This window comes from Monodelphis domestica, chromosome 4 (genome assembly GCF_027887165.1).
Source record: "Monodelphis domestica isolate mMonDom1 chromosome 4, mMonDom1.pri, whole genome shotgun sequence".
NCBI lineage: Eukaryota > Metazoa > Chordata > Mammalia > Didelphimorphia > Didelphidae > Monodelphis > Monodelphis domestica.
Window position 1 is genome coordinate 280,652,187 of NC_077230.1, and position 144,179 is coordinate 280,796,365.

Below are 144,179 nucleotides of genomic sequence, written 5' to 3' on the forward strand. Positions count from 1 at the left end.
ATCATCCTCTAGATTTAAGATGGACAGGAAGAGGCACCTCGAGGCCATACCTCGATCCTATCAGACATCTGCTTGTTCCCTAAAACTAAGGAATCTTTATGTCCCCAGGCAGATGATCACCCCACATCACCAAATGCCTGGGTGACTAACACTCTGTTGTAAAAAGGATAAAATCCCCAGAACTGATGTCGTCTGGGGGAACAGCCTTTCCATTTATGCTGTCCTCCCAAGGAACTGCTCCCCATCTTGCTGTTCCACCTCGCTATCCTCCTGACCATTCTCAACATTACTTTCTAAATTAATAAATTTCTCTTTTTGTTTTTAAGCTAAGTTTTGGAGTCTTGCATTCTTGCAAAAGGTATCCTTCCTGAACCCCAGGGGTACACATTTGCACCCCCCATAACAGATTGTAGGAGTTTGTACTAGCATTTACTGTCATTCACTCTATCTCCTGCTTTTTGACTGAGCTGGAAGGTTTTGCTCTGATAGCTTTTCCCTTGGCAGTCCTACTCTCATGGAGAGATTAGTGATTCCTTGGTTTGAGAATCTGCATTGGACTGGACTGTTTTTCCTGAGGTCCAGAGACCATTCACCTGTGATCCATTTGCCAGAAATCCACTTGGCCAAGGTAATCCCAAAGGTTGTCACCTGGGACTTCAGGTTATCTAGTGAAGTCAACCCCAGGCTTTAGGTAAGGGCTCAAATTCACCCGTGAGCCTGTTCCTATTCCTATTTTTGTTAATCCCTATTAGGTATGTTAGTTTATAGTCAGATAGCTTTTGGGTTTTTAGATAAGAGCAGGGAGATATAAGAAGGGCTTGAGAAGATCAGAAGAGCTGACCCCGAGGTGGGGAGCATAGATTGGTGGGAGAAAATATAGCTGGATAGATTTAGGACTGTATTTATCATTTCCCTACCCTTAATAAACTTGTTTTTACTAATTTTAAGGGTTGTGTTTTACTGACCCTGGAGAGGTTCCTAGATGGGTTTTATAATCTCCTGTCCATCTAGAAAGGATTTTTATTTCAGTGTCTGAGACCAGATTTGAACCTTGGACCTCCCATCACTAGCCCTTGCTCTTAATATACTGAGCCACCCAGTTGTCCCCTCCATTAGATTTTCTAAACTGTATTTATTTCACAATTAGAATGTGTATACTTGTGTTTTTGAAAAGAGCATCCTAATTCTTAATTGTGCTTGCTAAACTTAAATTTTTGGATTATGAATATGAAATCAGAACTCAGTATTTTAAATTATCTATAAGATTTTATAGGATTATAGATGCTGTGTGTATTGTTAATTGTACAAATTTTAATAATCTCAGGTTCAGTAATGATCATAGATTTGGTAACTATTAAGTACATAATTATACATGTAAATTTATTCTTTTAAAAGATTTTATTGCTAAATTTAATAATACAATTGTTCTAACTAATAGCAAAGGATTTTTTGAATATTATTTCACTTAACTAATTTGATATGATCCTCACAAAGAAAAGACTATGTTATTCCTTAACTTACTCCACAAAGGAGTAACACTATTGTGATGATCTAAACTATTTATTGAATATTTTTAAGCAATTCATAATAAATTAGTGACTTGTGAAGGGTTATGCAAAATGCAAATTTTATCAACATGATGTATTCCACTGATACTCCTTTCTGTCTCTTAGCCAGTACCAAACTGTTTTGATAACCACTGCTTTATAGTATAGTTTGAGATCTGGGACTGCAAGTCCTCATTCCTTTGCATTTTTTTCATGATTTCCCTGGATATACTTGATCTTTTGTTCTTCCAAATGAACTTAGTTATGTTTTTTTCTAATTCAGTAAAGAAGTTTTTTGGTAGTTCAATGGGTATGGCACTAAATAAGTAAATTAATTTGGGTTGGATTGTCATTTTTATTATGTTAGCTCGTCCCACCCATGAGCAATCAATGTTTTTCCAATTGTTTAGATCTAGTTTTAACTGTGTGGAAAGTGTTTTGTAGTTGTTTTCATATAGTTCCTGTGTTTGTCTTGGCAGATAGATTCCTAAGTATTTTATATTGTCTAGGTGATTTTAAATGGTATTTCTCTTTCTAATTCTTGCTGCTGAAATGGATTAGAGATATATAGAAATGCTGATGACTTATGCAGGTTTATTTTGTATCCTGCAACTTTGCTAAAGTTGTTGATTATTTAGAGTAACTTTTTTGGTTGATTCTCTAGGATTCCTTAAGTAAACCATCATATCATCTGCAAAGAGTGATAGCTTGGTCTCCTCATTGCCAATTTTAATACCTTCAATTTCTTTTTCTTCTCTAATTGCTACTGCTAGTGTTTCTAGTACAATGTTAAATAATAGAGGTGATAATGTGCATCCTTGTTTTACTCCTGATCTTATTGGGAAGGCTTCTAGTTTATCCCCATTGCAGATGATGTTTGCTGATGGTTTTAGATATATACCGTTTATTATTTTTAGGAAAGGCCCTTCTATTCCTATACTTTCTAGTGTTTTCAATAGGAATGGGTGTTGTATTTTATCAAAGGCTTTTTCTGCATCTATTGAGATAATCATGTGATTTTTGTCAGTTTGCTTGTTAATATGGTAAATTATGTGGATGGTTTTTCCTAATATTGAACCATCCTTGCATTCCTGGTATGAATCCTGCCTGGTCATAGTGGATGCCCCTTGGGATGACTTGCTGGAGTCTTTTTGCTAGTATCCTATTTAAGATTTTTGCGTCTATATTCATTAGGGAGATTGGTCTATAGTTTTCTTTCTGTTTTTGACCTGCCTGGCTTTGGGATCAGTACCATGTTTGTGTCGTAGAATGAATTTGGTAGAACTCCTTCTTGGCTTATTCTGTCCAATAGTTTGTTTAATAATGGGATTAGTTGTTCTTTGAATGTTTGATAGAATTCATTTGTGAATCCATCTGGACCTGGGGATTTTTTCTTAGGGAGTACTTTGATGGCTTGTTCAATTTCTTTTTCTGATATGGGGTTGTTAAGGTAATTTATTTCTTCCTCTTTTAGTCTAGGCAATTTATATTTTTGTAAGTATTCATCCATATCACCTAGATTGCCATATTTGTTGCCATATAATTGGGCATAGTAGTTTTTAATGATTGCCTTAATTTCCTCTTCATTAGAGGTGAGGTCTCCTTTTTCATTTTGGATATAGTCAATTTGGTTTATTTCTTTCCTTTTTTAAATTAGACTGAAGAGTACTTTGTCTATTTTATTTGTTTTTTCAAAGTACCAGCTTCTAGTCTTATTTATTAAATCAATAGTTCTTTGACTTTCAATTTTATTAATTTCTCCTTTGAGTTTTAGGATCTCTAATTTAGTCTTCATCTGAGGATTTTTAATTACTGAGGATACTTTTGATTACCTCTATCAAAAGTATCCGAAAGTATCCGAACAGTTTTGAACCTAAATTGGAACAGTTTTTCCATCTAAATATTTTATTTTGGGTAGCTCATCTGTTTTTTACACTACTTAATTAGATGTGATCATTTGATAATACCAGAAATTTATTACCATCTTAATAGAAGGAAGAAGCAATTAAGGGCTAAGATTTTTCACAATCAAGGAAAGATGTTCACAAGCACCTTTACATATTTAAAATACTGACATTAAAAAGGAGAAAGCTTTAAATCTATAAATTTAAGATGGAACATCTATCAGTTAGTTTGAAATGCCATTAAATGCTATATGCAATATAGCTAAATGCTATATGGAATGCTATTGAAATTGAAGTATATACTTTTTGAATGAGAATGAATTCCTTGTTTGAATGTAAATATCAATGTGATTTATGCTAACTGAATGTATCATGGATTTTGCTTAATCATAAGAAGTTATCTCAGTTTACCTATTTGTACCACAGACTAAGTTAATGCCTGATATAAATTGGATAAAGCTAGGTGCTAAGATATCGTGTTTAAATCATGCAATTTTTTAAAAATCTGGATTCTTTTGGGTTATTGATTAGTAATTGAAATAATACATATGGAAGTATAAATTCTTTTGAATACTGAGTGGTATCAATGGATGGAATGTTGGGTCTGAAGGTGAAAGAAAACAAAAGTGGAGTTTGGGCAAGGAGAGGAGTAAAGGAAGCTAAAGTTTTAATTTGCTTGAATGACTTGAGGAAACAGAGGGTTTGAAGGTAAACAATTTGAATTTTTATGCTAATAAATTTAAGCTATTATCAATATTTAAGGCAACTAAGAGCATTCTCCTAATCTCCCAGTATAACAAACAAGCAGGAGATGAAGTCACTACTAATCATATAAAGAAAGGTTTGAGATGGTAATGGAAGTTGAACTGCCTGCAGAATTACTAACCTTTTTCTGACTCAGTGAAAAAGAGGGAAGGCGTATGAATTGGGAATCAACCAAAAAGTACTTCATTTGATATTTCTAGAATGTAAAACACTCTCCTATCCGTTTTGTAACCGCTTAATTGGAGTTCATAAACTATCTTATTTCCACACTACAACTTTAACAAAGGTGGAGCTAGTCCAAGGCCCCCCAAGGACTTCCAGACAGATGCGTTGTAGTGAGATGGCAAAAATCTGACCAGGTAGGCCCATTATTGAATAGTGAGATTCAGTAAGTACTAGTGTTAAATGATATTGGAAAAAAGAGAAAAGAAGAAAAATTGATAATCCCTGTGTATAAAAACTAAAACTAAAACTTGCCGACTTTCCTTTATCTTTAACTTTTTTGGTCTAGTTGAGTAGAATCACCATCCCTGCAAAAAACAAAAAACTTATTTAGGTTATGGAATTTCAAGACAATGAAACTGGATTACTGAGAATGTAAATTTTTCAGCTCTAAGGGATGACCAGTGAGATTTGCCAATTGAGGTAAAAGTTTTTGGACCTGCAACTGATATCCTTTTTGAGTTCTGAATTCAGGGATAATTGGATCATTGCAGTAATCCACTATAAGAGAAAAGCCATGATACTAAGAATGAATGGGATCCTGAACTGTCACAAGTGCACGTCCTTATAAAAGTTGAAAAGACAAACTCGGCTGAGATGGGATCCTTCTAATTTCATAGGAATATTTCTCACCTGATTATTCCTGAATCTGGCTGTGAAGTGCAATGGTTACTGCGTGATTGGCCGCTCTGACTCTTATCTGAAATCAAACAGATTTAAATCTCTCTATGCTTTGAAGGCTTATGGCTAGAAGGACCAATGATGATGTTGAATTCATTCCCTGCTTTTTCCTTTTATGATGAATTCTATAATCAAAGCAAGTGATCAAGGGGAGTTATGAGCATTAAGCAAATTATAAAATGTGATTGTTTTCAGTCTAATGTAGTCATTCCAAATTCTAAACCATCAAGTGAATCAATAATTGAATTCCTTGAAAAAAACAAAAAACACCATTCATAAGCAAAGGATAAACTATGGGAGTGGAAACACCGAGAAAAAGCAACTGCCTGAATACAGAGGTTGAGGGGACATGACAGAGGAGAGACTCTAAATGAACAGTCTAATGCAAATACTATCAACAAAGCAATGGGTTCAAATCAAGAAAACATCTAATGCCCAGTGGACTTACGCGTCGGCTATGGGGGGTGGGGGGGAAGGAAAAGAAAATGATCTATGTCTTTAACGAATAATGCTTGGAAATGATCAAATAAAATATATTTAAAAAAATAAATAAATAATTGAATTCCTTGAAATTTGAATGTGCTTAACAACTTCATTAATATACACTGTTCTCTGATTGCAATTGTGAATTATTTACTTAAGGGTATCTGTACCCCATCCCAAGTTTTTGTTTTAGTTGAATACAATTAATCTCTCATAAGTAAATTCATTTATGTAATCAATGAATTGAAAAATACACATCCTGCTATGCCAATAACAGGGTCCTCAGATTTTATGACTCAGAGAGACAACTTTTATGTCTCTTTTTAAGAATTATTGTCTAGAGGGCAGCTGGGTTGCTCAGTGGATTGAGATTCAGGATGAGAGATGGGAGGTCCTGAGTTCAAATATGGTCTCAGACACTTCTTAGCTGTGTGACCCTGGGCAAGTCACTTAACCCCCATTGCCTTGCCCTTACCACTCTTCTGCCTTGGAACCAATACACAGTATGGATTGTAAGGTGGAAGGTAAAGGTTTTTAAAAAAAGTTATTGTCTGAAAGTATCAGCCACAAGACTAGAATTTATCAACTGTTAGCTAACATACTTTAAATATGTATCATTTGTCAAAGGGCCTATAGAAACAGCTGTGAAAACCCATGGGATATCCTTGCCACTGGCTGAGTGTAGTGGGACGTCCAGCTTTAATTTATCGTCACTAGAGTTTGGATGTTGTTAGGCTTAGAATTATAACCCAGAAATTTCTGTATTTCTTACAGAACCTGGGGTAGAAAAATCTACCTGCAAGAAAAATCTACCTTATGTGTACATAAAAGCTACACTTTTATTTTAGTGAGAACATCTAAAGAATCTCTCCACGCAACTTGGAACTAAAGAAGCAAATTTACCGAAAAGGGGATCTATCCCTGACTGTCAAAAGATGGTTTCTGGGTTTGTTAGTATTGGGGATAAATTACTAAAATGCAAAGAAGCCTGATGTTAAGTCAATATAAAGTCAGTATTGTCGATTGCCATTGGATTCTCTTTGCTTTCTGTACTACAGTATCTGTATAGGAATTTCTTCTGTATATATCTTTCTTTAGTCTCTGTTCCCATTGCTCCTACACTGCCTGCTGCTTCGGGGACTGAAATATCCTGCCTGCATTCCACCAGTCAGTCGGGAGAAGCAGCCATAGAGACATGCTCTTCAGGTTTCTGGGTGTATGAGAGACACCCACGACCAATGGTTCTCCAGCTCTCCATCTTGGACTTCATGTTACTCCCAGGAACCAAGCGTTCACTGAAGCCATGTCCCTGTGCCCACAGGAACTGCCACTCCCTCTCTCCTGGGGAGGCAAGGAGAGCTCGATGGCCCATTTTTCAGACTTAAAGAAGTTATAGAAGGTAGACCACGGATGTTTTATCCCTTAGAAATTGGACATAGGGAAGATGGAGTCCAAGTCACTAGAAGGATCCCAAACCAGAAAGGGCACAAGAGGAACTCCTAGAAATTCCAAGGGACACCTCAAGGACTCCTCTGAGCTTCTGACCTCAGGAATACAGTGAGTCAGGAGCAAACAATCCCTGATAAACACTGATAAAGGGACAAAGATGACTTGCATGTTCCATCCTTTTGAGATTTGCATATCTCCCTGATAGACAACATTCTCAACCTCAGTCACCCTCCCTTCTCCCCAGTCTTCTGTTCTGGAATGTCACATGTCACCAGCTTTGCCTGTAAAAGTATATAAACTAGACTCTCCTATCCCTGGAAGAGGCAACCCCCATCTTGCCTCCCAGCCATTCAACTTTTCCTCCTAATAAATTTATTTTCTAAAGGTTTATTGGGGCCTGGTAATTCGTTAGGTAGCAATTCCTTGAGAATCAGGAAACCACTCTCCCATGGCATCAGGTTTCTCCAGGTACTCTTTAGGATTTGGGATATTTAGTGTCCACAATTGGATCAAGCCCCCACAAATTATGTTCCCTCAGTTTTAGGGGTCCAAGAAACCCAACTCTTTTATAAAGCAATATGTATGACAAAGGAATAACCAGAAGAAACATACAAATATTTCACCCATCACTTAAGCCTGTAAATTCCCCTTATGTATCCTTGGTCAAGGGAAGGATGGTTAGCTACATGTTACAGTGGATAGAGCATTAGACCTGAAGCCAAGAAGACCCAAGTTCAAACCTAGCCTCAGATGCTTACTAGCTGAATGACAGTGGGTAAGTCACTTAATCCTATTTGCCTCAGTTTCCTCATCTGTAAAATGAACTGGAGAAGAAAATGGAAAACCACTCTAGGATCTTTGCCAAGAAAATTCCAAAAGGAGTGACTGAACAACCACAGTCTTATTCCTGAACGTAATTCTGTATGTTGCTAGATTCCCCCCCCCCTCCCCTTAACATGAGGTAGTAGCTATAGCCATGGGAGTGAATGAGATTGCCAAGAGAAAATGATTATAGAGAAGTCTGGTCAACAGGAAAGCTTATTATGATAAATAGCCTATAAAGCAAAACAGGAGTTGAGGTTCTCCACTAAAAACAAGGATTTGAGGAAGACATTGAAGGTCTGAAAAGAGAAGTTTTGAAACAGACACATTAGACATTGTGATAGAAATTCAATCTGGGAAGAATAAATGGATTGTTGAGAATTCAATTAACTTTAGATTATATGGCATAACTATGCATTACTTCCCGCAACAGTAAAAGCCTAGAAGCATTAAAGACTAACAATAGGAGTTATCCAAGATTGAGGATTACATTAGAACAAGAAGAAAGAGTTATGGGTCATAAAGAATACACTACTGAGTGACAGAGTGGATAGGGTGCCAGGCTCAAGAGTCAGGAAGGGGGGAAGCTAGTGTGGGTTTTAAAATTTATAATCAATAACTAAATATTATATGTTATAATGTTTTATTAATAATAACAAAAACAAAAGAATTGCCTGACTTCAGCCTGGTTGCAGGTCACAGGTTCCGAGAGAAAGGAGGGAGGAGTTACAACCACTTAAATACAATCACGTAAAATACGGGATGCAGGAAAAGGGAATTTTGGGAAATACTAAGGGACTTCTGGGGGATGAAGTTCAAAGGCTCAAAATCTCCATTTATATACTGGGTAGCTCAGTGGATTGAGATTCAGGCCTAGAGATGGGAGGTCCTAGGTTCAAATCTGGCCTCAGACACTTCCCAACTGTGTGACCCTGGGCAAGTCACTTAACCTCCATTGCGTAGCCCTTACCACTCTTCTGCCTTGGAATCAATACACAGTATTGGTTCTAAGACAGAAGTATGGGTTTAAAAAGAAAAGAATCAGGAAGACCAGAGTTCAGATTCAATCTCAGATACTAGCTATTAGACTCTGAGTAAATCACTTAAACTCTATTTGCTTCAGTTTCTACACCCATATAATGAGAATAATAATAACATCTACCTCCCAGCTTTGTTATAAGGATCAGAGGAGATAGTTTTTGAAAAGTGCCTGGTACATAACGGGTTCTTGATAATTGCTTGTTTCCTTCCTCCTCTGCACCACTAATCCACTGATCAAGCTGATGAATGGACAAATAAAACCTTATTAGGTCTGCTGAAAGATAGAGGAATTAGAGATCACAATAAAGCAAAATAATGGCTTTAGAAGGAATAAGGTAAAGGGAGAGATGGAAGGACACTATTTCTTAGTAAACAGTAGGGAACTATTAAAGATTTTGGAAGAGAAGAGTGAATTTAGCCATATTTGTACATAAGAAAGATTATTCTAGATTATGCAATCCATTAAGAACTGATTAAAGAAAATAGAGTGTAGGGGTAAAAAAAAAATATGTTAGGAGGATATTATAATTGTCCAGGTGGGTGGGAATGCATGTCTGTAACCTTTCTTCCACAGAAAATAATTTCCTTATCAAGGAAACCTATATTATATATACATATACAATACATTAAAAAAAAAAAACAAGAAATAGTAGCTATAACCTTGAGAGTGAATGAGATTACCAAATTAAGTGATTATATAAAGAGAAGACTGAGGACAGACTTCTAAGGAATAATCACATTAAGGCATCAAGAAGATTGGGAGCCTTTAAAGGAAATAAACAAAGAATGATTAGAGAAAAGGGGGGGGGGGTCAAACAGGGTATCTCTGAAGCTGAGGGAAGGGCATATCCAGTAAGAGGGAATGTTCCAGGTTACACAGAAAAAGTTGAATCTTGGTGGGAAAGAGGAGATGCTTCCTCAATTTCTTTGTCTCATTTTGCCCCAAATCAGAGGTTTTCTTTTTCTGGGAACCTCAGTCTATAGCTTTTATCTAGATCTCAGATGAAGGTAAAAGAACCCCCTGTTCCCTGCAAGCATTTAAGCTGATAATACTTATCTGGTATAGGACACCTTTTATTTCATTCCATGGTCAAAATATAGAAATCACAAAAAATTATCAGTAGTCCATAAACAATTAGTTCCATTCTTCTGCCTTTCTAATGTGTCTACTTCTCCTTCCCCACTCCACAATGAACTATACAGTTCTCTAATCTTACAACAAGAAGAGTTTAGACTCTCCCTATAAGATAAGCAAACTTGGGGTTATTAGAGCAATATCTCTCCCTCCCATCGAACCTTCACCTGGGACATATGAATAAGAGAGGGCAAAGTTCAGGTGTTCCATGTTCCAGCTCAAATCCCTTCTGGTTCTTCTAGGTCCTAGTCCATATGCTTGGCCAAATGAGATGATATCTGTCAAATCCTCAGCACAATGCCTGGCACATAGCAAGTGCTTAGTAAGTATTTATGTCATTCCTTCCGTACAAGAATTCTAGACATTCTTAAACAAGCCAGAGTTCAAATTCTCCACAATTTCTATCCCTTGGACTAAGAGGTTGTGTTATTACTGTTTCACCATTGGATCCACTCCATCCTTTATGTAGGAGACTGGATGACATGGCCCATTCTCTCCAAGGACCACATAATGGAGAGGCTTTTCATCCTGTAGCCAACTCCCAGGCCCCTTGCTGAGTCAGAGCATGAGAAATCTAAATACAACATGTACCCATATCTATATAAATCTTTATCTATGTAGATTTAGATATATAGAAAGATATATACTATTTAGCTTAGGGGGAAAAATGAATGCCAGGAGATTCCTTCCCTGCTCAGACTGCCCTTCTCTCTAAAGAAACCTTCAGATGGAAAATAATTCAAGGTTGGAAAAATATCTTAGAGGAATTCTGATACTCCAGGGACCCTCTATAATTAATGTTTTTAACCTTCTTGCTTGTGGTTTTTCTCAGTTGGTTTAATTTTTCCTGAATTGCTTCTTGAGAACTATTTTTGCCTATCACAGATTTTTTGGTAGTAAAACTCCTATTTGCCTGAACCTTCAGTCCCTGAGTAATTCATTGTACCAGATGCCAGAATTAAGGCAGATTTGGCAGTTGATTTCCAAGCTTACATTGGTGATCTCTGAATGACCCCCACAGAACAGAAGAGACACATCAGGGCTGAAGAGCAAATAGTGTTCTAATTTCAAAAGGGGGGAAAAGGATTTACCAACTATGGGCTGATATGCTTAATATATTTCTGATAAATTTAAAGACATGTTGTTTTTTTGTTTTTTTGTTTATTACATGTAAGAACAATTTTACCATTTATTTATTTTTAAATTATGAGTTCCAAATCTCTCCTTCCTTCTATTCCCTCCCCCCCCCCCGAAACAGCAAGCAATTTGACACGGTTATACACGTGCAGTGATGCAAACCATATTTCCATATTAGTCATGTTTTGAAAGAAAAAACAAATTTTAAAAATACATGGAAAAATAAAGAAAGTTTTAAAAAAAAAAAGGATACTTTAGCCTGCATTTGGATTCCTTCAATTCTTTCTCTGGAGGTAGATAGTATTTTTCATCATAAGTCTAAAAGCATGTCATTAAAGATAGCTTCATGAGCATTTTTAAAAGTAAGTGAAGATCATTTAAAAGCTATTGTTTTTATCAAGATGAGAAATCAAGCTAGACTAATTTAATTTCCTTATCACACAAAAATATATACCTACTAGAAGAAAATTAAAATGCAAAATCAATTAACATACATTTCTTAAGCTTTTATTATATTCCAGGCAATGTTCCAAACAGCCATGATAGTTGTTTTTTTGCCCTTGAGCAGCTCACTGTTCTGATAAAGGGTGCGATATGCAAAGTATCCATGAAAGCAATGGAAGGAAAACTCTGGAGGAAAGCACTGGAATCTGAGATGAATCTGGTAGATAGCCAGAAAAGTCAGGAGGGTGTGATGAGGAAGAGCCTGCCACACACAGTGGACAGTCAATAAGAGGAGGAGGAGTTGGGGGATGGAATGTTGTATGTAAGAAATAACAAAAAGTTTGGTGTAACAATATACATTGTTGTTCACTCATCTGACTTTTCATGAGCCCATTTGGGGTTTTCTTGTCAAAGATACTAAAATGGTTTTTCATTTCCTTCTCCAATTCATTTTACAGAGGAGGAAACCAAGGCAAATGGGGTTAAATGACTTGCCCAGGATCATTCAACAAGTGTCTGAGGCCAGATTTGAACTTGGGAAGATGAGTCTTCCAGACTCTGAACCTAGCACTGCATCCACTGTGCCACCTAGAAGTCCCTTGAGAGTACATGGAGGAGAACAAAATATAAAAATATAAAGACAAGAAGGCATAAATTTGTAACATGCTTTAAATGTCAAAGAGTATTTTATATCTGATCCTGGGGGCATAGGAATTCACTAGAGTTTATTGAGCAGGATCTTTTATTAGCTTGCAATAGTTAAAAGGGGGTTTGTTAAATTGTAAGAGTTAAAATTGATTTTGGTCAAATTAAGAGTTATAAAAGTTGTTGTGATCACCATTTATAAAAATTAACTCTTAAGTCATGACTAGGTGGGATTTATACCAGGAATGCAAGACTGGTTTAACATCAGGAGAACCATTCAAATGATTGACCATATCAATAACCAAACTGACAGAAATCACATGATTATCTCAATAAATGCAGAAAAAGCCTTTGACAAAATACAAAACTCACTCCTATTGAAAATACTAGAAAGTGGGGGCAGCTGGGTAGCTCAGTGGATTGAGAACTGGGCCTAGAGATGGGAGGTCCTAGGTTCAAATATGGCCTCAGACACTTCCCAGCTGTGTGACCTTGGGCAAGTCACTTGACCCCCTACTGTTATGGGGTACAGATGTGTACCCCTGGGGTTTGGGAAGGATACCTTTTGCAAGCATGCAAGACTCCAAAACTTAGCTCAAAAACAAAAAGAGAAATTTATTAATTTAGAAAGTAATGTTGAGAATGGCCAGAAGGATAGCAAGGTAGAACAGCAAGATGGGGAGCAGTTCCTTGGGAGGACAGCATGAATGGAAAGGCTGTTCCCCCAGATGACATCAATTCTGGGGATTTTATACTTTTTACAACAGAGAGTGTTAGTCACCCAGGCATTTGGTGAGGTGGGGTGATCATCTGCCTGGGGACATAAAGATTCCTTAGTTTTAGGGAACAAGCAGATGTCTGATAGGATCAAGGTATGGCCTCGAGGTGCCTCTTCCTGTCCATCTTAAATCTAGAAGATGATCAAAGGAAGATAGTCATCTCAGGACCCTAGAGGGGTCATTGGGTGTTTTTAGGCTCAGAGTCATGAGAATGTAAGGGAGCAAGGGAGTTTCCCTGATAATAGTTTGCCTGGGTTTCTGGGGGTACAGTGCCCATGTCATTACCACTCTTCTGCTTTGGAGCCAATACACAGTATTGACTCCAAGATGGAAGGTAAGGGTTTAAAAAGAAAAAGAAAGAAAAGAAAACACTAGAAAGTATAGGAATAGAAGGACCTTTCCTAAAAATAATAAACAATATATATTCAAAACCATCAGCAAGTATCATCTGCAATGGGGATGAGTCAGAAGCCTTCCCGAGAAGATCAGGAGGAAAGCAAGGGTGCCCATTATCACTAATATTATTTATATTGTTCTAGAAAGGCTAGCAGTAGTAATTAGAGAAGAAAAAGAAATTGAAGTGATTTAAATAGGCAATGAGTAAATTAAACTATCACTCTTCGCAAATGATATGATGGTATACTTAGAGAATTCTAGAGAATCAACTAAAAAGCTAGAGGAAATAATAACTTTAACAAAGTTGCAAAATACAAAATAAATCCACATAAGTCATCAGCATTTCTATGTATTTCCAACAAAAGTTAGCAACAAGAATTAGAAAGAGAAATTACATTTAAAATCACTCTAGACAATATAAAATATTTGGGAATTTATCTGCCAAGACAAACTGGGGAATTTATGAACACAACTACAAAACACTTTTTACACAAATAAAACTAGTTCTAAATAATTGGAAAAACATTAATTGCTCATGAGTAGGAAGAGCTAATATAATAAAAATGACAATCCTACCCAGATTAATTTATTTATTCAGTGCCATACCTATTTTTTAGAATTAGAACATACTATTTTCTAGAATTAGAAAAAATTATAAGGTCATCTGGAAGAACAAAAGATTAAGAATATCAAGGGAACTAATTTTAAAAATATGAAGGATGGGGGTCTAGTAGTACCAGATTTTAAACTGTACTACAAAGCAGTGATCATCAAAACTACATTGTACTGGTTCAGAGACAGAAGGGTAGATCACTGGAATAGACTAGGAATAATTGACCTCAGCCAGCTAGTGTTTGATAAGCCCAAAGACCCCAGCTTTTAGAACAAGAACACACTATTTGACAAAAACTGCTGAGAAAATCGGAAAACAGTATGGGAAAAATTAGTTTTAGATCAACATCTCATACTCTATACCAAGATAAATTCAAAATGGGTAAATGACTCAAATTTAAAGAGTGAAATCAGGGGCAGCTGGGTGGCTCAGTGGATTGAGAGTCAGGCCTAGAGATGGGAGATCCTGGGTTCAAATCTGGCCTCAGACACTTTCCAGCTGTGTGATCCTAGGCAAGTCACTTGACCCCCATTGCCTAGCCCTTACCACTCTTCTGCCTTGGAGTCAATACACAAGACGGAAGGTAAGGGTTAAGGAAAAAAAAAGAGTGAAATCATCAGTAAATTAGATGAACATAGAATAGTATATCTGTGAAATCTATGGGAAGGTAAGGAATTTAATAGTAAATAAGAGAATGAGAACATTATAAGATATAAATGAATAATTTTGATTATATTAAATTAAAAAGGGGTTGTATAAACAAAACCAATGGAAACAAAATTAGAAAGGAAAAAATTTTTATAACAAAATTCTCTGACAAAGGTCTAATTTCCCAGATATATAAGGAACTAAGTCAAATTTACAAGAAATCAAGGCATTCCCCAATGACAACTGGTCAAGGAATATGAATAGGCAGTTTTCATACAAAGAAATCAAAATTATCAATAATCACATGAAAAAATGTTCTATATCCCTCATAATTAAAGAAACACAAATCGGGGCAACTCTGAGGTATAACTTCACACCTAGCAGATTGGTCAATATGATAATAAAGGAAAATAATAAATGTTGAAAAGGGTGTGGCAAAATTGGGATGCTAATACATTGCTGGTGGAGTTGTGAAGTGATCCAACAATTCTAGAAGACAATTTGGAATTACGCCCAAAGGGCTTTAAAAGAAAGCCTACCCTTTGATCTAGCTATAATGCTACTGTGTTTGTACATCAAAGGGATAAAAAAAAAGTTTGTTCAAAAATATTTATAGTTATGTTTTTTGTGGTGGCAAAAATTTGGAAAATGAGGGGGTATCCATCAATTGGGGAATGGCTGAATAAATTGTGGTATATGATGGTGATGGAATACCATTGTGCTATAAGGATTAATGAACTGCTTCATCTCTATATGAACTGGAAACACCTCCCTGAACTGATGCAGAGTGAAATGAGCAGAACCAGGAGAACATTGTACACAGAAAGTGAAACATTGTGGGACAATCAAATGTAATAGACTTTGCTACTAATAGCAATGCCATGATCTAAGTCAATCCTGAGAGACTTGTGAAAAAGAGGACTATTCACATCTAGAGAAAGAACTATGGTAGTAGAAACACAAGGAAAAAAATGATTTATCACTTGGTTATATGGGCATATGGTTTGGAGTTGTGGTTTTTAAAAGATTATTCTATTACAAATATGAATAAAATGGAAATAGGTTATGAGTAGCAAGACATGTATAAACAAGTGGAATTACTTGTCAGTTCTGACAGGATAGGAGGGAGGGGAGAGGGAAGGGAGAGAACATGAATCATGTAATTAAGGAAAAATATTCTAAAAAATAAATAAATAAAATAATGTGGAAAAAAGATGAAACTGCTAAAAACAAAACAAAACAAAGTTCTCTTAGGTTCTGCCTACTCCTTTTGTCTTTCGTTATCCCCCAAGTAGAGTTCTTACTGCCATCATTTGCTTTATATTTACTTTGCATGTTTTGTATTTAATTAGCTGTGCCCGTGTTGTTTTCCTTGATAAAATGTAACTCCTTGGGGTTTTGGAACTATTTTTGATTTTTTATCATATGAATCTTAAGTACCTATATACTGCTTACAGCATGATAGTCATTTGATAAATATATGCAAGTTAAAAAAAAAACAAAAACAGTCAGGATGTGAGGGAGGAAACAGATCCAGTGAGGCCATGCTTTGCCCAAGATCATGGAAGTCATAAATGGGTAACTACAATTCAATCTCAGATCCTGCAACTCCAAATTCAATGTTCTTTCTACGTACCACACTGTCTCACTGAGTGAGATATGAAGAAAAAATTGTGTGGTCTATCCATGGGATGCCAGCATTTCCCTAAGGAAATTTTAGTAATTTGAAGTAATTTGCCAGGAGGTCACATAAGCAATAAAATAGCAGAGTTGAGATTCAAACTACATCCTCTGACTCAACATGTTGGCAAAATTCTATACAAGCAGAGATTTGAAAACTATGAAACTTTGTTCAGCTGTCAGGTATAAAGTCATCCCTCCCTATATTGCGGCTCACTTATCATGGCTTCAATGTGTCGTAGGTTTTAAAAATAGATGTCTAATTCTGTATCACGGAGTTGTTGCTATATAGTGGGATTTTGCGGATGAATTTTGTACTGTACACAATGGACATGCAGTAGAGCACTACTCCCTGCGCAAGTTTGCCAGCGTGAGATTGTACACAGCAGCCTGTTGTCTGCTGCAGCTCTGTGTTCTGTATCCTAGAGCTGATTGGCTCAGGGACCGTAGCATCCGGCTGTTTGCTCTCTCGCACTGTGCACAACGTTCAGAAAGTGTTTAAGAACCTATGATGTGAGGGGAAAGGTTTATAGGAGAGTGGGAAGGATTTCTAAAACCTGAAAATACATATACATAATAAAATAAATTGAACGCTGCTGCTTCATGGATTTTCACCTATTGTGGGCTTCTCTGGAGGGATCGCTGTATTACCATTTAGTTTAGACTCCAGTAGTTTTGGGTCCCTGCTAACAGTCAATAAGCCCTCCTAACTGATTTGTTATTCCTTTAACAACTTCCATTAATAATTGTTTTATTCTATAACCATTTAATTGCTAACGATGCCCAAATCATTGTGCACTAAGCCATGTGGTGACTGCTTTTGAATTTCTTAGCTTAACTATTAGAACGGTTTGCTGGTGTTGTAAAAGAAAATATCCGAAGGCTTCAGAATCCTAATCAGTGCAGTCACCAATTGGGACTTCAGAGGTCTGAAAATAAAACCCACGCCTATCTGTCCCCTCTTGTCAGAGTGGCAGTAGTCTAGGTGTGAGATCGGGCAAACATGAGCAATGTGTTGAATTATTTTTGTTTAAATGCATTTCTTTGGGGGGGTAAGTAGGTGGCTCAGTGGCCTAGAGATGAGATATGTTCAAATTTGGTCTCAGTCACTTCCTAGCTGTGTCAACCTTAACCTTCATTGCCTAGCCCTGACCACCCTTCTGCCTTAGAATACACAGTATTGATTCTAAGAAAGATTTGGATTTAAAAAAATTAAATGTACTTCTTTATTACAAGGAATAATTCTATTAGTTATGGGTAGCAGTAGAGAAGGGGTAGGTATCAAGAAAAAGTGACAGTGATACTGTTTATGTTTTTGTTGTTTTAACAGAATATCAAGAGGGGCTCAGTAAGGAAAGTCAGGCCTGGAGGTGGGAGGTCCAGGGTTCAAATGTGGTTTCAGACCCTTTCCTAGTTGTGTGTGTGATCTTGGGCAAGTCACTTAACACTCATTACCTAACTCTTATCACTCTTCTGCCTTGGAATCAATAGTTAGTACTGATTCTAAGACAGAAGGTAAGAGTTTTTAAAAAATCAATAAAACCTGAAAATAAAAAGGTTGTTGAGCACAAAGCTTGGCTTAATAGCTCTGAGTTTCACCTTTGCCCTACGTCATCTATTTTTCCTGTCCCACATTCCCCAGAGCACATGATTTGATCCTCTCCTGAGCAAGGGGTTGGTTGGATTTAATTGTAATTGGAATAGGAATGCTGCCTTATCTTATCATCTTCCTTATCAGGAATAGGAATGCTGAAGTCTTTCCCTGATACTGTTTACTGCTCCCTTTAAGGCTAGAGAAAGGCTAGAGACTTTGTCAGGGCAGAGAAAAAATCTTTCTGTCCTTATTTTGAGCAGAAGCAGCTACTCCAGAGACTTATCAGTTCGGAGTTAGGAAATACTATATCATATTCTCAGGTCTAGCCAGTTAATGACCCATTCTCCTACTCCCCATCTCGGGGAAGAACCCAGAGAGCCCATTAGCCACATTTTAGCCAAGAGTTCCTGGATCTTCCCTCACTAATGCTTTTATCAGGAAACACTGACAAACTGCAAAACCGTTGGTTTTTCTTTCAATGGCCCCAAGTGCCAATGAACCCTGGAAGGGCCAAGAGATAAACAGCAAGAGACTGAAGAAAAAAAAAATCCTTGATACCCTGATAAGATCCAAAGATGTGGAAGAATGATAAGTACCTGGGGAAATGGCACATGAACATCAAGAATGATCTCAAGAACAAATGTTTTGAAACATAAAAAACAAACTGGCTTGTTTCTTCTTTTGGTTTATCTTAGAATCAATATTATTTTCTACTTCAAAACATAGGAATATCTATATACCTATATTTCTTTCTCTCTACAAACACAGACATATATGTTGCAAAAACATGTTTGTGAATATTTTCTACTTATATATTCGTAACATATTTTAAGGCTGTATCTATAGACTTTTTTTGAGATAAATCATTTCATTTAATAACTTTCCCTTGGGAAAATATTTTTCATTGTTTTTATAAGTAGGAAAATTAGCACAAATATACTAGTCCAATTTGTTTTTTTTTTAATATTTGCTTAATGCAAGTTCAGATTTTTACATTTAATAAAACCTGATGAAGTTCTAAATAAAACTCCACATTACACATGAACTCCTAAATGTGATGAGTCCCACTCTGGTAGAGGGATGAAGAGGGTGTAGTGTGGGATGGCTTGCCTTGGGAAGATAGAGGCAGTACATGGTGACAAAACCCTGCTCTGAAAGTCCTCCGTTTTCATCTTAATAAAATGGAGGGGTGGGGAGTCGGTTCTAAATGATCTCTTAGATACTGTGAACCCCCCAGTAAAGCACGGGTTGTGAGAGGTGACTCAGGAAAGTTTGAAAGAATTGGTTCATAAACCTTGGGGAGAAAAGCTCGGGTGCGGCTACATAGTCCAGCACACTAGGAAATGCCAGGCGGGCGGGTGAGAACCAGGGGAGGGAACTGCCCTAAACCCTTGACACAGTTCCTGCTGGAGGGGCGGGGTGAACCCTGACAAGAACCCTGTTTGCGTTAGACTGCTCCCTACAGCACCTCTCTCTCCATCTATCCTCCGGTCACCCGCTGAGACTGAGGCTGAGTCAGACCGCGACTGACCGCTCAGGTAGGGATCCCCCAACGAGCTGCCTGAGGAGAAAACGGAGGGAGGGGAAGGAGGAAAGGCGTCAGAAGGATGCGGGCCGCCACCGCTGGGGTCGGGGCTCCCCAAAGGGTCTAACCCAAGCCGCTCAAGTCAGACATCCCCTTTTTGGAGGCTCAGGCTTCAAGCACTCGGACTAAGAGGGTTCTAAGAGGGTTCGTCAGAAAGCACCTGCCGCTGCCGCCTCCGGTAAGTGTCCGGGGCCATCTCCCGCCATGTCCCTGAAGTATGGCTCGCACGTCCTCATTCAGCCACACGTCGTCCTGCCCCACAACCTACCTCCACCTGCCCACCACACCCACAGCCCGCTCCCACCCAACTACAACCGCACTTGCCGAGGCTGACTGCGCTCTGCTAGCCAGAAATCAGAGATTTCTAGAGCTAGAAGAGACCTTAGAGAACATAGCCGTCCATCTTACAAAAAAAGAAACTGAGAGAGGGATTTATGAGAAAGAATGCTATCCAAATCTAGAGAAAACGGGTGGAGAAGAAATGCAGAAGAAAACATACGATTTATCACTTGTTTATATGGGTATGGGATTTGGTGTTTTGACTTGAAAAGATTACTCTGTTAAAAATGAATACTATGGAAATAAGTTTTCAGTGATAATAGATAATAGAAGTGGAATTGCTTGTCAGCTCCGAGGGGAGGGAGAGAACAGGAATCATGGAATCATGGAAAAAATATTTTTTTAAAAAAGAAAGAAACCGAGACTCACAAAGTCAGGAAATATTTAATACACACCTGCTCTGTGGCAGGCACAGTGCCAAAAAGAGGCAAAAGATCACTCCTACTCTGGAGGAGCTCACAGACTTATTCGGAGAACACACCAAGCGACTAAGGACAAACAAGCGAAATTCAGGAAAAAGAGGGAAGGCATCAGCATTAAGGTCGTAGGGAAAGGCTTCAGGTGGAAGATGGAACTTTAGCTGAAGCTTGAAGGATCTCAGGTAAGCCAGATGTAGAAATCAAACAGAGGGAATTTCTGGCTTGGAGGTACAGACAATAAAAACTCCCAGAGCCTAGAGCTGGAGCGTCTTCTGAGAAGAGGAGCAAGGAGGACAGCCAGATGGAAGAGTATATGGAGGAGAGTAAGATGTATGAAAACTGGAAAGGTAGCCAGGGGTTAGGTTTTAAAGGGCTTTCGAGGAGAGTTATTTTTTTAACTTTTAAAAAATTTTTATTTAATTAATTAAGAAAATTGTTCCATGGTTAAAGGAGAGTTTTTAAGTATGTAAGGGGGGGGGGGGGGGGGTGGAGAGAGAGAAGAGTTTGGTTTTGGACATGGACTCACAGAGACCAGCCTTGTTCATTGTCACACAGGTCAGAGCCAGAATTTGAACTGGGCTCTGACTTCAAATACAGTACTCTTAACACTAAGACTACAAATGGGGGTAGTGGGAGAGACTCTTCCCCTTCCCTCCCCCCCCCCCAGCCTGTTCACACACCCACACTGCATTCTTGCTGTAGCTTTCTAGTCTCAAGGTTTGAGCCATATGCTTCCTTGTAAACAATGAGAGATGAGTGGAAAGGTCTCAAAAGGTGGACACTAAAATGTGAAAAGCATGAAATGACAGCTGGGCAGGGCTGTATAGAAAAACTGGAATTTGGTCCTTTCTGTGATTTAAATAGCTTGAAGAATCTCACAGCTGTTCTTGGATTTCATTTGTAATTTTAAAAAAATAGGTATTTTTTTTTACTGAATGAAAAGCAATAGAGACCAACATTCCCTTTCAGTCACCATATCCACTTCTTATGATATGGCTCAGCTCAAGAACTTGCCATTTGGCAGGAGCTCAGAGAAAAGATTTTTGCTCTTTTGAATGCAAAGCTTTTCTGCTCAGTTCTGGGATTCTGACTTACAGCCTTCTCATGCATCCCTAAGGGATCCAAGCATTCGGGAGAACAATTTGAAACTATACTCAAAAGGGCTATAAAACTATGCATATCCCCTTTGACAGAGCAATATCACTACTAGGTCTGTATCCTAAAAAGATTAAAAAGGAGGTGGGGGAACCTATATGTACAAAAATATAAAGGTTCTTTTTTGTAGTGGCAAAAAATTGGAAATTGAGGTCATATCCATCAATTGGGGAATGGATGAACAAATTGTGGTTTATGATTGTTATGAGATATTACTGTGCTATAAGAAACAATGAGCAGGATGACTTAAGAAAAACCTGGGAATACTTAATGAACTAATGCAAAGTAAGGTGAACAGAAGCAGGAGAACATCATTCACAGCAACATCAATATTGTATGATAATCAATGGCAAGTGATTTGGCTATTCTCAACAATAAAAAGATCCAAGACCATTCTGAAGGATTTGATGATAAAAAATGCCATTTACCTCCAAAGAAAGAACTGAGGGAATCTAAGGCTGAAGCATACTATATTTTACTTTATTTTTTTATGGAGTTTTTTTTTTTGGTCTGTGTTTTCTTTCACAACATGACTAATATGGAAAAATGCTTCGCATGACTATACATATATAGCCTATGTGAAATTGCTTGCTTTCTCAATGGGGGGGGTGGAGAAGATAAATTTGGAACTCAAAAAAATTTTAAATGAATGTCAAAATTTGTTTTTACACGTCATTGGAAAATTTGTTTAAATTTAAGTTGTTTTAAAAAAAAAAAACTAGAACATGTGTGAGAGCAGACATTCTGAGTAGAGGTGAAATGGATCCTGGAGTACCAGATGAGGACTCATATCCTTTTAATGAACAAGAGATATTTAGGCTTAGATAAGAAAAGTTTAAGTGTATTCTTTCTGAGTTGTAGAGAATGGCTGAGACAACCCATAGAGCTGTTTCTGTGCCACAAGGTGATGGACATAAAAACTGTACCACCATTTCCTCCAAAGCCAAGAGGTAGATAAAGGTAAATATTTGAGACTCTGAAGGATGAGGATCTCCAGATCTTTGAGGAGGTGAAATGCTGAATGGTTCCTTCCCTTCAACTCTTTCATATCCTGACCAGGAGGCCTTGTCTGTGATGACCAGTGTGGTTAGTTGTAATGAGCCTTAAACTTCACATTATCTCTTTTTTTCTAATTTCTTCTTCTGTGTATATTCTGTCTTATCTCTCCAACTAGATTACAAACCCCTTCAAGACAGAGACCAATATAGACTTAAGATTTTGTCTCTCCATTGCCCAGTAGTATCAAGCCCTTAGTAAGTACTCAATAAAGAATGAGGGATAATGATATATTATTGGCTTACAGATATGGAAATTAAGTCAAGAAGAAGTAGTTCTTTTGGAAGGAACCAAAAATTTCTCAGATTGCTTTCAGCTCTCCTACTGTTTAAAGAAGTGGCTCAGTGGATTAAGAGCCAGATCCAGAGATGGGAGGTCCTAGGTTCAAATATGGCCTCAGATCTTTTCTAGCTGTATGACCCTGGATAAGTCACTTAACCCCCATTGTTTAGCTCTTATCAGCTCTTCTAAGATAGAATGTAAGGTGGAAGAAAGAAAGAGAGACACACACACACACACAGAGAGAGAGAGAGAGAGAGAGAGAGAGAGAGAGAGAGAGAGAGAGAGAGAGAGAGAAATTCCAAGTTGACAGGCACTATGAAATGAGTGTTTTAAAGTGATTAAAATCTTTCCAGTAATCACAAGTCAAAGTTATTTCTTTCTACAACCTGCCCAATCCTGTATTTCCCCTTCTCCCAACCAGTCTTTTACCCAATGAGTAGAGAACAGAACATTCTAAACTGACACATTCCTCTTAAAGTCATATCTGCCTTCCTGGATACAGTTGAATGTAGCAGGAAAAAACAGTCACTTGTAGAACCAATCTTTTTTTTTTATTCAAAATTATTTTATTTTCCTAGTTACATGTAATAATCATTTTCAATATACATTTTCTGAAATTATAACACCTGAATTATTTCCTTCCCTCCTCCCTCTCAGAGATGGTAAGCAGTTTGAACTGGATTGTACATGTATTATCATGCAAAACATACTTCCAATTATTAGATTAAAATTAATGTCTCCAAGTTCTTATTTTCTATAAAGTTTATTACTAATCACTTGAAATAGAGAAAGCAGACAAGCATAGATTTAAAATCTCTTTCTTACTCTAAGTCTACCCACATGTAGCTCATCCTGCAGGATTCTCCGACAGACCTCCTCACCTGCCCAACTCGAGGAAGTAGAGCCAGGTGAGGCAGGTGTCTACCCACATCCTTTTATTTACGTTCATGGACACAGCACTGGCATGCAAAAAATGGGATGAATCTGGTGGGCAATTCAGGAGGGGGAGGGGATGAAACTCCCTCTACACACATTAATCATATGAAACCAAAATCCCCAAAATAAAACCATCAATAAACTAATGTGAAAGATAGTATGCTTTGCTCTGCATCTGACCCCAAAAGTTCTTTCTTTCTCTGGAGGTGGGTAGCATCTTTTGTCAGAAATCTCTCAGAATTGTCCTGGATCATTGTATTGCTGAGAGAAGTTAAGTCTTTCACAGTTGAAAGTCATACAATATTGCTGTTATTGTGTACAATGTTCTCCTGGTGCTGCTTACTTTCCAGCTTTTTCTGAAACCATTCTGCTTGTCATTTCTTATAGTACAATAGTATTCCATCGCCAACATATACTTTAACTTGTTCAGTCATTCCCCAATTGATAGACATACCCTTAATTTCCTTTTCTTGGCCACCACAAAAGGAGCTACTCTAAATATTATTTGCACAAGTAGCTTTGCTCTTTTTTATGATCTCTTTTGGATAAAGACCATCTATGCACAATTTTTTATAGCATAAAAACTAATCATTTAAAAAACAAATTCCTAACATATTTAATAAAATTTGTGTTTTATGATGTCTTTTTTCCACCCTCTGAGAAGTAGAATAGTAGATGAAAAAAGTGCTGGCTGGACTAGGAAGTGAAGAAGATCTGCCTCAACATTTCCTAGCTGTGTAACTATGGTCACATCACTTTATATCACTGAATTTCAGACAGCTTTCTAACACTCCAAGTTCTCAGTTGGTTGTGATCTATGTTACATGGAGGCAGTTTCCACACTGAAGAAATCATAGGTCTATCCATCCTAGAAAATTCAGCTAAATTATAACTCTTCCATGAAGCCTTCTCAGATTTCATTACCCCTAAAAGAGCTTTTCTCCCTCAGACCTTAAACAGAGCACTGTACCTCTCTTGTCATCTTCATACTCATTCTGCATTATCATTATTGAATAATTATAATATATTGATGCTTTTATTATATTCCTTCTTCTAGACTCTGTGAGGGGCCAGGCTGTGTGTTAAGCATTCCTGTATATCTTGCCCAGCACCTAACACAGTGATTTGTGCATTTTAGGCACTTCACCAAAATTTGGAGGCTGAATGAAATAATTGTTCATTGGTAGTGGTTAAAGGAATCAAGTACTCATTATTGGAACAGATAAAGAATCAAAATTGAATTTTATTAGCTACACACCTAACATCTAACAAATGGTTTTGTAGTTTTCAAAACTCTGCTTTTGCTGAATCCCAAAAACAACTCTGTGAGGCATAGAAGGCTATTTTTATTTTCATGTTTAACATGAGGAAAATGAAAATCAAAAGTCATAAAATGATAATAAGCTAGAATCCAAGTCATCTGCTTCCTATATTAAAAGCTTGTCATGTAGAAGGTGGAATAGATTCCAGTGTTGCTGTGGAGATTAGAACGAAGACCAATGAGTGAGATTTAGAAGTCAGATGTAAAATAAAGAACTATTTTTTCTTTACAATTAGTGTGTTTGAGGTTATAGGATCTCCATTATAAGAAGTGTTCAAGCCAAGAATTAATGGATCACCAATCAGTAGTGCACTAGAGTGGATCTTGGTTTTTAGTGAAAGACAGAAATGGATTTCTAAAGTCCCTTCCAGCTCCCATGTGTCAGCTAGGTGGCAAAGTGGATGGAGTATTGGATGTGGAGTCAGGAAGTTCTGAGTTAAAATCCAGTCACAGAGAGCAAGTAGGTAGCTCGGTGGATAGAAGGCCAGGCCTGGAATTGAGAGGATCTGGGTTCAAATCTAGCCTCAGACACTTCCTAGCTGTGTGATCCGGGGCAAATCACTTAAGCCCATTTACCTATCCTTTCCCCTTCTATCTTAGAGTTACAGAAAGTAAAAGCTTAAAAAAAATTCTAGTTCCATAATACTTACTAGTATCTGTGTGACCTTGGACAAGTCATTTAACCTCTTTCTTCCTCAGTTTCTTCATCTGTAAAATGGTGATAACAGTAGCATCTAGCTCCATTGTTGTTGGGAGGATCAAATTAGATAATATTTGTAAAGCACTTAGCACAGTACCTAGCATAAAGTAAGTTATAATTATATAAATAAACTCTCAGGTTTTATCATTCTGTGATTTTAAGAAAAATATAGAGGCTAAATAATAATACTATAGATATAGGCTAAATAAATAATTAGGTGGATTCATAACTAATTAAATGACAAAGTCCAGAGAAAAGGAGATACCAAATCAATGTCAGGCTGGAAGGTCTCTAATGTTATCTTATAGGACTTTATCCTTTTCCCTTTTCTCTTCAGCATTTTTATAATTGACTTTAAAATGAAGATAATATGATGGATAAGATGTTTCTTTAAGCTCTGAATGACTGAAGCTGGGAAGGAAAATAAAAGCAGGATCTTTTGTATGACACACTAAGAGCTATAAAAGGTCTCAAGAGGCTAGAACAATGAACCAATTTAAGATTGCATATGTCCACCTCCAGAAAAAGAATTGATATAATAGAAGCATAGCAAGACATAGTTTTATATAAACATATATCTTTTTTACCTGTGAATTTTCATGTCACAGATAAATTAATTTCTTTTAAAGATATAATTGGATTTGGATAAACCAACCTAATAGAATGAGGGAGATATGGCTAGATATTTGTTGTTGTTATTCAGTTGTATCTGACATTTTGTGATCCCATTTGGGATTTTCTTGGCAAAGATATTGGAGTGATTTGCCATTTCCTACTCCAGCTCATTTTATAGAAGAGGAAACTGAGGCAAAAAGGATTAAGTGACTCCCAGGTTCACAGAGCTAGTAAGTATCTGAGGTCACATTTGAACTTGGAAAGAGAAGTCTTCCTGACTCCAGCCTGGTGCTCTCTATACTGCATCACCTAGTTGCCCTTATGGCTTACATAGCAATCTTCATTCCTCTCCAGGCTGGGCCAGGGCTCTCCTCCCTGGCTTGCTCTATAATGCCACAGAAACCTGCAGAGAGTACAAGCTCAGCCTGGATCATACCAGAAGCACCCTCCACCCTTAAGATCCCTCTCCCTAATGAGCTGGGTTTTCCTTGAATATGTATTTTAGGGAAGTTATCTTGGCCTCTTATGAATTCCTGACTCACTGGGTGACTCTTCCCTACAATGTACCTGCAAGACACCTTTGTCCTCTTCTCTAACTTCTTATGTGTTGTCTTCTTGTATTGTACTAATCACAGTGTCTGGCACCTAGCAAATCTTTTTGTGGTAATATGGTGAAGGGGAGAAGATATTATAATATATAATAATTTGGATAGCCAAAGTCTGAGATACTCTATAATTAAGAGGGTTCTCAATCCAAACCCACATTCCAGGATTCTGCTTTCATTCAGAGAATCTTAGAGTTGGGAGGGAACTTAGGCCATTCAGCCCAACACATGGGTTCTTTGTTTTGGTGAAAATGGTTGCATTAGCTCCCTAATGTTAACAAATAACTGGCAGGACTCCTGTCTTGTTTTTCAAATCTGATTCACAAAAACCTAGGTAATTGCCAGCATGGTAGATCTGTCTCATAGCTGTGGAGAAATACAACAGAGCCTTTCCTGACTTGGATTGACTCATGGGTGCTTTATCGATCAAGTTTTTTATCACTAGCTGCCTCTTCCCCATTCCTTTCTGAGAGGGAAGGGTAGAAGAGTATATGTAAGGAGTTCAAGAAAACCCACTAGAAAAGTCCATTACATTTGATTGTACCACAGTGTATCAGTCTCTGTGTACAATGTTCTGATTCTGCTCCTTTCATTCTGCATCAATTCCTGGAGGTCGTTCCAGTTCACATGGAATCCCTCCAGTTCTTTATACCTTTCAGCACAATAGTATTCCATCACCATCAGATACCAGCTGTTCCCCAAATTTGTTCAGCTGTTCCCCAAACGATGGACACCTCCCCTATTTTCCAGTTTTTTGCCACCACAAAGAGTGCAGCTATAAATATTTATGTGCATGTATTTTTCCTTATTATCTCTTTAGGGTACAAACCCAGCAGTGCTATGGCTAGATCAAAGGGTAGGCAGTCTTTTTTTTTTTTAAACCCTTACCTTCATCTTGGAGTCAATACTGTGTATTGGATCCAAGGCAGAAGATCAATAAGGGCTAGACAATGGGGGTTAAGTAACTTGCCCAGGGTCACACAGCTGGGAAGTATCTGAGACCAGATTTGAACCTAGGACCTCCTGCCTCTAGGCCTGACTCTCAATCCACTGAGCCACCCAGCTTCCCCCTAGGCAATCTTTTAAAACTCTTTGCACATAGTTCCAAATTGCCCTCCAGAATGGTTGGACCAAGTCACAACTCCACCAGCAGTGTATTAGTGTCCCAATTTTGCCACATACCCTCCAACATTTATTACTTTCCTTTGCTGCCATATTGGCCAGTCTGATAGGTGTAAGGTGGTATCTCAGAATTGTTTTTATTTGCATTTCTCTAATCAGGAAGGTTTAGAATACTTTTTTCATGTGCTTATTTATAGTTTTGATTTCCTCATGTGAAAACTGCCTATTGACCATTTATTGATTGGGAAATGGCCTTATTTTTTTTATAAATTTGACTTAGTTCCTTATATATTTGGGAAATTAAACCTTTGTCAGAAAGTTTTGCTATAAAAATGTTTTCCCAATTTGTTACTTTCCTTTGAATTTTGTTTGCATTGGTTTTGTCTGTACAATGCCTTTTTAATTTGATGTAATCAAAGTCATTCATTTTACATTTTGTAATATTATCTCTCTCTTGCTTGGTCTTGAATTTCTTCCTTTCCCACGGATCTTACAGGTATATTATTCTATGTTCACTTAATTTATTTATGATTTCACTCTTTTTATTTAAGTCATTTACCTTATTTGAATTTATCTTAGTATAGGGTGTAAGATGTTGATCTAAAACTAATTTTTCCCAGCAGTTTTTGTCAAATAGCGAGTTCTTATCCCTGGAATTATGAGGCTGATAGAAGCTTAATAACTTAATTAAATGAAAGTAATAGTAGTAGGAAAGAGAGGGAAAGTTAGAAAAGAGATAGAGAGATACTTAGCTTTCTAATCTATTGGCCACCATGATGAGCCTACGGCTAAACTCCAACAAGGGTTCCTTCAGTTCTCCATGCTCCAACCAGAAGACCCCAAAGACCTCCTGGTCTAAGCTCTTTTCTCCACCCCCTAACTCTCTCATGTCACATCTCAGGAACCAATCCTAATTTCTTAATTTACCTGGGCTGCCCAGGGAAGCAGTATCTGTGGAATCAATTTCCCATTTAGTTGGTTCCTTGGTTCTTTAACTTCCTTTCTTTGAGGGTTCATCTATATATGAATTTACTCAGTGGTCTTTGAACTCCAGATCACTGAGAGATGATGTTTAAAAAAGTGACACAATGGAGAGAGACATTTGCTTCCAACATCCCAAAAGCTGGGATCTTTGGTTTTTATTAAACATTAGCTTGCTGAGGTATTTATCCCAAGTCTACTCCATTGATCCTCTCTTTTGTCTCTTAGCTAGTACAATATTGTTTTGATGACCACTGCTTTCTAATACAGTTTAAGATTTGGTAAGACACAATTGAATGTAATAGACTTCTCTACTAGCAGCAAAGCAATGACCCAGGACAATCCAGAGAACTTAAAGAGAAAGAATGCATCCACATCCAGAGAAAGAACTGTGGGAGCAGAAACAAAGAAGAAAAACATATGATTGATCATGTGGTTCAATGGGCATATGATAAGGGTTTCGATATTAAAAGATAACTCTACTGTAAATATGAATAACATGGAAATAGTTTTTGAATAATGACACATGTATAACCCAGTGGAACTGCTTGTCAACTCTGGGAGGGAGGAGAGACAGGGGGTTGGGAGGGGGGGGAATCATGAATCATATAACTATGGAAAAATATTCTAAATTTTAAAAAAACCCACTAGAAAGGGGAAGCACCCCAATACCCTCTCTCCCAATACCCTCTCTCCCCACTTTCTTTTTCCACACACACTCATAGAAAGGGCATTGACTAACATACTTAAGACTTAGTCAAGGTTCCTATGTCACTAGAGTACAATAAGGCAAAAAAAAAAAGAATTAGAGAGTAATGGGAAAAGTGATGGATTTGGAGTCAGGAGGCCTGGGCTTGATTTTCAGCTATACCACAGTACCTCTGTGACCCAAGGCAAGTCACTTTACCTCAATATGACCTCAGTGTCCCTGTGTGTATAATGAGAGGATTTGGCTCCTCCTTAACTGCTCTTCTCATTTTCCACATATTTAAGTTTTGTTGTTTATTTATGCTTGTTGACTTGAGTATTTTACTATGAGGCAAAAATACATAGGCTTATGGTTTTTGTGTCTATGATTGTAAAAAATTAATTTCAAAGCCATTACTTAATCTTCAACTAACATTTATGACTCTATATCTTTCTGACATTATTGACATAAGTGGGTCAAAACTGGCTACCCCACACCTATTAGGAAGTTGGACAAATAGACAATTATAAAGCAGTACTTTTGAACACTAGCCTTTCATCTCTTCTGCCTCCATGAAGCCTTTATAAGCAGATAGAAAATGAGTGGCCTTGAATTTCATTTTCTTTTGTCTTTCTTGCCAGTCCTCTTGTAGAAGAATGGAGAGGACAAAGGGGAGAAAAAGCCTTTTAGAGGCAGTTGGGTGGTTCAGTGGATTGAGAACCAGGCCTAGAGATGAAAGGTCTGGGTTCAAATGTGGTCTTAGACACTTCCCAGATATGTGACCCTGGGCAAGTCACTTGATCCCCATTGTCTAGCCCTTACCACTCTTCTGCCTTAGAACCAACACACAGTATTGATTCTAAGACAGAAGGTAAGAGTTTATAAAAAATTTTAAAACAAACAAACTAGAATTTTCCAGGAATGCACAATCCAAAAATACTTGAAAACTGACTTCTCATAGAGTTCAACTACCACCCCTTTCCTAAAGCATGATATCGTTGGAGAGGAAGAGAATTGCTTTTTTAAAAAACCCTTATATTCCATTTAAAAATCAATATTGTGGGGGTAATCATGGCTGCAATCTAGACGCCACACGCTTCCTCTCCCCGGCAACAAACGAAATAGACTACATCAAAGGAGCATAAAAATCACCTTTGGCGGAACAGGACTCCCTAGTACCCCACAGAGGCGAAGGTACGTGGGGCTTGAATATTTCCACACTATAATAAGAAAGAGGAAAAGCTTGCACAGAAACGTGAACTGAGCCACCCTTCCCCCACCCCACCTCCCCCACCAAACCAGAGTGAGCTACCTGAGCGCTCACCGGGACAGCGAGTGAGTGGGGAACGTCTCTGTCTAGGTGGGCACTCCAGGGTCCTTGGAATCTAGGTACTGCCAGGAAAAAACATCTCAGGGCGGTTTCACGGGAGAATCCGGCGCTGAGCAATGGGGTCCGCGGAGCTGTACTTGGGGTGGTTGCGCTGAACATCTGGGCGGAGCTAAACACCAGGGGCGGGCCACGCGCTGATTATCTGGGCAGAGCTGAACACCTGGGCACTTTGGCTGTGATCAGGGGCCTAGCGCTCTAAGAAACCTCGGAGGCTGGGAAGAACTAGTCTGAGGCAACCTAAATTCACAGAAAACCTGCCCATATCACCCAGACCCCAGACCAAAAAGGAAAGGGGAATAAAACCACCAAAGGGATGGCTCACATGGCCCAAAATCAAGCCTCCAGGAAGAAAGGGGAAAAGGTGACTATTGAAAACTTTTATGGTGGAAGTACCCAAGGAAAAGAAGAGAATAAGGAGGAAATCCAAAAAAAATCAGAACATGCCTCCCAAAATGGAAACTATCAACAAGCTCTGGAAGATCTCAAACTGGAACTTATCCAAAAGATGGAAACCTGGAAAGAAAAATGGGAGAAAGAGATCAGCAGTCTGACAGAGAAGACTACTCAATTGGAAAAAGAGTGCAAAGCATCCAATAGAAGGGCAGACAAAGCTGAAAAGCAAAACCAGTCCCTAAAGACCAGAATTAAGCAACTCGAAGAAAGTGAGATCATAAAACAGCAAGAATCAATAAAGCAAACCCAAAAAATTAATGAATTAGAAGAAAACATAAAATATCTCACTGAGAAGGTCACAGATCTAGAAAACAGAGGGAGAAGAGAAATCCTCCGAATTATCGGTCTTCCAGAAAAACCAGAGATAAACAATAAACTCGATATTATTCTACAGGAGATTATAAAAGAAAATTGCCCCCACGTTCTGGAGGAAGGGGGCAAAATAGAAATAGAAAGGATTCATAGAACACCCTCTATACTAAATCCCCAAAAGACAACCCCTAGGAATGTAATTGCCAAATTCAAGAGCTTCCAAGAAAAGGAGAAAATCCTACAAGAAGCCAAGAAGAGGAGCTTCAGATATAAGGGGGCTCCCATAAGGATCACACACAACTTAGTGACTAACACACTGAGACCGCAAAGCATGGAACACGATATTTAGAAAGGCAAGAGAGCTGGGTCTCTAACCAAGAATCAACTACCCAGCAGAACTGACTATATACTTCCAGGGGAAAGTATGGGCATTCAACAAAATAGAAGATTTCCAAGCATTTGCTAAGAAAAGATCAGAACTTAGTGGAAAATTTGATATCCAAGCACAGAAAGCAAAAGAAACATGAAAAGGTAAATATGAAAGAAAGGGAAAAGGAGATAAATCTTATCTTTTTCTTTAAGTCAAACTCTCTTCTATAAGGACTACATTTACATCAAATTATACATATTAATATGTGGGGAAAATGTTTTGTGTAACTCTCAAAAATTGTAGCATCATAAGAGTAGTTAGAAGAAACATGCATAGGGAAAGATTGGGGCATCAAAAAGATTTGGGGAAAGTGGGGGCAAAGAAAGGAAAAGGGGGGGAACCGTCAATAATACTAAGATTTACTTCAAGAAATAGGGGGTGACTTAATAGAATAATCTTTCCCATATAAAGATACACATGGGAAGGGGAGGGGAAGAACTCTCATATAAGAAGGAGAGGAAGAGAACGTGAAGTGGAATTACTTAAACCTTACTCTCAGTGAAATCAAATCTGAGAGGAAAGAACATCTAGATCCAGTGGGATCCTGAATTCTATCTTATCCATTACAGCAAGAAAGAAAGGAAAATTAAGGAGGGGGAGGGGGAAGGGAGTATAAAAAGGGAGGGAAGGAGAGGGGGGAGGGGAAGGGAGCATAAAAATGGAGGGGCTAGAAAGGGAAACATCTCAAGGGAGGGGAATAGGGGGACTGACCTAAAGTAAATCAGTGGTTCAAAAGGAGATAGCTAAAGAAGAAAGGTCAGAACTAGGGGAAGATATCAAAATGCCAGCGAATCCACAAATGACAATCATAACTTTGAATGTGAATGGGATGAACTCACCCATAAATCGTAGACAAATAGCAGATTGGATTAGAACCCAAAACCCTACCATTTGTTGTCTTCAAGAAACACATATGAGACGGGTTGACACTCACAAGGTTAGAATTACAGGTTGGAGTAAGACCTTTTGGGCCTCAACTGATAGAAGGAAGGCAGGAGTTGCAATCATGATATCTGACAAAGCCAAAGCAAAAATAGACCTGATCAAAAGGGATAGGGAAGGTAAATATATTCTGTTAAAAGGGAATATAGAAAATGAGGAAATATCACGAATCAACATGTATGCACCAAATGGTATAGCATCCAAATTTTTAATAGAGAAACTAGGAGAATTGAAGGAGGAAATAGACAGTAAAACCATATTAGTGGGAGACTTGAACCAACCACTATCAAATTTAGATAAATCAAACCAAAAAATAAATAAGAAAGAGGTAAAAGAGGTGAATGAAATCTTAGAAAAATTAGAGTTAATAGACATATGGAGAAAAATAAATAGGGATAAAAAGAATACACCTTCTTCTCAGCACCACATGGCACATTCACAAAAATAGATCATACACTAGGTCACAGAAACATGGCATACAAATGCAGAAAAGCAGAAATAATAAATGCAGCCTTTTCAGATCAAAAGGCAATAAAAATATTTATCGGCAAGGGTACATGGAGAGCCAAATCAAAAATTAATTGGAAATTAAATAATATGATACTCCAAAATTGGATAGTTAGAGAAGAAATCATAGAAACAATTAATAATTTTGTTGAAGAAAATGACAATGGTGAGACATCCTTTCAAACATTATGGGATGCAGCCAAGGCAGTACTTAAAGGAAAATTCATATCCCTGAGTGCATATATTAAAAAATTAGGGAGGACAGAAATCAAGGAATTGGAAATGCAAATCAAAAAACTTGAGAAAGAACAAATTAAAACCCCCCAGGAGAAAACCAAACTAGATATCCTAAAAATTAAGGGAGAAATTAATAAAATCGAAAGTGACAGAACTATTGAGCTAATAAACAAGACTAGAAGCTGGTACTTTGAAAAAACAGACAAAATAGACAAAGTACTGGTTAATCTAATTAAAAAAAGGAAAGAAGAAAGGCAAATTAACAGCATAAAGGATGAAAAGGGGGACCTCGCCTCCAACCAATAGGAAATTAAGGCAATCATTAAAAACTACTTTGCCCAACTATATGGCAATAAATATACCAACCTAGGTGATATGGATGAATATTTACAAAAAATATAAATTGCCTAGACTAACAGAAGAAGAAATAGTTTTCTTAAATAATTCCATATCAGAAAAAGAAACCCAACAGGCCATCAAAGAACTTCCTAAGAAAAAATCCCCAGGGCCTGACGGATTCACCAGTGAATTCTATCAAACATTCAAAGAACAGCTAACTCCAATACTATACAAACTATTTGATAATAAGCAAAGAGGGAGTTCTACCAAACTCCTTTTATGACACAAACATGGTACTAATTCCAAAGCCAGGCAGGCCAAAAACAGAGAAAGAAAATTATAGACCAATCTCCCTAATGAATATAGATGCAAAAATCTTAAATAGGATACTAGCAAAAAGACTCCAGCAAGTGATCAGAAGGGTCATCCACCATGATCAAGTAGGATTTATACCAGGGATGCAGGGCAGGTTCAATATTAGGAAAACTATCCACATAATTGACCACATCAACAAGCAAACCAACAAGAACCACATGATTATCTCAATAGATGCAGAAAAAGCCTTTGATAAAATACAACAACCATTTCTACTAATAATACTAGAAAGCATAGGAATAGAAGGGTCATTCCTAAAAATAATAAACAGTATATATATATCTAAAACCATCAACTAATATCATCTGCAATGGGGATAAACTAAATCCATTCCCATTAAGATCAGGAGTGAAACAAGGATGCCCATTATCACCTCTATTATTTGACATTGTATTAGAAACACTAGCAGTAGCAATTAGAGAAGAAAAAGAAATTGAAGGCATTAAAATAGGCAAGGAGGAGACCAAATTATCGCTCTTTGCAGATGACATGATGGTCTACTTAAAGAATCCTAGAGATTCAACCAAAAAGCTAATCAAAATAATCAACAACTTTAGCAAAGTTGCAGGATACAAAATAAACCCACATAAGTCATCAGCATTTCTATATAATTCCAACACAGCTCAGCAGCAAGAACTAGAAAGAGAAATCCCATTCAAAATTACCTTAGACAAAATAAAATACTTAGGAATCTATCTCCCGAGACAAAAACAGGATCTATATGAACACAACTACAAAACACTTTCCACACAACTAAAACCAAACTTGAACAATTGGAAGAACATTAACTGCTCATGGGTAGGACGAGCCAATATAATAAAAATGACCATCCTACCCAAACTCATCTATATTTAGTGCCATACCCATGGAATTTCCAAATTTTTTTTTACTGATTTAGAAAAAAACATAACAAAGTTCATTTGGAAGAACAAAAGATCAAGGATATCCAGGGAAATACTGAAAAAAAATACAAAGGAAGGGGGTCTTGCAGTCCCAGATCTCAGACTATATTATAAAGCAGCGGTCATCAAAACAATTTGGTACTGGCTAAGAGACAGAAAGGAGGATCAGTGGAATAGAATTGGCATAAATGATCTCAGCAAGACAGTATATGACACACCCCAAAATCCCAGGTTTTGGGACAAAAATCCACTATTTCATAAAAACTGCTGGGAAAATTGGAGGACAGTGTGGGAAAGATTAGGTTTAGATCAACACCTCACACCCTACACCAAGATAAATTCAAAATGGGTGAATTACTTGAACATAAAGAAGGAAACTATAAGAAAATTAGGCGAACACAGAATAGTACACATGTCAGACCTTTGGGAAGGGAAAGACTTCAAAACCAAGCAAGAATTAGAAAGAGTTACAAAATGCAAAATAAATAATCTGGAATACATCAAATTAAAAAGGTTTTGTGCAAACAAAACCAATGTAACCAAAATCAGAAGGGTAGCAACAAATTGGGAAACAATCTTCATAAAAACCTCTGATTAAGGTTGAATTACTCAAATTTACAAAGAACTAAATCAATTGTACAAAAAATCAAGCCATTCTCCAATTGACAAATGGGCAAGGGACATGAACAGGCAGTTCTCAGCCAAAGAAATCAAAACTATTAATAAGCACATGAAAAAGTGCTCTATATCTCTTATAATCAGAGAGATGCAAATCAAAACAACTCTGAGGTATCACCTCACACCTAGCAGATTGGCTAACATGACAGCTATGGAAAGTAATGAATGCTGGAGGGGATGTGGCAAAGTAGGGGCACTAATTCATTGCTGGTGGAGTTGTGAATTGATCCAGCCATTCTGGAGGGCAATTTGGAACTATGCCCAAAGGGCGCTAAAAGACTGTCTGCCCTTTGATCCAGCCATAGCACTGCTGGGTTTGTACCCCAAAGAAATAAAAAGGAAAAAGACATGTACAAAAATATTCATAGCTGCGCTATTGTGGTGGTCAAAAATTGGAAAATGAGGGGATGCCCTTCAATTGGGGAATGGCTGAACAAATTGTGGTATATGTTGGTGATGGAATACTATTGTGCTCAAAGGAATAATGAAGTGGAGGAATTCCATGGAGACTGGAACAACCTCCAGGAAGTGATGCAGAGCGAAAGGAGCAGAACCAGGAAAACATTGTACACAGAGACTGAAACACTGTGGTACAATCGAAGGTGATGGACTTCTCCATTAGTGTCAATGCAATGTCCCTGAACAATCTGCAGGGATCTAAAAAATACTATCCACAAGCAGAGGATAAACTGTGGGAGTAAAAACACCGATGAAAAGCAACTGCTTGACTACAGGGGTTGAGGGGATATGACTGAGGAGAGACTCTAAATGAACACTCTAATGCAAATACCAACAACATGGAAATGGGTTCGAATCAAGGACACATGTGATACCCAGTGGAATTGTGCGTGGGCTATGGGAGAGGTGGTGGGAGGGAGGGGAGGGAAGAAAAGAAAATGATCTTTGTTTCCAATGAATAATGTTTGGAAATGACCAAATAAAAATTAAAAAAGAAAAAAAAGAAAGAAAATAACAGAAGACAGCTATATCTTTATGGCCACAGGAATGCTTTGCATCTGATAGATGCTCCACCAACCCCAGGATTGATGTTTATATTTATACACATTTTTGTGGCACACAGATACATTACCTAACACACATGTCCAAATGGAGATAATTGGAAAAGTGATACATTAACTTTTAACAAATCACTTGATTAACATTTTATATTCTTGGCTTATGATTACATATTCTTGACAGCATAAAGGTTTCACACAAGATAAATGATTTCATCACATGTGGCTTAATTTTCTCATTAGCCTGTGAGAAGTTTTGAGCTTGCAAACAATCAAGGAAAATTACTTATTGCTTTTAATAAAATAGAATAATTAATCAGAAGTTCTTAAAAGACAATTCAACAATCATATCATTGAGGTTGAGGGGTACTGGGAACACAATTCAGATTTGATGTTAGACTGTTCATTTTTCAGGGTTTACTGGGGAGTTTCTGAGTTACTGATTTGTGAAGTCGAGTCACTGAGACATATTGAAGCTTGATGTACTTGTACTTTTTGTATGGGCCTTTATGATTAATTTGTGTGTTCTCTTTATGAGAATAAGTTTCTGTGAGTGAGAAAGTTCTGGGCTTGGCCTGTAGCTATGGTCTTACTGAGGATTGTGTGTCTAAGTAAAAGTTAACCCCTGGTAGTCTTTTGGGATTGGGTTTGAGGGTCTGATCTTTTGGTGATGTTTTGGGGAATAAGGGTACAGTTATTTTGCTCTTGCATCATTCCTTCTGAGACTAGGGGGGAATAATAATCATGTCAATTCCGTAGGTAAGAGATATTGATGAGAGTGGTTATGCAAAGGGGACTGAGTGGGCAATCACATCTTGCCAAGAGCCACTCTGTGGCCTCCTAAGCTACCACGCATGACTGTCAAGGAATTGTGGCCTGATGGCTCCCAGGAGAGAAACTGATATTAAACATTAACATTTGGGTATCTTAGCCAGCAGACTTCATCTCCAGAAATCATGCACTGACAGGAATGTGAAATTCTGTTAAACAACATCCTTTTGCAAAGTCCTCGTTTACAGAGCAGCTATAACCACCTGAATAACAATATTTCAAAAATTAATTTCTTTACACTAGATCCTGAAGGAAATTTGGAAAACTTTGAATTATATCTGAACTTAAGATCCAAACTTCAATTCAGGCATTAATAACTCTACTTAGTTCTCAAAGTATGTTAACAATTTGATTATTTTAATTATTAACCTAATAGGTTGTTTGGGGAAATGGAAACTTTAATTTTACAACTTACATTATGTGCTGATTATGGGAATTTGTCACAAAAGAGAAAGCAGACAGGGAAAACATTTCCTCACTTCCCAAGGGACACATAGTAAAGGCTTTACATACAGGCCAAAGCTATCACTGGCTCATGTCATCGTTGTATCATTCAAGGATTAGCAATCTAGATGGTCAGAAAATTTGGCCCATTCCCAAGGGAGCCCAGAATATGCCATTGTAACTGTCCCAGGACATTCTCTGTCCTTTGTGTACTTTGTCACCATTAGATCCCAGACATCTTCTTTTTCCTTAAAAGACAAGTCTTACCCATTATAGCTCAGAGAAATTCTGCTCATCAGCAGTCCAGAAACAAATTTCCATATCCTCAAACAAGCCTTTCACATCCCTACAAGGCTGATCACTCAGTTATTCTTACATATTTTGGCAATATCTTACATATCACACTTCAGTCACAAAACCTGAAATAAAAAACATGAGTGCTGAATTGAATAGCTCCATGGTACTATAAAACAGGGCTGTATCATCTCCTGTACCTAGGCCTAGGCCTAAGAAAGGGCCATACAGAAATCACTTCAGGATAACTGTCCAGAGAAATTACAGAATCATATGTGATTTTCCAACAAGACATACATTTATTTTAGAAATTATCCCTAGGTGAGGGATACAATTATAAGAATACAACATCTATCTGTTCTCCTTCACCTCCCTATGTGTCTCCTCCCTCTCTCTTTTCCCCTCAAAACCCTCTGCTTAAAAAGCAGAACACAGCTTCCATTCACCCATCACAAATCTGCATACTCAAGTTTTATGGATATTAGATCAAAGTATCTCTTTCTTCTGTACACAACATACCTCTTGACTTTCTTTTACCATTGTAAAAATAAACATACCATTTGGTATACCTGCAAGTGCTAATCAATAACTCCCAAGAATTGAGACACTGTGCCTTTAGCATATTGCTCATCAATTATAAGATTTAGATCATTTTAGTAGCAAGTCACATAATAGTCATAAAATTCTGAGCAAGCATTTTTCACATATGCCATTTTTAACATCCTACCCATGCCTTGGCTACTATATGCAACATATACAGATCAAAATGTAATCAAAATATCAGCCAACATATTCCCAAAGTTCGTGTGAGGTAACTTATCAATTGCATATCACTCAACTCATTTTATCATTCTGAACATGGAATGTTTGCATTAAGATTCCACAGCTTCAAAAAGCTACTTGGTCAGATAGGGCTGGCAACGTTTACTTGCTTGAGCATCTTAAAACCGCCAAAGTATACAATTTCAGTCCCTAAGTATCAGTCTGGAACAGTTATAAGCACTTCTTTCTCCTTCCTGTGTGCAAGGAAGGGGTTAATAGCTTATGAGCAATTTATCCTAAGGCTGCTTGACTTGATTTAGGTTTTATTACTTAACAACCTTGTCCATCCTTCTTTAACAAGTGAGCTTACTACAATTTAAAATTTTGAATGTATCAAACCATTCATAATAATTTACTCTCAGTGGATTCTAGTTTGGTGAACTCTATAACTCCAAAATAACTTTGATTAAGTCATTTAGCAATCTTTCAGTGTATAACCAAACTGAGGTTCAAGTATTTACCTGTACTCCTCTCAAAGCTCTGTCTAAAGTATAATAGAACCTCCAGTTCAGTTTTCTTTTACCTCAAAACATTGCTCCATACCTGATTAAATTCCATCAACATTATTCCAATTTATAATTTGTTGTATCTCTTTCACACTAGAATTCATAGTATCAACCAGTATCTCTGTCCATTACTCTTATTTCTTCTGGCTTCTCCTCTTTACCATTATTGTAAGTAGAGGAAAGGTACTATACTGAATTGTATTTAATCCTTATAACAAGCCCTTCTTGACTTCAGGGCTGGTCAAAATTTTCTTGTTAAGGACATATAGTTTGCATATCATATACCCTTAACTTATTTAGGTGGAAAACTTAATTATCTTCATAGTGCAAATGCGTACATATTTTGTATTCACTCATCATTACTTTCTGGCAATTTGTGTCTGAATACATGTTCATCTCTAGATCACAAATTTCTTCCTATACATTGTGCACATTTAAAAAACAATTCATATAACCTTAGTCAAAGACAACACTTTAGAAATCCCCTCTTTTGCAAAATACCAAATTCTTAGTACTTGCATTATTAAGTTCCATGCACAGATTAACCACTTTAAAAAGTGGTTTTGGGGGGTTTTTTTGGAAGGATTTTGAGGCTCCTGTGCACAATTAGCCATTTTTCTCGATCTTTTCCTTTCCCTCTTTAGTCAGAAATCTGAATCAGCTGCGCAGGTTCTCTGTGTATGGAGTTAAGGATTTTCCCTGGGGCAAGTTCCCTATTCTCCGCAGTCCTTTGCAGCTCTTCTTGGTGCCACCCTCCCAGTGGCACTCAGGGTCTGAGCTCTCCTGCCTGCCTGGTTTTCCACTCTAGCTGCTTTCAGGCGTGGGTTCCCTGCAATTCTAGTCAGCTCCCAAGGACCCAGAAGTGTCCCCTTGCTCCCTCCAGAAGCACTCCTTGCTCACTCCCTGACTCCAGCAGGTGCACTCGCTCTAGGCACCTAATGTCCGAGCTCTCTCTCCTGCTGAGGTTTTCTGCCTAGCTGCCTTCAGGGGTGAGTCCCCTTCTGTCCTAGTCAGCTCCCAAGGACCCAGAGGTGCCCCTTGTTTGTCTTGGCATGCGCTGGCTCTAGCTCTGGCTCTGTAGGTGGGGATGGGGGAGAGTGGATGGGCTCACGTTTGGGTGGAAGCTCTTTCACCCTCTTATACACTGGAAAAGCCCCAATCCCACGCACCTTCAATGCTGTGCCCCACTTTACAGCTCCTCCGCTCCTCTGAAAATGGTTCTTAAGGTCTTTTGGAGTAGTCCTTGTCTGTGTGTGCTGGAGAGAGTAAGTAAGCCACATTTAGACTGCCACCATGCTTACCCAGAAGTCCCAAATATTGTCTTTAGAAATTCCATTCATTGGTGGACATAACTGGAAGATATAACTGAGAAATTTTTGCACTGAGGAGATGGAGGTCAGATTATTACTATTGCCTCTACATTTATTGTTGGACGAGAATGGGTGGTGTAGGTTCTAAGGGCTTGCTTGGATCTCAAGTTGCTAAGATGGTAGAAAATTATGGAGATTGTTGACTAAGGAAGGGGTCACTGGTTTGGGCAGCTGCTGGCCCCTGTCTCCTGGAAAAGGATGTTACTTTACCACGGTTCACTCAGTCCACTAGGGGAAAGCAAACCTCAGTGTAAACTGTGTGCTGATGATATGTTAAATATCCTCGGGCAACTTTAGGGCAAGTTTGACTCCTTTCTGCCCAGACTCTAAGTTAATAAGTGTGGAAACCAAGCATTGTTTGAGCCTTGTCCTGTGTGATTGAGAAACTGAACCACCTGTCGTTGCTCTCCAGAGACCCCAATCAAGGAAATTTGTCTAAAGACTGATGTGAGAAGTTTTCTCATAATTGTAAACTTAAGTATGTCTTATCTGAAAGGTAGCCCCGTACTAATCAACCAGTTATTGTTTCTGTGTTCTTTTGATTGTGCTTAACTACTTGGCAAGATTTGTGGGACACTTCAGCCCACATCATTCCCCACTCCAAATAACCCTGGGGCCAGAACTGGGATAGGGAAGAGGTCAGTCTTCTGGAACTACTTCCTGCTGAACAGAAGCACAGAATCAGGGATGAGCGTGGGGTCCTGTATTGTTTGGAAGGGCAGAGATCATCACCAGGCTTCTGGAAGTGGAAGGCAGCAGCCAGTGTCCAGTGGTTGGAGCTCTACTTGTTGCTCAGTAGCCACCATTGGGAACTGGAACTGGGAAAGCCTTTTTTTTTTCTTCAGTTTCCTCATCTATAAAATGAGCTGAAGAAGGAAATGGCAAATCTCTCAGTATCTTTGTCAAGAAAACTATAAATGGGGATATCATTTAAAAAGATTGAAAAATGGCAAAGGACCTCATTTCATCTCAGCATTGAACCAGAATAAAAAGGCCCACCTTTAACTACTGTCCTAACTTGTCCCTGGATTCTATGTTTCTAAACCAGACCTTTTATCTAGAAATCAAAAGATGAGGGAGTTGTTAAAGAAACCCGATATTTAGTACACAGTGGGTAGAATACTCAGTCAATTTCCAATAGCTTTTCTGATGCATTAAGTTATTTGGTAATGAGCTTCCATTAGCAGGATCATTTCCAGTTGGAGTTTATCAGTCTTAGGTACTTGGTGATAAACTCCCAGGGGAATCTTCCCTTCATTTTCCTCATCTTGTTGAGAAATGGGCACAAAAGCAATACAAGAATCAGAATGTTTGTGTTCTCTCCTTAAGTGGGCCTCCACCTCCCTGTGCTCCCTCTGTTCCCATCAGTAACAGAAAATTGAAAAGCTAGCCATAGCTCCTGGATGTAGCTTTGTAAAGGGCTCTGAGGTGCTAGGAAAAGTGTTTTTTGTTAAAGCATGTTTACCCTGCGGTTTGCTTATTTTGCAATCAACTGTATTACTGAAATGATACCAGGAACCTTGTAATTAAATTCATGCAAGGGGAAGAGACTCCTATTTGGATTTATTTGTATACATAATATGCAAAGTGGGTTTGATCAAGATAAAGGGAAATACTTAGTACATAATTATTCTTTAAGGAACCGTAACTTTCCTGCAAATCTCCAAATGCATTACAGAATTTAGGAGGAGTTCCCAGTCTTTAAGATCTCTCTAAATTCATTCTCTCACTCCCCTTTCCTTGTTATTCTGATGTTATCTCTTTTTCTTATCCTGATCTTGTTCAAATAGCATTTATCATGTGTATCAGGTCCTAAGAGAGGACACCAAGGGTAAAAATACAAAAATTATATATAGATATATTGATATATTGGTAGATATGTTGGTCAAATTCTCCAGGATATTTTGAGGTCTGTATTTTGGTAACATAAGGATTTATCACCCATCAGTCTACAAAAAATAGCAAGCTTCTGATTTGTAATTCTGGTTACTAGGTTGTATCTTACTAGGTGTTCAGTATATATTTGCCTGTTATAGACCAGGCCAGGCAACCTTTAGAGATACAGTGCCAGGCCCCATCTGTGTCAACCCCCCTTACTCTACTCAGGGGAGGGAGAAAGCACTCCCACTGGACTGCTGGGCAAGGGAGGTGGTTGTATAGTCAGGCTTGGGGTGAGGGGTAAAAAGCACTCTATTCTGCTTCCCTCTAATTATGTGAGGTTGATCCCCTCAAACCTAGCTCCTCTCCAAAGTGGAAATTGAGGGGAACCTTGAAATTTTCAAAATAAACCCTATTTAGCCAGTATTCAAGGAACCAGAAGCCATTTCAAATGCAAAGCTTTATTGAGAAAGAGAGAAAGAAAAAGCTGGGGGGGGGGAAGCAAAATCCCCCCAGTCTAAAGAGAAACTCCTTATTTATAGTGTTAACTTGGAAATATTAACTTGCATCCAGGTCCACACTTAGAAATCATGTAACTTGCGGCCGTATTTCTAGGTGGCTCTTCAGGCTGCTGACTGCCCCCACCTTTTTTGGGACAACAGACAAGCTGTTACCCATGTCCAATAGCACCTGGGTGGCTATGGACGATGCGGCTCTGTGTACCCCACAGAAGCCCAACTAACGCCCTTAATTAAAGAGCGAGTCACTCCCAAACACGAGATGCAAGTCCTGCCTCCAAGAGCCACTTACCTGGCCCTTGATAACCGGACTCCTCACCCAACCCCAAACAGGTTGGGTGAGGTACCTCAGGTCTTGGGGTCCTCATTAGCAGGAGAACTCAGGCAGCCGGGACTTCGGATCTCAGTGGGACCTCCATGTCAACTAGAAAAAACGCAGAACTATTAAATAGTCAAAATCACTATTTAATCAAGGGCTAAAGGGGTTCAGTGCTAAAGGCCTCAGTGCTAATAGGCCACGACAACAGAGCTGCTCCCCAAGACTGCACAGAGTCTGGATGCCCTGGTCACTGACCCCTGGGAGTGCCACCGACTCAGGATGGACTCAAAGGAACAAAAGAATTTGGGTACAGTGAGCCGGCCAGTAGCCACTGCATAAAAGGAAATATCTATAGGATTATGATTTTGAGGAGGAGAAAGAAGCCAGAGGGAGGGTAATAACTGAGGCAGACACATACAGATCAGATTGCAGGGAGGAAGGATGCTTCTTCCTGTTATCTTTCTTTTTAGGGCATACTGTGAAGAAAGATAAAAATTAACCAAGAATGCGTGGAGAGTAGAATTCTGAGATAGGATTAGGAATCAGGTGTGAGGTGGGAAGGGAAGAAAAGAATAAAAAAGACTTTAGAGACACAATGGAGCTTCATAGCAGGAGCATCCATGTGGCCAGCAGGCAGGTTAGAGAGAGAGAAGAAAGGAAGAAGAGAGAGAATGGTGCCCTTCCTGACTTTTTATTGAGATAATGAGGTAAGAGGTATGTAATGCATATGCAACAGCACTTAATGGATTTACATTGGCTTGAATAGTTAATGACATACAAGATAGGGTCGTGGGTAAAAGCCCTCCACTTTCCAATCTCCCAGAACAAAGACCGCATGGCCTGCTCATAAATCATGCATTGGAATTCTGTCTGACCAGACCAGAGCTGAGCCCTCTGTGGCCCTGGAATCCTACATTAGGGAACCTCTATACCATTTGGGAAATCCAGGGGCAGGGAAAGATGATTGGCATTGCTATAGCTACCAAGAAAATAGGAGTGTTCAAACTACACTGACAGGATACAATCAAGTTTGGGAAAGGAATCATAGCTAGAGGGTAGGGTGTAAGAGAAGGGGCTACTTACAATGGATGCTAAAGGATGGTTCCTGCTCAGGTGTGGATCTTCTTGGGAAAGGTTCTAATACAATAGGGGAGATTACCTAAAACAAAGAGGCGTCCTTAGCATACATATGCTTATATCACCCAACTAGGTTTGTCAATCCCCTGAGGGTCTCCCACTCAGTCTGAAACTGCTAACCTGGGATTCCCTTCAGGGTAGATTCCCATGGGAACAGGAACAAGTATAAGTTTTGGGGTCTCCAATCTACAAGCTAGTCCTGAAAACTGGGGTTCATTAGATCTCACTTGGTAACAAGTTTGGGATTCCTAGATTCCATGTTGACACACACCCCTTTTGGTCATGACTGAACGTCACTGACCAAACAAATGGACAAATGGATAATGCTATATCAGATTGGACTCCATCCTCTAATGGCGGGAAAGCTTAGGGATACAGGTTTGGGGAATTGGCATTTGGGGGCATTCCCCAGTGTCTCGAGGCATTGACTTTTGAGCCAGAAAGGTAGGCAGTCTGCTTTTGGCAAAAAAAAAAAAAACTAACAATCAAAACACTACCCCATTTCCCAAAGTCTTAAGTCTTTCACATCTGGTGGGCCCTGATGATGCCATCAGCCTCCTCTCAAAGACTTCTGTCCTGGCAGATTCCTCCTTTGGTATCAGATGGCTTCATTGTTGCTGCAAGAGAAAACTAAGAGAAATCCATAAACACATTCTTTAACAGGACTTGATCAACTCCCTATACGCTTACTCACTACAAAGATTATCCAGGCTGCTAACCTTAAATCTGCAATCCCATCTTATATTTTAGTAATGTTTTTTCCACACAAATTATAAAATTAGGTAATTTACATGCTTAATTAGAAAGATTGCCTTACTTTACCAAAATATAAAAACCCTACAAACTATAGAAGTATAAAAGCAGAAACAAAATCCACATCATAGGTTACTCAGTACTTTGTAAATCTGGAAGTGGCTCTACCTCCTGTTTGTGGCCAAAAATTAAAATATTTTGTTTAGCACCAAGTAATATTCTAGCTAGATATTCTATAACCCCAAAATCCAAAACTACATTAGAATGACTCCATGGCAATTTCAGCTTCAAAACTATTTTTAAAGTCAAATTTAAAGTTTCAATATTGGAACGAACTCCCAAAATTATCAAGATTAAAAATGCTTCTAAATTTCTTTAATTTTAAAACCTCATACACGCCTCACACACACCCCTTTGGGGAGATTGAGATGCTAGGGATTTTGCAACTGTCTTCATTCACCTTTAACTATTTAGCATAACGCTGCTTAAATAGCTTAGGCTTTTTACTTCTATTAACTAGTATGAAAAAATAATGTTGCAACTGAGTCAGCTAATGTAAAGACTAGATAAAAATTTTTGTTAAACTAATTCTTCTGATTTGACTGGGTTGTAGCCTTAAATTAGTTTTGAGTATACATTTCATTTTCCTGAGTATTTATTCACTGGCAATAAGGACTCATTTACCATTTAACTTAGATCTAGTCTTATAGGTGATTCCATTAGTATTCCTAGGCACAAAGGTTTCCTTATCTTTGTTTCCTTACTTGAAGCTCCAAAATGTATAAACTTTACTGGTACTAGGGAGCGACTCAGTGTTCAATCAGAACCTTGTTTATTAAAAATGCTGCTTAGAATCTACTATTTATGTGCAAAGCTCCCCACCCCCCAACCTTTTGGCACTGATATTTTGCCAGGTTTTCCTTATGACCTAAACTCTTCCTTTTAAGATAAGGAACCTCTTTGAAATTGCTTACTCATTCATAATGGCTAAAAATGTCCATCTTCTTCTACAATTTCCATATTCTATGCCTTGCCTTCCTCATATGATTGCAGAAAATTTGCCATTAACAGGAAAAAAGTGGGAAGTAACTTAAAATGTGGGAGAAAAGCTCCCATTGTTTTGGAATTTTACTGCCATGTGTAAATTGGCAATGATCAGCAGTCAACTGTAGAACTTGACAGAAACTTAGCCCTTCTTCCATTCACCCTTATGACTGTATCAGTAACTCTGAAGTAGTACACTTCACAAATGAGTTCAAACACCTAGAATTTCAATTATTGGAACCATAATTTATTAATAAAAGAGAGAAATAAAGAATCTTCCAGCTGGGACAGAATTCCCTAAAGGAAAACTGCGCCGGTTTGACATTAAGGAACAGATTTATATACATTACAAAATTCTTATCTAACAAACAAACCTTAACACAGGAATGTGGGGTCCAAGATGGGGAGGACAATTCTTAGATTTATGAGGGGGCTGTTATCCAAGGAGTGTTTATCTTCATTTAGCCAAATGTTAGTTCGCTGGCGCTTTGATATTCCTGAAATTCCTCTTTTGTCTCCTGCCACCCAAGCTAAGCAGAAACCAGTTTGTTATCTGCCTAAACAGCTTGATCTCCTGGAGGGAAGGGAAGCCAGGTCTTTCCCCTAAAAATGTGGACAGGGGTTTATCTGCTTCTTTTAAAATTTTTTCCATCTTTGGTCTTTTGGGGTTACTTCATTCCCTCCTTTTTCTGTTGGGGGGGTCAAACCCTTGACTCATCAGATAGAGGAGAATAATGTGATCTTAAGGCCAAAAGCTTAATAGCCTGAAGATGCTGATGGATATAGGTCATAAGATGGTTGATCAGGCAGGGTCCTATCACAAGAGCCACTATTACTAATATGAGTGGTCCTGCCATGGCCGTGATCAAAGTAGTTAGCCAAGGAGACCATGAGAAAAGATTAGAATACCAGTTGCTGGATTGAGCATTAGCCCAGGTCTTCTCTTGGATACTTCCCCAGAGCAAGGCCAGATATTCCTGTATAATCCCAGAATGATTATCATAAAAACAACAGGATTCTCCCAACGCCATGCAGAGCCCCCCACTCCTAAAGAAAAGTAGATCAAGTCCCCGTCTGTTTTGGAGAACTTATTTCTGCCAAAGAGGACAGTGACTTTTCCAGGAAATTAATAGAAGTTTCTAATCCACTAAGGTTTGAATCAATCTGGTTAGAGAGAGACTGGAAGTTCCGGTTTCCCTGAATCAGAGCAGCAGTACTTAAGGCTGCAGTTCCCCCTATTACTAGCCCTACTAGGATAGGGATGAGAATTGGCACTCTACGGTGTCTAATAAGGTCCGTGAGGTATTCACTGGTCTGCATACCTTCAAAGTGCTCCCTACCTCCCTCCCCTGTATAATAATAAACCTGGGGAATAATATGAACCAGGGTGCAAATTACAGGGTTCCCTGCAGCATCCTTTGTTCTTAAGGTATAAGGAGATAAACACAGAGTGATACCTGAAGTACAGGAAAACCATGTTCCGGGGGGGCTTTCCAGTACCAACTCTCAGAAGAGTCAAAATCAGGTGCTGTGACACTGCTGACGCAGTGGGGAGAAAGAAACGAATGACTTAGATCTACCCCAGACTTCATGAAACAAGTGCAATTTCCTTGCAAGTCCCCTAAGGTAACAATTGGTTCATGTCCCCACTTGCATTGGACTTTGGCCTCAGCATCAGTGATCATAGTGATATACAAAGCATTTGGGGAGACTGAGGGAGACAGGACCCCCTGGGCCCCAATACCAACATAATATGGAGGTTGAGGGTTCAGAGCCAACAGTCTGATGTCTGGGGGGGGCACTGGCATTTAAGAAGGAAAAGGTAGTTGTAAGTATGGTGAGGAGGGATTGCTCCCTGTGAGGACACTTTATGGCAGTCTTAACTGGTTGCCCAGGTACAGAGACAGTGGGGGTGGGTTCCCGGCCAAATCCTATAATGACCTCTCGGCTCTGGCGGACTGATGAGGGTTGCATTTTGTCAGCTATTCGCTGTAATGTAAATTCTGTTCCTGGGTCCTGACCTCCCACATCCAGCCTAAGTCCCCACGTCTGGCCTAGTAACCATCCTTTATCCTCTGGGTTTTTAATAGTCAGGGAAAGGGGATTCCTGGAATAGAGGGGGAAGTCCCAGACCCTGCTTCATTCCCTTTGAAGTATGATATTGGGGTCCTCCTGCTACCACGGGGCAACAGTTTCACATCCCCAGGCTGCACAGTAGAATTCTCCCCCTGCTTTGCATGATGGTGACCCTGTAGATGGACAAGCATAGACAGGGGCTTCTGATAGATACAGAGTCCCTGATGGGGTTGTGCATGAAAGGGTATGTGAGGGATCTGTCCACATACTCCCAAGTAAATCACACAAATGGGCTGAAGTGCACAATGTAATTCCCCATTTATGCCCAAGGTCTTAGTCAATTGCCAAGTCACCCTAGCTACAAGAGCAGGCCCATTATCTGACCTTATTCCCAGTGGGAGCCCAAACCCAGGAATGATCTCTGATATTAATTTCTTAACTGCCACTGAGGCAGTTTCATGTTTTGTTGGATATGTTTCTACCCATCCTGAACTACCAGACCAGAACTAAAAGATACCTGTACCCATATTTCCCTGGCTTGATTTCTGTAAAATCTATCTCCCACTGTTCTCCTGGGTCCAGCCCTCTTAATCTGGTGCCCCCGGGTTCCTTCGGTCCCCCCTTTTGAGTAACCCATGCACATGTTTCACATCTTGAAGTGATGTCTTTGCAGATTTGGTGCATATTGTGAAAGAAAAAGTCTCTGTCCAGCATATCACTCAGTTTTGTGCCTCCCATATGTGTGGTGGCATGTATTCTTTTTGCTAGCTGTCTTTCCACTGCTTCTGGTAAGAGGGTCCTGCCATCTGGCTGGCCCAGCCATCCATAGCGGAACCACACAGCCTCCAGGAGGGCCAGAATCTCTTGCCTGTTCTGCATATCTTTGCACCAGCAATGAGAAATTTCTGCTCCTAGTGCAGTGCCCCCTGACGTCCTATCCCCTCCCCTCTCCAAATATCTAAGGGAAAAGGGGCGATGGTCTCAGTGTTCTATAGCTTCTTCAGAGCTGAGCATGGGTGTAGAGCTGTCCTGCATATGGTCAGAAGAGAGGTATTGGCAATGCCCAGGGCTTTCAGGCTGGAATGGTTGCTGAGGTTACAAATGCATATGAATACATATCCCACAGGGGAGTAACCAAAACTTGAACAGGGAGGGAAAGGCTGAAGACACCGGGTCTTTAGGGGTGTGTCCTCAGTGAATGCCTGGGTCCCAGGTCTGTGGAGACCTGCTTGGAGATCTGAAGGGTTTCCAGCCACTGCTTCCCCCAATTGGCAGACAGGTCACAAGGGGAAGAGTCAGCCCCTAAGATAGAAGTGTAGAAACCAGGACTGGGGCAAACACTAGAACACCAGATAGAAACTGAAAAGTAGTACAAAAGTAATTGGCATTACACATTTGCATTTGGGTAGCTTAGCTAACAGACTTCATCTTCAGAAATCATCTTCTGACAGGAATAGATCCCTTTAGGAAATTGGATTCCTGAGTTGTTTGCAGAGCTGGTATGTAATGTCTCTGTTAAAGAATATCCTTTTTCAAAGTGCACATTAACTATAAATATCTATAAACACTTGAGTAACGATATTTTACAGATGAATTTCTTTATCCTAGATTCTGGGAGAAATTCAAGAAAGCTTTGAGCTATATTTCCAAGCTCAAGATCCAAACTTCAACTGTGGTAAATTAAGGCTACAAATATAAGCCACCCATGAATAAACTTCACCTACTTCTCAAAGTATGTTCCCTAACAATCTGAGAATTTTCAATTATTAGGGTTGTTTGAGGAAATGTAAACTTTAATTTTACAATTTGCATTATGTGCTATTTATGAGAATTAGTGACCAAGGAAAATATTTCCTCATGTCCCAAAGGACATAGTGAGTGGCTTCACATGCAGGTCAAAGCTCTCACTGGCTCATGCCATCATTGTAATTAACAGCATAGATGGTCAGAAAAGATCCATTCCCAGGTGAGACCAGAACATGCTTCTGTAAGCATCCCAGGACTTCTCTGTCCTTGGTGTGCTTTGTCACCATTAAATCCCAGAAGTCTTCTTTTTCCTTAAAATACATGTCTCACCCATTTTAGCTGAGAGAAATTCTGCTTATCAGCAGTCCAGAAACAAATCTCCATACCCTCAAACAAGCCTTTTATATCCCTACAAGTCTGATAACTCAATTATTCTTATGTATTTTGGCAATAATTTACACATCACACTTTAGTCACAAAACCTGAAATAAAGAACATGAGTGCTGAATTGAGTAGCTCCATAGTAATATAAATCAGAGCTGTATCATCTCTTGGACCTAGGCCCTCTGAAAGACTAAGACAAGGCCATACAGGAATCACTTCAGGGCACCTGTCCAGAGAAATTAAAGAATCATGTGTGATTTTCCCACAACACATACATTAATTTTAGAGGTTATCCCTAGGTCAGGGATCCAATTATAAGAGCAGAACATCTATCTGTTTTCTTTCACCATTTCTCTCTCTCTCTCTCTCTCTCTCTCTCTCTCTCTCTCTCTCTCTCTCTCTCTCTCTCTCTCTCTCTCTCTCTCTCTCTCTCTCTCTCTCTCTCTCTCTCTCTCTCTCTCTCTCTCTCTCTCTCTCTCTCTCTCTCTCCCCCTCCCTCCCTCCCCCCAAAACCCCTCTGCTTAAAAAGCAAAACACAACTTCCGTTCTTCCTTTACAACCTCACATACTAAAGTTTTATGGACTTTAGATCAAAGTCCCTTTCTTCCAATTTCAAATCCAACACACCATCCTGCCTTCTCTGACTAGCTTAAGTCAAACAAACATACTGTTGGTATCATTTCAATTGCTAATTGGTAACCCAAGGGACTTCTGATTTAAAGGATTGCATCATTGAAACACTATCTTTAGCATAGTGCTCATCCATTATAAATTTCAGTTCATAATACAAATTGATAAACTGAGGTAATCACTGAGTATTGAACAAAATCTTTGGCACAGGTTTACAATGAGCTTTTGTTCACATCCAAACAATACTTAAACACATATTTTAGCAGCAACTCCCATAACAATCGTAAAATTCTGAGCAAGCATTTTTCACATATCTGCCATTTTTTAACATTCTACCCACTCCTTGACTACTGTTTGCCACAAATATCTTTATACAGATCAAAAATGTAATCCAAATATCAACCAACATATCCCCAAAATTTGTGTGAGGTAACTTATCAATTACATGTCACTCAACTCTTTTTATCATTCTGGACATGGAATGTTTGCATTAAGATTCCACAGCTTCAAACAAGCTTTTTGGTCAGACAGGGTGGACAATGTTTGCTTGCTTGAGCACCTTAAAACCTCCAAATTATACAATTAAAATATACTCATCTTTAAGTTCTATCACACAGTGATTGTCAACTTTTTGAGATCCCTATTTCAGTCCCTGAGTATCAGTGTGGAACAATTATAAGCACTTCTTTCTCCTTCCAGGTTGCAAGGAAGGGGTTAATAACTTCTGAGCAATTTATCCTAAGGCTGCCTGGCTTGTTTTAGATTTTATTACTTAGTAATCTTGTCCCATCCTTCTTAAACCAATGAGATTATTTTAATTTAAAAGTTTGAATGTATCAAACCCCTTTCATAATAATTTACTGTCAGTGGATTTCAGTTTGAACTCAACACTTCCAAATAGCTCTGATTAAGTCCTTTAGCAATGTTTCAGTGTAACCAAACTGAAGTGCCAAGCATTTGCCTGTACTTCTCTCAAACCTGTCTAAAGTAGAATAGAATCCCCAATTTAGTTTTCTTTTAGCTCAAAGCATTGCCACATTCCTAATTAAAGTCCATCAACATTATTCCAATTTATAATTTGTTATTTAATCCTCATGACAAGCCCTTCTTGATTTCAGGGATGGTCAAATTTGTCTTGTTAAGGACATACAGTTTGCATATCTTAGACCCTTAACCTATTTTGGTGGAAAACTTAATTATCTTTATAGTACAAATGCGTACATATTTTGTATTCACTCATCATTACTTTCTAGCAATTTGTGTCTGAATACATGTTCATCTCTAGATCACAAATTTCTTCCTATACATTGCGCACATTTAAAAAACAATTCATATAACCGTAGTCAAAGACAACACTTTAGAAATCCCCTCTTTTGCAAAATACCAAATTCTTAGTACTTGTATTATTAAATTCCATGCACAGATTAACCATTTTAAAAACTTCTTGTGAGTCATATGATTACTTGTTGCTAGTTCTGACAGCACATACATTAAAATAACATCTGATTTGAAAAATCCCAAGTTTAAATTCTAGAATAAGTTCTTCCCAACAACATAACTTTTTCTGGATGACTTTTACATCTATAAATTAGCCAGTACAATTTCTGTCCTTATAGAATAAAACATTCCCCTCTGTGTCAGGCTGGCTATTAATCGCATTTAGACAATTCTCAAATTCACTGAAGCCATTATGGATTGCAAGGTCTCACAAAACAAACCTCTAACCATGATTTTATGTGCTCAGTAAAATCTGGCTAACATTTCACATTTAACTGACAAACAGTTACCACAATACATGAAATTACATTTGTAACATATCAAAATCATTAGCAATCCTCCCAAGTTGCATACATCAACCTTTAGAATGAATCTTAAATGAAAAGTGCCTCTAACTGTGGAGTAAAAATCTCCCTTTTCTGCTCTGAATTTTTCTCTTTTTTGCTCCTTTGGGGACCCATCCAAAAGATGAAAGAGGAACAAATCATTGAACAGATATTTGCTTTTGCCCTCTGCTGAGGATTTTTGACTGTGGGAAGTTCAATCTTGCAATTCCCCAATTTTTCTTTTTCTGAGTGTCCAATTTAAGACTACATAGAGATGAGACTGTGACAAAGACAATGATAAACATAAACATGAAATGTTGTAATAAGCATGCTTTGAAAGGAAAAAAATCAGTATTTTAGGATCCATTCCTAAAAAAAAAAATATTTTCAGGGAGAAAATTCATTAAAACAGTTTCAGTGTACTGCCCCTTTAACTGAGGAAGCTGTGCTGATCTAAGCTACTGTGATTAGCCATTTGATTGGCTGAGCTGACTTTCTTGTTCCCCTGCACCCTACATGCTGATCTATATAAACTATCTCTTTTTGGCTGTGATTTCTTACAAAATATTCTTGTAGTACATGGACAAAATTGCTATCTGCTCCCAATTGAGGTTAGAGGCGAGCTGTTCATGAGGCTGACTGGGTTTCTCAAGGAAGGAACTTTAAAAACCCCACCCATTCAGATTCTCTCTCCTACTTGGAAGCTTGCTATTGGAGCAGGCACAGCCTCTCCTTCATAGTCTGCTGGGTTCGAATGTAGGTGGAGGGAGTGGGGAAACTGCCACCACAAAAGAAATTCCCCTTTGTGAAACTGCATCTTAGACTCTTTTTGCCTCTTCCTTTGTTTAATCTAGTCACACAAAAACAACAAAGACTCCACAGAAACCTATAGGACACACTCTCTCACACATTCATATACCTTTGAACCCAAAGGTTCCCCCAGAAGTCACTGAAAGATGTCTCTTTAGCCACCTGGCTGTGGGACTAAAGCTGCATCCAGCAACCCAACAGCCTCTACTGAATCCAGATTTACAGAACAGAATAGAACTCCAGAGTCAAACACCAGGACAAAACAGGACTCTAGGGCCCAAGCAGAACCTCAAGCAGAACCTTCATGCAAACAGACTCCTAGAGTAAAACAGACCCTGGGGCAAAACAAAACAGGACTCTAGAGAAACAGAACTAACTTAAAGAACAGAGTAGATTGTTCCAAAACCAGCTTAAATTTTGTCTGCGATGTCAAACAGCAGAATGGGCAGGCTCCAGAGAAGGCACCATTTGCTTCCTTGAATTTCTGATCTAATCCCTCTCAGGAATTAGAAACTGCATACTCTCCAAGTCTGCACTCAGAAACACCCCCAAGGGGGATAAGGATTTGAGACTCCTTCACAGGCTCTGGCTTAGCAAAAGCTGCTCATGTATGATTTGGGTTAGAACCTCAGCCCTTTAGCCATATGCTATGAGCCTAGAGATCTCTCCCCTACTCAAGCACACACACAAGTACACATTCACAGCATCCCTCTCCAAAGTCCTTACCTCCTGGACCTGGGCCTCGAGATCTCACTGGGGCCTCCATCTGAAGTGGGGCAGTTCATAAAAATGAGTCCAGCACCCAAAAATTCAATTATTGGAACCATTATTTATTAATTTATTAATTAATAAAGAATCTACCAGCTGGGACAGACTTCCCTAGTGGAAGCTGTATCAGACTGACATTACAGGATAGCTTATATAGGTTACAAGATGCAAAGTTATTTCTTTCACATACAGGTTCTTATTTGACAGTCAAACAAACCTTATCACAAACACAGGTATGTGCAGTCAGTAATAAGTGGACAATACTCTGGTCACTCAGGGGTTGTTTACTTTTACATGTACTTAATTCACTTATCCCTAGTTAGCTATAAGTTACCTTGCATTCCGTCCTGACTTCTTTGATATTCCTGAAGTTCCTTTGTTTCCTGACCTTCCTAATTTTCATCCTTAGGCTAATTAGAGTCTAGACTGCCACCTGCATAAGTTGCTTGACCTCCTGGGAGGGGGGGGTGCGAGATGGAGGAGCTGGGTCTGTTTCCTAAAAAAATGCAGGAAGGGATTGATCTGCTTTATCTACTTCAACTTTATTATCTTCCCTTATTCAGACTACTTCAGCTGCTTCCCTAAAAACCAGATCCACCCCTCAATTTAATTTAGTCTTAGTTTCTTTTTAGTATATGTTGAGAATTTTTCATATACAGAGTGTCCCAAAAGTCTTAGTGTTATTCTAAAATATTAGGTTTAGTGATGTGTAGAATTTAGCCACCACAAAGTGAACCCATGATCTTCCATCTCCCTTTCCTAGATGTATGTGTCAGCCCTCTCACAGAGAGACCACAGTATGTAACAACTCCAGTGAGAAAGAGCAGTCCCAAGTGCTTTGATCTATGAGATAGCATTAGCCCTTCTCCTAATCTTTCCTATTACTGTGCTAGCCAGCATAAAGCAGTCTATCCCCCTTATATCTAATCTCTTTTTCTTAAAATATGGCAAGCAAGGCAACACAATGGCCCATCCCTTTTTGCAGATTAAGATCTATTAAATTGTCTTGCTCTTATTAAGGAAATGTGTATTTAAAAGTTGTCTGTTTTGAATTCCTGAGGTGGGTCCCTCATGGTTAGTCCATCATCATGGCATTTCTGCTTTAGTGGTTTTTTAAAGACTCCTCTTGACTCAGTTTTCCCCTTGTGCAATTTCCTTTCTGAACAGGAAAATTTCCCACCTCTTTGATTCTGAGCCTTGCTTTTGATACCCCATGAAAAATATAGAACTTTGTTGTGTGATTGCCAGTTAATTATGACTCTTACCTAGAATCAAACAGAGATAAAGGAGTTTTTCCCTTATTATGACTAGTATCAACTCAATCTGTGCCCTTGAGGAAACAGTCTTGATACTGGCCTAACCATGTCCCTCCATTTTCCTTTCATTGCAAAATTTCTGTTATCAGGATTCAGGTGAACAATGGAAGTCTAATACTAGAACTATTAATTAATACAAAAATAGCTGAATTACAATAGATCTCAAATATGAAAGAATTTACTTTTGCTAATCTGTGTATACATATATCTCATTCCTTCAAGATAATGTGGAATGTATGTGAATATATATAATCTTTTAAAAGAAAGGATAAGACAAAGATGTAAAAGTTTTAAATTTAATTTAGTGAACTTTGAAAAAGCAACAAGATTAGAATGTTAGACACCTAAATAATTTGGATATATTTAATTGACTTCCAAATGTGTCTACGGGGAAATATATGCTTGATTATATTTTGGTTACAAGTTCTCCTATTTTGAAGTCCCTATGATATACTGAGACAGAAGGGCTCATTTTACAAAGCAGACCCTCATGAATTTTAAGATTCTTCCTTTAACCTGGGGATGATATTGATCATATCAAATACAGAGTCTGGGTAAAAATAGAACAAATGGTGTGTAAAAACTGAAATTTTCTGAATTTTCAAATCAATTATGAGTTCCCAATAGTTCTTATAGTTCTTTTATTAATAGGACTAGATTCATACAATTTTAGTTCTTACCACATGAACAACTAATTACTAAAAAGTCAATCTGATTAGTTTTTCTTATGGTTTATTGAGTTATACAAAGTCTTATCATTAATATAATTTAGCAGAATTACTTACTAATCTCCACAAATGTCTTAGAACTAGAGAAGCAGATCTGTTAGGATAAACCTCCTTCAGAGCTGCCCTGAAAATGAGGTCTACTCTATAATGTCCAAGGTGAGATAGGACCAGATGACTACATGGCATCTCAGGGACTCAAGATAAAATGTGCTGATTGAATTAATATTTTAAGTGGTGTGGTAGAGACATGAAGAGAGAGGTTTTGCAGGACAAGCCAAGATGCAAGAACCAAGGCTGGGGACCTGTCTGTCAATCAAGGAGAAGGTTCCAAATGGAATGTTCCCAGGAGTTGGCAGTTGAGGCTGGTTGAGGACCCTTGTAGGGCTGCCTTGTTTTTTGGGCTCTCTGACCAAAGGAAAACCTCTGCTCTCTCCTTGAGATTTTACTGACCAAGAGTTGAAGGTGACCAGGGGAAGGAAACTGAATTGATCTTATTTAGTTTCTGTCACAGGCTGAAGGACCCTTGAGGGGGGCTTCTGAAATTGGTGGCTTTGTGAAGAGAAAGATTTTTAATTAGTGTCCTCCATCTCTGACTGTCCCTCTGTCACAGTTGTGACTTCCCAAGCCCTCATAATCTTCATTTTAAATTAGGGACACCCTCATCCCTCTTACCTCAGTTTCCCATCCTGTTTCACAATAAAAACCTTGACTTGAAAAGGAAAAGAAAAGAGTATCTTTATAGTTCACTCAGGGGGGAGGGAAGAAGCCAAAGGTTTCAAGAAGAACTGGGAGGTGAGGGAGACAGGGAGGAGAGGGTGAAGGAGGGAGGGAGAGAGGGTAGAAGGAAATTAAGGGAAATATTGATCAGTAAGCAAACTCCAAAGCATTCCCCTGTGTCAGTATCTCTCAGTGTCTCTCAAAGTATTTCGATTTCCATTGCAAATAGGCAAGTGTGTCCCCATATTGGTAGCAGCTCTCTCTAGTAAGCCAGAGTGCATCAGTCACTGCAGCAACAAGAAATAGGATCACACAGATTTACATTTCTATTTCAGTGGGTTACCAAGTTGCAAGGCAACATGATGTTATTTAATACTGATATTCATAATTTGACCTTTTGTTTCATGGTGGGGTTTTTTTCTGAGTTTTCTTGGTGACTTGGGGGATATGTAAATCTGTCCTCTCAAATTAGTACATGGTGACTCCTGTAAGTTGTTTATTTTTCAAACTGATTCAGTTTACCTACAGAGTCTATTTAATATGGTTCTTCTCCTTAAGGGATATATGAGATTGTGACTCTGTTTATCTAAGTTTGTTCAATCTTTATGATATTGAAGAAAACATTATTTTCTAACACACTCACTGGTGGTGCCAAGAAGCTGTAGTTTGCATGGGTGCCACACCCTGGTAAAATCATCTCAGTTGTGCTAAATCATATTGAGGGAAACCAACAGGCCTCAAACAAATTGGTAAGTTAGGTATTAACCTCTTTTTTTTTAGCTCTATTTGTACATATATGTGTATTTATGCATACATATATCGATATACATATTTATGTCTTGATAATTCATCCTATACAGTTTGTCACTATTCCCTTTAATTCTTCTAACTGCCCAGGTGATAATAACAGTTTTTCAATAGTTACCAATGACCTCTTTTCATATAGGGATACATATCATTTTAACTTATTGGGTCTCTTAAAAAAAGTTGTTTTTGTTTTTGTTTTTTGTTTTGTTTTTCTTTTTTCCCTCTTTCTTAATTACCTTTTGATGATTCTCTTGAATTCTATGTTTGGGCATCATATTTTCTGTTCAGGTCTGGGCTTTTCTTTACAAATGCTTGGAATTCTTCTATTTTGTTAAATGACCATACTTTCTCCTGTAAGAATATAGTCAGTTTTTCTGGGTAGTTGATTCTTGGTTGTAGACCTAGTTCCCTTGCTTTCTGGAATATCATATTCCATGCCTTTCAGGTCTTCAGTGTAGATGCAGCCAGATCCTGTGTTATCCTCACTGTAGTTCCATGGTATCTGAATGACTTCTTAGCAGCTTGTAATATGTTTTCCTTTGTCTAACAGTTCTTGAATTTGGCTATAATATTCCTGGGTGTTGTCAGTTGGAGATTAAGTACAGGAGGTGATCTGTGGATTCTTTCAATTTCCACTTTTCCCTCTTGTTCTAGACTATTGGGGCAGTTTCCTTGGATAATTTCCTGTAGTATGATGTCCAGGTTTTTTCTTTTGTCATGGTTTTCTGGTAGACCAATGATTCTTAAGTTGTCTCTCCTGGAACAGTTTTCTAAATCTTCTGTTTTGTGAATAAGGTGCTTCATATTTTCCTCAATTTTTTCATTCTTTTGATTTTGTTTTATAGTTTCCTGCTGCCTTGTAAAGTTGCTTGTTTCTAGTTGTTGTGTTCTGAATTTTAAAGACTGGATTTCATCCCTGGCTTTTTGGTCATCCTTCTACTTCTGGTCTGATTTTCTTTGGCAGTCATCTTTCATCTCCTTTGCCTCATTTTCAAGCTGGTTAATTTTGGCTTTCAAGACACTATTTTCTTGCTTTAGTTCATGTGTGTCTGTTTCCAGATGACTTATCTTACGTTTTTTCTTTTCCCAGTTGTCTTCAGCCTCTCTTAATTATGTCTTGAATTGTATTTTGAGTTCTTCCAGAGAGTGTATCCAATTCACTGGGGTTTCTGTTATTTTGCTTGGAGTTCCTTCATCCTTCTCTGTTCCATTTGCTCTTTGTTCATTGCCTGTATAGAAGCTGTCAATTGTAATTTCTTTTCTGTTGTTTGCTCATATTTACCCCTTCTTTACTCCCTGCAGTTGCCTGTGCTATTGCTCCTCTTGTTTTTTTTTTGTTGTTGTTGTTGGGGGTTTTTTTGTGGTTTTGGGCTTTTTTTGTCAGCCTTCACCCTTGGAGCTTTGTCAGCAAATCTCTCAGCACAGTCTGTGGGGGAGGGGTGTTGGAGCTTGAGTTTCCTTGCCCTCTGAAGACTTGATGAGATTAAGCCCAGCTGAGTTGAACTTGAAGAGCTGGATGTACCCTGAGGTCAAAACCCTGGGAAGGGGGGGGCAATATGGAATGTCTCTGCTGCTGCAACTAGGCTGCCTGCTCTGTGCTTCTTCTCTAACTGCTTTCTCACCACCTGTGTTCAACGCTTTGAGCCTGGCACAGCTTTGCCCGCAATGTACTCCCTCCAGACCATCACCTTTGTCCTCCCAGAGTTCCAGCTGCCACTGGAGGCTTAGCACTCTAGGTGGAAGAAGGGTCCCGGGACCTTCTTTCTTCCTTCCCCTTAAACCCAAGTGTTCTCCCATTCCAGCTTTTGGGGGTGTACCTTTTAAGTTGAGTCCAGCAGGAGGGTTCCTTGGCTCTGTCTTGCTCTTAGCTTTGGTTTTCAATCCCCTAGGATAATTTAGTTTATAATCAGTAAGGAAGGGTTTTCAGAGATCAGAACTTTCGCTGCCTCTATGCCACCATCTTGACTCTGCCTCCCCATTAGTGAGTTAGGGTGTCTATCTACTCCAAGTACATGAACATTTCCTTTGGTAAAATGGGAGGATCAGAACAGTTTATTTCAATGGCCATGAAGAGAGCTAAAGGAAATGCTGTGACGTGCTTCAAGCTTGGTCAGACATAGAAGCCACCAAGATCATCTATTGCACCCTGGACCATCATCAGTTGTTCTGACTGTTTTCTTGTCATGGAACTTCAGTGATTAGAAGAAAGGGTGAAAATCTGCCTTAAATCCAAATTCACGATTGAGTCAAGACATCACCCTGTGATGTCATTGTTCCTCCTTGAAACAAAAGATGATCGGTAAAACTCAGAGAGCCCCCCAATGTTTGTGCAGATGCTGTAAAGGGTGAAATTATGGTTGAGACTGAAAAAAATCTAAATTTAAGTGGTCGCCAAGGGAAATCCCAAATAATAAAATACCCAAGTCAGCTACCAAATTTTATGGTGATTTAATTGATAGTGGAGAAGATTAAGAAGAAGGAGGAAGAAGGAGTAGGTTTTTTCTCTCTGTCTCCTCCCACCTGATTAGTATCAGGGGGGGAGATCAAGAGATAAGGAAGTAAGGGTTTGGAGCATGAAGGAGGAAGGAAACAACCTGACCTCCAAAGGGGCTCAGCGAAGATGCCCAAACCTGAAATCAGCTCCAGGAAAGGTGGGAACACTTAGCACACTGCCAGTCAGAGTCGTCTCTCCAGGGAAAGAGGAAGAGGCAGGAAGTGACAGGCCTTACATGGACATTTTTACATCACTTTTCTGCGTCTCATCTGTACCAATGAGGACTTAGCTTGACTTAGGACAACCCAGAGGTCTGTCCTTTTTTTGCACATGTCTGTTGAAGGCCATCTCCTCAGATAATTAAATCTTGAGTTTGATGCAGACCTTCAAAATCTTGTTAAACTGAGTAGGGTGGAGAATGTAGAGTTTCCAAGACCTGATTCTGTTATTCCAAGTATCTCCATTGTTATTGATCAGGAAATAGCTAAATCAGATCTTCTAAAGAATGGTCTGATTAGGGTGGAATAGTTTTAAAATTCACAATTCCCCACATGCTATCTCAAGTCACATTTCTTGTCAAGAGTCTAATTCCTCATGAAAGAAAACCTTGATAACAAGAGAGTAAAAGTGTGTGCCTTGCTTTTGAAACACAGATCAACTGCCAAAGCCCATAGGCTACAGATATGCTTTAGGGACAGAACTTTCATTGGATAAAGTGATTTCCTTGTGGGTTTTCTCTCATGTCCTCATGGGGATTGTGTGTACAAAGAACTGATACCTGAGCCAGCTCTCACATTTATTACCAAGAGATTGCAATGCTGCAGTTGAGGAGAGAGGGCCTATAATATAGGTTTAATTGTGCAGCTGCACCATGTGTATGGCTAGCACCAAATGGGAGATTATTGTGTAGAACTTGGCCACTACTGAACCCGTGCTCTCTCACCCCCCTTCCTAAGTGTACCTGCCATACAGAGCATGCCAGCCTGAATGTAGGAAAGGGTCACATGGACTTTAATCTCTGAGATAACACTAGCCTGTGCAAAATATTGATAATCTCCTTAGTAGCACCTCAACTTCTTAGCTTGTATCTTCTGTTCATGTGCCTCTAAAATTAACAATTTTCTTTACCACCTTCTCATCTATTGTACATTGTGTTAACTTCCTGCATTTTTTTCACAACAGAAGATTCATATTCATGGTCTTCTCTTCCCCCTGGATCCATATTAGTTCTGTTCTGCTGCCCTGAAATGTCTTCCTCTCTTTGATAGGACTTGCTTTCTTCCTCCTCACCTCCTTGATTCACTTCAGTTCAATTTAATAAACACATCTTAAGTGCCCTCTCTTTGATCCACCCTAAAAGTTGCTTCCTGACTTTCTCTGCCATCTTGTGGGCTCTTGAACAATCTGGTATTGAATTAGTGCCAAGAAAACTGTATTCCTCATACAACTCTTTGGTCTAGAGATTTTTGATCTGGTCCTGAAGCTTTGGTCATGCTGAGGCTGAGTTTGCTTTTGAAGCAAAGACTAGAAGAAGTTTGACAGAAAGGAAAAATTTCCACATTTGGAGTAGAGGAGATCTAGGTTCAAATACTCTTTGTAGAATTACTAGCTACGTAACCATGGGCAGGTCACAACCTCCCTGAGACTCATTTCCCTCATATTTAAAATGGGGACCTATAATACCTACTTCAACAGGGTTGTTGTGAGGATTCCACAAAACAATGTCCTCACAAAAGAGTCATATACATGTCAGTTACTAGTATAATTTCTATTCTGAGATATAATTGTAAGAATAGACTGGAAGCCCCTTGGCTAGACTGTAAGCATGTCAAGAGCAAAGGTATTTAATTTGTGTATTTTTATCCCTCAGTGCCTTTAAAAGTGCTTCATGTATTGTAAGTAATTAATAAATGCTTGTTTTTTGAGATTGGACTAATTGATCTTCAGTTCCAAAAATGAAATGATTATTGATAAGACTCCAGAATTCTTATTGAAAATTAGGATTAGGAGACCATTTACTCCAGGGTTAAGCTATTCCAGAAGGAATTTGAGCATTTTCACAATCCTAAAATCTCAGACTTTAAAGAGATCACAGAGGTTATATCATTCAACTTCCTTGCTGATTTAGGAATCCCTTCTACAATATCACCAAGTGGTCATTATCCCCCTCCCTCAAGAGATAGTCTATTAAAATTTTCAGATAGTGCTAATTGTTATAAAAGTTTTCCTTATATTAAATTGATCTTTGCCTACCCATAAATTTTACTCACTTATCTCTAATTTTCCTCTCCCAAGCTATGAAGAATACATCTTCTCTCATATGATAGTTCTTCAAATGTTTTTAATTAATATGTGCCTAGGTCTTTGCTTATCTAGGCTAAATATCCCTAGTCTCTTCAGCACATGGGCACATAGTTTGATTTCCAAGTTAAGCATCTACCATGTAGCAAATACTATTCCAGGTAGTAGAAATACAAATTCTTTTTTGTTTCCCCCTAGGGAATTATTTTAGTAGATTTTGTCTCAAGGCTCCAAGTCATGCCAAACAATGAACCAGTTAGATCAAAAACAATCAGCCAAACAGTTTGTGTAATGACATATAGGCATAACAATTAGTTGATTGAATGAATTTTTACTTTTCAATCTATTGTTTTTTTAATTTTATTAAATAAATTTAGACTTTATTCCTTGGTTACAAGAATCATATGCTTTCCATCTCTCCCCTCCTCTCCCCTTCCCATATCCAAGGCATAATTCCACTGGGTTTAACATGTGTCCTTTATAAGAATCTATTTCCATGTTGTTGATGTTTGCACTAAGATGTTCATTTAGAGTCTATATCCCCGATTATATCCCCCTCTGACCCATGTAATCAAGGAGCTGTTTTTCTTTGGTGTTTCTACTCCCACAGTTTTTCCTCTGAATGTGGATAGCATTCTTTCTCCTAGATCCCTCCAAGTTATTCAGGATCACTGCATTGCCACTAATGGAGAAGTTCATTATATTTGATTGTATCACAGTGTATCAGTCTCTGTGTACAATGTTCTCTTGGTTCTGCTCCTTTCACTCTGTATCAGTTCCTGGAGGTTGTTCCAGACTCCATGGAATTCCTCCACTTTATTATTCCTTTTAGCACAATAGTATTCCATCACCAACATATACCACAATTTATTCAGCCATTCCCCAATTGAAGGGCAGCCCTGCATTTTCCAATTTTTTGCCACCAAAAAGAGCAGCTATGAATATTTTTGAACGTGTCTTTTTCCTTATTATCTCTTTGGGGTACAAACCCAGCAGTGCCATTGCTGGATCAAAGGCCAGACAGTTTTTTACCACCCTTTGGGCATAGTTCTAAATTGCCCTCCAGAATGACTGGATCAATTCATAACTCCACCAGCAATGCATTAATGTACCAACTTTGCCACATGCCCTCCAGCATTCATTACTTTCCGGTGCTGTCATATTGGCCAATCTTCTAGGTGTGAGGTAATACCACAGAGTTGTTTTGATTTATTTCTCTCTGATTACGAGATTTAGAACACTTTTTCATGTGCTTATTGTTTTGATTTCTTTAACTGAAAATTGCTTATTCATGTCCCTTGCCCATTTATCAATTGGAGAATGGCTTGGTTTTTTGTACAATTAATTTAGCTCTTTATAAATTTGAGTATTTAGACCTTTGTCAGAGGCTTTTGTTATGAAGGTTTTTTTTTCCCAATTTGTTGCTTCCCTTCTAATTTTGGTTGCATTGGTTTCGTTTGTACAAAACCTTTTTGATTTGATGTAGTCAAAATGATTTATTTTGCATTTTGTGATATTTTTCTAAATCTTGCTTGGTTTTAAAATCTTTCCTTTCCCAAAGATCTGACAAGTATACTATTCTGTATTCACCGAATTTACTTGTAGTTTTCTTCTTTATATTCAAGTCATTCACCCATTCTGAGTTTATCTTGGTGTAGGGTATGGGTTGTTGATCCAAATCTAATCTCTCCCATACTGTCTTCCAATTTACCCAGCAGTTTTTATCAAATAGTGGATTTTGGTCCCCAAAACTGGGTTCTTTGGGATTATCATAGACTGTCCTGCTGAGGTTGTTTACCCCAAATCTATTCCACTGATCCTCATTTCTGTCTCTTAGCCAGTACCATATTGTTTTGATGACCACTGCTTTATAGTATAGTTTGAGATCTGGGACTGCAAGGCCATCTTCCTTCACATTCTTTTTCATTATTTCCCTGGATATCCTTGATCTTTTATTTGAATTTTGTTATGGTTTTTTTCTAGTTCAGTAAAAAGTTCAATGGGTATGGCATTAAATAAGTAAATTAATTCGGGTAGGATTGTCATTTTTATTATGTTAGCTCATCCTACCCATGAGCAATTGATGTTTTTCCAATTGTTTCAATCTAATTTTAATTGTGTGGAGAATGTTCTGTAGTTGTGTTCATATAGTTCCTGTGTTTGTCTCGGCAGACAGATTCCTAAGTATTTTATATTGTCTAGAGTTATTTTTAATGGAATTTCTATTCTAATTCTTGCTACTGGGGTTAGTTGGACATATATAGAAATGCTCATAATTTATATGGGTTTATTTTGTATTCTGCAACTTTGCTAAAGTTGTTGATTATTTCCACTAGTTTTTTAGTTGATTCTCTAGAATTCTTTAAGTAGACCATAATATCATCTGCAAAGAGTGATAGCTTGGTCTCCTCATTGCCAATTTTAATCCCTTCAATTTATTTTTCTTCTCTAATTGCTACTGTCAGTGTTTCTAGTACAATGTTAAATAATAGAGGTAATAATGGGCATTCTTGTTTCATTCCTGATCTTATTGGGAATGCATCTAGTTCATCCCCATTGCAGATGATGTTTGCTGATGGTTTTAGATATATACTGTTTATTATATTTAGGAAAGGCCCTTCTATTCCTATACTTTCTAGTGTTTTCAATAGGAATGGGTGTTGTATTTTGTCAAAGGCCTTTTCTGCATCTATTGAGATAATCATATCATTTTTGTCAGTTTTCTTGTTAATATGGTCAATTATATGGATGGTTTTCCTAATATTGAATCATCCTTGCATTCCTGGTATAAATCCTACCTGGTTATAATGAATAACCCTTGTGATCACTTGGAGTCTTTTTGCTAGTATCCTATTTAGGTTTTTTGCAGCTATGTTCATTAAGGAGATTGGTCTATAGTTTTCTTTCATTGTTTCTGACCTGCCTGGCTTTGGAATCAGTACTATATTTGTGTCGTAAAAGGAATTTGGTAGAACTCCTTCTTGACTTATTCTGTCAAATACTTTGTATAATATTGGGATTAGTTGTTCTTTGAATGTTTGATAGAATTCATTTATGAATCCATCTGGACCTGGGAATTTTTTCTTCGGGAGTACTTTGATGGCTTGTTCAATTTCTTTTTCTGATATGGGGTTGTTTAGGTAATCTATTTCTTCTTCTGTTAGTCTAGGCAATTTATATTTTTGTAAATATCCATCCATATAACCTAGATTGCCATATTTATTGCCATATAATTGGGCATAATAATTTTTAATGATTGCCTTAATTTCCTCTTTATTAGAAGTTAGGTCTCCATTTTCATCTTGGATACTGATAATTTTGTTTTCTTCTTTCCTTTTTTAAATTAGATTGACCAGTACTTTGTCTATTTTGTTTTTTCAAAGTACCAGCTTCTAGTCTTATTTATTAAATCAATAGTTCTTTGACTTTCAATTTTATTAATTTCTCCTTTGAGTTTTAGGATCTCTAATTTAGTCTTCATCTGAGGATGCTTAATTTGTTCACTTTCTAGTTTTTTAATTTGCATGCCCAATTCATTGACCTCTGCCCTCCCTAATTTGTTAATACATGAACTCAAGGATATAAATTGACCCCTGAGTATTGCTTTGGCTGCATCCCATAGATTTTGAAGGGATGTCTCATCATTGTCATTTTCTTAAATGAAATTATTAATTGTTTCTATGATTTGTTGTTTAACTAACTGATTTTGGAGAATCATATTGTTTAATTTCCAATTCATTTTTGATTAACCTCTCCATGTACCCTTACTAATTATTATTTTCATTGCTTTCTGGTCTGAGAAGTTTGCATTTATTATTTCTGCTCTTTTGCACTTGTTTGCAATGTTTCTATGCCCTAGTACATAGTCAGTCTTTGTGAATGTACCTTGTGCTGCTGAAAAGAAGACATATTCCTTTTTGTCCCTATTTATTTTTCTCCACGTATCTACTAACTTTAATTTTGCTAATATTTCATTCACTTCTCTTGCTGCTTTCTTATTTATTTTTTGGGTTGATTTATCTAGTTCTGATAGAGGAAGGTTCAGGTCTCCCACTAGTATAGTTTTCCTATCTATTTCATCCTTGAGCTCCACTAGCTCCTTCTTTAGAAATTTGGATGCTATGCCATTTGGTGCATACATATTGAGTACTGATATTTCCTCATTGTCTATATTGCCTTTTATCAGGATGTAATTACCTTCCCTATCTCTTTTGACTAAATCTATTTTTTGCTTTGGCTTTGTCAGATATCATGATTGAGACTCCTGCTTCCTTTTTATCAGTTGATGCCCAATAGATTTGGCTCCATTCTTTTACTTTTATCCTATGTATGCCTACCTTCCTCCTGTGTGTTTCTTGTAGACCGCATATGATAGAGTTTTGGATTCTAATCCACTCTGCTTTTTGCTTATGTTTTATGGGTGAGTTCATTCCATTCACATTCAGAGTAATGATTACCAGCTGTGTATTTCTCAGCATTTTTATTTCTACTCGTAGTCCTGCCCTTCCTTCTTTCACTATTTCCTTCCACACTTGTGTTTTGTTTTTAATCAATTCCCCCTAATTCCCACCCTTATTTTACTTCCTTTTCTACCCCCATCCCTTCTTATTCCCCTCTCATTTTCTTTACAATTTTTAACTACCCCCACCCTCTTCCTCCTTTGTATTGCTTCCCTCCCCATCAATCTATTCGTTACTCTTCTACTTCCCCTTAGGGGAAATTCTCTGCCCCAATGTATTTGATTGTTCTTCCCTCTTTGAGTCAATTTCAATGCAGGTAAGAATTGAGTATTTCCTATCTCCAACCTCTTTAACCTTCCAGTGTATTTATGTTCTTCCCACCACCACCACCACCATGCGCTACTTTGTGACATATAAATTTACCCCATTTTTTTTCTTTTTCCATTTCTCTTAGTATTCACCTCCTTTTTTCATTTTAGTTGTATATATAGGTATATATATATATATATATATATATATACACATACATACATACATTTATGCATATATATAAATATATCTACATACATATTTATGTCTTGGCATTTCATCCTATACAGTTTTTCACTGTTCCCTCTAAGTATAATTCTTCTAGTTACCCAGGTGATCATAACACTTTTAAAGAGCTACCAGTATACTCTTTTCTTATAGGGATAAAATCATTTTAACTTATTTGGTCCCTTAAGAAAAGTGGGGTTTTTTTTGTTTTGCTTTATTTTTTCTTTTTTTTACCCTTTCTTAATTACCTTTTGATGATTCTCTTGGGTTCTGTGTTTGAGCATCAAATTTCCTGTTCAGGTCTGGTCTTTTCTTTATAAATGCTTGGAATTCTTCTATTTTATTAAATGACCATACTTTCCCCTGTAAGAATATAGTCAGTTTTGCTAGGTAGTTGATTCTTGGTTGTAGACCTAGTTCCCTTGCTTTCCAGAATATCATATTCCATGCCTTTCGGTCCTTCAGTGTGGATGCAGCCAGATTCTATGTTATCCTCACTGTAGTTCCATGGTATCTGAATGACTTCTTCTTAGCAGCTTGTAATACTTTTTCCTTGGTCTGGTAGTTCTTGAATTTGGCTATGACATTCCTAGGTGTTTTCAGTTGGGGATTAAGTATAGGACATGGTCTATGGATTCTTTCAATCTCTACTTTTCCCTCTTGTTCTAGAATGTTGGGATTTTCTTGGATGATTTCCTGTAGGATGATGTCCAGGCTTTTTCTTTTGTCATGGTCTTCCGGCAGACCAGTGATTCTTAGGTTGTCTCTCCTGGAATGATTTTCTAAATCTTCTGTTTTGTGAATGAAGTGTTTCATATTTTCCTCAATTTTTTCATTCTTTTTATTTTGTTTTATAGTTTCCTGTGTGCTTTTTAAATTTTCTCCATCTTGCTTGGTCTAGCACCCAGGAATGTGCACACCCACACTACACGGGCATGTACTAGTTAATGACAAATCAGAAATAATTAACTGCATCCCAGGCGGTCCTAAGCCAACCTTGAGCCACCATTGGCATGTGTGAGGTGAAGGAAGTGAGGTAGAGAACAGCCTCTGGAGTTCGCTCACTTCCTGTGGACAGTGCTAAGCAATGGGGGTTAAATGACCTATCCAGGGCCACACCACCAAGAAATGTCTGAGGCCAGATTTCAACCAAAGATCTCCCATCTCTAGGCCTGGCTCTCAATTCATTAAGCCCCTGAGCTGCTTCCCCATAGTGAGGAATCTCAGATTTGGCTAAGGAGTTGTAGGAAGCTGAATTTTTCCCCCTGGCATGCGGGTGAGGTAAATGAAAGAATCAATATAGTCAAAAGATATCCTTTTAAAGTAGCCATGCTTGTAAGTTCCTGTTTGGAAAATCCTCCTCCTTCTTTTCTTTCTTTCTTTCTCCCTCCCTGTGATCCCCTGCCCCCAGTCCACGTTGAGGCTAATCGTAGCCTAAGGAAAAATTCACTCCTGTTTTTTACCAACTGTTTTTTTTGATCCTGAAGAAATTGGATGTGTTACCAGCAGCCTGGGTCCTGTGGCTGGGCCTGGGTCGATGAGCCATCTGGGTCAGATGCCATGCTGTGGCTGGGCCAGGAGAGCTAGAGAGAGACCAGGAGCAGGAGCCCCTGGGGTCAGGATTGGAGAAACAAGCAGGCAGCAGCCAGGAAGGCAGGGCAGCAATCTAGCAATTATTGTTTTTGTTTTTTCCCTCTTATCCTCAAATTATTGTAATCTTTAAGTTGATTGTGTTTTCATGATCCTTTGGGGGAAATTTTTTTCCCAAACAATCACATGGTGAAACGTAAAAATGGAGATTTGAAGCCCGGACTTCAATCCCCAGAAGTCCTTGCTCTAGTTCCCAAGATGCCCTCTAATCTCATTGAGTTCCCCACCTGGGCAAGATCAAGATTTCTATTTAAACTGGCTGTAAAGCCTACTAAAGCTCTCTCTTCTTGCTTCTGCTTCCAAGGACACACGTCTCCCAAGATGTAGTGAGTGAAATTGAATGGGCCTTTCAGCCCTCCTAGGCACGTGTTTTCTTATTTTGTATTTTCTTTATTGATCTTTAATAGACCTCAGAAAAAATATAATACTTTTAGCAGAGAAACTAAAATTTTTAATCTTAACACCTGCTGCCTTGTAAAGCCATTCACTTCTAATTGTTGTATTCTGGTTTTTAATGACTGAATTTCATCCCTGGCTTTTTGGTCATCCTTTTCATTTTGATCTTTCATCTCCTTTGCCTCATTTTCAAGCTGATTAATTTTGGCTTTCAAGACACTATTTTCTGTTTTCAGATGACTTATCTTGCTTTTTAAGCTCTTTTCTCAGTCTTCAGCCTCTGAATTGTGTTTTGAATTGTATTTTAAGTTCTTCCAAAGCCTGTGTCCTATTTGTTGGAGTTTCTGTGTTTTTGCTTGATATTCCTAAATATCATAAATTAGTTTCAAAATTATCCTACCTTTCTGATTCCCTCTTAGTTTCCTTCTCTTCTGTCCATTTTTAAAATACTTTAATAGTTTCTGCTTCTATTTCTGCTTCTTCCTCTCTTCTTTCTCCTCTTCCTCTTCACCCTCCTCCAATAACAACAAGCAATTAATGTACATTTGAATTAATTATTCTTTGAATGTTTGATAGAATTCATTGGTAAAATCATCATGTCCCAGTTTTTTTTCCCTTTGGGATTCCATTTATTTCTTGTTCAGTTTCTTTTTCTGAAATTGGGTCACCTTAATTATCTATTTCTAGTTCTGTTATTCTGAGCATTTTATATTTTTGTAAATATTCATCCATTTTATTTCAATGATCAATTATGAGGAATGTATTCAACAAAAGAGTTTCTAATAATTTCCTTTTAAACTTTTGTGGGAGATGCATGCTGGGAACTAAGATAGCAGTTCATTGAGCTCACCAAAGCCCTCCAAACACACAAAAGTAGAAAATAAGGTGTCTTAAAGGAAAGTAGGAGGGACTAGTCTCACTTAGCTACTCTCAGCATTACAAAGATCCAGGACAATTCTGAGGGACTTATGACAAAGAAAGCTATTACTGCCTCCAGAGAAAGAACTATTGGATGTAGTTGAATGTAATTGAAAGCATAAAATTTCTCAATTGTTTATTTGGATTTATGTTTGGGGGTTTTGGTTTTATAAAATTAGTCACTTACAAAAATGGACAATATAGAAATATGTTTTGCATAATACATGTAAAACCCAGGCTGAATCACCTGCCAACAGCGAGATGGGAAAGGGAAGGGGGAGAGAGACAGAGAAAGAGAGAGAGAGACAGAGAGAGACAGAGAGAGACAGAGAGAGAGAGAGAGAGAGAGAGAGAGAGAGAGAGAGAGAGAGAGAGAGTGTTCAATCATATAACTTAGGAAAACTTGTATAGAAATTTATTACATGTAATTGGTTAAAAAAAGAAAAAGAAATTGAAAGGATTAAAGGAGGCAATAAAGAAAAAAAAAGGAGGCAATCATCTATGATGGTATACTTAGAGATTCCTAGAAAATCAACTAAAATGCAGTGGAAATGATAATTTTAGTAAAGTTGCAGGATACAAAATAAACCCCACATAAACCATCAGCATTTCTATATATTTCCAACAAAACTCAGCAGCAAGAGTTAGAAAGAGAAACTCCATTTAAAATCACTCTAGACAATATGAAATATTTAGGAATCTATCTGCCAAGACAAACACAGGACTTATATGAACACAACTAAAAAACTTTTCATATAATTAAAACTAGATCTAAATAATTGGAAAAACATTAATTGTTCATGTGTAGGACACGCTGATATAATAAACATTACAATCCTACTTAATTTATTTATTCAGTGCCATAAGTACCAAACTACCAAAAAAATTTTTATAGAACTAGAAAAATTATAACAAAGTTTATCTGGAAGAACAAAAGATTAAGAATATCAAGGGAACTAATGGGAAAAAATGTGAAGGATGAGGGGGCTAGCAGTACCAGATCTTAAACCATACTATAATGCAGTGGTCATCAAAACAATATGGTACTGGCTAAGAGATAAAAAGGTGAATCAATGGAATATACTTGGGGTAAATGATCTCCACAAACTAGTGTTCGATAGACCCAAAGATCCCAACTTTTGGGACAAGAACTCAATATTTGACAAAAACTTCTATGAAAATTGGAAAATAATATGGGAAAAATTATGTTTAGATCAGCATCTCATACTGTATACCAAGATAAATTCAAAATGGGTAAATGACAAATATCAAGAGTGAAATTATAAGTAAATTAGGTAAACATAGAATAGTATATCTGTCAGATCTATGGGAAAGGAAAGAATTAAAGACCAAGCAAGGTATAGAGAACATTACAAGATGTAAAATGAATTATTTTGATTATATCAAATTTTAAAATTTTTGTACAAACAAAACCAATGAAACAAAATTAGAAGGGAAGCAATAAACTAAGAAAAAATTATAACAAAGTTCTCTGATAAAGGTCTAATTTCCCAGATATATAAAAGTAACTAAGTCAAATTTATAAGAAATCAAACTATTCCCCAGTTGTCAAATGGTCAAAGGATATGAATAGGCAGTTTTCAGATGAAGAAATCAAAATTATAAATAATCACATGAAAAAGTGTTCTAAATCCTTCCTGATTGGGGTTTTTTCCTTCACTGGATCCTAAGGTTTAACTGGACTCTGTTTGTACTTTACTAAAACAGTTTTAAAAAGGAATATTTTAAATAAAGCAGAGAAAAGTTATCACTTCTATCTATCAGGAGACAGTTTTAGTCAGAGGCATCTCCTGCTCTGTGATTTCTACAGAAATAAAAAGTAATAGAATTGTACTGAGTTCTTATTTGTGGTTTGGGGTCCTGGAATGAAGCAGGAAGAACAGTTTTGCAGAGTCTTGAATTTTTTTATGCAAAATTTTTTCAAGACAGTGGAGTTGAATGTTTTTGTTTGAATGCACATATGTACTACTGAGATTTTTTTCAAGATGTCATGTACTTTGAGAAACAAACTGCTTTTTAAAAAGAGTTTAAATATATTACAAATTTAGAGAACTATAGGAATCATTTACTTATTTTCCCTTCTTTAAGAGAAATAAAAAGTTTATCAAGTCTATTTTTCTCATCTCTGAGTATCAAACTATTTTTGGCTAATCAATTATCATTGGATAGAATGGAAAATATGTGAATACAAAAAGAAGTTAGATATGAGATTTTATCAAGGAGCTATGCCTAATAGAGTCAACTCACTGTTTATCTAAAACTTAGTTGTCTCATATTAAAAGTTATAAAAAACAGTAAACCCATTTTATATATACCATTTAAAAAAAAGAAATTAACATTTATCAAGTTGATGGGACTTTTTGCTTTCAATTTTTTAATCTCTTTTTTTGATTTTCAGATTGTCAGAGATACTTGCTATAAGATTTTCCCCTTCAAGTTTGTTGTTTCCCTTATTTCTAATCTTGGTTACATTGGGTTTTTTTGTACAAAATCTTTTTAATTTAATGTAACCAAAATGATCTATTTCACTTTTTGTAATGTTTTTTATGTATTGTTTAGTCAAGTCTTCCCTTATCCAAAAGTCTGACAAGTAAACTTTTCCATGTTCCCCAGTTTGTTTATGGTGCCACTCTTTATTTCTAGATCAAGTATCTATTTTTGACTTTATGCTGGTGTATGGTGTGAGATGTCGGTCCATGCCTAGTCTCTGACATACTACTTTCCAGATTTCGCAGCAGTTTTTGTCAAATAGTGAGTTCTTTCCGCAAATGCTTGGATCTTTGGGTTTATCAAACACTAAGTTGCTATGGACATTGACTTCCATATGCGGGTTGCCCAATCTATTTCACTGATCCATGATTCTATTTCTTAGCCAGTAGCAGATTGTTTTGATGATTGACATTCTATGAAAATAGTTTGAAATCTGGTACAGCCAGGCTTCCTTCTCTTTGAGATTTAGGTCATCGTACAATATTGCTGTTATTGAGTACAATGCCCTCCTGATTCTGCTCATCTCACTTTCCATCAGTTCATATAAGTCTTCCCAAGTTTTCTGAACTCATCCTGAACTCATTTTTTCTAGCACAATAGTATTCCATTACAATCATATATCATACCACAACTTATTCAGCCATTCCCCAATTAATGAACATCTCATTTTCTAATTCTTTTCCACTATGAAAAGAGCTACTATATATATATATATATATGTAATATATATATATAATATATATATATATATTTTTTATACAGATAGAACCTTTTACTTTTGGCTTTTTATCCCTTTGTGATACAAACTTGGTAGTGGTATTGCTGGGTCAAAGGGTTTGTATAGCTTTATATCCCTTTGGATATAGTTCCAAATTGATCTCCAGAACATAAGGATGGATTTTTTTTATTTTAATCTCTCTAATCAATAGTAATTTAGAGCATTTTTAATATGACTAGATATCTCTGATTACTTCTTCTGAAATCTGCCAATTCATAACCTTTGACCATTTTAGGATCTCTTTCAGGAAATGATCAGTGAAATTTCTATCTTACTCTCTGGTTCTAGAATATCAGAACAGTTTTCTTGATAGTTTCTTGAAAGATGACATCTAGGTTTTTTTTTAATCATGGTTTTCAGGTAGTCCAGTAACTCTTAAATTATTTCTCCCAATCTATTTTCCAGGTCATTGTTTTTCCAGTGAGATATTTCACATTTTCTTCTTCTTTTTTCATTCATTTGTTTTTGTTTTATTGTTCCTTGATGTCTTTTGGAGTTATTAGTTTCTACCTGCCCAATTCTAATTTTTAAGACATTATTTTCTTTGGTGATATTTTGAGCCTCCTTTTCCATTTGGACAATTCTACTTTTTAAATAGTTTTTTTCTTCAATGAATTTTGGTGCATCTTTTTCTGCTTTTTAAAAAGTTATTTTGGATATTATTTATTATTGACTTTCAACATTGTTAAAATGGGCTCTGCTCCCAGGGGTGGAGGGTGTGGGTGTGGGGAGGTATTGTCCCAATCTTCAGGTTTTCATGCAGCTCAGAAGCTAGTTTGAGGGTCTTCAAGTTTTCAGTTGTTCCAAGATGGCATGATCTAAGAAGAGGTGTTTTTACTCCTCTCTTGGCCTGTGCTCTGGTCTCTGAGATACCACGAGCACTCATTTCTACCTTGGAACTATGACTAAGGTTCCTGCTCCCTGTAGCCATGAGTTTTGTGTGCCAGTACGCCCCTTCATCCTGGAACTACAAACCAAGATCCTGACTCAGATCCATGTATGAGCAATGCAATAGAGTTCTGCACCCAGTTTGTGCAAAGAGACTTTGTAATTTTCTTTTGACTGGTTGTCTGGCCTCCTTACTGTCTGAGGGCGGTGAGAGTTCTCAAAGTTCTCAAAGGCTTGCTGGGATACAGCCTGTTGCTATCTTGCTGGGCATTGCCTATGCTAGTCTGCACTACACTCTTATACCAGTGTGGCAGACCTTTCCTCCTGACTTTTAAAGTGATCTTGGGATAGAAAATGATTTCACTTCATCCTTTTGTTACTTTTGCTGCTCCAGAAGTCATTTTGAGGTGTTATTTTAAGGTTGTTTAGAAGGGAGAGCTCAGACAGGTCTCTGCATTTTCTCCTCCATTTTGGTTCTGCCCTTTTCCCTACTGCTTTCTGGAATGATCCCTCTCAAGAGCAATAGCAGCAGATAAATTGTGTTTGGACACAGAAAAACAAGATCCAGGCTGGCCGCAGGATCCAGGCCAATATATATTTAAGTAACTAATACTATGTTTCATCCACTATTCTAGATACTAAGAAATGAAAACCAACAAAATTCCTGCCATGCAGGAATCTACAATCTACAGGAAGGCAAGAGGGGGTCCAAGTAAGAGGAAAGTAAAAACATATAAACAGGCTAAACTCGACCTTATTTATTATACAACATGAAATGTAAGAAAAGCAAAGGGAAGGTCCAGACAAAGCCTCGTAGGAAATCTGTTGAAGGAATGGCCTTATACCAAAGGGATCAAGGAAGGTGTCATGGAGAAGGTGGTACCAGATCTGGATCTTGACAAAACACAACATACAAAATAAGGAGAAAGTACATTTGAGACATATGGAAGGGTCAGTCTTTGCCAATGTACCAGGTTTAGAGAAGGCAGGCTATAATGAGGCCACAGCAAGAAGAAAGGTAGCATGAAATAGAGTCAAACATAAGTGGAGGCCAGATTTTGGAGGGCCCAAAATGATGGAGGGCAGCTGAGTGGAGCAGTGGATAGGACACTAGGCATGAAATCAGGAAGGCCTGAGTTCAAATTCAGCCACTAGACACTAGCTGTGTGACCCTAGGAAAGTCACAAAATTTCCTTATCTGTAAAATAAGCTGGAAAATTCACTATGCCATTATTTAAGGTTGGAAATGTTTTTTCAAAGGCTTAAAATTAAAGACAATATTTACTCCAGTTTTAAAGACTTCATGCCTCGTGCTATTTCCCTTGTTCATTCAAAAATAATTATCGAATGCTCTTTACTGTATTTCACTCATGGCTATACCAAACTGGTCAAATCCTTAGAATGGTCCTGTTTAGCAGAAGTGGGTTCATCAATCCTAAGTGAGCTTGAGTTTGGAACCATCCATTTCTTTGTTCCCTGCTCTCTGCTTATCATCAAAATGAACCTCAAATTTGGCCCTTGTTCAGTTAACTAACAACTTCCTCTTCATCTTTTAGATCCCTTGACACCATAATGGCCAGTTTCAAGGGCCATGCCCTCCCAGGGAGTTTCTTCTTGCTCATTGGAATATGGTGGTCATTGAAGTACCCATTCAGACACCTAAGTCAAAAAGGAAAAAGCAGAAAGAGGAACTTATATCAGAAGATCGAGATCATCGAAGCAGGGATCAGGCTCGCTTTTGCTATAATCGGTAAGGGGAGGCTGGGATTTTCCTTACCATATCGAGGACCTTCTGTTCACACACACACACACACACACACACACACACACATGCACATGCACACACTCACACTTTCTCTAGGGGCTAGGAAGTAGATGTCCTTCCATTAAAAGAAACACTGAAAATAGGAATTGCCAGTTAGTCAGTGATACATATACAATGTGTAGCACCTAAACACAGTGTCTGTCGTATATCAGGTACTTAATAAATATTTGTTCATTGGATTTAATTCAGTTCATAATATGCATTTTCAGTTTGGTAGGACTTTCCAGGGATTCTACTTTGCACTTTAGCATATGTAGACTCCTATAATTATTATAATTTTAGAATAAAGGGCATAATACAATGAGAGGCAATGTGATAAAACCTAGGAAGCCAGAATTGGAGATGGAACATCCAAAGTTCAAGTTCCACTTCTGATTTTTACTGGTTGGGTGATTCTGCACGAGGAACTTCACCTATCAGCAACTCAGCAACTCTTCTAGGGCTATAAGTCACAGATAAGATGCCGGCATGTATCAGTCAAGAGAATCTCCACTGTCAATAGGTCAAGTAACACGCTAGAAAAGATTTAGACCTCAAGTGGCTAACATCCATATCGTTAAGCTGTTCTGACATCCCCGGCAAGAGAGGCAGGAGGGCAGGTAGGTAATGAGAGAACAATCAGTGGGAGGAGTCTGTGGGAGCTATTAAGGAGCCACTTACGAAAGCTTCTCTTTCCAAAGAGCATCAGACTGGTTCAGGTGTTGTACTGTTCATCTCCATCATCTCGGGAAGAACTTGAATGGCAACAATTTGATACATTCCAACAAAATGTTTATGAACCACTTCTAATATGTGCTATATGCCAGAGGCAGCAAGTCAGAACAAAAAACAATGCTTGTACTTGGGGTGCTTACATTCTATTAAGGGGATAGAACACGTGGATGATAAATGATGATGATTGGAGGAAAAGGAAGACAGCTCTGATAATTGGAGGGATCTAAAAAGTGAGATGGTCTATTAGCTGAACTTCAAAAAAGCTAGCAATTCTGAGAGGTGGAGGTGAGAAGGGGGCAATCTGGCATGAAGGTTGGGAGCTAACAAGGTGAGTTTATGAAGGGGAATAATGTGAAACCTGAATTCAAACTCCAACCATGCCACTTACTATTATCTATATGACCTTAGAAAATTGACTTAATGCCCCTGGGTCTCCATTTCCTTATTTATAAAATGAGAAAGCCAGATTCAAAGGCTCCTCATTCTAAATCTATGAAACTTTAAACTAAGACTTTTGGGACACCTGTATATAGGATTCTATAAACCTACCAATAAAGACAGGAGAGTGAGGCCAGGTTATGAAGGGCTTTAAATACAAAGCTGAGCAGTTCATACCTTCTTTCTAGAAGCAATAAGGAGGCACTGAAGTTACTGAGGAAGGAAATAACATGGCAAGATTTATGCTCAGGAAGTTAGTTTTAGCCGTTTTTTTGGTAGAAGGGTTAGAGAGGAGAGAGCCAGGAGTCCATTTTGTAGGTTGCTGCCATCATCCCCAGAAGGAGTGAGGAGGACCTGAGTGAGGTAAGAGTGGAGAAAAGGGACAGATGTGAGAAAATAATCAAAACAAGACTTGGCAACTGGTATAAACTTCAACAAGGCCTGGTTCTTGCCCTCAAGGAATATAGACTGATGGAAGGAGAGGAAGAATATGATACATTCATAAATAATTCTATCATAGACAGAATGTGATAGTTGCAAAAGAACAGATTCAAACAAAGCACTAAGGGCAATGTGAGAAGAAATAGGGAAGGCTTCCCGGAATCTTCAAGAGGGAAGGCTTTGTGCAGGCAGAAATGGGGGAATACATTCAAGGCACCAGAGACAGCGTAAACTGAGTGAGTGAAATGAGAAGAAGGGACAAGAGCAGGAGATGGCGATTAATTTACTTCAGCTAGAAAGTAGAAAATATTAAGGGAAACAATGTGAGACGATGCTTATAAAGGTAAACTGGGCTCAATCAAGTTGTTCAAGAGGATCGTGGAAGCCTAGATCGTGACTTTATACTTAAGTTGGTATATAATGAGAGGATGAAGGCAGTTTTTTGAGCAGAGGTAGATCATGACCCAAGTGCTTCATTGGAAAAATTACTAAATAGCATGAAGGATAGACTAAAAAAGAGTGGATACAGGAATAACCATTAGGAAGCTATTGCAATGGTCAGTCACAAGTCATTCACCTCTGATCCCTTCTCCTCATCCCCCAGGAAGAGGGTCGCTCCTCCAGTCTACATTTCTTTTCCTTGCTTCCTACCAGGGATGCTTGCTGAGCAGTTTACTCCAGAAGGGGATGGGCCCAAATTGCACCTGTACAATGACCAAGACTGGATAAAACTGATGAACTGGCAGCATACCACCATGTATTTAATGTATGGGCTCTCTGGTCTGATGGACATGCTCACCATTCTCTTCCCTGATGTCCCTCTGGGGCTGGACCGGCTAGTGATGGCTTTGTCTGCCATCACTGAAGGCAAGTGGGAGGAGAGGGAAGGGAAAGAAAATGATTCTTATCCACTTGGGTCTCCAAAAGGACAAAGTTCAGATCACTTCAAAGGTTGCCAAGCAAGGCTGATTACTCACTGGGAAAAAGCATCCCTATCTCTCCATAATTCTCTATGGCAAAGGGAGATGTCTTCTTGGGGACTGCCTACTGGGAGTGACCATTTATTTCCCTACTTTTGAGAGATCCAGACCACATGGCTCACTTACAAAATTGTTGTTGTTCAGTTGTTTCTAGGTCTTTGTGACCTCATTTGGGTTTTTTTTTTTTTTTGGCAAAGATACTAGAGTGGTTTACAATTCCTTCTCTGGCTTATTTTACACATGAAGAAACAGAGGCAAAAAGGGTTAAGTGACTTACCCAGCCAGGTTCACACAGAAAGTGTCTCAGGTCTCTCTGACTCTAGGTACCTTTGTTGTTCAGTTGTGTCCAGTTTACTGTGACCCCATTTTGGAGTGTTCTTGGCAGAGATACTGTAGTGGTTTGCCATTTCCTTCTCCAGTTACTTTTACAGGTGAGGAATTGAGGCAGACAAGGTTAAATGATTTGCCAGAGGTCATATAGCTAGTAAGTGTCTGAAACCAGATTTCAACTCAGGACAATGAGTCTTCCTAACTTCAGGCCCAGCACTCAATCTCTTGCACCCCCTAGTGTACCACACACAAAATATTTCTTTGGAAAACCCTATTTCCAAGACCCAAAAAGGATCTAAACAAGTAGACAACTTTAAAACACTGACTAGAAGAATCCTAGGGACTTGGGCCATCAGAACTTTCCTTTCATGCCACCCCAATTTTAAAATAAAAAGACAATAAGTTTAGATCCTTTCAAAGGTCACCCAACAAAGCTGATTACTCACTGGGGAAGAGCAGCCCTGTCTATAGTTCTCTTTTGCAAAGGGAGATGTCTTCTTGGGGATGGCCTGTAAGCTTTTCTTAGTTTTGAAGGAGATACTGAATAGCTAGACTCTCACAGCCTTTCAAGTCTTCATCTTCCCAGAAGTCATCTAACTTTCAATGAAACCCTGCTGTTCTTCCTTTTGACCAAGGCAGAGAGAAGAGTGTGTCTTAATCAGACAAGAGGAGCCTTGAGTCCTTGCCCTCATTCTGACCTTAGGCAGGCGGCTATCAGTGAGGGAGACAGCTGGGTGGCTCAGTGGAGGGGCAGTTAAGTGACTCAGTGGATAAAGAGTCAGACCTAGAGACAGGAGATCCTGGGTTCAAATTTGGTGTCAAACATTTCCTAAGCTATGTGACCCTGAACAAGTCACTTAACCCCAATTTCATAGCCCTCATTACTCTTCTGCCTTGGAACTGATTCTTAGTGTTGATTCCAAGACAGAAGGTAAGAGTTTATTTTGTTGTTTTTAATTCCTAATTTTACAAACAACAAATAAACATTTCTACATGCAAAGGAAAAGAAGATTGTACAAAAATGAAATCACAAATCTCTTATATATTTAACTTACTTTTCTTCATATCTACATGATAAATCCCATCCACAAGTGTCCCAATCCCTCCCAACCCTCCCCACCTCACAGAAGGTATCATCTGGGAAATCATCATGTTCATACAAATTCTTTTATGTTTTCACCTTTCAGTCTCCTCTCTGGAAGTAACATTCACAATCTATTCTTCTAGTATTAATTCTGAAGCTATGTGTAATGAAATATTCTTATTTCACTGTTCATTATCCCATGTGGTCCTTTCTAAGTTTTATAAAGATTAGCCTGCTCATTGCTTTTTATTGTGCAATAATATTTCATCACAAGTATATACCACAATTTGCTTAGTCATTCCTAGTTAATGAGCATCCTCTGAATTTCTCATTCTTTGCCACCACAAAGGTAAACACACACACACACACACACACACACACACACACACACACACACAAATTTGAGACCTTGATTTTGATGCTGTTCATGAATCTCTCAAAAATATGAATGTACTGCTTAGTGTAGCAGTATGTGCTGAACCCTTCCTTGTGAATAGGCACAAAGAAAGAGGAAATGTGGAGTTTATATATAAAATATTTGGAGAACACAAACACATGAAATGATCTAATAAAACCCACAAAGCAAGGAAATACTAACTAAAATGGAGCATCAAAATGCTCCAGAAGTGAAGGAAATATGGTTAGAATGGAAGATTGAATGTAAGGAAAGCCAAGCTTGGGATGGGGTGGAGAGAGGAGGAAGAGTGGGTGCTTAAAACAGAGCAGAGTAGGAAGGGCATTCTGGTATTGGGGAATAGCCCAAGTAAAGGTTTGAATGAAGAACTCATTGGTGATTGTGCTTTGATCTATCAGGTATCCTCTTCTATTATCATGTGCATAATCGGCCACCATTGGACCAACATATCCACTTTTTCCTGTTATTTCCATTGTTTGGAGGGGCCATTTCCATTTTCATAGAAGTGTTCCTCAGGGACAATATTGTTCTGGAGCTCTTCCGAACTACCCTCATTATTACCCATGGCTCCTGGTTCTGGCAGGTAAGGTCCAGAGGTGAATGCTTCTCAGGTTTGTGGCAGAACAAGGGGGTAAGTTAAGGAAGACAAGGACAAGCATGGGAGAAGAGGGCTACAGGGGTTATATCTCAGACCTATCATCAAATGTTCAGCAGTACCAGTAAATTGGAGACTATGGATTGGAAGAGGCAGCCTCCTTTCTTCCTAGTCCTATCCCTGTGTCTACTCCAATCCTACTCATGAAGTTTACCACTGCGCTGCCAAGTGAGAGCCTGGGAAACCCACATAGCCTCCCAATCATGTTTACCTTCCCCATGGAGACTACAATCAGACCTGTCTTTTCTGCTTACTGCATATAACTTGTTATTCAGCCCAAGGAAGTGACCCTGGAATTTCCTTTTAAATAAGCCTTGGCTAAAAAAGAATGTCAGAATAAAGAAGTGATTGGCCTGGGAAGAGTGACCCTTGTACACTGGGGCAAAAACCCAAGAAGTTCCCAAGGGTGAGTTGGTGATGAAGGCTTTCTCCCTATGATTTTCCCAGGTTGGCTTTGTGCTGTACCCACCTTTTGGAAGTCCTACGTGGGATGAAACATCTCACAGCAATATCATGTTTATTACCATGTGTTTCTGCTGGCACTATATAGTTTCCATGGTTATTGTAGCTATCAACTACTCTCTGACTTATGGGTATGTATGAAACAATTCATTCTAAACCCCTCCCAGCCCCTTTTTTATAGGCCTAACCCCTATCCTGGCCTTGTCATTCAGCCATAGAACCCTATTAGGTGGAAACATTTGTGTTTCTTATGACCTGCCCCCATCATAAATACCACCCTTATGTTTGAGGTTTTTATCTGGCTCTCTTCAGAGTAGTAGATATACCCAAAATCCTCCTCTAGACTCAGAATCCCTAGAAATATAGATAGAAAGAAGTAACTGTGGATGTTCTATTTCTTTTTGTTTTACTACCTAGTTTTGTCAAGGCCTCTTATCAAATGGGATATTTCTAAAGTGCTTAGCACAGAATTGAGCACAACAGATGCTTAATAAGTTCTTATTCCTTCCCCTACCCCCTTTCCTCTGGTATGGGAGCTAGGGTGCATTCCTCTGGTTGATTTAATATTTCCCATGAAACTTCTCTTATAGTCTAATAAATCGGATGAAGAGATCCCAAGGTGAAGAAAACATTGGGATTCAAAAGCTGACATCCAGTTACAACTCTCAACAAGCCCTTCTGAATGATACAGATGAGGAGTGAGCCTCAAGAGTTGGGAGAACCCATTGTGAGCTCAAGCAGCTGGAACCCATGCTCACAGCTCCCTCCCTCCATGTAGCTCATGCTCAGTTATGTAATAACTGTGCAGCTCTCAGGGACCCCACAGCCCTCAGTTACCCATCTCCATTCTTGTAGTTTGCAAAGTTGTGGACTTTAAAAGGAGAATGGTGGCTTTTGATTGTTGAATGTTTTGACCTTATTTCTGTCTTCTTAAAAGTACACTAGCATTTGTTTGTGTTCTGAGACACTGTCCAGAAATGATTACTCCTTTCCACTACATTGAATCCCTCTACTTCACTGAATTGTTGGGGTTGGGGATACTTTGTCTAGTAGAAAATTAGGAATTGTATTCAAACTCAGGGATGGAAAAATTTGATTGCTTAATATGTATTCTTATTCCCAATGATTCAGGACCAGGTTAGATGCCTTCTGTATGTATCTTAATGAATTGTTTAGTTGGTTTTTTTATTATTATTATTACAAACCAGGTTTCTGTGTGGTATCATTTGTATTCAAAGGTTAAAAAAATTATTTCCATAATGGGCAAAACTATGCTGTTTGGGAAGAGAAATTATTGTATCTGGGCACTCAAAGAAACATTAAAGATTAAGATTATCAGTAAGCATTTATTAAGCACCTGCCATGTTCCAGGTTCTATATTAAGTGGATTGGGTTAGAAAAAGAAAAAAAGGCCTTGCCCTCAAGAAATTTACAATATAATGGGGGCAAGTAACAGCAAATATGTACAAACAAGCTATATATCAGATAAATAGAAAATAATTAAAAGAGAAGGCAAGAGAATTAAAAGGGGCCGGGAAAGGTTTTCTGTAGAATATGGGGTTTAAATTGAGACTTAAAGGATGCCAACAGGAGGTGGGAAAAAGGAGGAAGAGTATCCCAGGCATGACAGTTTTACCAGAGTGTGACCACCACACATATTCCAGCTTCTTGGAGTCACTGGTGAGAGTCAGGAGAAAGGTAAACAACAGTGGATGGATAGGATTTGGCAAGCCCTCCCACCAGAGGCACTGGCCCTCCCTGGACACCCGATATACTCCCTAGAGGTGAGAAGGAGCCACTGGAGATCTGCATGTTAGGAAAATCATTTTGGTGACTGAATGGAGGATGGATTAGAAAAGGGAGAGACTCAAGACAAGCAGACCCACCAGAAAGCTATCATGATAGTTCAAGCATGAGGTAGATAATGAAGGCCTACACAGGAGGATGGCAAAGGGGAAATCAACAGACCTTGGGAAAAGATTGGATATGAGAGTAGGTGGGGTGAGAGACAGTAAGTATTTGAGGATAATGCCCATGTTGTCAGCCTTAGGATCTAAGACTCTGATGGTGCCCTCCACAGTAACAGGGGAAGTTTGGATGAGGAAGAAAGGATCACAAATTATGTCCCTTTTCTACTATCTGCTAAATACCCAGCTTCCTCCAGAATTATTCTTCATTTTTTTAAACATTATTTTATTTGGTCATTTCCAAACATTATTCATTAGAAACAAAGATCATTTTCTTTTCCTCCCCCTCTCCCATAGCCGACGTGCGATTCCACTGGGTATCCCATGTGTCCTTGATTCGAACCCATTTCCATGTTGTTGGTATTTGCATTAGAGTGTTCATTTAGTCTCTCCTCTGTCAAATTCCCTCAACCCCTGTAGTCAAGCAGTTGCTTTTCGTCGGTGTTTTTACTCCCACAGTTTATCCTCTGCTTGTGGATAGTGTTTTTTAGATCCCTGCAGATTGTTCAGGGACATTGCATTGACACTAATGGAGAAGTCCATTACGTTCGATTGTACCACAGTATATCAGTCTCTGTGTACAATGTTTTCCTGGTTCTGCTCCTTTCACTCTGCATCACTTCCTGGAGGTTGCTCCAGTCTCCATGGAATTCCTCCATTTTATTATTCCTTTTAGCACAATATTATTCCATCACCAACTCACCAACATATGCCACAATTTGTTCAACCATTCCCCAATTGAAGGGCATCCCCTCATTTTCCAATTTTTGGCCACAACAAAGAGTGCAGCTATGAATATTCTTGGACAAGTCTTTTTCCTTATTATCTCTTTGGGGTACAAACCCAGAAGAGCTATGGCTGGATCAAAGGGCAGATAGTCATTTATTGCCCTTTGGGCATTGTTCCAATTTGCCCTCCAGAATGGTTGGATCACAGAATTATTCTTCATTGAGAAGACTACATCACCTTACTTCTGCTTCTTGGGATTTTCCAGTAGAGTGCACACTCAGTGATTATCGAATGTTCATAACAATGACATGAAAGAAGCAAAGAAGCAGGAAAGACAACTTGCATGTCCAGCTTAATTATGCTTCATCCTCTAACCTAAACCAGTGATGGTAAACCATTCAGAGATGGCGTGCCAGGCCCTGCCCCCACCACACACCCCCAAATGGAGTGCTGTGCCTGCCCCACCACTGAGTGCCACACCCCACATCCCCAGCCTGCCCCCCTTCCCCAGGGTGGGGGAAATAAGGAATGCCCTCAGTGAGTGTAGAGAGGGGGAGGGGAGCAGCTCCACCTAAGTTCCTCTGGCTTTCAGGTAAAAAATACCGGTGGGTGATGGCCAATGTGACCTTTTTGGCACACGTACCATAGGTTCACCATCACAGTCCTAAACCATGTAACTCATCTGCATTTATTAGCTTCAATATCTCCATTCAATATGTAAGACTTCATTACAGTGTCATCATCCACTGCTAGGATAACAGAATTGCCAACAGATCTTATTTATTGACACTCGCCCCTTAAACTTCATAGACTTATCCTACAGGCTTGCAAACCAGTAATCAGTGTCTCAGACTGACATTGTTGTATCTCTGGCAATACCAATGGAAATTAAGGCACACTTTAGTGTTTTCATTTCTGGAATTATGAAATAATAAACATTACCCTTTTATTTCTCCATGTTTTGGGAGCAGATGAAGTGTCGAAGGAAGCAATGATCCCTATTTTGTTCTTATATAACTTAGGGATATAGTTTAAAGAGGGAGATGATACAGTTCTACTCAGAAAGAAAACAAAGCAAAATAACAGCAAAAGATTTCAAATACCAACCCAATAAAAGAAGATTAAATGAATTAAAATATCTCTTTCCATGAATTACATACATATGGTAAGTTTGAACAAATTAATAACTTCATACATGTCACAGTCTACTGCATATCATTTCTACAAGAACTTCTACAGAGTAAAGCTTTCCATGCCCCAACAGATAGTCCAATTACTTCCAAGCATTATTTATTACAAAAAATAATTGGACAGTTTGTTGTAATGGGAAACAGACTTATAAAAGACTGTGTTGACATTTATCTCAAGGAAAACCATTTTTCTATGGACTTACCAAATAGTTTTTGTCTAGTGAGAATTTTTAGTACTATTTCTGAAATAATTCTTTCAGTATATTTCAGTTTATGATTCATATACTTTGTTCATAATTTTTTTACAAACCACAAATTTTAAGAAAATTTGCTCTAGAAACAGAAGCTGCGGACTTCTGGTCAAGATGGCGGCGTAGAAGCAGCGAAAGTTCAGACCTCGGAAACCCTTCCTTACCAATCGCAAACAGAGTTCCCCTAGGACACCAAAATTCAAGCTGAACAACAGGATAGACCTGGGGAACCCTCCTCCTGGACCTGGATCAAAAGGTACCGCACCCCAAAAGCCAGAACCCTAGATCACTCTGATCTAAGGGGTAGGCAGAAGGAAGGTCCCAGGACCCACCCACCTGCAACCCAGAGTGCTGAGCCCATGGCAGCAGCGGGAACCTCAGGGCTCTGAGGATTCACCTTGAAAGCAACCTGAGCCAGTCTCTGGGGTGCCCAGCACAGATGGCAGGGAAACATAGAAGGGGGAAGCCTGTAGCCCCCTGGCTGGGTCCTTCCATCTGAGTCTCAAGGGAGGTCCCAGCTTTAAGGCACCAGCTGAAACCAATCCCATCAGGAGCCCTCAGAGCTACTGAAAGGACAGAAAACTCAGGGCTGGCAAAGGGGTTGCTCCGAAGAGCTTACCTGGAAAGTAACCTGGGCTAGTCTCTGGGCATTCAACACAGATTGTGGAGGAGGAGGTTTTTTGCTTCAGGGCTCATTTGGCCCAAACCAGGTGAACCTAATCCCATCAGGAACCCTCAGAGCCCAGGCAAGCCACAACCCCTCCCCCCTTAGAGAGCAGGGTCTTCTGAAAAAAACAGAAACCTAGAGGCGAAGTCAAGAAGACAGTCTAGAAGGAGCATAGACCTGGCAGCCTTGCCAGAGCTTTGGAGAACCTCCATATTTGCTCCAGCTGTCCAGGAAGTTTAAAACTTAGAATAAACCCAGCCCAACTAAGCTGAACTCAATGCCATCAAAAGTCTCCAGAATGCAGGGAAGCCCAGGCTCCCCATCCATCCTCATTGACTGCTGGTCTTTAAGCCAATCAAATGCCTCCAGAGGACAGGAAAGCTCAAACCCCCAACAACCCTCCCCCAGAGACTACACCAAGAGATCTTCTGTTAAAGCTCCAAGGGGGGAGACCGATAGACGTCCCAAAAAAACAAAAAAATGAGAGGAACAAGAGCACAGACAAATACGGGGAGTAAAGAAGGGGTGAAATTGAACAAACAACAGAAACAGAAGAAAGAAACTACAATAGACAGCTACTACTCAGCAAATGGAACAGAGGGGGAGAGATCAGCAAACGATAAACCAGAAATCCCAGTGAATTGGATACAGGCTGTGGAAGAACTCAAAACACAACTAAGAGAGACTGAATACAATTGGGAAAAGAACTTAAAAATTAAGATAAGTCATCTGGAAACAGAGGCACTTGAACTAAAACAAGAAAATAGTGTCCTGAAAGCCAAAATCATCCAGCTGGAAAATGAGGCAAAGGAGATGAAAGATGAGGCAAAGGAAGTGAAAGACTAGGTAAAGAGGATGAAAGATGATCTTCAAAGAAAATCAGACCAGAAGGAAAAAGACAACCAAAAAGCCAGAGATGAAATCTAATCTTTAAGAACCAGAGTAAAACAACTAGAATCAAGTGACCTCACAAGGCAGTAGGACACTATAAAACAAAACAAAAAGAATGAAAAAATTGAAGAAAATGTGAAGCATCTCATTCACAAAACAGACGATTTAGAAAATTGTTCGAGACAATTTAAGAATAATTGGACTACCAGAAGACAACAACAAAAGAAAAAGCCTGGACATAATACTAGAGGAAATTATCCAGGAAAACTGTCCCAAGATCCTAGAACAAGAGGGGAAAGTGGAGATTGAAAGAATCCACAGATCACCGCCTGTATTTAATCCCCAACTGACAACACCAAGAAATGTATAGCCAAATTCAAAAACAATCAGATGAAAGAACAGATATTAAAAGCTGCCAAGAAAAAGCCATTCAGATACCATGGAAACACAGTGAGGTTAACACAGGATCTGGCTGCATCCACACTGAAGGACCAAAAGGCATGGAATGCGATATTCCAGAAAGCAAGGGAACTAGGCCTACAGCCAAGAATAAAATACTCATCAAAACTGACTATATTCTTACAGGGGAAAGTATGGTCATTTAACACAACAGAAGAGTTCCAAGCATTCATAAATAAAAGACCAGACCTGAACAGAAAATTTGAAGTCCAACCACAGAACTCAAGAGAATCATAAAAAAAAAAGGTAATTAAAAAAGAGAGGAAAAAACAACAACAAAAAAAATTTTAAGAGACTCAAGTTAAAATGATATGTATCCTTATAAGAAAAGAGGTCATTGGCAACTCTTAAAAACTGTTGCTATCACATGAGCAGCTAGAAGAACTACACTCAGAGGGAACAGTGACAAACTGTATAGGATGAAAGGACAAGACATAAATAGGTATATAGATATATGCATGCATAAATACATATACATGTGTATGTATATATATATATATACATGACTAAAGCTAAAAAAGAAAAGAGGTTATGACCAAAAGAAATGGAAAAAGAAACAAATGGGGGTAAATTTATGTCACAAAGAAGCTCATGGCGGGAGGGGGGAGAACATTGATACACTGGAAGGGTAAAGAGGTTGGAGATAGGAAATACTCAACTCTTATATACTTTGAAACTGACCCAAAGAGGGAAGAACAATCCAATCCATTGGGGAAGAGAATAGATTTGTGCCCTATAGGGGAGTAGAAGGGTAAAAAACAGACTGGTGGGGAGGGAAGCAGTACAAGGGAGGGAGAGGGGGGGGGAATTTTAAAAAGACTACAGGGGAAAATAAGGGAGGGAATAAAAAGGGAGGGGGGTAGAAAGGGAAGTACAAGGGAGACTGATTTAAAGTAAATCACTGGACTAAAAGGTAGAGCAGAAGAAGAAAGGTTAGAATTATGGAAGGATATCAAAATGCCAGGGAGTCCACAAGTGACAGTCATAACTTTGAACGTGAATGGGATGAACTCACCCATAAAACGTAGACGAATAGCAGAATGGATTAGAATGCAAAACCCTACCATATGTTGTCTTCAAGAAACACACATGAGGCGGGTAGACACCCACAAGGTCAGAATTAAAGGATGGAGTAAGACTTTCTGGGCCTCAACTGACAGAAAGAAGGCAGGAGTGGTAATCATGATATCTGGTAAAGCCAAAGCAAAAATAGACCTGATCAAAAGGGATAGGGAAGGTAATTATATTTTGTTAAAAGGGACTTTAGATAATGAGGAAATATCACTAATCAACATGTATGCACCAAATAATATAGCACCCAAATTTCTAATGGAGAAAGTAGGAGAATTGAAGAAAGAAATAGACAGTAAAACCATATTAGTGGGAGACTTGAACCAACCATTATCAAATTTAGATAAATCAAGTAAAAAAATAAAGAGGTAAAAGAAGTGAATGAAATCTTAGAAAAAATAAAATTAATAGACATATGGAGAAAAATAAATAGGGATAAAAAAGAATACACCTTCTTCTCAGCACCACATGGCACATTCACAAAGATTGACCATACATTAGGTCACAGAAACATGGCACACAAATGCAGAAAAGCAGAAATAATAAATGCAAGCTTTTCAGACCACAAGGCAATAAAAAATAATGATCAGTAATGGTACATGGAAAACCAAATCAAAAACTAATTGGAAATTAAACAATATGATACTCCAAAATCATTTAGTTAGAGAAGAAATCATAGAAACAATAATTTCATCAAGGAAAATGACAATGGTGAGACATCCTTTCAAACCTTTTGGGATGAAGCCAAAGTGGTAATCAGAGGTAAATTCATATCCCTGAGTGCATATATTAACAAACTAGGGAGAGCAGAGATCAATCAATTGGAAATGCAAATAAAAAAACTCGAAAGCAACCAAATTAAAAACCCCCAGCAGAAAAGCAAACTAGAAATCCTAAAAATTAAGGGAGAAATTAATAAAATCGAAAGTGATAGAACTATTGATTTAATAAGACAAGAAGCTGGTACTTCAAAAAACAAACAAAATAGACAAAGTACTGGTCAATCTAATTTAAAAAAGGAAGGAAGAAAAGCAAATTAACAGCATCAAAGAAGAAAAGGGGGACATCACCTCTGATGAAGAGAAAATTAAGGCAATCATTAAAAATTACTTTGCCCAATTAGTAGTAGTGGTAGTCTCTCGGTGATCGATAATGAGACTATTGTCTTTGTGCAGTTACATCTATGGTGTACCCTCATGTGGCTTTGGAGTCCAAAGGCTGAGGCGCAAATTTTATGGCACATGGGGGCATGGAACGCCAGTTGTTATGGGAGGTGTGGTTGTGGCCTGGTGTCGGCATTCACGCGCAGTGGCAAGACGTCGACGACGCTCATCTTCAAAGGTGGTGGCGGCATGGTTAATGTGGCTTCGCCAGCTGCTTCTGTCAGAGGCAGCGGGTTCTAGTTGCTTTGGTGTAATGCCAGCCCACTTCAAGTTTGACTTTAGCTGATCCTTGAATCTTTTCTTTGGTCGACCTTGTTTCCTGAGTCCAGCTGACAGTTCACCATAGAATACCTGTTTGGTATTCGCTGTGGGTCCATGAGGATGACGTGTCCAGACCATTATAGCTGGATTTTGAGGACCATCACTTCAATGCTGGTGGAGTTGGCTCTCTGTCGAGGACTTCCTGATTGGTGATTCGGTCCTGCCATTGGATCCTCATGATTGACTGGAGGGAGTGTTGGTGGAATTGCTCCAGCTGTTTCCTGTGTTTCTGGTACAGTGACCATGTCTCACAAACGTACAGGAGCGAGCTGAGGACCACTGCGTTATACACTTTGAGCTTCATCGCAGTACTTACACCTCTGTGTTGGAGGACTTTGCAGCATAGCCGCCCAAGTGCCTGGCTGGCCTTTTGGATCCTGGCATTGATCTCGTGGTCTAGGGACCCATCGTTGGCAATGGTGCTGCCCAGGTATTTGAAAGTGTTGACATTAGAAAGCTGTGTGCTGTCGATTGTAATGCACGGCTGGTTCGTTGGCCTCCTTGGTGCAGGTTGGAATAGCACCTCTGTTTTGCTGAGGCTGATAGTCAGGCCAAACAGTTTTTTTGCTGTAGAGAACCTGTCCACAATGGTTTGGAGATTATTTTCTTGGTGGGCCATGAGAGCACAGTCATCTGCAAAGAGAGCTTCCAGGATGAGTCTATCTGTTGTCTTTGTTTTTGCAGTCAGGCGGCGAAGGTCAAATAGTGAGCCATCCAGTCGGTATTTGATGTAGACGCCCAGGTCTAGATCCATCACAGCATTTCGTAATACTTGGGTGAAGTATAGGTTGAATAGTACCGGAGCAAGGACACAGCCTTGTTTAACGCCATTGGAGATGTTGAAGCGATCGGAAGTCTCTCCACCACATAGGACTTCCCCTGTCATGTTGACATGAAAAAGCTGGATCAGTTTGACAAATTTTGCTAAGCAACCGAGCTTGCTGAGGATCAGCCACAATGCATCCCTGTTCACTGTGTCAAGCGCCTTTGTCAGGTCTATGAAGACAATGGAGAGACTCAGGTTCTGCTCAAGGCATTTTTCCTGCATTTGCCTCACCATGAAGACCATGTCGATGGTGCTGCGATCTGGTCGGAATCCACATTGTGATTCAGGCAGGTTCTGCTCTGAAACAGATGACAGGAGTCTGTTGAGTATAACATGGGCGAGGATCTTTCCAGCAGTGGAGAGTAGTAAGATGCCTCTCTCGTTGTCACAGGCTGTTCGTGAGCCTTTGTTCTTGTATAGGGCTACGATGGAAGCATCTCTGAGTTCTGGGGGCATGTCTTCCTCTTCCCATATGCTGGTCAGCACTATGTGGAATGCCTGGGGCGCCTTTCCATTTAAGGCCTTGTACACCTCGGCTGGGATCCCGTCTTTACTGGGTGCCTTGCCTGCACTCATTTGTTTAATGGCTTTTTGGACTTCCTCTATTGAAGGAGAGACGTCAAGTTGTTCAATGGAGCGGTTTTGGGGGATCTGGTCAAGGGCCCTTTGGTTGACTGAAGAGGGTCAGTTGAGAAGCTGACTAAAGGGTTCTTTCCACCTGTTGCTGATGCCTTTTTTATCTTTTATGAGAGTGTTACCGTCAGAGGTGACAAGGGAGTGGTGGTGGGTTTTAATGGCCCATAGACAGTCTTGAGGGCACTGAAAAATTGTTTGTAGTTTTTCATATCAGTAATCTGCTGGATTTCTTCTGCCTTTTTTCCCCACCATCGGTCTTGCATTTTCCTGATCTCACGCTGCGCCATGGCTTGGAGAGACTTGAATCTGTCCTTTTTAGGAGCAGAGTTTGGGTTATTTTGCCACTCCATAAAGGCTTTGTTCTTCTTGCTCAATAGGTCTTCAATAGCAGTGTTGTTCTCGTCGAACCAGTCCTGGTGGTTGCGTTGTTTTGGGCCTAGGACTGCCTTTGATGTTTCCTTCACTGAGTCTCTGAACTGGTTCCATTTCTCGGTAGAGCTTCCAGTGAGTGGTCCCTTGGCAGACAGCTTGTTGTCCAGACAGGACTGGAATGTTTGCAAATAAGATGGATCTCTAAGACAACTCACGTTGTAATATGCACAAACTGTCTGGGCGCGTTTTGGATGGTGAGGCGCAATGTGCATTTGAAGAGTCGCTCTAGCCAATCGGTGGTCTGTCCAGCATTCAGCTCCTCTCATGGCTCTGGTGATCTTTACATCCTGGATGTCTCACCAGCATACAATGATGTAGTCAATGAGATGCCACTGTTTTGATCGCGGGTGCATCCATGTTGTTTTATATTTGTTCACCATTCTTAACACAGTGTTCGTGATGGTGAGTTCGAACTCTGAGTATTTGCTGAGTAGCAGTAGGCTGTTGTACATTTTGCCCACATTGTTGTTCATTTTGCCCAATTATATGGCAACAAATACACCAATTTAGGTAACAGGGATGAATATATACAAAAATACAAACTGCCTAGACTAACAGAAGAAGAAATAGAATTCTTAAATAATCCCATATCAGAAAATGAAATCCAACAGACCATCAAGGAACTTCCTAAGAAAAAATCACCAGGTCCAGATGGATTCACAAATGAATTCTATCAAACATTCAGAGAACAGTTAATCTGAATACTATACAAACTATTTGACATAATAAGCAAAGAGGGAGTTCTACCAAACTCCTTTTATGACACAAACATGGTACTGATTCCAAAACCAGGCAGGTCAAAAACAGAGAAAGAAAACTATAGACCAATCTCCCTAATGAATATAGATGCAAAAATCCTAAATAGGATACTAGCCAAAAGACTCCAGCAAGGGCCATCCACCATGATCAAGTAGGATTTATGCCAGGGATGCAGGACTGGTTCAATATTAGGAAAACCATCCACATAATTGACCATATCAACAAGCAAACCAACAAGAACCACATGATTATCTCAATAGACGCAGAAAAAGCCTTTGATAAAATACAACACCCATTCCTATTAAAAACACTAGAAAGCATAGGAATAGAAGGGTCATTCCTAAAAATAATAAACAGTATATATCTAAAACCATCAACTAATATCATCTGCAATGGAGATAAACTAAATCCATTCCCATTAAGACCAGGAGTGAAACAAGGATGCCCATTATCACCTCTACTATTTGACATTGTACTAGAAACCAAGCAGTAGCAATTAGAGAAGAAAAAGAAATTGAAGTCATCAAAATAGGAAAGGAGGAGACGAAGTTATCACTCTTTGCAGATGACATGATGGTCTACTTAAAGAATCCTAGAGATTCAACCAAAAAGCTAATTGAAATAATCAACAACTTTAGCAAAGTTGCAGGATACAAAATAAACCCTCATAAGTCATCAGCATTTCTATACATCTCCAACACAGCTCAGCAGCAAAAACTAGAAAGAGAAATCCCATTCAAAATCACCTTAGACAAAATAAAATACCTAGGAATCTATCTCGAGACAAACACAGGAACTATATGAACACAACTACAAAACACTCTCCACACAACTAAAACTAGACTTGAGCAATTGGAAAAACATTAACTGCTCATGGATAGGACGAGCCAATATAATAAAAATGACCATCCTACCCAAACTTATTTATCTATTTAGTACCATACCCATGGAACTCCCCAAAAATTTCTTGTTTAGAAAAAAAACATAACAAATTTCATTTGGAATAACAAAAGATCAAGGATATCCAGGAAATATTGAAAAAAAAAAACACAAATGAGGCGGGCTTTGAAGTCCCAGACCTTAAGCTATATTACAAAGCAGTAGTCATCAAAACAATTTGGTACTGGCTAAGAGACAGAAAGGAGGATCAGTGGAATAGACTGGGGGCAAGCGACCTCAGCAAAACAGTATACTTGAACCCAAAGATCCCAGCTTTTGGGACAAAAATCCACTATTCGATAAAAACTGCTGGGAAAATTGGAAGACAGTGTGGAAGAGACTAGGAATAGATCAACACCTCACACCATACACCAAGATAAATTCAAAATGGGTGGATAACTTAAACATAAAGAAGGAAACCATAAGTTAATTGGGTAAACACAGAATAGTATACATGTCAGACCTTTGGGAGGGGAAAGACTTTAAAACCAAGCAAGACATAGAAAGAATCACAAAATGTAAAATAAATAATTTCCACTACATCAAATTAAAAAGCTTTTGTACAAACAAAACCAATGTAACTAAAATCAGAAGGAAAACAACAAATTGGGAAAAAATCTTCATAAAAACCTCTGACAAAGGTTTAATTACTCAAATTTATAAAGAGTTAAATCAATTGTACAAAAAAACCAAGCCATTCTCCAATTGATAAATGGGCAAGGGACATGGATAGGCAGTTTTCAGATAAAGAAATCAAAACTATTAATAAGCACATGAAGAAGTGTTCTAAATCTCTTATAATCAGAGAGATGCAAATCAAAACAACTCTGAGGTATCACCTCACACCTAGCAGATCAGCTAACATGATAGCAAAGGAAAGTAATGAATGCTGGAGGGTATGTGGCATAGTAGGGACACTAATTCATTGCTGGTGGAGTTGTGAACTGATCCAACCATTCTGGAGGGCAATTTGGAACTTTGCCCAAAGGGTGATAAAAGAATGTCTACCCTTTGATCCAGCCATAGCACTGCTGGGTCTGTACCCCAAAGAGATAATAAGGAAAAAGACTTGTACAAGAATATTCATAGCTGCACTCTTTGTGGTGGCCAAAAATTGGAAAACGAGGGGATGCCCTTCAATTGGGGAATGGCTGAACAAATTGTAGTATATTTTGGTGATGGAATACTATTGTGCAAAAAGGAATAATAAAGTGGAGGAATTCCATGGAGACTGGAACGATCTCTAGGAAGTGATGCAGAGCAAGAGGAGCAGAACCAGGAGAACATTGTACACAGAGACTAATACACTGTGGTATAATTGAACATAATGGACTTCTCCATTTGTGGCGCTGTAATGTCCCTGAACAATCTGCAGGGATCTAGGAGAAAAAACACTATTCATAAGCAGAGGACAAACTGTGGGAGTAGAAACACCGAGGAAAAGCAACTGCCGGACTACAGCGGTTGAGGGGACATGACAGAGGAGAGACTCTAAACGAACACTCTAATGCAAATATTAACAACATGGTAATGGGTTCGAATCAAGAACACATGTGATACCCAATGGAATCATGCATCGGCTATGGGGGTGGGGGAGAGGAAAAGAAAATGATCTTTGTCTTTAATGAATAATGCATGGAAATGATCAAATAAAATATTATAAAATTTAAAAAAAACAGAAGCTGCTAAATCTAAAAAAAAATGAAAAGAAAATTTGCTCTAAATCACAACAAATAACTGATTTTTGTAGCATAATGGATAAAGAGCCAGTCTTGAAGCTAAGAAGGCCTGAGTCCAAATCCTGCCATTGGCATATGCTAGCTATGTGGACTTCTTTGGCAAATCATTCAACCTTAGAGGGTTCTAGGACATGTCTATTCTCTTAAATTACAGAAAAGACACCAGCCTGCACTGATAGAGTTTCTCCACCAAGGAGTTCTATATAGTAATGAAATTCCTATCCTCATGCAAATTAAAACAGTTCTTGAGATCTTTTTTAGAAAATGATAAAAAATAACAATGGATAGAAATGCTGAATGTTGCAGGAAGGAGGAATAAAGAGGGCTGGAAGGAGTAGAGAGAGAAAGAGAGACAGAGGCAGAAAGAAAGACAGTGAACTGTCACTTGTTCCTTTGTTCACCAAGAAGAGAGACACTTAACTGTAAAAATTAAATCTCTAATAAAAATATTATTTTTAACAGATTTATTAATGATCATTAGAAATCAAGGTATAAAGAAAATACAAAATAAAGACCACATGCCCATGGCTGATCAGCCAGTTCAAATATTTGTCTTACCACCACCAAGGATAGGAAGTAAAAAGGTGGGGCCTTCCATATCTCCATCTAAAATCCCCTATCTACAAGAAGTACATGATGACAGGAAGTCAGTGGGCTCCTGGGAAATGTAGTTCTTTTATAGGGTAACAGATTTTCAATTATACATTCCCCCTGAGATTCCACGTGGAAGACTGGTCTCTCAAATGGATCTTGTAAACATAACCAACTTTGAAATTACAATAATTTGGGGATAAAAGGAAAAGAGAACACAAACAATGATTGCTAGAAGCACTGACAAAAAGCCAATTAGGGGGAAGTCCCCTTTGGCATAAGAGTATACATACAAAAGAGTATACGTACAAAAGAGTATACATACAAAACAAATGCATTCAACCCCACACAGTTCAAATCACCACAGTTCACTCTGAATCTTCTGGTGTAGCTTGTGGTCTGTGGAGGCATCTTCATGGTGCCTTCTCCAAACAGTGCACTTTCTGGATTTGGAGAGGTAGCATGTTTCTTAACCTAAAATTACTCTCAAAAAGAATTTAAACTTTGCAATTTAAAATAACAATAATTATACATAACCCCTGAAGAGGATGATTGAAAAACACAGGGATCACTTAGGGATGCATGACTGAGTTACAAAGTATATGAATCAATTGGCAGAGAAATCAAAACGTCAAAAAAAATCCAAATAAAAGAGAAAATAATTTGTGGATGAAATATAGACTATCAAAGTTTTATGTGTAAAAATTTCTAAGTAAAGGAAAATAAACCTATAACAGGTCTTTGAATCAGGGCCCAATTAAAGTGGTTTAAGCAATTATGCATTTACACAATTAATAGCCAGGACTATAGAAAATTTGCCACACCATGAAAGACAGAAATGGGACTACATTATAGGAGCCAGGTAGGAGCCAAATTTGAGATACTTGGTAGAATGTGGGACAAGGAAGACCTGCCTTTGACATATGTCAAAACATCCACAACCTTGAACCTCAAACAAGTTCAAGTCCTCTTGTCTTGGCTCAAAATTTTCATCAATCCCATTGGGATTGGTTGGTCTCTTTGACCTTGTGCTGGATTGGCATTTGTCCTCTTATCTCTCTGAATGTCCCTACTAGTGACTGATTGCCATTTCCCTAATATCCTCCTAACCTTCATTTTAGAGAATAGGGAAACCTATCCCTCTTACATTATCCTCTACCCTTGTCCTGTCTTCTCAAAATAAACCCTTACTTGAGAAATCAAGAGAAAAAGAGTATTTACTCTGAAATCTCATAGTTCACCCTGAGGTGACTTGAAGGGAGGGGGAAGTTGAAAGCTTCTGAAGAGGTAAGAAATGGGAGGTATTTGAGAGAGGAGGGTAGGCAAAACTTGATCCATTAGTTATCCAGAATCATTAATATACACCCTTGGAATATCTATCTATTACACTATGCAGTTTAGCTTTGTGCTTCATTGGTACAGTGCAGTGACTCTTTTTGTATGCTCTTGTCCTAGAATCAGAATCATCAAGCAAATTCCCATATTTTTTTAAACAATCAGTGGCATCATTTTTATAGTCTCAAGCTTTTTGGGTATGCATTGACATAGCAAATATATTTTAAAATTATATTACTGCAGAGTCAAAAAAGTTAAAGAAAATCTAAATACTGGTGATGTGCTTCAAATACAAAAAGGAAAGAAAAATAAAAGTGAAATAGTATATTGCACATGCAAGCAAAAACAATTTAAAAAAAGTTTTAAAAATCAAAAATATATAGCTTACAATCATTGATACTATGTGTCAGCTAAGGAAAGGTAGAATACAAAGGTTTCTCACCAGAAAAAAAAATGAGATCTATTTCCTCTGAAAACATGGCCATGATCCACTGTGAGTGCAAGCAAATGACTTTCACAAAGTAATAGTTGTTTTTTTAAAGAACAGTAGTACAGCATATAATGCACATTCAAAAAATTAATATACACCCTCAGAATATCTATCTATTACACTATGCAGTTTAGCTTTGTGCTCCAAATTCACAATAGCCCAGTTAATTACAATAGCAAACAAACCCACTATCAAATTTCATATAAGTTGCTGTATGACATAAAAAAACCTATGAACTGATAGATATTTGTCACAATTTTTACAGACATAGCAAATCTTTAAACCTTGGAAAATATATTTTTAAACAAAGTAAAACTTATTTGGGTCTAGAATATCACAAAGAAATCTAGACTGTTCTGATGGAAGTAAATCAAACTGAAGAATTTTTTCAGGAGCTGTTTTTTTTTTTGTCTTCCTGATTCATAGAAACACCTTGGTAGGAACATTTCTTTGTTTCTCTATCTTTTATACAGCATTCTTTAAAATATAAATATAAAAAAACTTATCCATTCAGAAACCACTAGTTAATTAAAATTATTTTTGAAGACCCCTTATAATCACCATTAAATTCTTAGCTTATTAAATTCTCTAAAGGTTGTTAGCCCGGTTGAGTCCATCCATCATCTATAAAACAATTAGCAAATGAAAAATGGGGAAAAAACTGTTTATGGGCTTTTACTTAATATTTTGTTCAAATAACAGAATATATCTAATAGTTAAAACACAGTAGATTAAAATGATTCAGTGTAACAGAACAGTATAGACTACATTAACATATGAACTTAAAACAACAAAATTAAATCTTAAACAAAACAATCAGCAAAATACAATGAAATACAGAGTCTTAAAAGCCTTAAAATCTTCACCTGCAGGGCTTCTGGGTAAGCATGGCAGCAGTCTAGAAGTGGGATGCTTCCCCTCCTCAGACCCACCAATATAGGTGACCTAAAAAGACCCCAAAAAAGCATCTTCATAAGAACGAAGGGACTCTACAGTATGGAGCAGCATTGAAGGTACATGGGACTTGGGCATTTCCACTCCACAAGAGAGTGAAAAAGTTCCCACCAAACTCGAGCTGATCTGCCCTCCCCTACCCACTTATGGAGCCAGAACCCACCAGAATCAACGAGTGAATGAAGAGCACCTCTGGAGCGAGGAAGGGGCACCTCTAGGTCTTGGGAGCTGACTAAGAACACCAAGAACTTACCCCTGAGAGCAGTTACACTCAAAACACAGGCAGGCAGACAGGCAAGGGAACTCAGACCTTGGGCACTCCCAGGAAGGTAGCACAGCTTCAGAGATTCGTGAGCTTGCATCAAGCAAAAGCCTTGCTCCTTAGCTCCATACACAGAGAGCCTGCCCTCCTCACTCAGATTTCTGACTGGAAAGGGAAGGAAAAACAATGGCAAACAGTGCCCAGGAAAAACTTCCCAACACACACACACACACACACACACAACCAAGAAGAAGGGGTTGACCTTGGAGAAGATTTATGGAGGAAAAATACAGACTATAGAGGAAATAACAGAAGAGATATCCAAATAATTGCTCCAAAACCTTCCAAGAGAAATAGAAATTGTCCACTCTGGACAATTTCTGTCCAGCTCTGGAGGAATTTAAATTGGAGATTATCAAAAAGATGGAAGCCTTCTGGCAAGATAAACAGGAATTGCTTCAGAAAGAAAATGAAAAAATATATAGCAGAGAACCAAAAAATTATAGCTGAAAATCAAAAGGTTAAAAGAGAAAACCAAAAGATTATAACAGAAAACCAGGCCTTAAGGACCAGAATTGAGCACCTGGAAACCAATGATCTTGCAAAACAGCAAGAATTAATAAAGCAAAGTCAAAAGACTGGCAAAAAAAAAGAAAAGATAAAATATCTCACTGACAAGGTGACAGATCAGGAAAACAGAGGAAGAAGAGACAATTTGAGAATCATTGGTCTACCTGAAAAAAAACAGAAATAAACAGAAATCTTGACATCATACTACAAGAAATTATCCAAGAAAACGGCCCTGATGTTCTTGAACAAGAGGGGAAAATAGACATTGAAAGAGTTCATAGAACACCCTCTATACTAAATCCCCAAAAGACAACTCCCAGGAATGTAATTGCCAAATTCCAGAGCTTTCAAGCTAAGGAGAAAATCCTACAAGATGCCAAAAAGAGACAATTCAGATACAAAGGAGAACCAATCAGGATCACACAAGACCTGCCAGCTTCCACACTGAAGGACTGCAAGGCCTGGAACACAATATTCAGAAAGGTAAGAGAACTGGGTCTTCAACCAAGAATCACCTATCCCTCAAAATTGACTATATACTTCCAGGAGAAAGTATGGGCATTCAACAAAATAGAAGATTTCCATGTATTTATAAAGAAAAGACCAGAACTAAGTGGAAAGTTTGATATCCAAACACAAAGAGCAAGAGAAACATGAAAAGGTAAATAAGAAAAAAAGGGAAAAGGAGAAAAATGTTTTTTCTTTGTATTCAAACTGTCTTCTTTACGGGCTACAATTAGATCAAATTATATATATATATATGTGTCTGTGTGTGTGTATATACACACACACAGACACACATATATATATATTAATATATGGGGAAAATGATATTTGTAACTCTCAAAAATTGTATTCATTATAATAGTAATTAGAAGAATAACTCATAGGAAAAGATTGGGGCATTAAGAGATATAAGATGTTATGCAAAAAAAGAAAAAGGGTGTGGGGGGAATTGATGCTGATACCAAAAGATATTTTAAGAAATGAAATAAATAGAATAATCTTTTTCACACAAATATACAAATGGGAAGGGAAAGGGAAGAATACTCTTATAAGAAGGAAAGGAAGAGAGTGCTAACAGGTAATACTTAAACCTAACTCTCAGTAAAATCAACTCTGAGAGGGAAGAGCATCCAGATCCTTTGGGATCTTGAATTCTATCTTATCCAACAGGGTAAGGGAGAAGGTAAAAATAAGGTGGGTAAGGGGAGGGAGTACAAAAAGAGAGGGAAGGAAAGGGGGGAGGGAACTTAACAGACCCCCCCAAAAAAGAAGGGAAGAAAAAGAGAGGGACCAGAAAGAGAAGCATATCAAGGAAGCATATTAGGTAGATTGATTAAAAGTAAACCACTGCTTTAAAAGGATATAGCAAAAGAAGAAAGGACAGAACTAGGAGAGGATATCAAAATGCTAGGGAACTCACAAGTGACAATCATAACTTTGAATGTGAATACAATGAACTCGCCCATAAAACATAGACAGATAGCAGAGTGGATTAGAAGCCAAAACCCTACCATATGTTGCCTGCAAGAAACACAGATGAAGCGGCTAGATACTCACAAGGTCAGAATTAAAGGTTAGAGCAAGAACTATTGGGCCTCAACTGACAGAAAGAAGGCAGGAGTTGCAATCATGATATCTGACAAAGCCAAAGAAAAAATAGACCTGATTAAAAGGGATAGGGAAGGTAAATACATCCTGATAAAAGGGAGTATAGGCAATGAGGAAATATCACTAATGAACATGTATGCACCAAGTGGTATAGCACCCAAATTTCTAATGGAAGAACTAGTAGAATTGAAGGAGGAAATAGATAGCAAAACTATACTAGTGAGAGGCCTGAACCTTCTACTATCAAATCAAAAAATAAATAAGAAAGAGGTAAAAGAGCTGAATGAAATCTTAGAAAAATTAGAGTTAATATACATATATGGAAAAAGTAAATAAGGACAAAAAGGAATACACCTTCTTTTTAGAAGTACATGGCACATTCACAAAGATTGACAATATACTAGGTCATAAAAAACATGGCATACAAATGCATAAAAGCAGAAATAATAAATGCAACCTTTTCAGATCGTAAGGCAATAAAAATATTGATCAGTAAGGGTACATGGAGAGCCAAATCAAAAATCAATTGGAAATTAAACAATATGATTCTCCAAAATTGGTTAGAGAATAAATCATAGAAACAATGAATAATTTCATTGTAGATAATGACAATGATGAGACATCCTTTCAAAATCCATGGGATGCAACCAAAGCAGTACTCAGGGGAAAATTTATACCCATGAGTTCATATATAATCAAATTAGGGAGGGCAGAGGTCAATGATTTGGACACACATCCAAAAACTTGAAAGGAAACAAATTAAAAATCCTCAGAAGAAAACCAAAATAGGGGTCCTAAAAATTAAGGGATAAATTAATAAAATTGAAAGTTATAGAACTATTTAACTAATAAATAAGACTAGAAGCTGGTATTTTGAAAAAACAAACAAAATAGACAAAGTACTGGTCAATCAAAAAAAAGGAAATAAGAAAATCAAATTAACAGTATCATAGATGAAAAGGGAGAACTCACCTCCAATGAAAAGGAAATTAAGGCAATCATTAAAAACTATTTTGCCCAATTATGTGGCAATAAATATGCCAATCTAGGTGATATGGATGAATATTTACAAAAATATAAATTGCCTAGATTAACAGAAGAAGACATAGAATTTTTAAGCCATCCCATATCAGAAAAAGAAATTGAACAGGCCATCAAAGAACTCCGAAAGAAAAAATCCCCAGGGCCTGATGGATTCACAAGTGAATTCTATCAAACATTCAAAGAACGGCTAATCCCAATACTATACAAACTCTTCAGCATAATAAGCAAAGAGGGATTTCTACCAAATTCCTTTTATGACACAAATATGGTGCTTATTACAAAGCCAGGCAGGTCAAAAACAGAGAAAGAAAACTCCAGACCAATCTCCTTAATGAACATAGATGCAAAAATCATAAATAGAATACTAGCTAAAAGACTCCAGCAAGTGTTCAGGAGGGTTATTCACTATGATCAGGTGGTATTTATACCAGGAATGTAAGGATGGTTCAATATTAGGAAAAGCATCCACATAATTGACCATATTAACAAGCAAACCAACAAAAATCACATTATTATCTCAATAGACTCAGAAAAAGTCTTTGCAAAATAAAACACTCATTCCTATTAAAAACAGTAGAAAGTATAGGAATAGAAGGATCTTTCCTAAAAATAATAAACAGTATCTATCTAAAACCATCAGCAAACATCATCTGCAATGGGGATAAACTAGATGCATTCCCAATAAGATAAGGAGTCAAACAAGGACGCCCATTATCACTTCTATTATTTAACATTTTACTAGAAACACTAGCATTAGCAATTAGAGAAGAAAAAGAAATTGAAATTATTAAAATAGGCAATGAGGAGACCAAGCTATCACTCTTTGCAGATGACATGATGGTCTACTTAATGAATCCTAGAGAATCAACTAAAAAGCTAGTGGAAATAATCAACAACTTTAACAAAGTTGCAGGATACAAAATAAACCCATATAAATTATCAGCATTTCTATATATGTCCAACACATCTCAGCAGCAGGAATTAAAAAGAGAAATTCCATTCAAATCACCCTACACAATATAAAATACTCGGGAATCTATCTGCCAAGATAAACACAGGAACTATATGAACACAGCTGTAAAACACTTTCCACACAACTAAACCTAGATCTGAGCAATTGAAAAGACTTTAACTGCTTATGGATAGGACAAGCTAACATAATAAACATTTCTATACTGCCCAAACTTATCTATATTTAGTGCCATACCCATCAAACTTCCAAAAAACTTTTTTACTGAATTAGAAAAATACATAACAAAGTTCATTTGGAAGAACAAAAGATCAAGGATATCCAGGGAAATAATGAAAAAAGAATACAAAGGAAGTTGGCCTTGCAGTATCAGACCTCAAGACAGAAAGGAGGATCAGTGGAATAGACTTGTGGTAAGGGACCTTAGCAAGACAGTCTATGACAAGCCCACAGATCCTAGCTTTTGGGACAAAAATCCATTATTTGATAAAAACTGCTGGGAAAATTGGAAGACAGTGTGGGAGAGATTAGGCTTGGATCAACACCTCACACCCTACACCAAGATAAACTCAGAATGGGTGAATGACTTGAACATAAAGAAGGAAACTGTAAGTAAATTAGGTGAACACAGAATAGTATACATGTCAGACCTTTGGGAAGGGGAAATTTTTAAAACAAGCAAGACTTAGAAAGAGTCATGAAATGTAAAATAAATAATTTTGACTACATCAAATTAAAAAGTCTTTTTACAAACAAGACGAATGTAATCAAACTCAGAAGGGAAATAATCTGGGAAACAATATTCACAACACAAACCTCTGACAAAGGTTTAATTACTCAATTTTACAAAGAGTAACATCAATTGTACAAAAAATGAAGCCATTCTCCAATTGATAAATGGACAAGGGGCATGAATAGGCAGTTTTTAGTTAAAGAAATCAAAACTATTAATAAGCAGATGAAAAAGTGTTCTAAATCTCTTATAATTAGAGAGATGCAAATCAAAACAACTCTGAGGTATTACCTCACATGGCTAACATAACAGCAAAGGAAAGTAATGAATGCTGCAGGGGATGTGGCAAAATTGGGACATTAATTCATTGCTGGTGGAGTTGGGAATTGATCCAACCATTCTGGAGGGCAATTTGGAACTCTGCCCAAAGGACAATAAAAGACTGCCTACCCTTTGATCCAGCCATAGCACTGCTGGGTCTGTACTCCAAAGAGATAATAAGGAAAAATACATGTACAAGAATATCCATAGCTGCACTCTTGTTGGTGGCAAAAAAATGGAAAATGAGAGGTTGCCCTTCAATTGGTGAGTAGCTGAACAAATTGTGGTATATGTTGGTGATTGAATACTATTGTGCTCAAAGGAACAATAAAGTGGAGGAATTCCATGGGAATTGGAACAGCTTTCAGGAAGTGATGCAGAGTGAAAGGAGCAGAGCCAGGAGAACATTATACACAGAGACTGATACACTGTGGTACAATCAAATGTAATGGACTTCTCCATTAGTGGCAATGCAATGATCTTGAACAACTCGGAGAGATGTATGAGAAAGAACACTATCCATATTCAGAGGAAAAACTGGGAGTAGAAACAAAGAAGAAATGCAACTGCTTGATCACATGAGTTAAGGGAGATAAGATTGGGAATGTAGACTTTGAATGAACATCCTAGTGCAAATACCAACAATATGGAAATGGATTTTGGTCAAGGACACATATAATACCCAGTGGAATTTTACATTGATCAAATTTTTAAAAATAAATTTAAAAAATCTTTGATGACAAATGATGACCTCCAGTCTCTTAAAGTTCCTTTCTCTATCCATTCAGATTCCTTTTGTCAGTACTGTGGGATCTCTCATAGCAAGGGAAAACATGGGTTTTAGGAATCTCAAACTGGGCAGGCCCAAATGGCAAAGAGTTGCAGGAAGATGAATTTCTCCCCTGCATCTCAGGTAAGATAAGTAAAAGGATCAGTGTACTCATGAATGGTAGAAGCTGTTTGAAATAGGCAATGCACTGCTCTTCCAGAGAATACGCCATGCTTGTAATCAACTTCCTGTTTGGAAGTGTATCTTCCTTCTCCTCATCCCCCCCCCCAGATACTCTGCCACATGGAGGCTACTTGTTGCCTAAGGAAAGAACTCCCCAGTTTTTACCAATTGGTTTGTGATCCCGAAGACACAGTGGCAGCTATCAGCAGCCTGGATCCTGGGGATGGGCCTGGGGTTGGATGAGTAATCTGGGTCAGAGGCCAGAGATCAGGAGTAGAGTTGCTGGGGGCCTGGGGCTGGGGGCCTGATGAGCAATTGGGGTCAGGGGTGTAGGAAGCAGTTTCAGTAACACCAGAGTCAGTAGCAAGGAATGAAGGAGAAAGGAGGAAGGAGGAACAAAGGACTCAAGCAATTGGGCAAGAGAAGCAGTTTATCTCTTCTTCGCCAAGAGTCCCCTGGGTAAAAATAGCCCAGCCAGTAGGGAGAGCAATCAACCAGGCAAAAAGTAGGAGAAGAAAGACATATCAGTTCCAAAGAGAGTTGAAGTTTGAGAGGGTGGGTGGGGTGGGCAAAAAGCCTTGGCAGGAAAAACATGGCTTTAAAAAATTATCAAGGCTAACTTTTAAAAAATTGAGAGTTTCTCGTCCCTTTTGGTCACCAACTTTAGAAATTATAATTATAGCTTAATAATAAAAATATTATAGTTTTGAAGATTTATTAAAGATCATTAGAAACCAAGGAATAAAGAAGATACAAAATAAAGACCATCAACCCATGGCTGATCAGCCACTTCAAACATCTGCCTTACCACCACCACACTTGGGACCAGAAGTAAAGAGGTGGGACCTTCCACATCCCTGCTTAATATCCCCTCTCTACAGGAAGTAAGTAATGACAGGAAGTTAGTGGGCTCCTGGGAAATGTAGTTCTTTTTTTTAGAGTAACAGATTTTCAATTATACATAGCTAAAGGCATATTTTTCCTCTTAAGACCTGCTTAGGTGGCAGAGTGGATAGAGAGCAAAACCTAGAGTCAGGAAGCTTCATCTTCCTGAGTTCAAATCTGGCTTCAGACATTTACTAGCTATGTAACCCTGGGAAATTCACTTAACCCTATTGGTCTCAGTTTCCTCATCTGTAAAATGAGCTGGACTCAGTATCTTTGCCAAGAAAACCCCAAATGGGATCATGAAGAATCAGGCATAACTGAAAAACCACATCCTCTTGAGTTTTTTTCATTATTTTCAGTCTAGTCAAGTCACAAATAATGAACATTCTTGCTTGTCTTCAAATATTATTCTTCCACACTGCGATTACTCCTCTATCCAACTAAAATCAAAACTATTGCAATCCAAACTCTTGCTTCTATTCTTTTATTAGGAACAAGTCTGCTTTTAATTAAGGTAGTCCAACCTTGTTTGCAAAAGAAAGCTAAGTCCTCAACTCTGCCCCATTTCCGAAGCTCTATTGTTTGAATGGAACTGAGTTGGGAAAGGTCAGTTATTTGAATTCAAAGTATCTGGAAAATAATGCAGTGTTATTTAAAGATTTTACTACTACAAAGAAAGTTCTTAGAGGGGTGTAAACCCTCCAGAGATTATTTCTTCCCCTTCTCACTTAGGACCATCAGGGACCCAATTGTTAAAAAGTTAGATTCCAGAAATACTCAGAAGTTGACAATTTTCATATTTGTTGGCCCAGAAGCTTAGAATGAGGAAATTATCCCCGTATTTAGTCCTTGTAACATGCAAATGAGCAAAATTATAAGCCAATAAGATCTTACCCCCACCTAACTGTCCCTCCTTCCTCCTCAATTACACTCCCCATTGGAAAGAGCAAGAATGCATAGAAATAGAAAAGTTGTACATTTAGAGTTGAAAATTTGCTTGTTTCACCCCCAGAAATAATCTGCTACTCTTTAAACCTATATTGTGTTTATTATATATATGTTTATTATTCATTATAAGCTTCCTGGACACTTTCCCCAACATTTTCTTCTTGGAATTAAGTTTTTGCAATTGTAAAACAGGATAAAAAAATCATCTTGTCCATCTCCTGACTCCAGGTAAAAGGATACCAAATCCATTCTAGGGCTAAATTGAAAGATAGCTAAGGAAGATTTCACTGCTTTTCTAGGTTAATGTTCACTGAACTCACCATTAGGGGAAAATTCCTCCCTTCCTCCTTTATTCAAGCTTCCTTTTAGATTCTTATCACATTCTATATACTGAGCATGTCCCTGTAAAGATTTTTCCTTTTTTCCTTTTTTTTATTAACACCTCATTGTTGTTCAGTCGTATTCAATCATGTCCAACTGTTTGTGACTCCATTTAGGATTTTCTTGGCAAAGATATTGGAGTAGTTTACCATTTCCTTCTCTACCTCATTTTACAGATGAGGAAGTGAGGCAAACAGGGTTAAGTGACTTGCCTAGTATCACATAGGAATTTAGTGAGGTCGGATTTGAACTGAGGAAAATGAGTCTTTCCAACTCCTGGCCCACTATGTCAACTAGCTGTCCTATTAACACCTTGGCAATGTGTAATTTAAGCCTGTGAGTTTTTTGTGGGCAACTTTTAGGTGTCTATAAAAAAAGTAAATAGTTCTCTTTCCATAATAAACTCAAAAATCAACACCTATTGTGAGCTTATATATGCAGAAAATCTAGTTTGTCAACAGTTAAAGGGTATAGATTCCTGACCAAAAAAAAATCTAAAATGCTGAATTCTAGGTCTGACTCTGCTGCTGGCATGTTTTATGACATTGGACAAGGTAATTACGATTTGTCAACCTGTATCTTCTGCAGCTTAACATTTACTACAAGAGCAGTTGTCACCATCATTATCGTGTATCATTACTTTAAAGGCTTGTGATTTAGTGTGCACAGAACTTCCTTTATAGGAATTCCCTCCACCCCTGGCAGATTCTCTCTCTATAACTTGGTGTCTTAGAGCAATGGTGTCAAGCTCAAATTGAAGTAGATCCCTGCAGGCCACATATGGGAAACCATAAATTAACATCATCTATGTCATATTTTAATTTATTTTGTAAAATGTTTCTTAATTGTGATAGAGAAAGAACGTTTTGCAACAAACTGAGTGGTGCATAAGCCAGAGTGAGTGACAGGAGAATGTGACTGAGAGTCACATGGGAGCCCAAGACTGGAGAATCTGGGGAAAGGTTCTGAGTCCCAACTGTCTGGGCATCTCTCTCCTGGAAGGACCTTGATTGGAAAGGCTTGGAAAACAGGTTTCTACTTCTCCTAATAACAACTGCATAGAGAAAAACTTTTAATCTGGCTGCTGGAAGTTTGAGTACAGAAGATTGAGGACACACTTCACCTCTGGACCTGTTTGGACACTTATCAACTGAAAATCCTGGCCCATTTGATTGGACTCCCATTTGTGAGCCTTGGTTATTGGGGAAAAAATGCTGCTTAGCTTAATAAGATAGTTTTAGATAGATTTATAGAAATTAGAGTGTAAGATAACTTGTAGAAATTCTCCTAACCCCTGTTCCTTCCTCCCCTTCCCAACTAATAAATCTGAATTTTTTATGTTTCCCTCTTGTTCATTCCTCACCAAAGTCCTATAATAACACAATCACATATTAATCTGGTTGGGTGGAACCCAAGGTTATGAGTCCAAGACCTTGAGCTGATCATATCTGGTTTTAGAACATATCCCAAGTATTGACTTGTCCATCTTATCTAGACAGTGTCTGACAGAAGCAGTACTTGAACTCAGGAAGAGTTCAGTACCTTATCCTCTATGATAGTTGCCTTTATTATTAACAAAAACAAATTTTTTGACTTACCAATTTCATGGGTGAGTATGTGTGGTAAGGATACATGAATAAGGTCATATGTGAAGCAGTTTCAACTCTTACTTGGAAGAAAAGCAATAACATAACTTTGAGCAAATATTTATTCATCTGACAAGGCTGACCGATGTTTCTGAGCTATATAACTCATCCTTGGGATCAAAAGCAAGAGAATATGTGACTCTAGAGATGAGAATTTCTTGTTTAGCCTCCAAAAAGAGTCTGCCACTCTTTTAAGTCTATACGTTAGCCAATTTTCCATATAAGTTTTATGAAAATATATAATCCAGCCTGTCTCCCTCTCTCGCTTTCCTCCCCTCCAAAAAAATGGTAAGCAATTTGATATGTTATACATGTATTATTATGAATAACATATTTCCATATTGTTCATGTTTATAAGGGAATACTTATATAAAACCAAAACCCCCAAATAAAAACCCAAGTAAACTAAAGTTCTTTGATCTGCCTCCTGACTCAGGCAGTTCTTTCTATGGAGATAAATAGCATTCTTGTTATAAGTCCTACAGAACTGTCCTGCATCAATGTATTGCTGAGAGTAGCTGAGTAGCTAAGTCTTTTACAGTTGATCATTCCACAACATTGCTGTTATGTTGCACAATATCCTCCTAGGTCTATTTATTTTGCTCTGCATCAGTTCATGTAGATCTTTCCAGCTCTTTCTGAAATCATCCTGTTTATCATTCTTACAGCACAGTAGTATTCCATGAATGACCTGAAACTGTCGCACTGTTTTGGCCCATGATGCCAAAGTACTGATCCAGGCATGACAACTTCAGGATCCTACATGAGTTAAAGGATTCATTGATGGGTTAAATTTAATACATAATTTAATATTACATCACCTTGGACAGTCCAGCTGAGATCAAAGCAAAGAAGCCTTGATCCAGGATGAAATAAGACATTCTAGAACAAGCATTTGTATCAAGGAAGTTCATCCCCTCTCCCTCCTGATAAGCTTGACCTGTCCAACAAACATTCCTGACATAACACAGTTGCACCAGATTTTGCATCCGTGTACATGTCAATAAAAGTCAAGGATTTGGTCTTGAGGGGAGGGAGAAGCAAGAAGAGAAGAAGTAAAAAGTTGGAAACAGAGCAGGCAGGTGAAGGGAAAGGAGGAAGGGACTTGTAGGCTAAGCACCACATGGTCAGGTTACTTAGAATAATTGTCTGCCCTTTCTAATAAACTTTATAAAATATATATCTGGGTAGAAATATTATTTCAATTCTTACAATTGGCAACCATTAGGGTTATTATTTTTAGGGCCTTTAATTTTCTTCTGAGAAACTTTGAGTGAGTGCTTAGATAAGTTTAAAGAATAGAAACTCGCCTGCCTGCATATATGAAATGCACCCTGGCTGAGAAAGAAGGAGAATCATCCCCCAGATCAATTGGTGAGAAAACTCCCTCCCATATGTTTCCCCATCCCCATTCTTTTACCTTAGCCTAGGGTGGGTCAGTAGAGTCCTGGTTTTTTGCCCAAAACTGAACCAGGGGTTTGCTTTTTTCCCCCTGGATCCTTAAGCACTCTCCCCACTTGGTTCCCCACACTCCACCCGACTCATTTTAGATGAGAGTGGGGAGGTAGAGGACAGGGCAGGATCCTACATGCCCCCTGACAGTCTGACTTTCCCTGGGCATGAAAAATGCAGACTCCTGTTTCTTCCCAGCCTCTGCACTCTCCCCAGGATGCTATACAGGGCAGGAAACTGACACAGGCTCCACATGCCTGCTGCCTTTCCTCAGCTCAGGACACCCCAGCACATGGGAACTCCCCCAACCCCAATCCAAATGAGACCACATTTTTTTAAACCAAGTGGCACTAGGACCCAAAAGGTCTTTCCCAGCCCAATGTCTGCTTGACTTTCCTGGAGTACCACACCCACTGGGCCACTGCCTCAGGGACCTGCTTGTAACACCTATTAAATTAATCCTGGGGGTCCTTCCAGGCTGTAGACTAGGGTTAGGAGATCCCTGCTCCCCCCCACTTTGAAAAATCATGGCCACTGACTAACCTCTGGGGGAGAGGAAACTGCATTTTTACAAGGAAGCTCTCTTTGAATTTTTCTCTCTCCCTCCCCCACCCTCAAACTTTCCTTGCAGACTGCCTGCCTTCCTTTAGCATATCAAAAGTCATATTTTCATTTTTTTCTTTCTCTTTATCTGACTGCTTTTAGATAAAGGCCTACCTGCAAGTGCCTTCCACACTACATGCATTTATAGCACCACCTACTGTTGAGAATGAAAACTTCAGGAAAATAAAAAGAATTCCTTTGCTACTGCTACTGGTGATCTAAAATAATGCTATTTAAATGAATACATTCAAATAAAAGTATTATTAATAGTTAAATATTAACAATATTGAATTTAAATTAAAACTAAATTTCTAAAATTGAACAACACCACATTAAATCAAATTAATTATATGTGATATTAAGGAATAATTTTATAACAAAATAGTCTTAATACTATCAGTAACAATGATTATTAATTTTCTATAACAATTATTAGTCACTATTAGTTACTAATGGTTTTTATTGATGATTGATACTTGTTTATTGTTATTTATTTTTAATAATAATCATAATAAATGCACATTATTATTAATTATTAATAACAATAATAATTACACATTCATTATTGATACTATTGCTGTGCAAAAATTACTGTTTTCTTACATTAGCTTTTTGTTTTAAATCTCCTCTTATTGCCTTTCAGAATAACATTGAAGAACTTTGTGTCTTCATTTTTTTTATGTTTTAGAAACTTTTTATTGTTTAAACTGACCATTTAGCAATACTCAAACTAGCTTAAATAGGACATACAGACTAGAAATTATGGGGAATACTGAAACAAATCAAAGGAAATCAGGAAATATTCCTCCTGATTAACCCATGCACACCCTTTTAAATTCTTGAAGTGATCCTAATTTGCCTAAAGAGAATTGGGTGACAAAGAGAGAAGCTAAAAAGCCTTGTAAGGCATGAATTGACATATCTTTTACCTGGACAAAATATGGTTCTTTTGACTTCAAGATCTTAAAAGATTCGAAGTTAGCCATTAAAAACAAAGATTCAAAAGAGTAGAAATACCAGTTCTTGTGGGCATATCATGTTGATAAATCGACCATACCCTCTAGTGAGGAAACCATTCTTTCTTTGTAACCAAACCATTCTAGCTTAACTCCTTCAGTGAAATCTAGCAAGAAACACATTCTATCATCCCACCTGACCTATGAGGAGGTTTTTTCCTCATACTGACCCAAACCAAGACTTGAACCCCTCAGCTCCTCTCCCTGTCAGACCTCACTCATTCTCTACTCCTCCCATCAACTTTCCCCCCAATCAACCTCTCTACCTTAACTACCCAGTGTCCACCCATCTCCCCTATCCCCACCTGTACCATCCCTACTTCAATCTTTTTCTGTACCCTCCTTTCCACCCACCTTACTATGACTCCTCTAGACCTCACCCATCCTAATCCTCTCCATCCTGGCCTCATCCCCTCCCCCATTCCCCTCCACCCCATCCTCCTCTATTCCTCTCCACCCCACCTCCAGCCCCACCCCCTATCTTTTCACTTTGCCTCCCCACCTGCTGACCAGCTCCATTCAACCACACCACCTCCTTCCCCTACTAGCCTAACTGCAACACACTCCGTTGAACTCCAGAACACAGGCCAAGCAGCAGTTACCACAGATAATTCAAATAAAGGTCTTTTCCCTCTAAGAGATGTCCTACATATAGCAGACATGGAGATTTAGTAAACATTAGACATCATGCCCCTTTTTCTCCACAGGACATCAAGAGATTCAAAGAAAAAATTCTCTCATTTGAAACCAAGACTATCTTGTTAATAAATAGAGTTGAGAGAATTTTCATACATATAACCCCACATGGGTTGATGTGGAAGATTTGCTCCAGGACTTGCTAACAGAAAAGGAAAGGAATAAGATTCGTTCTCTTGTTAATCAGGCTCAGAGAGAGGGAACAACTCATTGGCCCACAACTGAAGATCCCAAATGGAACCCAAATTCAGAGCAAGATTACCTACAAATAAGCTAGCCTAGGAATGCATTGCTAAAAACTATGAGAGCCTGTTCTGATAGTCCTGGTACGTGGACTAAATTTGAAAATCTTAAGCAAGAAGACAAGGAAAACCCCTCCCAGTTTATGGATAGATGTAGTGAGCTTGATCTTGATAGGGAAAGTGACATTAGACAAGTCAGAATACAATTTGTGAAAAACAGTTGTAAGGCAGTTAGGAATTATTTTATGACTAGCTGTCCAAACTGGCATACTATGAAACTTGAAGACTTAAGAAGAGCGGCAGTTTATGCTTTTGAGGGACATAAGGAAAAGGAGGAGAACACTGATTTAGTGGAAGCATTAAGGATGGAAGGAAATAAAGGAATTGACTGCTAAACAGTGAGAAGGATAAAGAGAATGCTACTTTAGTAGAGACATTGAGGAAGGAAATAAAAGAATTAACTGAAACAATTGGAAAGGTAAAGCAAAGAGAGATCATAGCTCCCTTACAAGAATCCACAAAACAACCACTAACATGTTATTTTTGTTGGAACGTGGGTCATGTAATTATGAATTGTAAGAAGAGCAATCGGGAAAATAGGAATAGAAGTTTCAGGAATAGTAATATTGATAGGAGGAATAGATATTCAAATGAGGCAAATCAAGACACATCCAAACATCTGTACTCGGTGCAGAAACTCCCCTCAGTATGGGGGATCTCAGAGGTGTGAACAAAGAGATTGTGATGACTGATGGTACTTGGGTGGAGAAGGAGCCTCAAAGAGTCTGGAGGTGAATTTTAAGCCTTTTCAGAACTCATTGACTCATTGATGTTAAATGTTTCAGTTTGTTCCCCTCCCCAGAATGAAGAAGTCTCTGTAACACAATTCTAAATACAAGATGTATGTAATTTACTGTTAACCATTTCCTAAGTTATCAAAATTGAAATATTCTGTTATATTGTTTAATTTGTACCTCACCTATGATTGTACCGAAGAAAATATCTTTGTAAAAGCCCATAAACACCCTTTTATTCCTTTTTTGGCTTTATTAATTGTCACACACAGCTGATGGATGGACTCCATCAGATTAGTTTCAACCTGTATATAAGTTTTGGGAATTTACTTGTTTAATAATTTGAATTTATTTTAATGAGTATTCAGACATGATTTTCAGATATCTGGGAGCATCCTGACATTTGATCATCTATTTGCTTACCTCCGAGTTGTTTGTTACAAGAGGTAAGGGTCCATTTGTAGTTGAAATAAAGTGCAGTGACATTGTTGTATTTTCCCACCTCTGCATTTATTGTAAATGTAATGGATGGCATATCTGCAGTGATTTTTGCTTTTTAGACGTTGGCTCTGTGGAGATAATTTTACGGTTGTGACTTAAAATCTAAATTAATTGGTCGCCAGGGGAAAATCCCAAATAAAATACCCAAGTCAGTTTGGAAATTTATGGTAATTTTAATTAATATAGAGGGAAGGATTTATGGAGAAAGAGGGAAAGGGATATAGGATTTCTCCCACCTTGCCTGTGCCAGGGGGAGATCAAGATCTCCTTCACTGGGTCTCTGAAGGAGATTAGAAGCTTCTAAGAGGATAAGTTTCAACAGTAAAGAAGGAGAAAATCAGCCAGAAACTCACCATAGCCTGTAGCCATGCCAAGATGCTGAAAGGCCAAGCACACTGACACCAGCCAACTCTCCCCCTCCAAAAGGTACCAGAGAGAGGAAGTGAGCCAAATATATAGACCTTTTACTCGTGTGTCCTCTACTCTAAATGCCTATTCTTGAGTTCTCATCATCTTTGATTAGATTATGTCTTTTGAGTTACTTAACACTTCTTAAAGTTCACCTTTTTGTTAGTTACTTGACCTTTTTGTGATTAATTTACCCTTCATAGTTACTTAACACCTTTTTGTATTAAGATCTAAAAATAGACTTAGCTTAAAGTTCTAGTTTCACTATAAAGTAAGAACTAAGTACCTTCACTGTTCAATTAGGAGATTACAACTTTATCTTCACCATAAAGTAAGATCTAAGTAGGGTGAAGTAATTTAAAGTTCACAATTCCCCTGATGATCATTGGGAAACTAGTCTCCCCATTCAGCATTTAACATAATCATCCTGTAGTCCTAAAGCACTTCTAACTACAGATGTATACAATATTCAGTTTCTAAGAGGAAATTACAATAGGGAGAAATAGAAAGAGAGAAAGCAAAGCCAATGTTTTGCTAGGCGCATTGACAAAAAGCCAAATTAGGGACAGTCCCCTTTGGCATAAAAGTGTACACTTAAAATAAATGTTCAATCAAACTTCAGTTCAATCAACCACATCCAAAGTTCTTTCTGTATCTTCTTGATGTATTGTAGATTTTCTGGCATCTTTCTGCAACAGTTCATTCTCTGGATTTAGGAGTTAGCAAGCTTCTTCCTTGAAGATCTTTTCTCGAACAAACTTTTCAAAATTTTTATTAAAATTTTCAAAATTTTTATTAAATTTATTTATATTTTATTATTATTAAATTATTATTATTAAATTTATATAAAATTTATTAAAATTTTCAAAATTTTTATTAAAATACAATCCCCCCTGAAATGGGTGATAAAATATCCAGAGGGTGGAGGCAAGATGGTGGCCTAGAAGGAGCAGAAGTTCAGACCTCTGAATACCCTTACTTACTGATCACAAACCAAATGCTCCAAGGGGGCTGAAAATCAAACTTAACAACAAGAAAGAGAAAAGGAACCATCCTGCTGGACTCAATTCAAAAGCTATACTCCCCCCCAAAAAAGTCGGAATCTGAGAACACTCGGGTTCAAGGGCAAGGCAGAAGGAAGGTCCCAGGACCCCTCCCCTGTCCTGAGAGCTCTGAGTTTCCAGCAGCATCAGGTACCTCTGGGCGGGCAAAGGTCCTGGTCTGGAGGGTGTACCTTGTGGGCATGGCTGTGCCAAGTTCAAAGCATCAAACACAGACAGCAGGGAAGGAGTTGGAGAGGGAGCATAGAGCTGGCAGCCTGGCCAGAGCTGTGGAGATACTCCATATTTGCTACAGCTTTCCAGGAGGTTTTGGCCTCAGAGCACACCCAGCCCAACCCAACTGAACTTAATCCCATCAAAAGTCTTAAGAACTCAGGGAAGCCCAGGCTTAACACTGCTCCCTCATTGACTGCTGGACTTTAATCCAATCAAAAGACTCCAGAGGACAGGGAAGCTCAAACCCCAACACCCTCCCCCACTGAGTGTACCGAGAGATCTTCTGTCAAAGCTCCAAGAGGGGAGACTGAAAGAAGCCCCCAAAACCAAAAAAAATGAGAGGATCAAGAGCACAGACAAACACGGGGAGCAAAGAAGGGGTGAATATGAGCAAACAACAGAAAAAGAAGAAAGAAATTACAATAGACAGCTTCTATACAGTGAACAGAACAGAGGGGGAAGGATCAGCAAACGATAAATCAGAAATCCCAGCAAATTGGGTACAGGCTTTGGAAGAACTCAAAATGCAATTCAAAACACAATTAAGAGAGGCTGAAGGGGTAAACATGGTGGCAATCTAGACGTGAATGGCTTCCTCTCCCAAGCACCCAACGAAATAGACTACCTTAAAAGAACATAAAAACTATCTTTGGAAGAACAGAGGGACTCTACAGTAGGGCAAAGCACTGAAGGTATATGGGGGTTGAGCATTTTCACATGATAAGAAGGAGAAAAAGCTAGCACCCAACCATGAACTTAGCTACTCTCCCCCACCTAACCTACGGAAGCAGTCGGGACCAGCGCGCCCACCAGAGACAATGAGTGAATGAGGGACATCCCTGGAGTGAGTGGAGGGCACACCAGTGTCCTTGGGAACTGACTAGGTCTGACTAGGACTGCCAGAGATCTACCCCTGAGAGCATTTACACAGGAGACTCCTGCACAATGGAAAGCACAGACCGTGGGCACTCTAGAAAACTGTGGAGGCTGAGGTGACTTGAGAACTTGCCTGAGGCAAAAGACCCACTCTGTAACTCCACAGAAAACCTGCCCATCTCACTCAGATTTCTGACTAAAAAGGAAAGGGAAAACCACCAAAGGGATTGCTCATTGTTCCCAAGACCAACCCTCCAAGAGAAACAGGAAGAAAATGACTCTTGAAAACTTTTATGGAGGGAAAAACCAAGCTACAGAGGAAAAAGAGGATGATATTCAAACAAAATCAAAACCTTCCTCCCAAAATGGAAATTGTCCACCAGCTCTGGAACAACTCAAATTGGAGCATATCCAAAAGATGGAAACTTTCTGGCAAGAAAAATGGGAAAAAAATTCAGAGAGAGGTCAACATTCTAATGGACAAAAACTCCTAATTGGAGAAACAGCTGGAAGCCTCAAAAAGCAGGGCAGACCAAACTGAAAAGGAAAGCCAGTCTTTAAAGACCGGAATTAGGCAACTGGAAGAGAATAATCTTGCAAAACAGCAAGAATTAATAAAGGAAAGTCAAAAGATGGGCAAATTAGAAGAAAGCAAAATATCTCACTGACAAGGTGACAGACCAGGAAAACAGAGGAAGAAGAGACAATTTGAGAATCATTGGTCTATCTGAAAAAGCAGAGATAAACAAAAATCTTGACACCATACTACAAGAAATCATCGAAGAAAACTGCCCTGAAGCCCTTGAACAAGGAAGCAAAATAGAAATTGAAAGGGTTCATAGAACACCATCTAAAATAAATCCCCAAAAGACAACTCCCAGGAATGTAATTGCCAAATTAAAGAGCTTCCAAGCTAAGGAGAAAGTCTTATAAGAATCCAAAAAGAGATAATTCAAATACCAAGGAGCACCAATCAGTATCACACAAGACCTGGAAGCTTCCATACTGAAGGACCACAAGGCCTGGAACACGATATTCAGAAAGGCAAGAGAACTGGGTCTTCAACCAAGAATCACCTATCCCTCAAAATTGACTATATACTTCCAGGAGAAAGTATGGGCATTCAACAAAATAGAAGATTTCCATGTATTTATAAAGAAAAGACCAGAACTAAGTGGAAAGTTTGATATCCAAACACAAAGAGCAAGAGAAACATGAAAAGGTAAATAAGAAAAAAAGGGAAAAGGAGAAAAATGTTTTTTCTTTGTATTCAAACTGTCTTCTTTACGGGCTACAATTAGATCAAATTATATATATGTGTGTCTGTGTGTGTGTATATACTGAGTGAAACAAGGATGCCCATTATCACCTCTATTATTTAACATTGTACTAGAAACACTAGCAGTAGCGATTAGAGAAGAAAAAGAAATTGAATGTATTAAAATTGGCAATGAGGAGACCGAGCTATCACTCTTTGCGGATGATATGATAGTTTATTTAAATAATCCTAGAGAATCAACCAAAAAGCTAGTCGAAAAAATCAACAGTTTTAGCAAAGTTGCAGGATACAAAATAAACGCACATAAGTCATCAGCATTACTATACATCTCCAATCCATTACAGCAGCAAGAATTAGAAAGAGAAATTCCATTGAAAAATTACCTTAGACAATATAAAATACTTAGGAATCTATCTCTCGAGACAAACACAGGAACTATATGAACACAACTACAAAACACTCTCCACACAATTAAAACTAGATCTAAAAATTGGAAAAATATTGATTGCTCATGAGTGGGATGAACTAACATAATAAAAATAACAATCCTACCCAAATTAATTTACTTATTTGGTGCCATACCCATTGAACCTTCCAAAAAACTTTTTTACTGAATTAGGAAAAAACATAACAAAGTTCATTTGGAAGAACAAAAGATCAAGGATATCCAGGGAAATTATGGAAAAAAAAATACAAAGGAAGTTGGCCTTGCAGTAAAAGACCTCAAACTATACTATAAAGCAGTTGTCATCAAAACAATTTGGTACTGGCTAAGAGACAGAAAGGAGGATCAGTGGAATAGACTTGGGGTAAGGGACCTCAGCAAAGCATGACAAATCTAAAGACCCTAGCTTTTGGGACCAAAACCCACTATTTGATAAAAATTGCTGGGAAAATCGGAAGACAGTGTGGGAGAGATTAGGGTTGGACCAACATCTCACACCATACAAGAATATAAACTCAGAATGGGTGAATGACCTGAACATAAAGAAGGAAACTATAAGCAAATTAGGTGAACACAGAATAGTATACATGTCAGATCTTTGGGAAAGGAAAGACTTTAAAACCAAGCAAGAGCTAGAAAAAAACACAAAATGTAAAATCAATAATTTTGACTACATCAAATTAAAAAATTTCCGTACAAGCAAAACCAATGTAACCAAAATCAGAGGGAAATAACAAATTGGGAAAAACAATATTCATAACAAAAAACTCTGACAAAGGTCTAATTACTCAAATTTATAAAGAGCTAAACCAATTGTACAAAAAATCAACTCATTCCTCAATTGATAAATGGGCAAGGGTCATGAATAGGCAATTTTCAGTCAAAGAAATAAAAACCATTAGTAATCACATGAAAAAGTGTTCTAAATCTCTTATAATCAGAGAGATGCAAATCAAAACAACTCTAAGGTATCACCTCATACCTAGCAGATTGGCTAACATGACAGCTATGGAAAGTAATGAATGCTGGTAGGGATGTGGCAAAGTGGAGACATTAATTCATTGCTGATGGAGTTGTGAATTGATGCAACCATTTTGGAGGGCAATTTGGAACTATGCCCAAAGGGAGCTAAAAGACTGTCTGCCCTTTGACCCAGCCATAGCACTGCTGGATTTGTACCTCAAAGAGATAATAAGGGAAAAGACATGCATAAGAATATTCATAGCTGCGCTCTTTGTGGTGGCCAAAAATTGGAAAATGAGGTGATGCCCTTCAATTGGGGAATGGATAAACAAATTGTGGCATATGTTGGTGATGGAATACTATTGTGCTCAATGGAATAATAAAGTGGTGGAATTCTATGGGGACTGGAACAAACTCCAGGAAGTGATGCAGAGTGAGAGGAGCAGAACCAGGAGAATATTATACACAGAGACTGATACACTGTGGTACAATCAAATGTAATGGACTTCTCCATTAGTGGCAATGTAATGACCCTGAACAACTCGGAGGAACCTACAAGAAAAACTATCCACATCCAGAGGAAACACTGTGGGAGTAAAAACACCAAAGAAAAACAACTGCTTGAATACATGAGATGAAGGCATATTGTTGGGGATGTAGACTCTAAATGAAAATCCTAGTGTAAACAACATAAAAATAGGTTCTGATTAAGGACACAAGTAATACCCAATGAAATTGCATGTTTGTTGTAGGAAGAGTATTTGGAGGGCAGGGAGGGAAATAATGTGATTATTGTAACCAAGGAATGATGTTCTAAATTGACTAAATAAATTAATTCAAATGGGGGGGGGCGGGAAGAACTACCATGTGGGTGAGTGGAAAAGGCTGACTCCCTTTTCTGGCTTTCCTGGAGTAACTAACCTCCAGAGAGGCACCTTGTCTTGGAGGAGGCCTCATGGCTAGAAGCCTTGTTTAATTTACCTCTGGGCCCCCTTTGCTGTGGCCTCTGAAGCCCTGCATGGTTCAGATCAGACTGGAGTAATTATCTAGTCTCTCTTTTATTTCCTTGCTTTCACTATTTCTCATTTTATAAATAAACCACCATAAAAAAAAGTCATTCTGACTTGAGATATATTAATTTCAGCAAACACACTCATATATTTAGTCCAACCCTTTAATTTTTAACCCTTACAACACTTACTAGCTGTCTGACCCTGAATAAGTCACCTAAACCTGTTGGTCTCAGTTTCTTCATCTGTAAGATGAGCTACAGAAAGAAATGGCAAACAATTTCAGTATCTTTGCCAAGAAACTACTATATTCTTGAGTTAGAATCAACTAAATAAAAGTGTTGATAAAGTAAAAAATAAAAAATCCAGTTCAGCTCTGGATGCAATGTTGAGTTACAAGGGAATATGAGTCAATTGTCAAAAGAAGAGAAAAACAAATTAAAAACCCCCAAAAATATAAAGAAGGGGAAAAAATGGAAGAAAGTTAAACTTTTTGGTAGAAAGAAAAAAATTCAAAATCAGAATAAAAATACCAAAATCTATGTATAAAATTTTGAGTAAGCAAGAATAAATTCATAATAGGTCCTTGAATTATGGTCCAATACATTTCTATCCAACAAGTCTGTAGGACAGAATGCAGTAATATTTCACTTACCCATTTGCAGCCAAGACTATAGGAAATTGCCATACTATAAGAAGAAAAAAAAAACTAGAATTTTATTTTAATAGGGAAGTGTCATTCCCTGGTCTGATTTTTTTGTCATTCTCAGGGATATGGGGATCCAAGATGATACTCATACTTTGGTACTTGTCTGAGTTCTTCACCAAGAGTGTAAATACAAGGAAGTTCTATGACTTAACACATGTCAAGTGTTGCAACCTCGAGTCTCACACTAGTTTTTCAAGTGTGCTCTTTTTGGCACTATTCAAGTTAAGTCTGTGCTCCTTGTTTTTATCCCATTTCCTAGAATCAGACACAAACATTAATCACAGTCCCATAACATTTTATCAATAAATGGCAGGTTCCCACACTTTAAAGTTTTGGGGTATGCATTGATATTATAGCAAGTATCTATCTTAAACATATTACTGCAGAAAAAAATATTAATTGTATGTACCTTTAGTACAAGAAATGACAAAGGGGAAAACAAATATTATAATCAAAAAAGAAAAGCAATAATAAAAATAAGGAAAAAAGAAAAAAATCACAAATTCAATGTGTTCTCGAAAAACAGCATCCACTTGTCAATAGATTATTATCTCCAATGCATGTGATAGGGTACAACTAATCATTCTCAACAGAAGATGCTCTCTTTACATGTGAGCAATGAATCCAAGAGTCCTTCTCTCCAATCTTTATAGACATTGGAGTAGTTAACAATATTTGGAATGGCCCTTCCCGGGAAGGCTGAGTTGCTCCAGTAAGCTGGAAATTCTTAATATACACCTTGTCTCCTGGGTTCAGGTCATGAAGTGAAAAGTCTAGTGGTCTGGCTTGTACTGCAGCTCCAGATTCATGGAGTTCACACAGTTTGTGCTATAACTCCTGTATAAAGGAAGCAATAGTAGTATCTCTCTCTAATAATGATGGATATGCAGGGGAGAAAGGCTTAGCCTATATAAGTGGATGTGCAAAAAGCATCTCAAATGGTTAGATGTATAGATCTCCCCTGGGTCTGCTTCTAAGATAAAATAGGGCCAGAGGGAGAATTTCAGGCCATTTTAAATGTGTCTCGGTGCATAATTTGCCATAGTTTTTATTTCTTTGTTCATTCTTTCAACTTGGTCTGAGCTCTGGGGATGATATGGTACATGAAATTTGGGAGTTATCCCCAACCAAGAATATATCTGATTTAGGACATAATCAGTAAAATGACTCCCTCTATCTGAATCAATATGTGCTGGCAGGCCAAAGCGAGGAAAAATTTGTTTTAAAAGCACTTTAGCAACAAAAGCTATTGTGGCTTGGGTCACAGGAAATGCTTCCAGCCATCTGGTCAGTTGATCTACTATGACTAGACAAAATTTATAATGTCCAGCCTTTGGCATTGTTATGAAATCTATCTGTAGGTGTTCAAAAGGTGGGTAAGCTAGAGGAAACCTACCAAAGGCTTTACCACAAAAGGCATGTTGGTTATATGCTTGGTAGGTAGAGCAGGCTGTACACACTTTAGAGGCTATAGTAGTTATACCAGGGGTATCCATATTCTCTTAACCAAGTCCATGATGCCCTGGGTGCAAAAGTGACCATTTTTATGACTAGATAGGCAAATTTGGTGATATAAACTTCTAGGGAGCAGGGGTTTTCCTTCAGATGACATCCATACTCCATTAATCTGTTTTGCTTTGAATTTTTGCTTCCATTTTTCCATTTCCTTTTCAATATAGGAAAGTGATAAATTTAAGTCATCAGTGGTTGTTAAATGTTAAAATTAATTCAGGCCCTTCTATGGCTGCTAGCTTTGCAGCAGCATCTCCTTGGTCATTTTCCCTAGAGACAGGGTCGGTGCCACCTGTATGTGCTGAGCAATGAACTACAGCTAGGGCTTCAAGCAGCTGGAGAGCAGAAAGAACTTCATTAATAATTTCTGCATTAGCTATAGATTTTCCAGCTGAAGTTAAAAATCCTCTCTGGAGCCATAGCATCCCAACTGAGTGACAAATGCCAAAAGAATACCTAGAATCCATATAATTTGTTGCCTTTTTATCCTTGACAATTATACAGGTGTGTTTCAGAGCTATGAGTTCTGCACCTTGAGCACTAATATTAGAGGGCAGTGAAGCTGTCCACTCAGTTGCAAAATCTGTGACTACAGTAGTTCCAGTGTAGTGTATTCCATCCCTCATAAAAGAAGAACCATCAGTAAATAAGACCAGATCTGAATTGTCTAAGGGAATGTCCAAGAGATTATCTCGAGGCTTTTCTGCCACAGACACTAGTGTTTCACAACTGTGTAATTGTTCTCCTTAAGTTGATAAATCTGGAAGCAAGATGGCAGGGTTAAGGGTTGTACAGCTGTTCAAGGTAATGTTTTCGCTATTTAACAAGGTTATTTCATACCTTGTAATTCACTGATCTGAGAATGCCTGTGTTCTATGCCTTAGCCACAATGTTTCTACCCTATGTGGGCACATAATTGTTAACAGGCATCCTAATACTAGATCAACAGTTTGTGTCACTAGTAAGGCTGTAGCAGCTACTCCTCTAAGACATGGTGGTGCTCCTGATGGTACTGGGTCCAGTTGGGTAGAATAATAAGCAATTGGGCACTGAGAAGGTCCCAAAGTCTGAGTTAAAAAACCTGAATCTACCCTTCTTTGCTCGTGTACATACAAAGTAAATGGCTTGTTATAATCTGGGATGCCTAGAGCAGGGGCAGACAGGATAGCCTGTTTTAGATCTGATAGAGCTGACAAGTGTTCTGGCTCTAATTTGAGGGCTTCTGGGACCAAATCCCTTTTTAGTGTTATAAGGGATTTAGTAATTTCCCCATAGCAAGGAATCCATTGTCTACAAAACCCTGTTGCTCCTAAAATTGCTCTCAACTGTTTCTTAGTGGTAGGAGCTTTTAAATTTTGAATATTTTCAATTCATTTGGGAGAAATAGAGCAGGCACCCACAGTCAGGATGAACCCCAAATATTCTACTTTAGGGAGACACCACTGAACTTTATCCTTCAAGATCTTATGTCCTCTTTTGTGCAATTCCAAAAGAAGGTGTTTACTATCTTCCTGACAGACTTCTGCGTCTGTTGAAGCCAAGAGTAGATCGTCTATGTATTTGATTAATTTGCTATTTTTAAATGTTATATTATCTGTGTCTTGGCTCAAAATTTGTGCAAATAAACTTGGGCTTTCCACGAACCCTTGTGGCAGACGACTGTCCATGTATATTGGGAGCCTTTCCAAGTGAAAGCAAAGATATGCCTGAAGTTCTCATGTATGGTCATGGAAAAGAAGGCTGTGCACAAGTCACTACTACTATAAAGTATGTCGCTGTGCTAGAAATAGAAGAAATAATTGCATGTATGTTTGAAACTACAGAGTATCTCTTTATAACAAGGTTGTTCACAGCCCTCAGATCCTGTATGAATCTATAGAGGTGCTTGCCATCGGGCCCCATTTTTGGTTTTTTAACAGGCAGGATGGGCATGTTGCATTCAGATTTACAAGGGATTATTATTCCCTGGTCAATTAATGATTTTATTACTGGGGTAATACCCTCAATTGCCTCTTTTGAAAAGGGATACTGAGGAATGGAAGGAGGTGGGCTAGATTTAGTTTTTATCTGCACAGGAACAGCCGACTTAAGTAAGCCTACAATGGAAGAAGATGTGGCCCAAAGAGACTCTGGTATATCTGTAGGTATTACAAAGGTGGGATACTCTTTCCCCTCTTGACTCTCTGAGAGAAGTACAGGGAGAAAATTTAAAGATTCCTCAGGTACTTACAATGATAAGGAACAATCTGGGGAGCAAGTTATTGTGGCTCTGAGTTTGCATAGAAGGTCCCTCCCCAGTAAATTTAAAGGGAAGTCAGGCATCAAAAGGAAGGAATGCTATACCTCTAGGGGTCCTACAGACACTATTTTAGGGGAAAGTTTTTTAACTCTTTGGGGTATTCCTGACACTCCCATTACACTCTCTGAGCCAATGGAGTAACAATGTAAGTCAGGTGTACTCTTTAATACAGACCAGGAAGCTCCAGTGTCTAAAAGACAATCATAATAGGTGTTACCCATCTTTAAGGTAACATGGGGCTCATTAGTATGGGGGGGCAGTGGATAGTGTAAAGATTAAAATTTAGAGGAGACTGAGGCAGGTAGAAATTAGTTTCTCTCTGCAAGGAGTATTATATTTTATGAGGTTTATTAAAGGTAAGGATTAAAGAAAATACAGAATAAGAAAAAACACATGCCTAGGCCAGAGGCCTAGACAAGATAACTTCACATCATGGAAGAGACACCTCTGCTCCAAAACGGAAGTCCCAAAAGAGCCACAAAAGCCTTTGCAATCAGCTTAAATCCCTTCTCGATCTCGCCCACCTCAGAATTCCATGAGATTACAAAGCATTCTGGGGAAGTGGAGCAAAGGCTTGTGGGGATTGAAGTCCAGAGTTTGAGTCTATTTTTTACATCCCCCCGTTTGAGTGTTTGAAAAAAATTAATTTTTTTTTCCAAAGGATCATGAAAACATAATCAATTTAAACATTACAGCAATTTGAGGATAAGAGAAAAAAAAACCAATAACTGCTGGACGCATTGACAAAAAGCCGGTTAGGGGGCAGTCCCCTTTGGCATGAAAGTATACATACAAATAAATGTTCAATCAACTACACCCGAAGTTCAATTTTTGTGCAGCTGGCTGGTCTGGACGCTTCTTCATAGTATCTTCTCCAACAGTTCAGTTCTGGATTCAGAGAGGTATCATCTTCTTTACCTAAAATTCTTCTCAAAAAGAATTTAAAATTTGCAATTTAAATGATATTTTTTACATTCCCCCGTTAAGAGAGTGATTGACAAATACAGGATCACTTAGGGATGCATGGCTGAGGTATGAAGTATATGAATCAATTGGCAAGAGATATTAAAAAGGATATCAGAAAAATCCAAATAAAAAAGAAAAAACTCTGGATGAAAATATAGACTATCAAAGTTTTAGGTGAAAAAAATTCTAAATAAAAAGAAAAATAAATCTATAACAGGTCCTTGAATCAGGGCCCAATCAAAATGATCGAAGTAATGATGCATTTACCCAGTCAGTAGCCAGGACTACAGAAAGGTACCACACAATGAAAGGCAGAAAAGGGGACCAGATTATCAGAGCCAAGGTTTTGGGGATACTCGTCTGTGAGTATATTCAGAGTGAGTGTGGACACAAGGAAAGCCTATGTCTAACAATGTTAAACACAGTAACCTCGAGTCCTCATACTAGGTTCAAGACCTTTGTATTGGCCTAGAAGTGCATCAATCCATCCTGGATTGGCTTTTCTTTGGCTCTGTGCAATGGCTCTGTGTGTGTATATCTTGTCCTGGAATCAGACAGAATCATTAAGCAAAGTCCCATAATTTATTTAAATAATTCGTGGCATCATTTTTATAGTCACAAGCTTTTTGGGCATGCTCTGACAAATGTATTTCAAACTTATAGTACTGAAAAGTCAAAAAGTTAAAGAAAATCTTAATGCTGGCGACATGTGCTTCAAATATAAAAGGAGAGAAAAAATAAAAACAAATAGTATATTGCACATGCAAGAAAAATGTAATAATAAAAGAGCTTTAAAAATTCAAAAATATAGCTTATTGACACTGTGTCAGCTAAGAAAATATAGAATACAAGGCTTTCTCACCAAAAATGAGTTCCATTTCCTCTTAATATCTGGCCATGCTCACTGTGAGTAGAAGGCAAATGAATTGAACAAGGTTAACAAATTTTCATTTTTAAAAATACAGTAGTACAAATATGTAGATATTAAAATCCCCAAAATTCTCAATAGCCCAATTAATTACAATAGCAAACAAACACACTATCATATTTCACATAAGTTGCTGTATGGCATTTTAAAAAACCTATGAATTGATGGACATTTGTCACATGTTTTTTGTTTTTTTTACAAACGTAGCAATCTTTCAACCTTGGTAATAAACATATTTTTAAACAAAGTAAAACTCATCTTGGGTTTAGAACATAATCAAGAAATCTTTATATCATTCTGGTGGAAGTTAAGTAGTGAGCTGAAGAGTATAAATAAAGGGATGCTCCTTTTTTGGAGGCTTTTTAGGGATACAAATGCCCTGAGATTAACTGCCCAACTTCCATTCACATATTTAGAAATGTGGGAAGGTTGGGGGTTATAAAATGTATTTCACTTCAGCTACTGTAATGGGCCTTACCTCGTGGTAGGGCAGGCAAAATAACCAGAGATTGTTAAAAAAAATTACAAAAATCATATTTAAAAAACCCTTAAAATCAGTTGAGATATTTAGCACATTAAATTTTCCAAGGTTGTTATAGCAATTGTAACCAGTTCTGAAGTCCATCCATCCTCTATGTGATAATTTACAAAGTGAAAACGTAAAAAATAGACTCGAATACAGGACTACAATCCCCACAAGCCTTTGCTCCACTTCCCCAAAATGCTTTGTAATCTCACAGGAATTCTGAGGTGGGCCGAGATCGAGGAAGGATTTAAGCTGGTGGCAAAGGTTTTGGGGGCTCTTTTTGGACTTCCGTTTTGGAGCAGACGCGTCTCTTCCATGATGTGAGGTTATCTTGCCTAGGCCTGGGCTAGGCACGTGTTTTTTCTTATTCTGTATTTTCTTTAATCTTTAACCTTTAATAAACCTCTAAAAAAATATAATACTCCTTGCAGAGAGAAACTAATTTCTACCTACCTCAGTCTCCCCTAAATTTTAACTGTTACAGTTTTGGAGATCCTTAAATCTTTGGAGGCTTGGGAGGCTTGGAGATAGATCCTTGGAGATAGATCCTTTTGGAGGAGGCCCTTTGAAGATCTCTTGAGAAGAAGTCCCTTGGGAGGCTGACTCTGGCTGGAACTCCCTCTGGGGAGACTCTGTTCCCCAGACACCCTTGCTTAAGACAAATCTTGTGGTGAGTGATAAAAAAAAACAAATGATTCTCTCTCTCTTAAGACTCAGGTCTAGGCCATGTTGGCTTAAGGCCCTTCATACTTATTTCCTTTTTCTCTCTTTCTCTCTTTTCTTTAATTCCACGTTTGTATTAATTAAAATCTCTATAAAACCCAGTTGACTTGGGTATTTGAATAATTGGGAATAATTCCCTGGCGACCACCTTATATTTTGATTTAAATCCAAGACATTGTAGTGAAACATATTTTCTGCAGTCAAATTTACTCACCCTCTCTTATATCTATCACAATTTATATCTTCCACCATTTTAACTCACTACAGTTTATGACAATCAACTCTTTTAACTGCCACAGTTTACGGCAGACAACCATTTTAAATTCTACAAAAAATGGAAAAAAGAGCTTTTTTTTTTTTCATATGGGTTTAATTACAGTAATATTTGTTCAGCACAGTTATAGGGGAAAAACAATAGAATTTTAAAAGTAGTCAAAACTCAGTACATTAAAATGAACAGTATAACAGAATAATATCGAATCCAGTAATATATGAACTTAAAATCACAAAGTTATATCTTAAAACAATCAGGAAAAATGCAATAGAGTACAGAGATCTGTATAAACCATTGGAGTCTGAAATGCCTTACAATATAGCCTTTAGTCTCTTCAAAGTTCCTTGGGGGGTTTTTTGTTTGTTTGTTTTTAATTATCCATTTAAATGTTTATTATCAGAAGGCAGAGTGGTAAGGGCTAGGCAATGGGGTCTGAGCGATCCGCTCGGGGCCACACAGCCATGAAGTGTCTCAGGCCAAATTTTAACCCAGGACCGCATGTCTGTAGGCCTGGCTCTCAGTTCGCTGAGCCACCCATTTGCCTCCCCAATTAGCTGAATCTTCTCCCTGACATGCAGGTGAAGTCAATACTATTACCAGAACAGTCAAAAGGTATCCTTTTAAATAGCCCATTGCTTTTTAAGTTCCTGCTTGAAAAATCTGTTTCTTCTCTCTCCATTTCTCTCTCCCCTGCTATGATACCTCCTCCTGCCCCAGTCCATGTGGAGCCCAGGCCGCCCACGTGGATCCAATACCCACTCCCCCATTTTGTTACCAGCCAAGGATCTGGGTTTGTTGGACATGCAGGTCACCAGGTGATTGCAATCTTGGTTGAATCAGGTAGGCCAGGTGAGCTAGAGAAAAACCACTGGGGAGGGCAGGGCAGGGGCCAGAGCCGGAGTGCAGACAAGCAGGGCAGAGTGGAGCGGGCAGCCAGGGTGGGCAGTCCAAAGCGGATGGCGGCGGCAGGCAGGAAGCTTTGCAAGGGTAAAAAAAAAAACTCGGCCAGGGAAACGTGACTCAAAAAAAATTTCTAGGCACTAGCTATTAAAACTGAACTAAAGATCAGAAAAGAAATCAGAAGATTGAGAGTTTTTTTCTCCCACTAGGTCGCCAAAGCTGTAAAGATTAAAATTTAGGGGAGACTGAGGCAGGTAGAAATTAGTTTCTCTCTGCAAGGAGTATTATATTTTATGAGGTTTATTAAAGGTAAGGATTAAAGAAAATACAGAATAAGAAAAAACACATGCCTAGGCCAGAGGCCTAGACAAGATAACTTCACATCATGGAAGAGACACCTCTGCTCCAAAACGGAAGTCCCAAAAGAGCCACAAAAGCCTTTGCAATCAGCTTAAATCCCTTCTCGATCTCGCCCACCTCAGAATTCCATGAGATTACAAAGCATTCTGGGGAAGTGGAGCAAAGGCTTGTGGGGATTGAAGTCCAGAGTTTGAGTCTATTTTTTACAATAGGGACAACGGGTAGTAGGACATTGGGGTCCAGAAAATCAAAGGTTGTATCCTCTGATTCCTGTGCCTAAGCCCCCCTGGACACCTTCATTGTATTTTGGAAGTTCCTTGGGCACCCCCCTGAAGGGAACCCCCCTGAGAGGCATTAGCACTCCAAGTATTTTTTGGATGAGCACCACTTAAGTTATATTATTGTGCAGTCATTTGGTTTGAATTATCATTTTCCCTATATCTATTCCTATAGTTATCATTCCTAAAGTTGTGGTTTCCATTATCATTATTATAGTTATTTCTATAATTATCCCTTCTGTAGTTGTTATTAAACTGCATAGTCCTTCTGATTGCCTTGAATAAAATTCTACACTCTATCATTCTGTCATCCTTCTTCTCACAGAATTGGCAGGTAATGGATTGATAATTAAATTCCTGAAGAGGAGCAAGTGCCATTGGTTGAGTATCATGCCCACTTTCCAGTTTAGCAATCTTATCTCTTAAATATCTCAATTCCTTCTTCATTTCACTCATGAGATCATTATTTTCTTCCTACTTTTCTTTGTTTCTCTTTGAAACATATAGAGCTGTTTTCCACAATTCTTTAAGGTCCATCTCCAGCCATTTTGGGAAATGAGTTCTAAAATAATCCCTAATCATTTTGCAAGAGTTATTCAAAAAGTGCCTTCTAACTTGTCTCATGCAATTTTTTTAGGTAGGTCGAAATCCAGGTATCAACCCCCAAACTCAATTGTTCTGTCCATGAATCTGGAGGGTGTCTCTTCCTCATTTTGCTTAATTCTTTTAATTCATTCAAATTCTGTCCACTTATCTGTACTGTCTGCACACTCTCTCATTGCTGTTAAGATGGCCTCTCTACAATGGTATAGTTGTAAATAATCCTCAGAGTTGTTATAGTCCCATGTGGGATCCTGAGATGGTCAGTGTGCTACATTGCACCCCCGGGTTTTGTTGACATGAGCAATTATTTTATTTTTCTCACATTCAGTTAAAAAAGCCTGTAGCAAGTTCTCATCTTTGTAAGACGGATTATACTGAAAAAAATATGTTTGTCATCTTTTTTTGTTACCAGAAAGGGATCTTGTTCATATGTGGGAATATTTCATGTAAATTCACTTATTTCTTGGGGAGTAAATGGTATATTGTGCCTTAAAAGACATCACATCCCAGTTTCATCCTATTTCAGGTACTTCTCTTAGAGGAAACAGGCCTCTAATTGAATTTGGTACCTGTGGGTCAGTTTGACTAAGGCGGGTTTCTTTAGAAGGACTAGATTTCCTTGGGGCTGGAATTGGTTTTTGTGTAGGAGAAGGAACAGGAGAAACTGGGATTTCAGGAGAAGGGTCTTGGGTATTAAGTTCAGCCAAGATTTGCAGACCATGAGAGAACCAGCCTGTTAGCTGAACTATAGGGAAGGTATTTTCCATCTCCATTTCGGGGAAGGGGATTTCCTCATTTAGAGGTTCAGAAACAGTTCTGTCAGGTTCAGACCCGTTTTTTGTGGGGTGGATGTTTGCCAATTGATTCTGTAAGAAACATTATCATAATATCATAAACATATCATAAACATAAATATTTAAATTATCCAATTGGGCTTGCATGTTCTCCTGTATTTTAGCCTCAAAAATTTTTTAATGTTTTCCTGTGTTTTATCTTGCATGTTTTTTATGTTTTCCTGTGTTTTATCTTCAGATTTTTGCATGATTTTCTGTATTTTAGCTTCAGATTTTTGCATAATTTCTTGTATTTTAGCTTCGGAATTTTGCGTGTTTTTCTGCATTTCAGCTTCAAATAATTTTTTGTTAGCATCTCTTAACACAGTATTGAGGAGTACAAAAAAGACATTACCTAATAACATAAAAAATTTGAGTTATCCTGAATTCCTCAATGTCCCTAATTCTTCAACCACTATATAAATGTCAAAGAATGTAGTATTCATTTATACATATATATATATATGTACATATACATATATATTAATTATTTTCCTAGCGGCTTTACAAAACACATGGTGAGCAGGACAAGGCCAAAACTCTCTGCAGGTTTCCCTCACTCAAAATTAAGTGTAATCTAGGCAGTATTGGCAGTGAAGGTTGCCTATTTGGGTTGTTTGTTCCCTGAGGGAAAGGGGATTCGTAGCTAAACAGCTTCCCCAGTCCTGCTGCTTTTTGGTTTAAAAAAAAAAACAGCTGTGTTCAATTCAAATTAAGAAGAAACGAGAGAAATAAAAATGTTTTATACTCACCTACTCCTGTAGCTGTGTTTCACAGTATTTAAAAAGCTGACATGAGAAAGTAATGTCACAATCTTTGTGGTTGCCAGACTGTGGAGATAATTTTAGGGTTGTGACTTAAAATCTAAATTAATTGGTTGCCAGGGGAAAATCCCAAATAAAATACCCAAGTCAGTCTGGAAATTTATGGTAATTTTAATTAATATAGAAGGAGATTTAAGGAGAAATAGGGAAGAGGATATAGGATTTCTCCCTCCTGGCCTGTGCAGGGGGAGTTCAAGATCTCCATTGCTGGGTTTCTGAAGGAAATTAGAAGCTTTTAAGAGGATAAGTTTGTAAAGTAAAGGAGGAAAAACTCAGCCAGAAACTCACCACCAAACTGGACAATAGCTTGTAGCCATGCCAAGATGCCGAAAGGCCCAGCATGCTGCCAGCAGTCAACTCTCTGCTGCCAAAAGGTACTGGAGAGAGGAAGTGAGCCAAATATATAGACCTTTTACTCTTGTGTCCCCTCCTCTAAGTGCCTATTCTTGAGTTCTCATCTTCTTTGATTAGATTATATCTTTTGAGTTACTTAACACTTCTTTGTTAAGTTCACCTTTTGTTAGTTACTTGATGTTTTTGTGATTAATTTACCCTTCATAGTTACTTAACACCTTTTTGTATTAAGATCTAAAAATAGACTTAACTTAAAGTTCTAGCTTCAAGTAAGCTAGTAAAGTAAGAACTAAGTACCCTCATTGTTCAATCAGGAGATTACAACTTTATCTTCAACATAAAGTAAGATCTAAGTAAAGGTGGAGTAATTTAAAGTTCACAGGTCTACATGTAAATGGGTGGGACATATTGGAGACAGTTCTGTTACACTGTTACAGTCTCAAACAAAGAGGGAGGGAGGTGCCCAAGTGGCTTCACTGACCTGTGATGTGTTATAATCTCATCCAGGAGGTGGGAATGAATCTTGTATTTGTAACTCTTCATCAACTGTACAGAGATTTTTCTAGGTTTCTCTCCCATCAAATTTTGGAATGATGGTAATAATAGACTTTGTTAATAATATCTCATCCAAGATTGAAAGATTGACTAAATCTGTAGAACTTGTGACAAATATTCATGTGTTCATAGGATTTTTGGATGTCACACAGCAACTTATGTGAATCCTAATGATAGTGGGTGTGTTTGCTATTATCATTAAATGGTCTCTTATAATTTGGGGGATTTGGGTACTTCTTAGAATCTGTATTAGTTGTTCTACTACTGTTTTTAAAAGATTTTTACAGGATTTCCAGGTAAACATGGCAGGGGGCGGCAGTCTAGATGCAGGACTCTTCCTCTTCTCATCAGCTACCGATACAGACTACCTCAAAAAGCCCCCAAAAATCAAATTCATATGAACAAAGCAACTCTACAGTAGGGCACAGCATTGATGGTACATGAGATTTGGGCATTTCCACACCATAAGGGGGTGAAAAAGCTTCCACCAAAATGTGAGGTGATCCACCCTCCCCCACCCCACCTATGGAGCCAGTGTCAGAGCCAGTGTGCACTAGAATCAGTGAGTGAGCAAGAGTCCTTGGAAGCTGACTGAGACCACTGAGGACCTACCCCTGAGAGCAGCTAGTCTTGAGGCCCCAGCAGGCTGAGGAGTGCAGACCATGGGTGCCGGCAGGGATATAGTACAGAGTGGGGCAGCAAACAGCAAAAGCTTCAGGGATTCAAGAGCTGGCCTCAGCCAAAATCCTTCCTCCTTAGCTCCATACTCAGAGTGCCTGTCCATCTCACTCAGATTTCTAACTAGAAAGGGAAGGAAAAGCCACCACAGTAATGGCAAACAGTGCCCAGGAACAACAACTTCCCAACATCAAGAAAAAAAAGAAAGGGTTGACCCTGAATAATTTTTGTGGAGGAAAAACCCAGACTACAGAGGAAATAGAAGAGGAAACACAAATAAATGAACCAAAACCATCCAAAAAATGGAAATTTTCCACAAGCTCTTGAAGAATTTAAATTGGAGCCTATCAAAAAGATGGAAGTCTTCTGGCAATAAAAGTGGGAAATAGTTCAAAAAGAAAATAACAGTGTAAAGGACAAGCACTCCCAATTGGAGAAACAGCTGGAAGCCACAAAAAGCAGGATAGACCAAGCCGAAAAGGAAAACCAGTCCTTAAAGACCAGAATTAGGCAATTGGAAGCCAATGATCTTGAAAAACAACAAAAATTGATAAAGCAAAGTCAAAGGACTGACAAAATAGAAGAAAACTTAAAAGGCTTTTACCTGGTGAAAAAATTATGTACACTTACACTGTGGATTCTGGCCAAGTTAAGAGTGATATAAATTTCATTTTTAAGTGAGCACCTTTTGTGTTGTGTCTCTACTTGGCTAGCACATTGTCACATGGAATATGAATTGTGAAATTATGAATTTTTAAAAATTTTTTCTCTTTATGTTTGCAATAGTGTATTTGATTTTTCTTTCCTCTTTCTTTTTTTCCTATCCTTGGTGATACTTGAAGTACATGAAATCAGTATTTATGTTTTTTTTTACTTGAAGGATATAGTTTACAGTACAAATTTACAGTATCTATAAACCCTAGTAATATGCATACCCAAAAGCTTTAGACTATGGAAACATGCCATACATTGATAAATGTTACGGGGCTTTGTTAAATGATTATGTCTAAGAGAAAGGAACAAAAAAGCCACTATACAGTGCCAAGTAGCACAAGGTCAAAACAGACCAAAACCAATCCTGGGAGGATTGTTGAACTTCTATGCCAATATGAAAGGACTTGAAGCTAGTGGGAGAATCAAGGTTGCAGTGCTAGAATATGTTAAGATGCAGGACTCCCTTAAACCACACTCCATGTGCAATATTCTGAGTCAAGTACTTCAGATTGGCTATCATCCTGGCTCCCCTTATCTCTGACAGTGATGGTAAAATCAGACCAGGGAGTGATATTTTCATTTGCTGATGAAACTTAGTCCTTTCTTTCTTATACTTTGGCAATTTTCTGTAGTCCTGGCTGCAAATGGGTAAATGCTGTATTGTTGCTATTGTCCTACAGGCTTGTGGGATATAAGTCACTTTAATAGAGCCTTGCTGTGATTCAAGAACCTGTTATAGGTTTATTTTTTACTCAGAATTTTATACAGGTAAGATTTTTATTTTATTTTTTATTATTTCTGTACTTAATATTTTTAAACAGAATTTAATTTTTGTTTTTATTTTGGGATTTTTTGGGGTGGTTTGTTTTTGTTTTTCTTTTCACAATTGTTTCATATACCTCATAACTCAATATTGTATCCCAGTGTGATTCTGGTGATGGTCAATACCCTCCTCAGAGGGGATTGTGTAATTACCCTAAAAATCCAAGATTTAAGATTTTGGTGAAATTTCAAGAAAAGAAACTTTCCAACACCCCGAATCAAGAAAGTGGATCCTTTTGGAGAAGGTGCTGTAAAGATTCCTGAATAAGCCTCACACTGCATCAAAAGATCCATAATGCCTTGGCAGCAAGACTTAGGACCTGAGACTGAAGAGTGTGGAGCCCGGTAGCATAAGGCCAGTCACAGCACAGGCAGCAGGGACTGGAAAAACAGCCTCAGGGCAAAATGCTTTCAAGTTCTCTACACAAAGAACTGCCTACCCTCGTCTCTCCAGCTTCTGGCTGGGAAGGGAAGATAGCACAAAGGCAGAAGCTAAGACAGTAATGTCCACCAACACACAGGAACCACAATCCACAAGTACCAAAAGATATAGGTTGTAGTAAAAAAAGCTTTTGACCCTGGCTAATTTCTGTGGAGAAAAAGAACAAAATACAGAAGCAACAGCAGAGAGTGACAAAAAAAGCAAATACATCCAAACTTCCCCCCCCCCAAAAATGGAAATTGGTCACAAGGAACTCAAAAAGGAGTTCAAGAATGAAGTAGGAAAGATAGAAGAAAAATGGGAAGGAAAGTGGAAAAAAGAAACAAAAGTAATTCTAAAAGAAAAGAACAGTTTAAAAGGTAAAATTTCCAAGTAGGAAAAAGAAACACAAAAATCAAATGAAGTAATAAGCAAATTAGAGACCAGAATTGACCTACTGGATGTCATGAAAAGCAGAATAGACCAAACCAAAATGGAAAATCAAAAGATCATAGCAGAAAACCAGTCTTTAGAGACAAAAATCTCACAAGACAGCAAGAATTAATAAAGCAGGGGGCATCTGGGTGGCTCAGTGGATTGAGAGCCAGACCTAGAAATGGAAGATCCTGGGTTCAAATCTGGCCTCAGTCACTTCTTAGCTGTGTGACCTGGGTAAGTCACTTGACCCCCATTGCCTAGCCCTTACCACTCTTCTGCCATAGAACCAATACACAGTATTGATTCTAAGATGGAAGGTAAGGATTTTTTAAAAAAGAAGTAATAAAGCAAAGTCAAAAGAATGACAAAATAGAAGGAAACATGAAATATTTCATTGAAAAGACAACTGACATGGAAAACAAATCAAGGAGAGACAATTTGAGAATTATTGTCTACCTGAAAGTCTGGGAAAAAAAATAAAAACCTTGACAAAATATTACAAGAAATTATCCAAGAAAACTGCCTTGATATTCTTGAACAGGAGTGCAAAATAGATACTGAAAGAGTCCATAGATCACTCTCTACATTACTCAAAAGACAATCCCCCGAAATGTAGTTGTCAAATTCAAGAGTTTCCAGGTGTAAGAAATGAATTAATATATCTACCCAGGTATATGTTTTATAAAGTTTATTAGAAAGGGCAGACAATCATAGTTTTAAATCTCATCATTCGTCTAAGTAACCTAGCCTGCAAGTCTCTTTCTCTTTACCCTTTCCTTGCCTGTTCTCTTCCCATGTTCCTTCTCCAGCCAAAAGACAAATGCCTTGACTTTTATTGATGTACAGCATGTACACGGACAGAACTGGCATAACTGTGTGAGGAATGCTGATGGACAGGTCAAGCTACTCAGGAGGGGGAGGGAATGAACTTCTTTGACACACAGGTCAAAATATTGCAAACAGCTAGAATGAGTCAATTCAGATATCAAGGAGACCCAGAAAGGATTACATTGGATCTGGTAGCATCCACACTAAAGGACTGCAAGGCTTGGGAATATGATATTCAGGAAGGAAAGAGAATTAGGTCTACAACCAAGAATCACCTACGCATCAAAACTGACTATATACATTCAGGAGAAAGTATAGGCATTTAACAAAACAGAAGATTTCAAGTATTCCTAAAGAAAAGACCAGAACTAAATGAAAATGCTGAGGTCCAAATACAAAATTGAAGAGAACGATAAAAAGTTAAACAAGAGGGGGGGGGTGATTAAAGGCTTCATTAAGGTATTATATTTTTATATGGAACATTATATTTTATATGGAAAAATTTTATCTATAACTCAAAAATTGTTTTCATTATCATAGTAGATAGAAGAATTATTCCTAGGCAGAGGTTGGAATACAGAGTTGTTTAAGAAAATATGTAAAAAAGGGGGGGGGGGATAGAAAATGGTAAGAAGAGAAACTTGAAGAAAGAAAAAAATGGGATAAATTATACCAAATAAGGAGGCACATGGATGGGAGGGGGAAGGGAGAAGAATACTATTATAAGGAGAGGAAGAGAGTGGTAATACATAATATTTAAGGCTTACTTTCAGTAGAATCAGTTCTGAAAGGGCCAAGCAGCCAGATCTATTGGAGTACAGAATTCTATCTTACCCTAAAGGGAAATCAAGAGGGAAAAACCAAGGGGAGCGGAGTGTTAAAAAGGAGGGAATGGAGGAGGGGGCATTTATTAGATCTTAAATAAAAATAAGAGGGGAATAAGAAGGGAGGGGTGAGAAGGGAAATAAAATAAGGGTAGGGAGTAGGGGGAGTGATTAAAAGTAAAACACTGGCATAGAAGTAAATAGTGAAAGAAGAAAGGGCAGAACCAAAAGGGGGGGGGGGAATTATGGGAATACAGAGACAATATGAATGTGAATGGGATGAACTCACCCATAAAATGGAAGCAGATAGCAGGGTGAATTAGAAACGAAAAGCCTACCATATGTTGTCAACAAGAAAAACACAGGAGGCAGGTAGACATACACAGGGTAAAGGTAAGAGGTTGAAGCTAAATTTATTGGGCATCAACTGAGAAAAAGAAGGCAGGAGTCACAATCATGATATCTGAGAAAGGCAAAGGAAAAATAGATCTGATTAAAAGTGATAGGGAAGGTAATTATATCTTGTAAAGGCAGTATAGACTATGAAGAAATATAAATACTCAACATGCATGCACCAATTGGTATCACATCCAAATTTCTAAAGGAGAAACTAGTGGAGCTCAAGGAGGAAATAGATAGAAAAACTATACTAGTGGGAGACCTGAACCTTCCTCTATCATATCTTGATAAACCAAACCAAAAAATAAATAAGAAAGAGGTAAGAGATGTGAATGAAATCTTGGAAAAATTAGAGTTAAAAGATATGTGGAGAAAAATAAATAGGGACAAAAATGAATAGACCTTCTTTTCAGCAGCACAAGTTACATTCACAAATATTGACCATATCTAAGGCATAAAAACATTGCAAACAAATGCAAAAAAAGCAGAAATAATAAGTGTAACCTTTTCAGAGCATAATGCAATAAAAATAATAATTAGTAAGGGTACATGGAGAGGTAAATCAAAAATTAATTGGAAATTAAATAATATGATTCTCCAAAATTGGTTAAAGAACAAATCATAGAAATAATTAATGATTTTATTAAAGAGAATGACAATGAGGAAACAACAATCAATGGGATTCAGCCAAAGCAGTACTCAGGGGAAAACTTATGTCCTTAAGTGAATATATCAACGAATCAGAGAGGGAAAAGGTCAGTGAATTGGGGATGCAACTTAAAAAACTAGAAGGAGAACAAATTGAAAATAGATGAAAACCAAATTGGAAATCCTAAAAACCAAAGGAGAAATTAATAAAATTGAAAGTAAAAGAACTATTGAACTAATAAATAAGACTAGAAGCTTATTTGAAAAAACAAATAAAATAAAGTACTGGTTAATCTAATTTTTAAAAGGAAAGAAGAAAATAAAATTAACAGTATAAAAGATGAAAAGGGTGACTTCACCTCTAATAAAGAGAAAATGAAGATAATTATTAAGAACTATTTTGCTCAATAATATGGCAATAAATATGACACTGTAGGTGAAATGGGTGAATATTTACAAAAATATAAATTACCTAGATTAAGATAAAAGGAAATCGAACATTTAAACAATCCCATCTCAGAAAAAGAAATTGGACAACCCATCAAGTAACTCCCTAAGAAAAAATTCCCAGGGCCAGATGCATTCACAAGTGATTTCTATCAGACATTTAAAGAACAGCTCATTCCAATTCTTTACAAATTATTTGACAAAATAAGCAAAGACAGAGTTTTATCAAATTCCTTTTATGACACAAATATGATACTGATTCCAAAGCCAGGTAGACCAAAAACAGAGAAAGAAAACGTTATAAACCAATCTCTTTAATGAGCATAGATGCAAAAATTTTAAATAGAATACTAGCAAAAAGACTCCAGCAAGTGATCACAAGGATTATTCACTATGATCAAGTGTGATTTATACCAGGAATGCAAGGATGGTTCAATTTTAGGAAAACCATCCACATAATTGACCATATCAACAACCAAACCAATAGAAATTACATGATTATTTCAATAGATATTGTAAACCTTAAAATTTCTTAGACTTATAAATGTTGGAAATTTCACCATTGGGAAATTTCATACTTGGAAAATTTCTTACTGATAGTGTATTGGAATGTGAACCCCATTGGCATGGGAGGTTCCTTCTCCTCCCTTCTTAAGATTACTTTAGGACAGAAACCTTTTGCTGAACAATGGAAAGGGCTTTGACCTATGCTTAAGCACAGAACAGGAATTTCTTTGAGTCATGATTGATTTTAGAATTGATACAATAGAGATACTTGGAATGACAGAATCAGGTCTTGGAAAATACAATTTCCACCCCACTCAGTCCTAACAGGATTTAGGAAGGGCTGCAGCATAGATCAAAATTTAATTATTTGAGAATATGACCTCCAACAGACATGTGCAAAGCCCAGACCTCTGGGCGGTCCTGGGTTAAGCTAGAGCCACCATTGGCACAGGGAAAATGATGGACAGTGATTGGTAGATGTGAGAACTGAGGGGAGGGAACTTGGATGGTTTCCTTAAAGAGAAAGGGGTCTGAGGACTAGGGGGTGGTTGGAGAGTTTTGGCTCTGAGTGGTTGGAGAGGTGCTCTGAGAAGCTTGCTCTGAAGGAAGCTGAAGATGGGGGCCTCTGAGACTGTTTCTCCATTTTGGTCACGTAAGTAATAGGGACTGATCTCTTTTCTTTGCCCCAGCTATCTAAGGGCTTGGGCCTTTTGGCCCAGCCTAAACAGAAGGGGTATTTAAGCCCTATTCCCTTCTCTCCCCTTTCTCTCTCCCTCTCTCTCTCTATCTCTAATTCCTTTCTTCCTCCTGTCTGTAACTAAACTCTATAAAAGGTTGACGGCTGACTTGAGTTTTCATTTAGGAATTACATAGCTGAATTCCTTGGCGATCTTAAATTAATATATATCAGTCTTTTAAAAGTGATATCCTTGTCACAATGCAGAAAAAGCCTTTGACAAAATATAATACTCATTCCTATTGAAAACATTAGAAAGTATAGGAATAGAAGGGTCTTTCCTAAAAATAATAAACAGTATATATTTAAAACCATCAACAAGCATGATCTGCAATGGGGATAATTTAGAAGCCTTCCCAATAAGAGCAGTAGTGAAACAAGGATGCCCAATATCACCTCTATTATTTAACATTGTACTAGAAACACTAGCAGTAGCAATTAGAGAAGAAAAAGAAATTGAAGGTATTAAAATAGGCAATAAGGAGACTAAAGTATTCCTCTTTGCAGACAATATGATGGTCTACTTAAGTAATCCTAGAGAATCATCTAAAAAACTAGTGGAAATAATCAACAACTTTAGCAAAGTTGCAGGATACAAAATAAACCCACATAAATCATTAGCATTTTTATATATTTCCAAACGAACTCAGCAGCAAGAGTTAGAAAGAGAAATTCCATTTAAAATCACCCTAGATAACATAAAATATTTATGCATTTATTTGCCAAGACAAACACAGGAATTATATAAACACAACTACAAAACACTTTCCATACAATTAAAACTAACTCTAAGTAATTGGAAAAACATTAATTGCTCATGGGTAGGATGAGCTAATGTAATAAAATTGACAATCCTACTTAATTTAATTTACTTATTCAAGTGTCATACCTATTAAACTACCAAGAAACTTTTTTATTGAATTAGAAAAAATATAACAAAGTTTATTTGGAAGAACAAAAGATCAAGAATATGAAGGGAACTAATGAAAAAAAATGTGAAGGAAGGAGGACTTGCAGTACCAAATCTCAAACTGTATTATAAAGTAGTGGTCATCAAAACAAGATGGTCCTTGCTAAGAGAAAGAAGGGAGGATCAGAGGAATAGACTTGGGGTAAATGTTCTTGGCAAGAGAGTATATGATAAACCTAAAGATCCCAGCCTTTGGGACAAGAACCCACTGTTTGTCAAAAATTGCTGGAAAAATTGGAAAACAGTATGGGAGAGATTAGGTTTAGATCAGCATCTCACACCCTACACCAATATAAATTAAGACTGGGTAAATGACTTAAATATAAAGTAAACATAATTTTACTTATAAGTAAATTAGGTAAATAAGGAAGAATATACCTGTCTGATCTATGGGAAAGGAAAGAATTTAAGACCAAGAGAAAGATAGCGAATAT

The 144,179-nt window shown here is 38.1% G+C and overlaps 1 protein-coding gene across 3 annotated transcripts; it reads left to right on the top strand.

The window, feature by feature from the left end:
* The first annotated feature begins 19,363 nt into the window (after window positions 1–19,363).
* On the top strand, window positions 19,364–84,721 carry TMEM45B (transmembrane protein 45B). 3 transcript variants are annotated; one of them, XM_007495124.3, is made up of 6 exons: window positions 19,364–19,523; window positions 77,581–77,774; window positions 80,097–80,309; window positions 82,650–82,834; window positions 83,354–83,499; window positions 83,959–84,721. In XM_007495124.3, the coding sequence occupies exons 2-6, from the start codon at window positions 77,597–77,599 to the stop codon at window positions 84,068–84,070; spliced, it is 834 nt and encodes a 277-aa protein (XP_007495186.1). In that variant the 5' UTR covers window positions 19,364–19,523; window positions 77,581–77,596; the 3' UTR covers window positions 84,071–84,721. The 3 variants fall into 3 exon arrangements, with proteins under 3 accessions (XP_007495186.1, XP_001365675.1, XP_056650584.1); XM_001365638.3 differs by lacking the exon at window positions 19,364–19,523 and adding an exon at window positions 19,530–19,748; XM_056794606.1 differs by lacking the exon at window positions 19,364–19,523 and adding an exon at window positions 40,910–41,256.
* Window positions 84,722–144,179: the final 59,458 nt, after the last annotated feature.

Excerpts from the sequence above, each read along its gene's own strand:
- TMEM45B (XM_007495124.3), top strand. The coding sequence starts at position 77,597 with ATGGCCAGTTTCAAGGGCCATGCCCTCCCAGGGAGTTTCTTCTTGCTC. Across the intron at positions 77,775-80,096 it reads GCTCGCTTTTGCTATAATCG|GGATGCTTGCTGAGCAGTTT; the intron begins GTAAGGGGAGGC and ends GCTTCCTACCAG. Across the intron at positions 82,835-83,353 it reads ATGGCTCCTGGTTCTGGCAG|GTTGGCTTTGTGCTGTACCC; the intron begins GTAAGGTCCAGA and ends TGATTTTCCCAG.